Here is a 140857-nt window from a genome sequence, read left to right as displayed (position 1 = left end):
TTTCGTGAAGCTTTTTATATAAGTAAACGGGCTAAATCAGGAAAACATCTCTGGGCAGACCATCTGTCTCGATTTGAGCTTTGAAAAAATACGGTCACCTAGCAATGTTCCTGTGTCAGGCCCTAAAAGCGAAACACCGGGCGGGCAAGGGACCCTCGGTCCCGCTCTGAAAGCGGGTGTGTGCCTCGGACCCGGGGTGGAGGCCACCTCCGGGGGACGAGCCCCAGTTCACCACACCGGCCACACGGACAGGTGCGGGGGTTTCAACAGTGCTCTGCTGTTTTGTATTTTCCACGTCTCTGTGGCTGTCACTGTGGCCACACCGGGCTGCTTTGGGGGCGCCCCACGTCCCCTGCCCACCTGGCCCTCGCGATGCAGGAATGAGGTGCAGCCGCTGGCCGGCCTCTAGAGCAACCCCTCCCGCTGTATGTTGCTGGCGGGGAGGCATCGGGTCCTCCCCACCCCCCCCCCCACCCCCGTGGAACAGGTGTCCCTGGTGAGGCCGTGGGAGGAGCAGAGCCACCGCAAGGGTGTGGCCCGAGGCAGAGGGAGGCGGGGCAGCTCTGCCTACGCCCACCCTCCCATTTCCCACCAGCACCTCCTTCGGCCTGAAACCAGACAGGAGCCCCAGGAAAAGCCGGCAGGGTTCAGACCCCCCGAAGCTTCAGCCCCAGAAGGCGAGGAATGGATCTGAGGGTGCACGGGGCCAAAACTGGCCCGGTCAGAGGTACACACTCGGGACAAAACTCAGGAGGTACCGGGATAGTTTCCTAAGGCTGCTGGAAAAAAATCACGCAAGCCTGGTGGTTTAAAGCAACGTGTGTTTCGGGGGCGCCTGGGTGGCGCAGTCGGTTAAGCGTCCCTGACTTGGGCTCAGGTCGTGATCTCACGGTTCGTGGGTTTGAGCCCCGCGTCGGGCTCTGTGCTGATGGCTCGGAGCCTGGAGCCCACTTCGGATTCTGTGTCTCCCTCTCTCTCTGCCCCTGCCCCCTGCTCACGCTCTTTCTGGTTGTCAAAAATAAATAAACCTTTTTTTTTTTTTAATTAAAAAAAAAAAAAGCAACGCCCATTTCATCTCTCTTTCTGGAGGCGAGGAATCCAAAACCAGTTCCACTGAGCTGGAATGAAGGAGTCGGCTGGGCTGAACTCCCTCTGGAAACTCGGGGAGAGTCTGTCTCCTTGCTGTTTTGACTTCTAGAGCCGCATTCTTTGTGACCCTTCTCCTGTGTTCAAAGGCGCAGGGTGGCGTCTTCACGCCCCTGTCACTCTGAGGTTCCCCACACCTTCTGTTTTCCTTAAGGTCAAATCTCCCTCTGCCTCCCTCTCATAAGGACACCTGTGATGACACGCGAGGCCCTTCCAGAAAATCCAGGATCATCTCCCCAGCTCAAGATCACTAACTTAATTGCATCCGCGAAATCCCTTTTGCCACATAAGGTTCTGTTCACCACATCCTGGGACCAGGAGCTGGATGTTTTTTTGGAGCGTTATCCAGCGTTTCACGGGTGTAACAGTGCACGGCGTCTGTAATGGCTAGCTGCTGCCGTGTAACAAATTCTCCCCAAATTCGGCAGCTCACAACAGCAAACGTTTATCGTCTCACACAGTGTCTGCGGGTCAGATACCTTGGAGTCGCTTAGCTGTGTGCTTCTGGCTCAGGGCGTCCCAAGAAATTGCGGTCAGGTTCTCGGCCAGGGCAGTGGCCGTGTCCAGGCTTGGCCGGGTGGGACGAGCCACCCCGAGGTGGCTCACTCACGAGGCTGTCGGCAGGACGCCCCAGCTCCTCACCTCGGGGGCTTCTCCGCGAGGCCGCCTGAGTGTCCTCACTGTGACAGTGGGCTGGCTGGCTTCCCCCACACCAAGTGCTGTAGGACAGGGAGGCCAGGCTGGAAGCCACAGTGCCTCTTCTGAGCTAGGCTGTATTCATTTGCTGCTGGGACAAAGCCCCGCAGGACTGGGTGGCCAAAACAACAGAAATAATCTTTTCTCACAATCCTGGAGGCTAGAAATCTGAGATCAGGTGGGGGGAGCGTTGGTTCCCTCCGGGACCTCTCTCCTTGGCTTGCAGACGGCCACCTCCGTCCTGCGTATTCACACGAGCTTCCTTCCGTGCGATTCCGTGTCCAGATTTCTTCTTCTTCGTCCTCCTCCTCCTTTTCTTTTTCTTCTCCTTCAGGGAGAGAGAGAGAGAGAGAGAGAGAGAGGGAGGGAGAGAGAGTATGCGCACCAGCAGGGGAGGGGCAGAGGAAGAGAGAGAGAGGATCTCAAGCAGGCTCCGTGCCCAGCGCAGAGCCTGACTCGGGGCTTGATCTCATGACAGTGAGATCATGACTGGAGGCAAAATCAACAGTCAGATGCTTGACTGCCTTGGCCACCCAGGTGCCCCCTGATCTCCTCTTCTAATAAGGGTACAAATCCTGTAGCGTTAGGGCCATGCATGTGGCCTCGTATTACCTTAATTACCACTTTATTTTTATTTTTTTTAATGTTTATTTTGAGAGAGAGAGAGAGAGAGAGAGAGAGAGAGAATGCAAATGGGGAAGGGGCAGAGAGAGGGAGGGCAGAGGATCCAAAGTGGGCTCTTCACTGACAGCAGTGAGCCCGATGCAGGGCTCCAACCCACGAACCATGAGATCGTGACCCGAGCCGAGATGCTTAATGGACTGAGCCACCCGGGCGCCCTCCCTTAATTACCACTGTAAAGCCCCCCTCTCCAAATACAGTCGCGTTCTGAGGTGCTGGGGGGGGAGGACCTCCACGTGTGAATTGAGGAGAGGACCCCATTCAGCCCGCCGCACAGCCCCAGAGGTCTGTCTTCCCTCGGACGCACAGACCGTGACATGCTACTGCTGTGACGGAGGGGACCGGACAAGGGTGTGAATACCAGAAGCTTCTCCCTCCCCCCCCCCCCCCGGGGGAGAATTCTTCTTCCTAGCTCTTGTGGGTGTTTCCAGGACTCGCGGTATGGGCGGTCGGCCACGTGCGTGTGCTCGTAAGCGTACCAACCCGCTGTCCTCTCTGAGCCAGCCCGCAAAGAGTGGCCTCCTCCCTGTAATACTCGTGTGCGATCTGCTGCCCTTTATTGAACTGGATGTTCGCGTTGTGTCCGATATTTTGCTGCGGCGTGTAACGCTACAAGAAATACTCACGTACCGCGGCCTGCTCGCGTGTGCTGGCGGATGGATGGGACAAGTGCCTTTCGGCAGAAGTGCTGGCCCACGAGCTCCGGGCCTGAGACCGAGGCTGTCTGATCTCCGAGCTGTTCCCCTGGACCTTCTCCCGTTGACGCTCCTGCAGACCCCGCTTCCCCACTGCCCTGCTGACGGCCACCGTCTGCCACGGCCACCGGCCGCCACGGCCACCAGCCCGGTTACTCCTCTGCCAGGCGGGCTGGTGGAAAATGCTACCTTGGTGTCGTCGTTTTCAATTGAGGTAAAAACCACAGAACGTGAAGCTAACCATTTTTTCTTTTTTTTTAAAGACTTTATTTTTCGGAGCCGTTTCAGGCTCCGAGCAAAACCGAGCAGAAGGTGCCGAGATTTCCCAAATACCGGCCACCCCTACGCACGTGTGGCCTCCCCCGCGTCACACAGCACATTTGTCCCAACGGGGGAAGCTGCGCGGACACGGGGGTGGACCTCAGGGTTCACCTTGGTGGTGTGCGTGCTGGGGGTTTGGACACGTGTGCGGCCACACGGTGGCATCACGGGGTCACGCGGGACTTGCGCAGCCCTGAGCTTCCGGTTCACCCTCCCCCCCCCCCACGCACACACCCCCAATGACTGATCTTTTTACCGTCTTCATAGTTTTGCCGAAATTAGCCATTTTAAAGCGAACAACTCTGTGGCATTTCATACATTGTCAGTGTTGTGCAACCACCATCTAGTTCCAAAACGTTGTCTTTGCCCCAAAATAAACCTCCATACCCATCACCGCTCACTCCCCCCCCCCCCCCCCCCCCCCCCCGCAACCGCCAATCTGCTGCCCGTCGCTACAGATTTGCCTTTTCTGGGCAGTTCGTGTAGATGGAATCACATAATACGTGGACCTTTGTAAACGATTTCCTCCACTTGCCATAAAGTTTTCCATTTTCACCCACGTCGAGGTGTGCACAGGGCCTCCCTCCTCTCCGTGGCCACATTTTCTTGATCCATGCATCCCCTCCACTGGTGGACGTTCCAGGTGTTTCCATCTCCGTGTAGTTTTGACTTGCCTTTCCGTAGTCGAGGCTGAGGCTGAGTTTCTTCTCGCCTGTTCGATGCTCTTGAGGGTGAGTTCCAATCCAGGAGAGGGTGACAGGGGACAGGGCGAGGCTCAAAGGTTCACGTAGAGCTGCCCTGAAGTCTCTCGTTCCCACCCCCCTTGGGGGCCAGGACCTTCTGGGTGTCACAGGACAGTGGGCTTCTCTTGGGGACGTCATGCCTGGGCATCTGGTCTGGTGGTGGAGGGAGGACCCGGGGAGGTCACCACTAAGAACCACCGTTTATTACTGGGCGTCTGGCACTTTCCACACGTATCACCTCCTTTGGTCCTTGCAGCGGCTCTATAGGCTGGGTCACAACTGCCCTTCGTAGCTGAGGGGACTGACACGGGAGGTGTTACACGCCATGCCCTGAAGCAGTGGGTGGCCAGCAGGCACAGGCTCCATCAGCAGGCCTGTGTGACATCTGCCCTGAGCATGTGCCGAGGCTCCCTGGGAGGTCTCACCCTCAAGAGGGCTGCCTCGGGAACCGCCCCCCCCCCCGCTCCCCATCCCCAGCACCTCACCCCCAGCCATTTAGAGAGGAGCAGGATTTGCCTGTCTCGTACTCCTTGTATTCGTAGTCCCCGGCTGCTTAACAAAACGCTCCAAAACGTAGCCGCTTGAAGCAACAAACATTTACTATCTCACAGCACGTGAGGGTCAGGATCTAGAGGTGGCTTAGCTGGTGTGGCTCTGGCTCAGGCTCCCCGACGAGGCTCTGGGCAAGCCATCAGCCAAGGCTGCCGTCATCCGAAGGTTCGACTGGGGCTGGAGGATCCGCTTCCAAGATGGCGCCTCTCACAGCGGTTGATGGGAGGCCTCACGGCCTCCGTGGTTGTTGGCAGGATGCCCCAGGCCCCGGGCACGCGGAGCTCTGAATGGGGCTGAATGAGTGCCTCGACAACACGGGGCCGACTTCCCCGGAGTGGTTGGCAAAAGTTCTTTTAACGTTTATTTAGTCTTGAAAGAGAAAGATAGAACGTGAGTAGGGGAGGGGCCGAGAGAGAGGGAGACCCAGACTCCGAAGCAGGCTCCAGGCCCCGAGCGGTCCGCACAGAGCCCGACGCGGGGCTCGAACTCACGATCTGTGAGATCGTGACCTGAGTGAAGTTGGTCGCCCGACCGACTGAGCCGCCCAGGCGCCCCAAAAGTTCTTCCCTCTTAACACACTCTCTTCTCGTATTTCGTTTTCTGGGAAAGAAAGCGGAAGTTCACGACAGACCGATGGAGCCACTTCTCTTCCCAGCTCCCTCCTCTGAGGACAGTCTGGGGAGAGTCACAGACAAGGGGAGGGGAGGGCTAACTGTGTAGAGCTGGGGTTTTGAACCTGATGTGCAGGGATCCCGAGAGGTTTGTGGATAGGATTTAGGGAGTCCGTGAATTTGGCTAGCAGGGGTGGGGGGGTGGATTACTTCTTTATTTTCACAAAAGTCTACCTGAAATGTAACATTTCCCTCCATTAAAATGCAGTCAAGGGGGCGCCTGGGTGGCTCAGTTGGCTAAGCGTCCGACTTCGGCTCAGGTCACGATCTCACAGCCCGTGAGTTCGAGCCCCGCGTCAGGCTCTGGGCTGATGGCTCAGATCCTGGAGCCTGCTTCCGATTCTGTGTCTCCCTCTCTCTCTGCCCCTCCCCCGTTCATGCTCTGTCTCTCTCTGTCTCAAAAATAAATAAACGTTAAAAAAAATTTTTTAAATGCAGTCAGGGGGCACCTGGGTGGCTCAGTCGGTTAAGCGCCTGACTTCAGCTCAGGTCATGATCTCGCGGTCCATGAGTTCAAGCCCCACGTCGGGCTCTGTGCTGACCGCTCGGAGCCTGGAGCCTGTTTCGGATTCTGTGTCTCCCTCTCTCTCTGACCCTCCCCCACTCATGCTCTGTCTCTCTCTGTCTCAAAAATAAATAAACGTTAAAAAAAAATTTTTTTAATGCAGTCAGCAGGACCACAGTGGTGTTTATTAGACATACCTTTGACTTGGTCACCAATAACAACTCCGGGTCTTTTCCCATCCCCACTCAGCTCCTGTGGGAATCTTGAAATTTCATTTACAGCTATTACTATTACATGGTGACTATCACAAAATGACGTGCTTGTTAGGCCATCCGCTGGGTCATGCGTCCAACTTCGGCCCGGGTCATGATCTCACGGTCCGTGAGTTCGAGCCCCGCGTCAGGCTCTGTGCTGACCGCTCAGAGCCCGGAGCCTGCTTCAGATTCTGTCTCTGTCCCTCTGCCCCTCCCCTGCTCGCTCTCTGTCTCTCTGTCTCTCTCTCAAATATAAAAAATAAAACCTAACACAATTTTTTTTTAATTGTCCAAAATCTATAATTCAGCCTTTTCCCTTGGCAAGACTGAGCTCGACCCCAGGGAGTCTAAATGAGGGCAGGCTCTGGAAGACGGGAAGCTGACAGCGAAGGAGGGGACCACCTGCTGGCCCCTGTCCCCTCCTCCGAGATTACCTGGGAGCCCAGGGTGACGCCGGCTCCTCTCCAGGTGCAGAGGCTGGGACTCCGTCAAAAGGACTGGTTTCTCCACACAAACACCTATCCCTAAGCCTCCATTATTTCTCTTTCTTTTTACAAACCTGAGGGCGCCATGATTCTAGGGACCAGGGATACAAACATGGGACGGTTTGGACCTTGCCCCACCACCCCACCACCGCCCACCGCCGGGGGCTGGCCCTCTGGGCCTGGACTCAGCCTCCAGCCCCGCCTTGCCCACTGCCTTGATCTACATTTCCTCCCCCTGCTCCCCGGGGTGTGAAGCTGTTGCAACCCTAAGGCTCGATGGGGTTGGTGGGACAGGGGGGTTGGGAGCACCAATCAGACTGCTTCCAGCCCTGGCCTCTGCCCTCTTTCGGCTGTGGGGGTCTTGAACAAATGCCTTAGCCTCCGTGCCTCCGTTTCCCCTTCTATAAAATGGAGATAGTAACGGCATCAGCTTTGCAAGGTGGTTATAAGCATTTGATAAAAGAATAGCTTTTTAAATTATTTTAGAGAGAGAGAGTGCAAGCGAGCAGGGGAGAAAGGCAGAGGGAGGGAGAGAGAATCTTAAGCAGGTGCCACGCTCAGCACGGAGCCTGACGTGAGGCTCGACCCCACGACCCTGGGATCATTACCTGAGCCTAAATCGAGAGTCAGACGCCCACCTGACCGAGCCACCCAGGCGCCCCAGTGAAGAAATAATTGTAAAGTTCTCAGAATGATGCCCGGCCCAGGGGATGCTCCACCTAAATGTTTGTTAAATTATATCCAGTCATTCACTCAGTATTTATTTATGATGACCCCACTCTTTCATTATCATTACTTGTCCTCTTTTTATTCGTCCAGTGACTAGTCTCCATTTGTCCCATGGGCACCGAGTGCCTGCGGAAGCCCAGGCCCTGACCTCAGAAATGGAGACGCAAGGGTGAGCGGGTGAAGGCAGCTTCTGTCCCGGAGGACTTGCCCAAAGACCACGTCGCACATACACACACACCTCGCAGCAAACATCACTCCCCGTTTCCACACTCGAGAACGCAAGGCCTCGTCAAGGTTAAGTGCCGGGCCCAGACTTCATAGCTGGCAGGTGGCAGAGAAGGGTCCGACCCTCGGGGCAGTCTATCTTGTTAGCCCCTCCGACTCTTGGAGCCCCCCACCGGCCAGGCTTGGGCAGGAGGCGTCTGAATGAAGCTGACATGCTCCTACCAAGCGCTGGTGGTGACAGATGGTGTTCAGCCCAGCTCCTCGGACGCCCCCACCCACACCTGCAGGGCCGCCTGGGGCTCATAGAAACCCCAGGAAGGAGAGTGGTTACGGGGAGGCTAGACTGGCCCAGCTTCTGGTTCCAGGAAGGCATCTGGGAAAGCGGTCCGTGGGCGCACGCTTGGAGCAGCCCCGCTGAGCTCTGATGGTAGAAACGCTTGGGGTTTCAGGAAGATTGGCCCTCCTCCCTTTGGTGTCCAACACTGTAAGTGCTTTCCAGAATCTTCCCTCCAGGTGACAGCAAGGCAGCCAATGACCATCAGCACCCTCCAGGTGCACAACAGGTGGGCAGTCCTCGTGGGGGATCCCTTGTCCCCAAATCCCTCCCTCACCAGGCTGGCTGGAGTCCCCAGGTTCCCGAAGACTCTTGTCCTGGGTGGGTGTAGGTGTCCCGCGGACGGAAAGCTTCTCAAACCCGGAGCTGTGTGAGTGGGGAGTGTTTCAAGCCCCTCCCGGGAGGCAAGTTTGAGGGCAGGGAAGGGGGGTCGTGGTGGAGGGGAGAGCCTGGGGCCCTGGGGCTCTATACTGGAAAGGTCAAGGGTGCAGACTCCGGAGACAGTGAGTCTGGTTCTCTAGGCCTGCTGGCTCTGGACGGTTCTTCGTTGGGGGCGGTGGGTTTGGGGTCCTGAGTCTTGGCTGAGCCTCAGGGGCCTGGGAAGCGTCAGCTCCCATCACAAGGAGCATCAGGGCTTTGAGTATTCACTTCTTAACTTCTCTTCGTACTGACCCGGGGAGGCAAATGATCCTATGGTCCCATTTTGCAGATGGGGAAAACGAGGCTTAGGAAGGTAAATAACCATGTCTGGATGACACGGCGGCAGGGACAGGGGCAGGGCTGGGACCACACTCTACTCCCTCACCCCCAGGACCATGTGGTCGGCCCTGCCTCAGAAACAGCCGATCTCACGGCTTCCCAGAAACTGCTCCTGCGTTAAGCTTGGGACAAGCGTTACACTTGCAGGGCCTAGGGTAAGATGATATTTTAAGAAAGAAACGGGGTGGGAAGACAGAGGCCAAAGAACTCCGAGAAAGCGACAGCTTCGGGAAGGGACAGCACTGAGTTGGCCTTGAAGGATTCAGGAAGACAGAACGGGAAGAAGGCGTTGTGTTGAGGGGGCCACTTTAGAGAGGAAAGGGTTCTCATCTCTCAAAAATAAATAAAGTAAAAAAAAAAAAAAGACTTAAAAAAATTCATATGTTGAGGCCCTAACCCCCCCAACCATGTGACTGCATTTGGAGACGGGGCCGTGAGGGAGGAAATTCAGGTTAAATAATGTCAAGGGTGAGCCCCGATCCCTAAGGATGAGTGTCCTTCTAGGCTGAGGAAGAACCTCAGAGCTCCAGCTCCAGGCACGCACAGACGAAAAGCCATGTGGGGACGTAGCCGGGGGACAGCACTCACAAGCCAGAAGAGGGTGTCTCACCAGAAATCAACCCTGATGGCACCTGGGACTTCTGTCCTCCAGGACCGTGAGGAGACAGATATCCGTTGTTCCAACCACCCAGCCTTCGGGTTTCTGTCCCCGCAGCCCAGGACCGACGAGGTCCGTCCATCTCATTTGGAAGCAGTATCTTTGCAGACGGAATTAAGGTCTCCACGAAGCATAGTGGAGAGGGGAGGGGGACACCTGGGTGGCTCCGTCAGTGAAGCGTCGGACTTCGGCTCAGGTCATGATCTCACGGTTCGTGGGTTCGAGCCCCGTGTCGGGCTCTGTACGGACGGCTTGGAGCCTGGAGCCTGCTTCGGATTCTGTGTCTCCCTCTCTCTCTGTTTCTCCCCTGCTCGTGCTCTCTCTCTCTCTCAAAAACAAATAAGGGTTAAAAAAAAAAAAAAAAAGAAAAAGAAATTTAAAAAAAATGAGGGGAGGATGACAGAGGAGAGTGCCACGTGATAACAGAGATTGAACGATGGGTCCACAAGCCCCGGGAACGCCGAGGGTGGCCGGCAGCCCCCGGGAGCTGGGAGACCGGCCTGGGACAGACTGTCCCCTCCCGCCTCCCAAAGGACCAACTCCGCTGACATCTTGTTTTCCGGGAGTTCTGTCGTGTCGAGCCCCAGGCTGCGGTGCTCTGTTAGGCAGACCTGGGAGCAGAGCTCTGTGTCCCTCCCACACCTCACGGCAGGAGGCCGTGCCACCTGCGTCCCCCAAGGGGGACCCGTCTGTCCTGTGGGCACTGTGCTCTGGAGAATGAGCCCATCCTGGGCAGACCAGGCTTGCAGCCCTGAGCACAGGGCACTTGTGAGGGGGGCTGGGGGCAGGAGGCAACCGTCTGGGCGTTCTCTCTGGCCGCAGGCAGAGCCCGTGCCCTCTGGACGTCACGGCCTCAGCACAGGTACCAGTTCCGGAGGTTGACGGAGACGAGGTTGTTGACTCTGGAGGAGGGTTCAGGGCTGCAGCCACCAACACACGTAGGATCCTGTCCGCCTCACTTCCTGGGGAGAGGGTTTCTGTTTTGAGATCCAGCAAAGGTGAGAGAGGTCTCGTATCTGTTCTGGCCAGGGTCCCTCCTGCCCCTGGGCACATCTTTCTGTAAACGTGGTCCTTATTTCATTAACCCCTGAACGAATACAAGAACTTGATCAGCACTGATTTCCTACACGATTTAAATCTCTCCGGAGTTTTGCAGTGACGCCCCCTTGAACGTAAGTGACATGAGCCGACGCACGATCCCGGCACAGAAATAAAAATAGAGTCTATGTTATTTTACCTAAATATTCCTGTATACATGTTCTGATGTTTGATTTCTGGGCCTCCTGCCACCACGCTCAAATACCAGAATGTGCCTAGCTGCGTCCCAAGTTTGGGTTAACGCGTTTTTTTTTTTGTTTTTTTTTTTTCCCAAAGGCCTTTCTGAGGGCATGGCCTGGAACGTTAATTCTGGAAGAAAACGCACCATGACAGCGGGACATGTGGCACTGCAGGCTGGGACTGGTCTGGAGCTGCCTTAACCACCTCCTGCCCAGAAAGCGGTTCCAAAGTGAAACGGCAAGCTGGATTTCCCGAGCGTTGGCCCGAAACAGCTTCATCGTCACAAAGCACTCTGGGAAGTAATTAGCAGGCGCTGTTCCAGTCACTCGTGCGCAGCCCGGCCTTTCGGCTTGTCTTGACCTGGCCTGCCCAGCACCTGGGCGCTGAAAGACCGCAGTCGGCGTGGGCAGTAGTTAACAGGGGAGCTGAGCAGCTGGCCTGGGGCCTCGGCCATCAGATCACCAGACGGTGATGCCACCCCCCTCGAGGCCACTAGCTAAATGGGGGACAGATCTCGGTAGAGAGTCTAAATACTGCCTGTCGCTGGGATAGGTTCAAGCGGTCTCCGGGAGGGAGCCTGGGGTGAGGGGGGCACCCTAATGAAAGTCAGGAAAGGTTCTGGGGGGCTTCTCTGTGCAGCTAGAGAAGGCCCAGGGCTGGTGAATCCCATGGCATGAACCCCTTGGCATAAACATCCATCAGGATCGGCCCAGCCATGCAAACGTGCAGAGCCTCCCAGGCCTACATCGCCAGGGACTCTGCCCTCAGTGCTCGGTTTCCAGGGTGAGGCCGGCCCGCCCTCCCGGCTGTTGACGGCCATGCCCCAAAGCTGGTGGCCCTCTGCGCAGGGGAAGGGCTCTATCCCCATTCACCTGCTCCCTTTGACCTCGTCCCCTCCCCTCCCCACCCCCCCAGCTCCTGCTCTCTATCCTCCTGTATTAGACAGCGTGCTTTGACTGTTTCCGTATTCCTTTCCTGTTGCTGCTGTAACAGGTGACCGTGAACTTGTGGCTTAAGCAACAACACGCACAGGTCACCTGACCGTTCTGTGGCTCCTAAGTCAGATACAGGTCCCCCTGGGCTCCTTTCTGGAGGCTCTGGGGAGGACCTGTGTCCTTGCACGTTCTCGCGGCACAATTCAGCCCCTTGTGGTGGTAGCACCGAGGCCCCTCCTTTCTTTCTGGCTGTTGTCAGTTTCCGGAGGCCACCACATCCCCTGGCTCACGGCCCCTTCCTCCACCTTCAAAGCCAGCGATGTCACGGCACGCCGAGCTTTCTTTCCCATCACAGCCAGGGGAGGGCCTCCGCTTGTAAAGGTTTCAGGGGAGGGAAAGCTTCCCTCTCTCCCCTCAAGAACAAGGTTCCAGGGCCCGGGCCTAGGAGCTGCACTGTCAAAGGCCCGTGCACGAGAGAAATGGCACGCAGATTTCATCTGATGTTAGAATGCTCATTGTTAGGTGCACGAAGGACATCAGAGCAAGAGGACGAAGGCCCAGAAGGGCAGTGACACTCAGGGGACTTAACGTGTCACTTCAACAGAAGGCACTAGATTATGGAGAAGGGACAAGGTGACGAAAAGTGCTTGTGAGCTCCTAGGGGCAGAAGGTGAACACATGGGGGAAACCGAGGGACGGTAGGGTTGTTTGGTGCGGTTTCGTTTGTGCGGACTTAACTCGGCCATCCCCGCCTCTGGTGATAAAGGCTGTTCTTTCCTTCCGGGGGCAAGACAGAGAGCACACTTCCTTCCCAGGGCCGGCTTCCTGGGGGGGGCCCCCTGTGTGTTTAATGCTCCACTGGCTGAAATCCTTAATAATGTTTGGACAAGAGGCCCCACATTTTCATGTTGCATTGGGGGGGGGCCGTGAATTATATCGCTGGTCCTGCCCCTTCCATATCGGAATTTGGGGCTCTCTTGGCTGTCGCTCCTTCTGGAACGCAGGCACGGGACCCTGTTTTATCTACACCCGACTTCCCAGGGAGTACCTGCTCTATTACGGGACCCTGCAAACGTGGCCGAATGGATGAGCTTCCCAAGCAGCCGAGACTGGTCAGGTCTGCGACAGATTCAAAGCCAGCGCCCTCCCGCCTCCAACAGGCCGGGGAGGAATTCCTCCTTCTGGTTCCAGGTCAGCACCTCTTCCAGAAAATGGTAGCTGGCAGGCAGGCTGGGACGCTCCGTGTCGTGGGCGGCTAGAGCGAGCGTCGGGCCCCGAACTCCACTCCTGGGGGAGAGTATGACAGCTGGGTTCACACTTAAATATCCTAAAATCGATGCTGTGAGATTAATCTAGGGTAGAGTCTCACTCATGCAAATAAAACCATTACTTTGCTCATGTAGTGAGCTTGGCAGAAAAGCATTTGGGGAACAAAGTGGGCTAGGTGCGTGAGGAGTGTGGGCAAGGGAACGAGCTGATCCAAAGAGGGGCCTGTTCCAGAAGGGGCCGTCGTGTGTCCCTCCTTCCGCAGACGGGGAGAGGCCTTGGCTTTCCGTCAGGCAAAGCAGGTGAGGGTAAGAAACCAGTGTTTTGGGCCTGTCTACCAGGCCCTGTGTGCCAGGCACCAAAAATAAGGCACAAACAGGAATAAATTTTTGGTTTTGACACTTTAATTTCATCCTTTTCCCCTGAAGCTCCAGACTGAGCAGCTGTTTACCAGGAAGGGAAATTCAGAGCGAGGCAATAAAAAAGGTCGGAAGGTGGAGCAGTAACCGGCGTGTAACTGTATCGACCGCATTTCCAGTTTCTGGAGACGATGTCCGAACCTCTGCCCTGCGGGCATATGCTGGACGTCCCTGGGTCCCCTCGCCTCGGCCTCCCGCTTCCCTTGACCTTCTTCTGCCACACCCTATGGTCAGAGGGGATGTGCTTTTGGAATACAGATCAAGGGGCACCTGCGTGGCCCAGTGGTTTAAGCGTCCCACTCTTGGTTTGAGCTCAGGTCATGGTCTCACGGTTCGTGAGTTCGAGCCCCACGTTAGGCTGTGCGCTGACGGTGTGGAGCCTGCTTGGGATTTCCTCTCTCTCTCTTTCTCTCTCTGCCCCTTCCCTGCTCTCTCTCTTTAAAAAATACTATACAAACACAGATCGATCAATCCAGAGCCCCCTCCCCCTCACTCTCCTAAAAAATATCCTTCTGTATCACGATGCACCTGTCCTGATCACTCCAAGGCCAGCTATCAGACTACTTGGGGTGTCTCCTGTGCCCCAGAGCCTGCTGAGATTTTTCAAAGTAGCCAATCCTAAACCTGCTTATCCTGCCTCGAACATTCCTTTCCACGGAAACTACGCTAAAGGCAGATGCGCACAGTTCTCTCCTCTCCCTGTGCCCCTGACCGAGCCTGGTGCTTCCCCCTGAGGCTCCCTGGCGAGAGGTATACCGCCTCTCTTGGCAAACTGTGTGTAATGAACTCTCTTTCCAATGGTAGCCGTCTCCTGATCTATTTCTTTACCGTAACTCGAATTTTCTACTAGCACACCACGTTTTAAAACAGTAACAAACACTCGGGCTCCCTGCCCACTTGGAGGTGAGGCAGGAGAAGTAAACAAATACCTCTTTTCAACCGTCCCTCCATGCATCTATTCATCCAAAATTTATTGAGCAATATGGTGCTTGTAAAACATCTCCCAGAGTGAAGCTTGTCCTTTTATCTACTTCGTTACACTGTCCTTAAATTTCCACGGAGTCCAATGTATTTCTCGGATTCCGCACCATTGGCGCTTTGGGGAATCGCGAGTCCTTCTCTGTCTTGGCGTCACAAAGATGTTCTGTGCTTTCTCCTAAAAGATCGAGAGTTTTGCTTTTTTCTCATTCAGGTCTTTAATTCATCTGGAACTTAGGTCCACGTGTCGTATAAGGGAAATACACATTTTATGTTTGCCTTTCCGCTCCTGCTCACTCTTGCCTTCCGCTGATCTGTACTGGCATTTGCCAAATTGCCACAGACTGACCATCTGCCTCTGGCTTCCCTATTCTACCCTGTTGGTCTATTTTTCTTAGATGCAAACCACCACTGGTTTATTACCCCATATCCCTTTAGAGCAAGTATATGCGTCTGGAAGGGCAAAGGTCTCATCTATCGTCTTCAAAATTGTGTTGGTGGTTCTTAGACTTTCACCTGCAGACGTGGTGGCCGGGGTGGGGACCACAGGATGAGGGCAGCGCTCTAGGGATGGTGAAACACCCAGACAAACGGAGCGTGGCTCCCTGACAACCTCATGGACCGCCGGTGTTGGCTCTGGAACACCTTCAGACACTCACGTGACGAAGAAATCCCCATTTTCAATTTCACCATCAATCTGCATTGATGCCAATTCAATGCAGCCAAATATTTACCCAAAGAAATATTTTTTCCCTTGTGTATTAGCTTAGCTGAAGGTCCTGGTAAAATACCGAATCAAAACGATAGAACAGGCATCCTTATCTTGCTCTCTTGGCTCCAAGGAAAATAATTCTAGTGGTTTATCATTAAGTAGGATGCTTTTTGGTAGGTGTTTCTTGGCAGTTTGAGAAAAGTTCTGTCTAGGGGCGCCTGGGTGGCTCAGTTAAGCATCTGACTTTGGCTCAGGTCATGATCTCACGGTTCGTGGGTTCAAGCCCCGCGTTGGGCTCTGTGCTGACGGCTCGGAGCCTGGAGCCTGTTTCGGATTCTGTGTCTCCCTCTCTCTCTGCCCCTCCCCCGCTTGAGCTCTCTCTCTCTCTCTCTCTCTCTCTCAAAAATAAATAAACATTTAAAAAATGTTTTAAAAAAGAAAATTTGTGTCTATTCTCAGTTCGAAGAGGATTTGCTTTAAAAACTCATCAGTGGGAAAAATCGCGAGTGGAAATTGTATTTTAGCAAATGCCTTCTCTGCATCGAATAAGATGATTATGTATATGGACTTTCCCTTTAATCTTTTAATGTGGTGAATTACTTTAGCAGATATTTCGGTGTTAAACTGTCTTATATCCCTGAGTTAAAGACTCTGTGCTCACGATAAAGCATTTATATATAGACTGCTGGATTTGGTTTGCTAATTTTGATATAGGATTTGTGCATCTGTGTTCTTATTTTCCTTGCAGGTGCCGTTTCTGCCTCCTTTTGGCATCACAATTCTGCTACCCTTATAAGAGGAGCCGGGGAGCCCCTCCTCCCGCCCCTGTCCCATATTTCCCCGTAGGAAATTTCTACGGAACAATTTGTATTGAATAGGGGTTATGTGTTCTTGAGGGCTTGATAAAGCTTGCCTGTAATGCTGTCCGGGTTGATGCTTTTTTTTTTTTTTTTTGCAAGTAGATTTATGACTACTGATTTAATGTCCTAAATGCTTCCCGGTTTCCTATTGCTTTTTGATCATTTTTATTTTTTTCTACGCATTCGTCTATTTCATGTTGGACAGCTCTTAAATCTGCTTGACAGAAAGTTGTCCATCGTGCTTATTTCGCTAAAGAATTCTATTGTGTGTTTACGTCTACCGTTGAGTTCCTGATAAAATTCATTTGTGATCTCTTTTTTTTTTTTTTTTTTTTTTTTTTTTGCGATCTTTATTTCCGGAAGTTTATTCGTTTTGTCCTCTTGGAGAATTAACTGTGCACTTATTAATTCTTTCTTTTGTATATTCCCTGCTTCACTAACTTCTGTACTTATCTTTAGCATGTCCTTCCTTTTGTTACACATTTTCTTTCCTGCTATTTTTCCTAACATCTTGCATTAAATACTTTATTTTCACTCTTACTTGCCAATGACTATTTTTAGTTCCTCTTATTACTACTTTTTTCCATGTTTGGAAATCTTGTCCTTTCACTGTCTTCAGTTCTAAATACTTGAGACTTTTTATGATGCTTTATCATCTGAATTATTTAGAAATGTGCTTTTTAGCGTGCAAACATTTGGGATTTCTCATTTTATTACTTAGTGTCAGGAGGTGATCTGTACAATATCAGTTGAAATTTCCTCTGCAACCTGATGTCGAATTCAATTTTGTTAAATGTCAAATTCGAGTCTGAAGGCAATATTTAGCATCTATGTCCATCTAGGTCAAGCTTGTTAAATGACGTGGTTTAAATTAAGCTGTGATTTTCTGACAGAGACATGTGAAAATTTCCCCCTGTGATTATGCGTTGTTGATTTCTTTTACAGTTTTACTTATCTAAATTTTTTTCACATTGATTCATTTTTTGAGAGAGAGACAGAGAGAGATAGAGCTCAAGCAGGGGAGGGGCAGAGAGACAGAGGGAGACACAGAATCCGAAGCAGGCTCCAGGCTCCGAGCTGTCAGAGCCCGACGTGGGGCTCAAACTCAATAACTGCAAGATCATGACCTGAGCTGCAGTCGGGCGCTTAACCGACTGAGCCACTCAGGTGCCCCAGGTTTTTTTATACATATTTTTTTCAACCTTTATTTTCAACCTCTTTGGGTTGTGTGGGTTAGATAGATTCTCTGTATAGATAGATTCTTTTCAACCAATCTCTGTAATTAATAGGCAAGTTTTTTTTTTTTATTTTTTAACCTTTATTGATTTTTGAGATAGAGAGAGACAGCATGAATGGGGGAGGTTCAGAGAGAGAGGGAGACACAGAATCCGAAACAGGCTCCAGGCTCTGAGCTGTCAGCACAGAGCCCGATGTGGGGCTCGAACTCACGGACTGTGAGATCATGACCCCAGCCGAAGTCAGACGCTCAACCGACTGAGCCACCCAGGCACCCCAATAGGCAAGTTTAATATGTTTACTATCATAATCACTAACATATATGGACTTAACTGGTGTATTTGGACGGACATGTATTATCTTATCAAGTCTTTTTTCCAATTTTCCTCTCCCATCTCGCATATTATCGTTGGCTAACATTTTAGCTTCACTTTGTCTTTAACCCCCTTGATTCAGCATGATTGTAACTGCCGGTATAACTATTAATTATAGCCAATGCTGATTAGGTTGACTATCATTTAAATCCTCCTGGATTTCATTTATCCTACAACTGAAGTTCTTTCAGTGGGGATCCATGAATAGCAAACTTTTTTTTTTCTTTTTTTTTTCAACGTTTTTTTTTTTATTTTTTATTTTTGGGACAGAGAGAGACAGAGCATGAATGGGGGAGGGGCAGAGAGAGGGAGACACAGAATCGGAAACAGGCTCCAGGCTCCGAGCCATCAGCCCAGAGCCTGACGCGGGGCTCGAACTCACGGACCGCGAGATCGTGACCTGAATGAAGTCGGACGCTTAACCGACTGCGCCACCCAGGCGCCCCCAAACTTTTTTTTTTTTTAATTTGAAGATCTAATTGTCTTTATCATGAGATTCATAAGTCAGGCAGCATCCCATCCAGCAAGTAGAGGGGAGCTCTTAGTAGACTCCTTTGTTTCTTTCTCAAAATCTATCACAGCCGTCACTTTCGGATGATAGTTTAGCTGGACATATAGTTTAGGACAACAGATATACCTCTCAGTACTTCACCGACACAACGGCACTGGCTTCTGGCATCCAGTGGTGATGCTGAGAATGCCATCAATCCAGTTGTCATTTCTTTTCAGGTAGGTAGTCTTATCTCTTTGGCTTCCTTGAAGATCTCTGCATTTTTGATGCTTTCTGGTTTCTCCACGATGTGTTTTTATGTGTATTTGTTTTTACTTATCCTGTTTGGGTAATGGGACACTTACTCTAAATACTCATTCCTGCAATTATGGAAAACTCCTGTCACTTTTCCATTTTGAAAAATGTGTCCCTCCATCCCCCCGTCTTAATTTTCTCCTTCTAGACCACCCATAAGATGTATGCCCCACCTACTCATTCTATTGTGCACGTTTCTTAATTGTGTCTTCTTATTTTTCATCTCTTTATATCTCTGTGCTGCATTTGGATGATTTCCTCTTCATTATCTTCTATTTCTCGAATTCTCTCTTTAGTGTTGTTACCTCTATTTATCTCATAAATTTAATTTATAATTCCAATGAAGATATATTGTACCTCTAGGTCTACTTGATTAATTTTCATGTCCTGTTACTCTTTTCAAAATGTCCTATTCTCGGGGCACCTGGGGGGCTCAGTCGGTTGAGCGTCCGACTTCAGCTCAGGTCATGATCTCATGGTTCGTGAGTTCCAGCCCCGCATCGGGCTCTGTGCTGACAGCTCAGAGCCTAGAGCCTGCTTCCAATTCTGTGTCTCCCTCTCTCTCTGTCCCTCTCCCCCTCACGCTCCGTCTCTTTCTCTCAAAAATAAATAAACGTTAAAAAAAAAATTAAAAAAAACAAAATGTCCTATTCTTTCTTTATGACTCCGAGTCCTTCTTTTACTTCCTACGTCATTTTATTTCAATACACTTTAATTGTATCTCGGATGTTCAGATTGTGAAAATTAATAAAAGGGAACTTCATTTAGAATGAAGCCTGGAGGCCGCAGGGGAAGGTCTCACTCCCTACCACTCTTGTCCATTACAGACTCAATAGGAAAAGACCACAGCCCAAGTCCATACTACCTTAGCTACGATTTTATTATCCCATTAGGAGGAAGGAAGGTTTCCTCTTCCCCCAGCAACAGCCCAGCCAATTGGAGACAGTCATAGCTCAGCCAATGAGAGACAGTCACAGCTCAGCCAATGAGAGACAGTCACAGCTCAGCCAATGAGAGACAGTCACAGCTCAGCCAATGAGAGAGTAAGAGCCCAGCCAGTGAGAGTGTGTGTGCCTGTGTGTGTGCGCGTGCGTCACAGCCCAGCCAATGAAAAACCACCATACTCCCAGTTGACTCCAATGGACTTTCTTTTAGAACAGCCCCCTTTCCTCTATAAAAGAACTTCCACCCCTTGTTTTGCAGACTTGCTTGTGGTTCTGCCAGTCCCTGCGTTTCCTGTAATGCAGTTCTCCACTGTTTTCCGAATGAACCCGTTTCTGCTGGGCAAATAACTGGCAGTTTTGTTTTTTTAAAGTTAAGATTTTCTGTGAATTTCAGTTATGGGCCAGCTGATTCTTCTTTTGTTACTTCTAACGTCTCTTTCTTTGTGGTGGTTTACTTACGTGCATGTTTTGTAGTTTTTCCCTTGCAGGTTCACGTGAGAGTGTTTGCCCCAGCCCCGCGGCAGTCTGGTGCGCTCTAGGTCACGAAATTGTCCCCGTAGAGCAATTTCATATTTGCTTCTGCCAGGACTCAGGCATTTAAATGGCTCGGGAACAGTTTTTCTGTCGCTCTTGAGACTTGGGCTTTCTCCGCCTGGCAGTGTAACATCATCGCACCTTGCTCCTGTTTTGGGCGCCGGCCCAGGGTTTTGATTTCTGACGGGTGAGTTCGTTTCTATCCAAATCCCTAAATCCCTGGCCCAGGCGGTGGAGTTCTGCTAGCTCTCTTTGTACCATCTTCAGGACAGTAGTGAACCCTCTTGAAGACTCCAGGCTTTAAGCTGGGGCTCATGCCAGCTACCTCACCTTGAGTGACTCCAGATGTCACCTCGGGTCCCTGTGTTGAACCTCAGCCCCCATCCCCAGATCCGAAGAGTGGCAGGATGTTGGCCTTCTGCTTTCCTGCTCCAGCTTTTACCCCTCGATTTCCCATCTCGAGGACTTTCCTCTCTTTCTTCTGAGTGTGGATACTCATTATGAAAACCATTTGCTGGTGGTGGTATATTTTGTTCTGCTCCTCTTTGCACTAGGAGAGGACAGAAAAGCCCCCATTCGCTCGGTCTGCCATGTGGCTAGGAAGCCCTTCTCTCCTTCCACTCACCTGCCCTCCACCTGGTTTTGATATAGACACAGGTTGCAAAGAGCCCTTAGATGGAGGAGGCCAGAGGGAGCGGCGAGGATCGGCGAGGGAGAGGAGGGAATGACGGAAGGACTCATGGGCTGAGTGGTCGTGGGGGCGATCCCCATAGGGGTGGATTTGGGGAGGCCCCGTTCGGGGTCTGAGAAGGGCCTACTTGCATAGGCAACCCAGGTAGGGTGATTTGACAGACCCCTCCAAAGAGCAGATGGCCTGTGTCTGACTCAGCATTATCTCTTTTCAACTCTGGCATGACCTCATGGGAGTCAGGACGGCAGTTATTACTTTAGGTCAGCACCACGGTCTGGCCAGGTGGGCCACCTCCTTCCGGCAGAGATCCAGCCTGCAGACCATCTCAGCCCCGAGGGAGCACACTGAGACCCACGGCTTTAGAATTTGGGCCAGAAAGAGGACGCTGGAGGGAGAGCTTCACAGACAGCCGGCAAAGCACTAGGGAGAAGGCATCAATCTCTCATAAAATGGAAGCCTGCCCGCTTCCGATCTCCAATCAAACCGAGGAGACAGAAGAGGCAGCTGTCGCCAAGCTGCCGCAGCTCCGGAATCATTGTTGAGTAATTGCCCGGTACTTCAAGTCCGGGATGGGGGCTCTTTAGGCAATAGTTCATGGGAGAGATCTCGAGCCCTCATCAGGACAAGAAATATGGTTGTTAAACAGGCGGCTAATGGTATCCCATTCATCTGGTAACAAATCTGTGAGCTTCATTAAGCTGACCCGCCCGGCCTCAGAAGAGGGACGCAGAATTAGCCAGAAGGAAGAGGTAAGAAGCCGCTGCCGGGGAGGTGGGGTGGAAGAAGCTTGTCTTCGAGGTGGTGATTCTGGAACACGGAAGGGAAAGATTGGGAAGTTTGTTTTCTTCCCTGCTCCTTACAAGAAATGTTGTTGACAGGTTGTGAAGAGGAATCCCCAGCGAGCGCATCTGCCCAGCACCCCCCAAAGATCACCAAATCCCATTGTTCAATTCCCACCCGGGGCCGCCACTCCCCCCACCCCCAAACCCAGAGAGCTGCTCTGCAAAAAAGCTGCACAATCAACGTGACCTCTGGGTAATCAGAAAATCAAGAACAAACTTGCCTCATCAGGAAGAAGCTGGGCACCTACCTGCCCTGGGAAATCTATATGTAAATTCAGGCAGATCTGCGGTCTTCCTGGTACATCAGGCTTGGTCTCCAGCCAGGTCCCAAGCTGAGGTAAGACAAAGCCGGCAGCAGATTGTGGTGCAGACCAGGAACTGTCAGGATGTGGGGTCTCGGTTTGGGCGGGGCAGGGGAGGAAGGTCAAGGTTTCTTCCCAAAGCCGCGTCGAATGGTCTCTGCTTTGTCCCGGAGAGCCCCAATCTGCCGCTCACTTTTTGATCCTTAAAACTGTAATGGACACTTGAAAAAAAAGAAAAGAAAAGAACACGCATGGAAGAAAATCAGATTGGGGGCACCTGAGCGGCTCAGACAGTCAAGCATCCGACTCTTGATTTCGGCTCAGGCCGTGATCTCGCAGTTCATGGGATCGAGCCCCGCGACAGGCTCCGTGCTGATGGTACGGAGCCTGCATGGGATTCTCTCTCTCCCTCTCTCTCTGCCCCTCCTCCACTCTCTCTCTGTCTCTCACTCTCAAAAATAAACATTTAAAAGACAAGAAAAGAAAAATCTTTTCAGATAACGCAAAGCAACTATTTCCACAGCTGGGGCAATTCCTCCACCGTGCATTTTGGTTGTGCGTCACTATTTAAGTCACTGGGTCACTGGCCACTCCCAGTGCCCCTGTGCTTGGAGGCGTGCGGCCTGCCTCCGTCCTTGATGTCATTTTACATTCAGCACGACTCAGCAAGGCCATGCGACCCTCCGCTCTCAGTGGCTCGCTGTGAACAAGGTTTGTTTTTAGCTCGTGCTGAAAGCCCGTCACAGATCGGCTACAGCTGGGCCCCAGGAGACGGTGGAGGCAGAGACTGGAGGCAGGGGACGCCAGGAGCTGGAAGAGGTCTTCCCTAGAGCCCTCAGAGGGGGCACAGCCCTGTGACACCCTGATTTCTGACTTCTGGTCTGCAGAACTGTGAGGACATAAATTCTGTCACTTTAAGTTTGTGGTATTTTGTTGGGGCAACCACGGGAACCCAACACAGATTTTTATCCTTGCTCTAGGACCCAGGCTGAGGGAGCAGCCTCTCCCCAGACCACTGGGGTTTTCATCAAAGGGAAAGAAAACAAGGCACCAAGTATGAGCTGGTTCTCAGAGTTGCACACAAAAGCGACCCTGTCATTCTGCTCACATTCTGCTGGCTGGAACAGGTCACCCACATACCCGTGGTTTCAAAAAGCAGAGAAATGTAATCCCCTACCCCGGAGGTTGGCCACACAGCAATCGTTTTATGCCGTGGGCTGCATGGTCTCTGTTCCAGCCACTCAGTTCTCCCACTTAATGAGAAAGCAGGCACAGACCAACGTAAATGAACGCGTGTTCCAATAAAACTTTATTTATCACACCAGGCAGGGGGCCATATTCTGCTGAAGGAAGGGGCAATGGATACTGCTGGGTCACAGGACAGCCTAGCAGACCTTTCTTTGTGTTTTTCACCCCCTCTCCGGTTATCTATCGCTGCATAACAAACCACCCCGAAACTCAGCCGCTTGGAACAACCACCATACTTAACGTTGTCTCTCACAGTCCTGGGGGTTGACTGGGTCCATCTAGGGGGCTCTTACTGGGATCTCTCGTATGGTTGCTGTCAGTCTGGCTGGAGCTGCAAACAGAAAGCTCACTCGTGACTGCATGTAGCCGGGGGCTCCCGGGCTATTTAACTTTTTTTTGTGTCTCTCCGCCTGGTTTCCACAACACGGCACCCCTTACGTAGCGGTTCAGGGCTCCGCAGGCCAATGGAGAGAGCGCACGTGCGTGACAGCGCCACCTGTGGCTATTTCGATGAAATTCAGTTACAACTGAATAAAATTTGAAGTTCAGTGGCCGAGCCACGGTAGCCACATTTCACGTTTTCAACGGCTACACGCAGCTGGTGGCAACCACGCCACGGGGAAGGCACGCGGCCTTTACTGGTCGAGTCTCAGAAGTCAAACAGCATCCTTTGCGACTCATTGTGCTCACAAGCCCGCCCAGGTTCGAGGGGAAGGGAAATAGATCTCGCCTCCTGATCGGGAGTGGCAGGGTTCTAGAAAGAGCACTGGGAACCCAAAATAGTGCTATGGCCACGTTTAGAAAAAAAAGAGGCCCAACGGGCAGGACGTCGCAGGGGCCTAGAGATCACCTCTGGATAGCTGAGGGCAGAGCCCAGACCCTTTGCCGGGTGAGGTTGATTCTTCTCTACACGGTACCTAATTCCTGGGTCGTGAGGATTCAATGAGCTAATCCTGTAGCGTTCACCATGGTGCCCGACACATAGTGAGCGCTCCGTAAATGTAGCTACCATTATGTCCCAATTTTATATGTAGGAAGAATACTGCATGAGTATGCTATAGACTGAGTGTTTGTGTCTCTCCAAAACTCATCTGTTGAAACCCCAGTGGTGGTTGAAGGTGCGGCCTTTGGTTGCTGAGTAGGTCATGAAGGTTGAACTCCTTGTGAATGGGACTCATGCCCTTACAGAAGAGACCCCAGAAAGGTCCCTGGAACCTTCCACTGCATGGGACACAGCCCCACCTCCTCCCCTCCCCATCACAGGCCTCTGGCCTGGAGAAGTCTGAGCTGGGGGAGGGGAAAGACAACCAAGGTCAGTTGGAAGATGTGACTGATGTCATGGGCTGAGTATTCTAAGACTGTCTCTGTGACCCGAAGAGACCATGGTGCTGTCACCTAAGAGAAGTTGCCCAGAAGCCATGGCATTTGCCAGCCTTTCCATCCCTGGGGGAGGGAAGGTGATTAAGGGGCTAAGGGAGACACAGATAAGGAAGTGCTTCATTTGACAAGAGTCAACACGGACATTACACCTCGAAGCCGGATTGGGGATATTCACCAAAACACGAATGGTGGTTATTTGGGGGGGGGGGGGTAGGCACGCAGGATAGGGGGGGTCTTTTCTCTGTGGGGGCCCAGTCCTGGAGAGTCGCTATCATCCTGCCTGCTTGGAGGAGCCTCCGTGGACCCGTCAAGCAGCCTCCAGCCTGCGGCTCCTAGGTTTTCTCCTCTGGAGCTACATTTGCTCTGCACGTGGCATCCCTCCCAGGGACAGGAGCCCAGGAAGGCAATTTGAGGTGGGAAATACTGTAATCAAGCCCAGGACAGTGGGAGAGTAGGAGAAAAATAAAACCTCATTGTCTCGGAAATTTCTGGATGGCTCTGGGTTAATTGCGGTGCCAGGAACCCTGTGTGGGATCTACAAAGCCCACTCCTCCACGGTGGCCGGGTCAACTTCTGGAACACTCCTTAATTAATATCTGTCCTTTTCAGCGGTGGTTTCTGGGTCCCTCATCAGCCAATCGAACGGTTCTCCTGGAAACAAAGACTCGCTCGGAGGTGCCGGGCTTCCGGTAATTTCTTTCCCAGATCTATTTGTCTGGAGAAGAGTTCACTGAATGGCATGTCCATAAATTCCATTCCATGATCACAAGAGCACTGGGGGTGGGGTTGCTACAGCGACAGGGATGGGCCACACTATTAATTTGTAGGGAACAATGATGGACGTCGCTGGTCCTCAGCAGGAAGACTGAGGCTCAAATGACCATTGTCTCTCCCAGTCTCCTCCCGCCATTTCCAGGTGAGGGGGACACATGGATGCCCGGCCGGCGCAGGCGCAGGATGAGAAAATCGCCCAAGACCTCTGGGGGGGTCCCGGATTGGTGCTGTTCCCGGCTCCCGGTTCTTTCCAAATGTGCTTGCGTGCTGCCTCCCGTTTCCAGCTCTCCTGGGAGGCGGAGCACGTGTGGAGCTGTGCATTTAAACAAATAAACATCCACCGACTTCCCAAGAACAGACTGGGAGGAGCCAGGTCCCTGAGGCTGGGAGGAGGGTGGATGGGAGGCCTCAGAGGGATTTCCTGGCATCTGCGGCTGCCTTCACAGTTATGCAAAACCGATGGTGATTTTCCTGGTATCTGAGGAAGAGGCCAAGTGGAAAAGCAAAGCCAGGCCGCAAAGGAAAGGCTGGAAGAAGCCCACCTCTGCGGATCCTGAGGCGGGACTGTGGTCACCGATTCCAAGAACCCCTCCACCTCCCACGTCACGGTCTCCGGCACGCCCACCCCAGGACCTGGGACTCCAGCTTCGGTCTTCCAGCCTGTCTGGGGCGCAGGGCCCTCCATCCCCACAGCCCACAAAACTTGAGCCAAACTCGGTCCTGATCCAGGAAACCCAAGAGCCAGTCGCAGGGTGTCATCGGTAGGATAACAGCCCCCCCCCAAAGACGTCCACGTTGACTTCTAACAGCTTTTCCCTTCTGCCGTCCACGGAGCCAAAGGCCCGGAGCCCCTCCCGACTGCCCACACAGGTGAAGGAGGCGACTCCTGTCCCCCGGGATCGCTGGTCCGGGATCCGGTCAGAGGAGCGGTGACAGCCAGCCAGAGCCCCGTGGGGGTTGCCGGAGCCTTCCCCTGGGGGAAGCCAGCCAGCCCGGGGGGTGGCGGGAGGGCTTCCTAGGCAGGGGACGACGGGAGCAAACTGGGAGCCTTGGCATCTTGGTACTTTGGGGGGACTGTCAGACAAGGGAGGCTGGACCTCGGGCAGGAGCTGGGGGTGGCGGGGTGGCCAGAGATGAGGCAGGAAATAACAACCGGGTGCCTGGTGCCTCCCTCGGAGCTGAGACTCAATCCTGGGGCAAAGCGAACCCACCGAAGTGTTCCCCGCGCCCGGCCTGACGTTTGGACGAGAGGACGAGGGATGTGTGCGCACGTCAGGTCTGAACATTTACGGACTCTAACTCGAGCTCACAAACCTTTCAATAAAATATGATCTAGTCTATTTTCCTACCTCAATGATAGGCCTTTATCACACCTCAAAGGGCAGATTCAAGTTCAGAAGTTTCAGACAGCTGTGCTGGAACGTGGTGGCACCAGGCGAGACGGCTGGGCCTTCCCCCTTTTCCTTCCCACCCCCAGCCCCACATCCCAGCTCCGTCCATGCCGCTTGTGAGACGGGCTGCATCCACCTGGGTGCCGACCACCTGTAGCACCTCAGGGTGGGCGGAGCTTCTGGAACCCCAAGCTCCAGAGCATGGTTTAGACAGGGGGCAGCGGGTATGTCCTCTTGGTCCCATGCTGACAGCGTGGAGCCTACTTGGGATCCTCCCTCTCCCTGTCTCTCTCTGTCCCTCCCCTGCTTGCTCTCTCTCTCTCTCTCTCTCTCTCTCTTAAAATAAATAAACTTAAAAAAAAGTTTTGGACACTGAGGCACAAATAAGCTTCCCCGCTGCCGATGTTCAGCATGACCTCTGTCACTTACTGAAATGTCTGGAGGGTGTCCTGTTCTGGAGGGTGGCAGAAGCTTCACATTTGGGACCTCACAGACTTCGCCCTAGGTGTCTCTCCCTGTACCTGGTTCTGATTTGCATCCTTCTGCTATAATTAAACTATAAACAGAAGTTTAGTGCTCTCCAGAGTTCTGTAAGCCATTCTAGTGATTTATTAAAAATTAGGGGGTATTGGAACCCCCAAATTTGCAGCCAGCTAATCAGAAGTGAGGGTAGCCTAGGGACCCCCAAACCTGCAGCTGGTGTCCGAAGCAAGGGCAGTCCTGCAGAAACCTGTGACATCTGGCACAACTCTGGATAGACTCCCTGCCCCTGGGGAGGGTTTCCCCAGGGGAGGATGAGAGTGGGGGCCTTCTAAAGTTGGGGCCCAGGGAAGGGGTCCCTCTTGCCTGGGTCTAAGGGTGGTCCTGAGTCGTAAGGGGTGGATAGTTGGGGTGACTCACTGTGGGACAGCACATGGATGGGACTGGAAGGGGGCAAGCTGGTCCGGGTGGCCAGAAGGGCTCTGGGCAAGGACAGGCAGGATAGACGACAAGGATGCTAACAAAGGCAGCATCGTGGCTCTGCTAAACCATCTCTCAGGCTAACCAGGTGTCTCGGGGCAAAGGCCACGCCCTTGACCCGAGGGCTGGCTGGGTCTCAAAGCCCAGCATCATCTTCCCCCACAGAAGCGCCCGCAGGGTGCTGCCTGTTGCCTGGGGAGCATTCGGCTGGATCGCGACCCACCTAGGTTTTCCCTCGCGACGACGATGCTGCTCCAGCTCTGAACACAGAGAAAAGCGAAAATCAGATTCACCCCCAAAAAAGGATAGAATGGAGAGGGCTTATTTGCATTATAATCATTTCTTTTTACCTTGCCTAAATGTTCCCTGTTAAACAGGAAGCACCCGCCCCTGGGGAGGGGGCATCGGAAATAGAATGCAATTCACAAAATCGTGACTCGCTCCCAGGTTTCAGGGACCCCTTCCCTACTGCACCGGTGGACTCCACCTGGTCTCGAAAGGATTTGGGGGGGAGAGAGAGGGGGGCGGGGGTGGAAGCTGTTTGCGTCTGACCCATCAGACAGCGGCCCTGAGGCAGGGTCCCCAAGATGCAGACCTCGTTCCTCCTGGGTGGTCTGCAACCCTTGCAATTTCGACTATTATATTAACGGATATATATTTTTGTAGCATTTTCTATTTCTGCTCGTGAGCTTTTATTCTTTTCAGTAAAGGAGGGTTGTCAAATGCATAACAGAATGTGACTTCACATTTATAGCTGACTTGGCGGGGCTCCAGAGACGTGCTGTGCTGGCGTCAAGTCACGGGGTTGGCGAGGGGGCGTGGTTAGTAGCAGGCACCCTGTGCCGAGGACCCCGGCATAGCGGGCACCCCCAGGCCGGGGAGAGCTGGCAGGGGCAGACCACGTGGTCCAGGCTCTTATCACCTTTCTCATTTAAATGCATTCTCAAGTTGAAGGGGGGAATCCGGGGCCATAACTTTTGGTTCAGAAAATACAGGGATGTGGGTTTGGTTTTGTTTTGTTTTTCCCTGCCTGTTCTCTGCCTTCCCCGAGATGGACTTGTCTTGACTTCTCTTTACAGCGGGGGTCAAACTGGTCCCGCACATCTAGGATCCGAGCTTTGCTCTTGTCCCTGAGGGCTCTGAGTGTCCCTTAGTTACCTGGTCACTGTGGGGCCCCATGTCCCTGCACAGCAAGGTGGCCGGTGGGTCTCTTTCCCCGCTTTCTCAGGAAGGTTGTTTGCAAAAGCCTGCCTGGTGCGTCTTGAACAGCGGCGGGTCGAGAAGATGCCTTTTCTGACCACTTGGTTGCGAACACACGTCAAAGCTTAGCCCGCACAAAGGGCGTCCCTTCCTTACCCCGCCCCACCCAGGTTGAGAACAGTCTCTGAAGGGTGTCGGGGTCTCCCAGCCAACCCTCCGTGACCGCTGAGCCTGAAGTGCTGAGGGTAGAGTAGTGGTTTCTCTCCGAGCTTGGGCTGGGGTCTCCGGAGTGGATGTGCACCCGGCCCAGCCGGTGGGCACGCGCTCTCCCTGCTCACACAGGCCCCGCCGTGCACACACACACACCAGTGCGTGTGATGTGACTAGCGTTCTGGGGCCTGGGACGCTTTGCGGGGAGCCCCATCTGCTGTGTGTCATCAGGCGGCCCCTGGGGGTGCCATCCACTGGGATTCTTTTGCAGATGATCAAGGTCCGATCCTCCTCCCCGGAGCCTGGTTTCCTTGCACTGTCCTTCCTCCTGAGAGGCCCCCACGCTGGTTCCTCCCGGCTGACTCTGTCTGTTGGTCCGTTCCGGCTCCTACAGCAAACTTCCATCGACTGGGTGGCTTATCCACAGAATTGACTCTCAAAGTTCTGGAGGCTGGAGGGGCGCCTGGGTGGCGCAGTCGGTTAAGCGTCCGACTTCAGCCAGGTCACGATCTCGCGGTCCGTGAGTTCGAGCCCCGCGTCAGGCTCTGAGCTGATGGCTCGGAGCCTGGAGCCTGTTTCTGATTCTGTGTCTCCCTCTCTCTCTGCCCCTCCCCCGTTCATGCTCTGTCTCTCTCTGTCCCAAAAATAAATAAATGTTGAAAAAAAAAATTAAAAAAAAAAAAAAGTTCTGGAGGCTGGAAGTCGGAGACGAGGGTACCAGCTGGGTTGGGTTCTGGTGAGGACCGAGAGCGGGGCAGGTTGCAAAAGGCCTCTTTCTTGGGCCCTCACGACGCGGAAAGTGAGTGAGCTCTCTGGCCTCTTCTGAGGGCACCAGTCCCCTGCTTGAGAGCATGACCTAATTACTTCCCGAAGGCCCCGCCTCCAAAGAACATCACATCAGGGACTTCCCACGAGCACCTCAGATTACTCTTCCGATGCTCACCTCTGACTCAGAAGTCTGCCTCCTGGAGAACCCAACCTGTGACAGTGGGTGCCAGAAGTGGTCCCCAAACACCCACGCTAGGTTGGAATTTGGGGTCGTGGTAATGGATGGAGCACAGATAGATCTTGGCACAGGGAAGAACATTTGTTAGAATTTTACCCGTGGTGAACTGGCGTAGCGGGGGGGGGGGGGGGGGGGGGGGGGGGGGGGGAAGAGAGCGCTCCTGCTGGTGTGATCGTCTGGCAGTTGATAAAATGGAGGAGACACTTACCAGACAGGGACAGTGGCGCTCTGGGAAAAGGTAGAGAGGCCCACACCTCGCTGCTAAGGGCCCGCACCGCCACCCTCCAGACTTGACAGTTTCCCTTCCGGAAACACACATCCCTTGCAGAAGCCGCCCCCACCGCCCCTCCTGGCCCCCGAGAAGTAGGGTCAAGCTGCAGTTCAGCTCAGCTGAGGACACAGAGGAGAAGGATCCCGCCCCAGAGGAACTGGGGAAGCCAGCCAGCCTGTCCCTGCGGGAGCCAGAAGAGAGCACAGGGAACTCGGTGTGGAAGGTGTGTGATCGCAGGCGCAGAACACGCAGCCGGGGAGGGAGCAATCTTCCGGGACTCGGGGAATCACGTCCCCCACAGCAAGGAGCCCAGGGGATGATGTCTACACTATTGGGACTGTCCTGGAAGCACAGGAGGGCAATGCCCATGTCACTGAGCTAGAACCTCCACAATTCCATGCGGCCCAGGGAAGGAGGCATCCAAAGGCCAGAGACACGGACGGGCGTGTTCCAGGAGGTACACCGAGTAAGGACGGAAAACTGCCAGGTGAGCATGATCCCCAGGGGGGGGCCTGGAAGAGGTTTCCCAGAGCGGGAGGCGTGGGTAAGAGGCCACCGGTGTCACTAGAAGGCGCGGTGGTGACTTCTCTGTGAGCTACAGTCAGCGGTGGGAGGCGCCATTGGCCCACTGGAGTGACTGACAGCGGTGGGGTGGGGCAGAGGACCCCCCTCCTCTGCTCCCCTCCTCCCCCCTCCCCAAAACAACAGAGGCCACGCGGCTGTACTTAACCCTCAGCATCCCGATGGGTGCAATTATCTCAGGGAGCGGAGAGATCACAGAGGAGCCTGACCCGTATGAGCTCCGAGGGGGCCTCCGGGCCCTCTCTATGGAAACTACAAACGCGTGCACCCTTGGACCCAGCCAGTCTGCTGGCCGCGTGTCCCACAGCTGTCCTACGTTAAGAGACCTAATCCGAAACCGGGAGACAGGCCTTCCGTTCCTGCTGGGACATGATGTGCCTGCCACCTGCACATGAGGGTCATCTGATTATATAGACATTTGCACCTTGCTGTAACCTACTTTTTTTTACCATTAATTAGGGTATTTGGCGGCTCTGAAGAGCAGATAGCAACTTGTAAAAACCTGTTAACTATGCAAATGATTCTTGTCTAATAACCATTCAAATGAATTTTGTCTGGGAGAGATGCAAATGATTTTCCCGTAGAAAAGCTAGTCCCAAAGGTAACAGTTTCATTACCCTGGAGGACATTCACCGGCTTTGTACTTAACGCCCCTGTCTTGCTCCAGATTTCTCCCGGAGCCTGTATGTATCCAGGCTCTTGGATTCTCTTTGAATCCGCCTGCTGGTTCCTTCGTTAATGAGTTCAAGAAGCCGTAGATACATAATCACTTTCCATTGGTGGAAGAACCACGCTTTTCACTTTTTGAAAGTTAAACGTTGACCTCCGGCACATGGATTCACAAAGGCATTTGTGGCGTTGTTGCTTGTGAGAGAGAAGTATCGGGAGCTAATGTAGATCGGTAAGCAAATGGTGAAGTCAATTATGGTGCGTGGACACCGTGGCAGGATACGCAGCTCTTACAAAGGATGGAAACACTGCGGATGTATTTACATGGGGCAATCTCTGAGATTTAACGTTAAAGTAAAAAATACCAAGGTTGCAGGGCAAGGAGTATGAGACGAGCTCATTTGGGTACAAGAAGTCCTGGGTGGCTCAGTCGGTTAAGCATCTGACTTCGGCTCAGGTCAGGATCTCACAGTCTGTGAGTTCGAGCCCCGCATAGGGCTCTGTGCTGACAGCTCGGAGCCTGGAGCCTGCTTCGGATTCTGTGCTTGCCTCTCTCTCACTTGCTCTCTCTCTCTCTCTCTCTCTCAAAATAAACTAAAAAAAAAAAAATTAAAAAGAAAAAAGGATTCTCTCTCCCCCACTCGCACACACTCTCTCCCTTTCTAAAATAAAAAATAAAATAAAAAAGTAAAAGATAAAACTAAAAAATTAAGTAACTTGCTCCAATCCATGTGGCTAGAGAAAGGGGGGATGGGAATTCCAACTTTCCACCCTTTTGACTCCAAGGTCCAGATGCTAATGGGGCTGCCGCCTCCCCCCCCCCCACCCAGGTCCCTGCGGGACCCTCATCCACTGGGCGATACAGCCCAGCCTTCAGAAACCAGTCAAGTCCACGCCAGGCAGCAGGGGAGATGTTCCTGAACACCCAGGCCGTGCAGCCTCAATCCCCACCCACATTTATGTTCGAGGAAAATCGTGAAGACCGGGCTCCCTCCAGGGGTCTCGGTGCCCTTGAAAGGGGTCCCTGGGGATCCCTCTGACCAATCCTGGGACAGCTGTGGGGCTGCACCTGGCTCCTTCCTCTCTTCCAGGTTATTAATTCACCTCGATTAGAGCCTCCCTCAGGGTTGGAGGAGGAAGAAGAGCTCCCCGGCAGGGGTGGGTGCCTGGCAGGGCAGGGATCCTGAGGCTAAGGCAGAGCTGTTCCCCACCATCCCCCACCTGGTCCGGAGGAAACACCATCTGATGAGTTTCAGAGCAGTAGCTGCTGTCTATCGAAGGCCCATGGCGGTCGCATGCATTCGCACATCATCTCTACTTTTTCAATAACCGTTTCAGGTAGGGACAATCATCTCCGATCATCTGGTGAGGAAACTGAGGCTCAGAGGATAAGCCACCAGCTGGTAAGTGGCAGAATTGGACTTTAAGCAGGGTCTGAAAGGCACACACGGCAGGGTGCCCTACACACAATGACAGGATTCCCACCCCCTGCCATTTGGCAATGGCCCTGAGGGGCAGCCAAGCCCCTGAACTCACGTGACCCTCCGCCTGGGCACTCCCAAGGCCACGGTTGTGACCCTCAGCAATTTTGGAGGGTGAATCCTGGGTGCCACCCCCACACCCATTGTCTGGAGGCACAGCCACATTCTTGTTGGTCAGGATTCTGGCTCAGTCCTGCCTCACCTGCCGGGCCCTGCGGGCCACCTAACCCTGTGTGGCTGCCCCAGCCAGGAGTGCGGCCTCCAGCCCTCACAGCACCGAGCAGGGTTTCGTGCAGCATTTAATCACATTTGCAGGGCAGGGGGGCCAGCAAATACAGCGTTACAGAAGGTGGGCAAAACCCAAGGAAGGGGGAAAGAGTGTAATGTGAAAGGAAAGGACCAGAAAGTAATGTCCAACTTAAAAAAAAATTTTTTTTATATTTACTCATTTTTGAGAGACAGAGAGAGAGCACACACGGGGGAGGGGCAGAGAGAAGGAGACACAGAATCCGAAGCAGCCTCTGGGCTCTGAGCTCTGAGCTCCGAGCTGCCAGCACAGAGCCCATCGTGGGGCTCGAACTCACAGAGTGCGAGATCATGACCTGAGCCGAAGTCAGACGCTTCACGGACTGAGCCACCCAGGCGCCCCAGTAATGTCTAACTTTTAAAGGAGTGTTCCGACAATGTTGGAGAGAACACTTTAAAAAATGTTATTATTATTATTTTTGAAAATCTTTAATGTTTATTTATTTTTGAGAGAGATACACAGTGCAAGCAGGGGAGGGGCACACACACACACACACACACACACACACACGGAATCGGAAGCAGGCTCCAGGCTCCGAGCTGTGAGCACAGAGCCCAATGCAGGGCTTGAACTGGGAGATCATGACCTGAGCCACCCAGGTGCCCCTATTATTATTATTTCTTTAATGTTCATTTATTTTTGAGAGAGAGAGAGAGAGAGGGAGACAGAGGATCGGAAGCAGGCCAGCACAGAGCCCCGCTGGGGGCTCGAACTCATCAACCGGGAGAGATCATGACTTCAGCCAACAATCAAGAGGCAGGTACACAACCCACCGACGGAGCCACCCAGGCGCTGCAGAGAGCATTTCTGAAAAACACCTAAGCTTAGTCTCCCGCCCCCTGGCTTTCCCAGCAGACGTGTGTCCCCAGTGTCCAAAGGGGGGGGGGCGGCGGTCTGGGTCAGAGGTAGCACCAGGAGGGGCTGTGGGAAGGGGAGGGGCTGGAGGGAGGAGCGGGTGGGGGGAGGGGCTTCCACAAAGTCACCGGGTGGGTGGCTGGCACCAGAGAGGAGCGCCTGCCCCCAGCCGGGCTCCTTCCCACACGCCGAGTTCATTAAATTCCACCCCCCCACCCAGTCCCCGCATGGAGGTCTATTTGACACTTTGCAGGCAAAGCAGGAGGAAGCCTCGCTTTGGGAACTTTCCATTCCCACCACCAAGGGGGAGGCTCCTGCCCGACCTGGGAGGGAGAGGAGACAAGGGTGGGAGAAGGCCCGGGGCGGGTGCGGTCCCCTGGCGCCTCCCCCCTCCCCCGGCACACACACCCCCTCATGCATAAAACAGGAGGGACCTTTTTCTCAACAGCTAATCAAAAACTCCGGGCCCAGAGATTGCAAATGAAGGGCCCCCGTCAAGTCATTTCCCTTGCAAACGAAGCGACTGCTCCGGCGGCGTTTTCTCCTCGTTAATACCTCATCACACGGCAGTCGACCCAGGAGCTCGGCTGCCCCGCTCGCCCCCGGGCCCCCCCGCCCCCGCAGCTACTCGGCTCGTTTCCCTTGAGCTTGACGAGTCCCTAGGAAACAGATTGAGCTGGCGGCACCTCCGATCCCTGACCCGCCACCTCCCCTCACTGAGGCCCCGGACACTGGGCTCCCGCCCCCACCCCGCGATAATTAGCAGATTTTCAAGGCCAGGGGGGCCCCAAAGCCCAGCCCGGCTGGAGAGATCGGCCGTGGAGGTCAGTCTGTGTCCGGTGTCCAGCCTCTCGGAAGTGCAGGGACTGAGTCTTTGTGGTGGGGGTGGAGAGGCCCGGGCTGGGGGTTCGGGGGAGCCCGGGGGCACGCAGAGCAGATCTGAAGGCAGACCCTGATGGGGGCCCTGGGGGAGGCACCGCAGCTTGCAAAGCTCAGCCCCAAATAAGTCCAGAGATGAAGAGAGAACCAATTTACTCCCAGGGTGCCTCCAAGTCTCGCTGTCTGTAAAATGGGATAATGAAATTCTCTTGAAATTCTCTGGCTTTGCGACTCTGGATCTGGGGGTCGTGGGTTTGAGTCCCACGTGGGGTGTAGAGATTACTTGAAATAATCTGCCTTGTAGGGCCTTTGGGAGGGGTAAGTGACTCGATCTGGGTGTAGCACTTGGCTCAGGATCTGGCACTTAGAAAGCACCCCATAAACGTTAGCCATGATCTGTATTAATATTCGACCGGTGCCCTCACACACCAGCACTACTGGGGACAGCTGTCCGTCCTGTTGTAGAATCATCCAGTTAGCAGCCTCGTGTGCCGGGATAAGTTGCAGAACCACTCTGTGCTTCTCATCTGTAAATACCAGGCCTATTTTGTGGGGTTAGCTAATCAGTAACAGAGCTCAAGTATTCTTAGAGGCACAATCCAGAACCAGATTCCTACGTCCAAATCCAGACACCCTGCTGTGTGTCCTTCTGCAAGCCTCTTAGCCTCTCTGTGCCTCAGTTTCTTCCCCTATAACACGACAGATGATAACAGTGCCCACCTCCAAACTGCGGCTCAGTTTGGCTCAGTCGATTAAGTGTCGGACTCTTGATTTCGGCTCAGGTCGTGATCTCGCGGCTTCATGGGATGGAGCCCCGCGTCAGGCTTCCGCTCTGACAGCGTGGAGCCTGCTTGGGATTCTCTCTCCTCCTTTCTCTGGCCCTCCCCCACTCTCAAAATAAATAAATACACATTAAAAAAAAAAGAAGAAGAAGAACATCTTAAATACAGAGAACAACCTGAGGGCCGCTGGCCGGGTGTTGGGTGGGGGGATGGGCTAAATGGGGGATGGGCATTCAGGAGGGCACTTGTTGGGATGAGCTCTGGGTCTCGGATGTTAAGGGATGAATCCCTGGCTTCTACGCCTGAAACCAAGACCACACTGTATGTTAACTAACTTGAATTAAAAAAAATAAAAAAGGAACGTAGGGTAGGTACGCAGACAGTCAGGAATACTGAAATGAATGTACAAACTGCCCACGGGCAATAAGCCATTGCATTGTGCCAAACTCAGCGCACATGCATTTTTGTGAACAAGGGTTATTTGCATCATTACCAGTTTTCTACAAGTTACAGAGCTGTCAATGAGCACAAAGATGACAAAAAGCAAAGATAACCCCAGAGCCGTGCTAGACAGGACACAGAGTGATAGGGTTGGGGCTTTGGGTCGGTTGCCTTTGCCACTCATCCCAAGGTCTTTCTCTGCATCAATGAGTTCATCTACAGAGTGACTGGTATATCTAATTAAAGTGCTATATACGTTCTTGTAGAAGATAGCGTGGAAAGAAATGAAGACGAACCGCACGCGAGCAGGCAAATACTATGGATTCAGTTTGCTGCAGGCCCATCACTTTCGTTTTGGCAGAAACCCAGGCAGGAAACTTCCTGGTGAAACAGAAGGAAAAGACTCACTCGGGGGCACCCGACAGCGGCTGCCTAGCCAGGCCCAGGGGGTCCTAGGAGATGGGTTAGAGGTGCATCCTGGGCTCTCTGTGGTTGATGTGAGGTTGGAAGAGGGCCCAAAAATTAGGGAAGGCCAGCTTCCTGGGCCGGTGACTGCAGATCATGGTTGGTGTCCTGGGAGGGGAGAGGCAGGAGCGTTTGATTTGCTTTGGGTCATATGTCCCCAAAAAGGCCCAGCAAGGGAGACAGGTGACTTCCCGAGGAAAATAGGGATGCTGTTACCATAGAAACAAGGCTAAGATACTGGGTCACCAGGAAGACACTGGTGTCCACTCAACAGCCCCAGGACACGAGTGCTGTGGAAATACCTACGTTTCCAACTGGGACACAGAGACTCACAGAAGGTAGGATTCAAGCTCAGGTCTGCCCTTGTTCAGAGCCTGGCTTCTTCCCCCCATGTCCCTTAGCCTTGGCCTGCAGGGAACCTGGTGGCCCCTAACATTCGGGCACGGCTGAAATCCCACCTGCTCTGCCCAGCGCGGCCCACAGAGCTCTCTCCTCCCTCTGGGCTCAGGTTTCTCTGCTCCAGCACCCTTGACCCGTCTGCATCACTCATTGCCTTGTGCGTGGCCTCCTTCTTGAGCCAGAACAAGCTCTTGGAAGTCATCTCCCAACTGAAGGGCTGGCTTTAGACCCTCCCCTCCTACCACAAGGTGGGGCTGGAGATGGCTCACTGGGGCTGCAGCCTGTGCTCCGTAGGTGGAATTTGATCATTTACTTCCCTGGAGGATGGACCATGATGCCGCTAGTGAAAATAACATTCACCAAGGCTTTCTAAGGACAAAGTAAAATGCTTGTGGTAGGCTGTTAAGGAACGCAGGGAGGAAAAGCCTCCTAGGGTCTCCAGCTGGGGTCTGTGCGATTCACAAGAGGAGAACAACCCAGAGTTGGTTAACATGCGGGAGCGCCCAGCGAGGAGTAACTCAAAGGGGTTGGAACTCTGGCTTCTACAGCATTTTAACAAAACAACAACAAAGCTGTAGAGAAGTGACAAGACCAAGGGCTTTGAGCTTCCAAGGGCAGTAAATTGTGGGGAAGCAAATATATGCGGAAGCTGATGGAAGACATAAGGGGCTGCCTTCCACAGGGTTTGTTAGCCGGACTCCTCTGGTGCTTCTCTGGGCTGGGAAGCGTCCGTGTGTCTTCCTTTCTGGTAGTGGGGCGGGGGCAACACCTTTACAAATGCTTTTCCTGCGTTTAGGCAAATAGGGAGCGAGCAGAGAATTTTTCTTGTGCCTGCTTCTTCTCAGTCGCCTTCAGCTCAAAATAATCCTGACGCCAAAGTGGCATATTTTGGGGTAGCATACGGTGCTACCCTTCGGGAAAAAGGACAAGAAACAAAACCACAGAGATGGGAAGATATCGGCTGTGGAAACATATCCGTATCTGCACAGAATACGCGGGAGAAAATATGCTAAAACTAACAGTAGAGGGAACAGTAGAGTAGGTGGTTTTTTACTTGCTTGTCTGTACCGGTCTAGATTTTCCAAAGTTCTATGTCAAGTGTTGTAGACATCTGTCATTGTGTCCCTCTGCCCAGCATCTGAGCCCTTCCTTAGTCTGGGAACATCCTAGCTTGGCAGGCATGGGCAACGCCCTGGTCGATTTCTCAGACACCCTTGTAGCTGGAACTCACACACCTGATGCAGTTCCACCAATCAGAGAAGAGACGCCCCTGCGGCTCCACCAATCAGGGAAGAGACTCCCCTTCACCTCCACCAATCAGAGAAGGGATCTCCTTCTCTGGAAGAAGCAAGACCAGTGATGGGCAGCTGTAGTGGTAATTCCAGGGCAACATCTGTTATTTGCAACCCAAAACGCTGATTAAAACAAACAAACAAACAAACAAACAAACAAACAAACACCAAAATTTTAAAAGGAGATCTTGAAATCTAATGGCCTGTGATCAAGGAACTGCTACTTATGATCACAGCAGAATGATCACAAAGGACAACGAGGAAGATCTGTGGGAGCCAGTTGGTAGGGTTGTTCATATTCTTGTTGTTGAGTTTTAAGGGTTCTTTGCATATTTTGGATCACAGTCCTTTTTTAAAAAAGAATTTAATGGTTATTTATTTTTGAGAGAGAAAGAGACAGAGTGTGAGTGGGGGGAGGGGCAGAGAGACAGGGAGACACAGAATCCAAAGCAGGTTCCAGGCTCCGAGCTGTCAGCACGGAGCCCGGTGCGGGGCTTGAACCCATGGACCCCAAGATCATGACCTGAACCGAAGTCAGACGCTCAACCGACTGAGCCACTCAGGCGCCCTGTGGGTCACAGTCCTGTATCAGATGTGCCATTTGCAAATATTTTCTCCTAGTCTATGACTTGTCTTCTCATTCTCTTGACAAAGATAACGTTTTGCTAAATCAAATTAAAGCTTACTCCAAACCCTGCGTCTGAGCGTGGCAAGAAGTTTGGAGTTGGTCACTTTTTGTGCCCTCTGCCTTCTCAGAGGTCACACAAGAATGGTGAAGCCCCCATCTTTATCCCCACGTGGTCCCCATGGAGATGCTCATCATCCAAGGTTCTCGTGGCCCATTCAAAGACTGGCAGCTGTATGCCTGGAGCTAAGCTTGGGTGTGGGTACTCCTTTGCCAGGGCTCCCAAGGCCAGAGCTCTGGGGACCCATCTGCACATCCTTCCCGAGAAGCTACTCTCTGCGTGCCCCCAGCCCCAGAGCTGCCCACCCCTCAATAATTCGGTCTTCTGGACTCAAAAAATATTCCCCTTGCCCTTTGGTGTGGACTCTGAGTTCGAATTCTTTTCCAGGGAAGACAGATGACACATGCTGCCTGACCTAAGAGTAGTGCCTTTGTTCAAAGGGGGTTTTTCTGAGTTCGCCCAAGAGGGAGAGATCCTGGAATTCTGCCAGGAGTCTCCCCCTGGGGGAAGACTTTCCTTTCCCCACTCCCAGCACTGCCCCTGACCAGCTGAGCCACCCTGCCCTGTGCTCCCATCACACCGGGGCTGCAGCTCTTATGGTGGGGTGAGAAAGCCACTCATCTGTCCCTGTCATGGTCTGTGAGCTCCCTGAGGGCAGGACTGGGTCCTCTTCATCTCCCCAGCATCTGGATCTGGCACAGTGACGGGCACAGGTGGAGACAGTGCATTCCTCACCCCCCACCCCCAGGTGAAAGTGCAAACTCCAAGTCTTGGGTTGGTGCTGGAGGGTCATCGCCCTTGGGAAGCTCATAGCCCGGCTGGGCTGGGGATAGGTGCTGGGACCCTCGGCCTTTGAGTTGACCCCGCTTCCCCAGACTCCACTTTGGCAACTTTCCTCTGCCTACGCCCACCCCCGCTGGTTAGAGGCTCCTTTGAGGTTCCTCTCGCATTTTCATTAATTTCTATTGAATAATTAAAACCAGGAAATTAATACTTTCAGCCTAAACCTGAATTGCAGTGTATGCTTTTCATAATTGTAATTCTGCTGGAGCATTAAACATTCAAGTAGCCTTCCTTCTCCAGAGACAGAGGGGACAAAGCTACGTCTTGAGGGCTTAACTCACAGTGCTTGGCTCTGGTTGTGCATGCAGACATTGCTTTTTAATTAATGGAAGGATGGATGGAAGGACAGAAGAAAAGACAGGTGGATGGAAGGAAGGACAGAAGGAAGGACGGGTGGAAGGAAGGAAGGATGGAAGGATGGATGGCTGGTTGGATGGATGGATGGATGGAAGGATGGATGGATGGATGGAAGGATGGAAGGATGGATGGATGGAAGGATGGCTGGCTGGTTGGATGGAAGGATGGAAGGCTGGTTGGATGGAAGGATGGCTGCCTGGCTGGTTGGATGGAAGGATGGATGGATGGATGGATGGATGGATGGATGGAAGGATGGATGGCTGGTTGGATGGAAGGATGGATGGATGGATGGATGGATGGATGGATGGAAGGAAGGATGGATGGAAGGATGGCTGGCTGGTTGGATGGATGGAAGGATGGATGGATGGAAGGATGGCTGGCTGGTTGGATGGATGGATGGATGGCTGGTTGGATGGAAGGATGGATGGATGGATGGATGGGTGGTAGGATGAATGGAAACAAGGCCAAGCCAGTTGTTTGGAAGCTTCCAAAATTAGGTATGACCCTTGCTACTTTCTGGGTCAGAGCAAACTTTCTTTCTTTTATAAAAAGGTAATTGAAGTTTCAGGACACCACGAGGCTAAGAACCTGGACAAAAATATTTTGCTTTTCCTTTATTTCCTGTCCAGTGCCACATGACCTCCCAATGAGATGTTACCTGCCCTGCTTCCCGCCTTCTCCCAGAGGTAGGATTCTTAAAACGACAGCTTACTGATGAAGGGGAAGCAGAGAGGTGGGGCCACAGCTCTCAGCACAGCACCCTTTGGGGACAGCCAAGTGACCACTCTAACAGGCGTGGACACTCTTCTAATCCTTCTTCCTATTTCTCCCACCCCTGGCAGAAATCTGGGGTCCTCTGTCGTCCTAACACAGCTTTCATGAGCTTTATTTGGGACTCAGAGGGATAAGCGTCTCCTGACTTTAGAGAAATATAGAGAAAAAGCGAGCAGGGCAGCTGCCGACGGTCCACGTTCTCAGGCTGAACTCTGGGAGGGGCCCTGGTACCCTGATGTCTCCTGTTAGTTCCATCCTTTCCCCCAAGAGAAGGGAAGGATGAAATCATTGTCGAGAGTGACTCATAGCCTCATGTGGCGGGTTTTCCCAAGGGGGTCTCAACAGGAAAAGAATAAGGCTGATGTCACCAGGAAGCGAGCAGAAGACCGGGTTGGAGAGAGATGGAAAGCTGAGTGGGAGGCAGTCCCTGGGGGAAGCTGCCTCCCAGACCGACCTTGGGGGCCTCTTGAGAGGTTGGGGGATGTAGTGGGACGGGTTCTCCAGGCTCCACCTGTCCTTGTTCAAGCCTGGGATGCCCAGGCTCTTAGGGTGCAGTCCCCAACCTGACTGATCATCAGAAGCCCTGGCAGGTCAGGGTTCCATTAAAGCATTTCTCCCTGCCATTTAAATGCCTCTCCATTTGGGGATCAACCACTCAAAGGTCTAGTCCAAGGCCAGCACAGGGCTGGAGTTTAGGATTCTTTGTAGAGAGAATGGACTCTGATCACTACTCTCCTTCTCTCTGGCTCCGCTGCACCCATGCAAGTCTCTTTCCTCCACCTCGCAACTGCCTCAGGGCCTTTGCACGGGCTGATCCTTCCACCCGGGATGCTCTTCCTTTTGGCTCACTTCCTCGAGCTTCCTGCCCAAATGTCGTCTCAGTGAGAGGTCTTCTTATAAACCTCTAACCACCTTCCCATCGCCCATTCTCCCTCTCCTCCTTGCTAGAGATTTTCTCTATAGCAGGTGTTCAGTATTAGTTTGTTGTCTGTGTTCTACCAGACACGACATAAGTTCCATGACAGGGGGCGCCTTCGTTTGTATATAGCTGTATTCCCTGAACAGTACTGGACACGTAATAACTTCTCCATAAACACTTGTTGAATGAAGGAGTGCATTCGGACCACCACGGGCTAGGGAAGGAGCCCAGCTCACTGAGAAAAGGAAATAGGGAAACCTCCCTTTGTAATCAACTGGCACACAGGGGCCAAGTGGTCTGAGCTTGGCCCCTGGGGCTTTGTCCCGCCCCTTCGTGGAGGGTGGGCACCTGTTTCTAGGGCATCTGGTTCCATCCCCACTGGTGGCCACAGGGCACCAGCCCTCTCAGAACTGAATGGGGCGCCTGGGTGGCGCAGTCGGTTAAGCGTCCGACTTCAGCCAGGTCACGATCTCGCGATCCGTGAGTTCGAGCCCCGCGTCGGGCTCTGGGCTGATGGCTCAGAGCCTGGAGCCTGTTTCCGATTCTGTGTCTCCCTCTCTCTCTGCCCCTCCCCCGTTCATGCTCTGTCTCTCTCTGTCCCAAAAATAAATAAACGTTGAAAAAAAAAAATTAAAAAAAAAAAAAAAAAAAAGAACTGAAGACCAACTCTGATCACGGGGGCTCCACTCCCCTGGACCCTTCCCAGGCTTCCCTGCTGCACCCTTGTCCCCATGATGAGGACCCTCGCTCCCACCTTTCCAGGCCCATCCGCAAAGCCAGGATCAGAGGGAGGTGTGGGGGTACCCGCACTGGGCAATAGAGCCAACTTTGTTTGTTTGTTTGTTTGTTTCAAATCAATGTTTAAAAGACGCCACTTTTAATTATGTTTGAGTGCAATGTACCCTGAGGCTTTTTGTGGTAAACCGCTCTCCATAAACACAGTTTATCCATTGATTATTATTAGTTATTTTCTTGAGTATGGCTAGGGAGAAGCAGGGCTCCACTCGGCCCACAGCGTCACGTTGCCCATCGAACCCTTGGATGAGTGGGGCTCTGAGGAGTGGCCTGGGTCAGCCCTGACCAGGCTCGCCTGGGCCTGGGGTGGGAGAGAGAGCAGGCCATGCCGCCAGGACCTCCAGACCGCAGTGGGAAAGAAAGCGGAGAAGGCTTGGGGGGGCCCTCCACCAGGGTGAGACTTTGCCTACAAAGAAGCTGCTTCATCGGGCACGGGTGGTTTGTGGCTTTGGCTGAAGGGGGAAAGGGAAGAGAATCACTACTTATGGAACAGTGGCTGGGCCACCTTGCGTGGGGGATAGACCCGCTCTCTGGAAAAGAAAATGCGAATGACACATAAAAGCCCTGATTTGTAACGCGTGCCAATTTGCACAGTATAGATAATCCCACCACGGCCAGTTTCGAGATACCAACAACTTAGCAACTGGCTTGTAAAATTCCTGAAAATTTAACAAGCACCTCTGTAGGCCAGTGGGAGCTAGCCAGCCCCAGGACCCCGGTATGTGATAGGATTCAAAACTTCCCTGCAGGAGGTATGATGGTTAATTTTATATGTCAAGTTGATGGGGCCACGGGCTGCCCAGGTTTTTGGTCAAACATTATTCCGAGTATGCCTGCGAGGGTGTTTTTGGATGAGGTTGGCATTTGAATTGGTAAACTGAGTAAAGCAAATGCCCCCCCTACCCTGCCCAGTGTAGGTGGGCCGTGTCCAATCAGCTGAAGACCGGAAAAGAACAAAAAGGCTGACCCTATTATGAGTAAAGGGTGGGGGGGGGTCTCCTCCCTCCTGACTGCCTTGAGCTGGGACATTGGTCTTTTTCCATCTTCAGACCTGAACTGAAACATTGCCTCTTCTTGGGTCTCAAGTCTGCTGGCTTTGGGACTGAAACTTACACTCACCTGGTTCTTAGGACTTTGGACTCAGATAAACGCTTAAAACCATTGGCCCAGGGGCACCTGGGTGGCGCAGTCGGTTAAGCGACCGACTTCAGCCAGGTCACGATCTCGCGGTCCGTGAGTTCGAGCCCCGCATCAGGCTCTGGGCTGATGGCTCAGGGCCTGGAGCCTGTTTCCGATTCTGTGTCTCCCTCTCTCTCTGCCCCTCCACTGTTCATGCTCTGTCTCTCTCTGTCCCAAAAATAAATAAAAAACGTTGAAAAAAAAATTTTTTTAAATAAATAAATAAATAAAACCATTGGCCCAACCTGGCAGTCTCCTTAATCACATCAGCCACTTCCTAATAATAAATCATATACATATATATTCCATTTTATTGGTTCTGTTTCTTTAGAAAACCCTAACTAATACAGAGGTGGTTGTGGCCACCAGAATAATGGTTCCCCAAAGATGTCCGTGTCCCAATCCCCAGAACCTATGAATATGTTAGATTAGATTATGTGATGGTTCATTTTGTGTGTCAAGTTTGCTGGGCCACAGTGCCCAGATATGTGGTCAAACATGAAACATGATTCTGGATGATTCTATGAGAGAATTAACATAGATGAGATGAGATTGGATGAGATTAACATTTAAATAGGTAGACTTTGAATAAAGCAGATTGCCCTCCAGGGTGTGGGTGGGCCTCGTCCTATCAGTTGAAGGCCTGAGTAGAACAAAAGACTGATCTCCCCTGAGACAGAGAACATTCTGCCAGAAGATGTTCTTCAGACTTGAGCTACACGGTCAGCTCTTCCCCGGGTCTCCAGCCTGATAGCCCACTCTTCAGATTTTCGTACTGGTCACTCTCCATAATCACGTACGCCAGCTTCTTAAAATAAATCTCTTTCTCTTTATACTTATGTAGATGTCTATATATGTCTACACTCCTGTTTCTCTGGAGAGCCCTGACTAGCACACGTGGTAAGGAAGAATCAAGTTGCAGAATTTGAATTGTTAATCAGCTGACCTTAAAATAGGGAGATTGTGCCGGATTATCTGGGGGGTACCGTGTGATCACAGGGGTCTTATTTGCAGAAGGAGGAGACACGAGAGCTGGTGTCAGAGTGATAAGATGTGAGAAGGACTCGACCAGCCATCGCCAGCTCTGAAAATGAAGGAAGGGGCCACAAGGCAAGGGACACAGGTGGCCCCTAGCAGGTGGAAAAGGCAGGGGACACAGATTCTCCTCTAGAGTCTCCGGAAGGAGCGTGACCCTGCAGGCACCTCATTTTAGCCATGAGACCCATTTTGGACTTTCACTGAAAAATAATATGTAATAATAACATAATAAATTAGTGTTGTTTTATTCCACTAAGTTTGCGGCCACTCATTACGACAGTAATAAGAATCAATACTAATACGTATTATCTGCACTTACCCAGCGGCCCCCCGGGGGGGGCTCAGTCGGTTAAGCATCTGACTCTTGATTTCAGCTCGGTTTATGATCTCGCGGTTTGTGGGTTCGAGCCCCGCATCAGGCTCTGTGCTGACAGTGCGGAGCCTGCTTGGGATTCTCTCTCTCCCTCTCCCTCTGCCTCTCCCCAGCTCTCTCTCTCAAAAAATAAATAAACTAAAAAAAAAAAAAAAAAATTTGCATCCGAACTTACCTAAACGTTGGGCTAAAGCTCAGAGAAGTTGACTGCTGTAGGTTGCAGCCACTGACAAGTGTCAAAGACAGACTTTGAGCCCAGAGCCGGCTGATTCCAAGGCCCAAGTTAGTGTGTGTGTGTGTGTGTGTGTGTGCACGAGCACATGTTTACTCCACGAGAGAAGCCACTCTTTAAATGTAAACCCCCCTTTGGAAGGTCGCCAACTTAACCCCATATCACCCTAGATAACTGGAAAGCTTTTCTTCTTTAAAAAAAAACAAAGCATTTTATTTTTAAGTAATCTCTACACCCAATGTGGGGCTCGAACTCACAACCCTGAGATCAAGAGTCGCACACTCTACCGACTGAGCCAGCCAGGCGCCCCATGGAGAGCTTTGCTTTATAAAACACCAGGAAGTGAAAGAAACACCACAACCCATGTGTCCAGGTGAAGGTTCTAAGGGACAAGGGGGAACTAGGACGAGGGTACGGAGCCTCCGGGGGTGTCTCGTGTTTTCCCACGGAGCCCTCGCAGCTTGGCCCCAGCCCGAAACCCCAAAAGCCAAAGGCCCAAGCCCCCGCCAGCCCTGGGGTCTCCCCGACAAAGAGTCCGCAAGGAAAGGGTCAGGCCTGGGCGGCCACGGCCGGCGCGGGTAGCTGGGAGTTGACCAGGAACGCAAATGGCCTCTGTCCTGGCTTCACACCCAACATGGGAAGAATCTGCCTCGCTATCCCTCCGGCATCATGAGTCTCTGGAGCCCGATATCCAAATATGTGCAGAAGCCGGGGCTGGGCTATTTTTAGCAGAGAGTCAGAGGGAGGCCATCTAAGGCTCAATCAGCTGGAGGGTTGCGGTCCCAGACTCAAGCTGGGAAGTCGGGCTCCAGGCACGTCCCCCTCCTGCTCCAAGTACCTGGGTGCTGCCCCCAGAGGCCCCGGACCCCCAGTTTTGGGTGTTTGTGTGTGTCTGGAGGGGACAGCGGTGTGGACCACAGTCGGCCAGCATCCCTGGGGCCAACCTTCTTTTTCCTTTGGAACTTTTACAGAGCAACCACCGTCCTGCCCTCCAGAGAAAAGACGGGCTGGGCTGTGTGCTGGGGCCAACCGTCTGGCCAGGGGCCATTTGGCTCATGACCCTGGGGACACTCAGCTCAAGCCTCTGGGCTGGTGGTGACCTCCCTCTGCTGTGATTATCCATCCTTAAAGGCAGCAGAAATCTGACCTGTTCTGTATGGGTTCCTGTGACCACTATAAAAAAAAAAAAAGATCACAAACTGGGTGGCTTAAAACAACAGAAATTTGGGGCACTTGGGCGGCTCAGTCTTAGGTTCAGCGTCCGACTTCGACTCAGGCCATGATCTCGCGGTTCGTGAGTTCGAGCCCCCCATCAGGCTCTGCGCTGACAGTGCGGAGCCTGCTTGAGATCCTCTCTCTCTCCCTCTCTCTCTCTCTCTGCCCCTCCCCTGCTTGCGCACTGTCTCTCACACGCTCTCTCTCAAAATAAACTTAAAAAAAACTAAACACAAAAAAAGAAAGAAAAGAATAAAGGAAAAGGAAAAACAAGTAAAAAAAAAGAAGAAAACGCCAGAAATTTATTCTCTCCATTATGGAGGCCCAAGGTCTGAGGCCTGAGGTCTGAGACCTGAGTGTCGGCAGCTCGTGCTCCCTCGGGAGGCTGGAGGAGAGGAGACTTCCTGGCCTCTTACATACAGCCTGGGGGGCTGGCGACAATCTTTGGCATGGCTTTGTTTGTGGCTGCCTCTGTCTGCACATGGCTTTTTCCCGTGTGTGTCTGGGTCCAAGTGCCCCTGTTGTTATTTTTATTTTCACGGTTTAATGTTGATTTATTTATTTTTCAGGGAGAGAGAGAGAGAGAGACAGAGAGAGAGAGAGTGGGGGAGGGGCAGAGAGAGAGGGAGACACGGGATCCAAAGCGGGCTCCAGGCTCCGAGCTGTCAGCACAGAGCCCGAGGCAGGACTCGAACCCACGAACCGTGAGATCACGCCCTGAGCTGAAGTCGGCCACTGAACCGACTGAGCCCCCCCAGGTGCCCCTGTCTCTCCTGTTTCAGGACCCCAGTCGTTGGACTCTGGGCCCACCCCCATCCAGTAGGGCTCCAACTTTATCACGCGTGCAAAGGCTCTCTTTCCAAATGAGATCACATTGGCAGGTGCTGGAGGTTAGGACTTTGACATGCCTTCTGGGGGGACACAATTCAACCCACAATACTCTCCATCTCGTTCTACCCAAGCACAGCCCCCCCCCCCCCCCCCAGCAGCTGTGGCCTGGAGAAGACCCTCCAGGCTTGAGGTCAGTATATGTGGCATCGCTTCTGGGCAGCAGTGGCGGTCGGGAGCCTCAGGGCCCTCGGCTGCCAGGAAGGGGCGATGAACCCCGTGATCCTGGAGCACCTGGAGGCAGTCCTGAGCCTCAAGCCCAGAAGCCCCCCTACTGCCCATTCCTATTTCACCTCCCTCCTCGTACCCGGGCCCGGACCTGCCCGACTTTGTTTCCTCCTCAACCCCCCTGGGTGTCCTATTTCCCGTACTTCGTGCGGGAGGAGCCAGAAGCACAGAGTTAGGGGGGGTCCCACAGCCACAGGTTGGGGTTCTGAGGGGCCCCTGGCATCGCAAAGGGAAAGCGGTCAGCTGCGGTGCCGGGACGCAGAGAAGCTGAGCCCACCAGGTTCCGGCTGCAAGAAACCGAACCGGCAACGCCTCCCAGGCCTCTGCAGAGACCGCAGGGCCCCCTGCCCCCTCCGCTGCCCTCCAGCCTCCCCAGTCCTGGGGAAGGGGTGCTTGTCAACAGCCTCCCAGGGTTCTCTCCTGCCCTCGAACTTGGGACTCAAGTCTTGGAGTCAGCTGGGGCCCGTGTGCCTTCTTTGCTCTAGGCTGGCCCCAGCCTCCTCCTTCTTCCTTCCCAGGTTCATTGGCCGCACCCCCTCGGGCCCTGGGCTGTGGAGACGGGAGGGAGGGGCAGGGCAAGTGAGGCCTCCCGAGGGTAGGTCCTCGACCCCATCCACCCTCTGGGAGCAGAGCCGGGAGGTGGGGCTACCCCGTCTGGATGTCAGCCCAGGGGTTCACATCAGATGCTCGGTACAAACACCCGGAGGGGAGCTTTTTCAAACTTCGGATGCCAGGCCCTGCTCAGAGACTGGGTTTCACTGGTCTGGATGCAGCCTGGACGTGGGGGTGGCGGGCGCTCCCCCGGTGATTCCAAAGGCTGGGGAGGGGCGTCATCGGAGACTGGTTTCCTCACCTGTCAGCGGGGAGGATGACGTCACCTTACGGGGGGTGGTGGAGAGGCCGGCCTGGGCCCGTTACTTCCTCCCCTGTCCAGTGGGCGCTGAGGAGGGGGGCCGGGCACCGGTCCAGGGGGGAAGGGCCGTAGAACTCACAGCCTCCCCCACCCCGGCATCTGGTCCTACATCTGGCCTGCAGGCTCTTCCCAGGGTCCCCTTCTCCCCTTCCCGCTGGCCAGCGCCCCACACCCTCTGCCCGCCCCACCCCGCCTGAGCTCAAAGCTTGAGAGCATTCGGAAGTAGGCTCCTGTACAAAGAATTCTTAAAACCCAACAGTAAGAAACAAAGAACTGATTGCAAACTGGGCAGGAGACCTGAAGAGACCCCTCACAGAGAAGATCACAGATGGGGAGTAAGCATACGAAAAGATGCCCCCACATCCCAGGCCATCAAGAAATTGCAAATTAAAAGTCAATTAAAAGTAAGTAGAGGGGCCCCTGGGGGGCTCAGTCGGTTAAGCGTCCGGCTTCGGCTCAGGCCATGATCTCGCGGTTTGTAAGTTCGAGCCCCGCGTCGGGCTCTGTGCTGCCAGCTCGGAGCCCGGAGCCTGCTTCGGATTCTGTGTCTCCCCCTCTCTCTGCCCCTCCCCTGCTCACACTCTGTCTCTTTCTCTCCCTCAAAAATAAACATTAAAAAAACTTAAAAAGTAAATTCATTAAAATTTTTAAAAAATGACAAGTTGTGTGTCCGACCGTCAGCCCTGTGTCTGAAGTACAGTATGGCCAGTATTAGCCAGTATTTGTCATGATCTGACTCAGGCTTTTATCAACATTTATTTGTGCTCTCTGACCTCGCGGGGGCCAGCCTGAGGTGAACAGAACCGGGTACAGCCCTGCTTGTTGAGCGGGGTCCCTGGAGTCATGGTGTGGGGCACCCGCAGGGACTTCCCTTGGGCAGCCTGACCCAGGGAGCACCGAATCTCTAGCCCCAAGCACCCTGTGTGCTCCAAGAGACACATGCAGCAGGGCCCCAGGGCCCCAGGATATCCGCGCCACCTCCCCCCACGGCCACGCCCAGGCCGTCCCAGGAAAAGATAAGAAACAGCACACTGCTCTCTGCACCTCACATCCCAATAAAATATTTATTATTTCAAGAAATAAATCTTTAAAAAAGAGAGAGAGAGAAAAGAGTGTCTCTATTGCTTTCCCCTGACGGGCCAGGTCCTTGGCGACCACTGAGTTTCTGCGGCTGCAGGGGCCACCCAGGCCCAGAGAGGGGTCTGGCATTGGGAGGCACCCCACCTCGGCCCCACGCCGGCTCGCTCCCCTCTCCCGGCTCTCAGGGCCCTGGGCTGCCTCCCTGGCAGGGTGGAGGGTCAGGCCTGGCTGGGGGGGGGTGGGGGTGGGGGGGTGGGATTATAAAAGGGGCTGGGGTGGCAGTGTCTCTGGAGGCCTGACCTGTTTATTCGGGCAGGGCTCTGGGCCTGGGGAGGAGGAGGAGGGGGTGTCCTGGGGCCGGGGCAGGCATGCCACACAGAGATGATGCTTGGGTCCAGAGGCGGTTGGAGGCTAGAGGAGGCTGGAGATAGGGACACGCAGCACTGGGGGGGGGGGGGGGGCCTACCTGGGGGCTAGCGGGCCTGGGAAGCCAGGGACTAGGCTGGACGTACCATGGGCTACAGCTCCGTCCCCAGCCTTTGCCTACAAGTGATGCTAAGGGGTGGGGGTCCCAGAGCCTGCTGGGCCGGGAACTGAGGCTCTGGGGACAAGTCCATGGCCTGGAGTCTCAGTCATGCCAAGATGAGTTTGGGCAGAAGCCCGAAGTGGAGAGAGCTCGAGCAAGCGGGAGAGAGAGACGGTTCAACCCAGGGTCTAGGCGGCCCCCGCACTCCCACTGTGCCCCCCAAGTATAGAATGGTGGGGGGGCGTTGCAAAGGCAGGCGGGATGGGGCTGAGAGGAGGCATGAGCAGGGTCCCCCAGCCTGGCCTTCCCCCCCCCCATCCCTTGTCCCTCTTGACCACAAAGGGACAAGACTGACCCCTCACACATCACTCTCTGGACCCTTCAGTGGGTCATCGGGCAAGTACGGCCCCTGCTCCCTCCCCATACATCCTAAGGCCCCATCGTGGGCCCAGAAGGACCAGGGCCCTCTCTCCATCTGGTCCAACATGGGCCCTGCACAAAGCGAGGGGCCCCGACCCCCTGCTCCTGCCAGCGGGGCCCTCTGCTTGGCCACCACGCTGTCACGAGCCCCCGGATGAGGACGAGGAGCCTGCCTGGGGCGGGCCCCCGGCACCTGGACAAGCTGCCCCCCCCCCCCCCCCACCGCGTACACTTCCTGGCCAAGGAAGGAAGCTCCAGTCTGGGGGCGTCGAGGGGCGGGCGGGTCGCTGGAGCTGGGAATCTGCTGGTGCTTTCTCCTGCGGCAGGGAGGGCCAGACGGGCGGGTGCCCTCACAGACAGTCCCGGCACAGGGCCACCTGGCCCTTGCGGAAGTCTCGGCAGGGACAGAGCCGGTGGTACTTGGTGCTGGAGCCGGCGCAGCTGAACAGCAGCGGCTCCTTCTGCAGGAAGCACTCGCGGCCGGGCTGGGCGAAGGCCGGGTACAGGTGGTTCATCTCCGACTCGGTGCTGTCACAGGGCACCTGCAGCCTGGACAGGCACGGGGGGGGGGGGGGGGCGGCGCTCACTGCCCCAGTCTCGCAGCGCCCGCTCCCCTCTCCGTTCTGTCCTCAACGGGGACCCCCGGGGACAGACGCCGGGCCGCCGCCCCCCCTCTGTCTGCCCGCTATGAGAAAGGAGAACGGCTGGGCAGGTGGGGCTGCAGGCTGAGCCACCAGGAGGACCCCGGGGCAGCCTTGCTGGCCTGGACCTAGAAGAGGCTCCGGGAGGGGCGGAGGGCAGGTGCTGGCGGGGGGCGGGGCAGGGATCTGGCGGGGGGCGGGGCAGGGATGGCACGAGGACCAACAGGGGTGCTGCACTGGGCCACCCACGGAAGGCAGGTGGGGGCGGGGGCGGGGGCTCACTCACTTCTGGAAGACGTCCCGGCTGTTGAGGAAGGGGAAGAAGGAGGGCTCGCAAACCAGCCCACGGTCCAGGCAGGCGTCCGTGCAGGCCCTCCCAGCGGTGGCCAGCCAGGCTCGGAGGGAGTGCGCTGGGGGCCAGGCCCCGGGCGCCGAGCTGGCGTTTTGGGCCCACTCCAGGTGGGTGGCATTGGGGGCCAGGACGAAGGGGCTCTGTGGGGCTCGGGCCCCTGGCGGGACAGGGCCTGGGGCTGCACAGAAGTCCTGCAGGAGGAAAGCGGCGGGGGCGTTAGAAGGGGAAAAGGGACGCTGACACCGGGGGGGTGTGGCCTCGCCATGACAACAATCGTACCACATCGGGAGCTTCCCGAAAACCAGGCCAACGGCCACGCGTTGTGCCATTTTTTTCCCCCCTCGTGACAACCCCATCAAAAGGGTACCACTATGCCTCCAGCTATTTCGGCAGTTGGGGGGCGGGGGACGAGGCTCAGAGAGGTCAAGGAATCTGCCCAGGGCGTCACAGCTGGATGGCTGGGTTTGATCCACCCTGTGCTACCTCAAGCTTTGGCTAGACTCAGGGTTTCTACCCTGAGGCCCATGTGCCCCACCTGCGGTGTGGACTGGGGGGGGGGGGGGAGGGGAGGGGCTCTCCCAGCAGGGATCAGTTTCAGGGACCACCCCTAGGGCCCAGCAAATGCTTTCCTGTGAGTTTCCTGATGACATCCCAAAGGGCGGCTGGGAGCTGAGAGTCCCAGGTTCTAGCTTCTGGCCCTGACCCCACCAAGCCCTCTCTGCTGCAGGCCTCAGTGCTCCTGTGTGTCAAGCACTCTCCAGCCCTCAGGGCTTGGGGGCAAGGTGCAGACAGAGGCCACACGCTATCGGTCTGAAAAGTTCCGCTGCCCGGCTGGGCCCTAGAGCTTGGAAGGACCACCCGTGGACCCTCAGGAGGGACCTGCCTGGGTTCTCAGGGCGGAGGACCTGGTCCCCAGCCCAGTCTCATCCCTGGGGGTGGAGGGAGGGGGGTCCTCCATACTCCCCAGCCAATCAGTTACCAGACTTGTCCACGACTTCTTTATCAAAGTAAAAATAACAGTCTGTTTCTGTGTTGTGGTATGGGGCCGGGCTCTCGAGCTGGACGCCCAGGGCCGCCCCACCTCACCCCCAGGCCTGGCCTCCTGGCCTGAGCAGTGCAGGACCACTCCCCTGCATCATCTCCGGGGAGAGTACCCGGACGGACAGGTGAAGAAGGGGTGGGGGTTTAACGGACACAGAGCCCTGGGTGGAGACAGCGTCCTCGGACGAAGGAGCGGGCTAGGCCCCCTCCTCGGGGCTGATGGGGTTTGGGGAGGACCCACCCCTGGGGGCGGAGAGCGGGGGGCCCACCTACTTGGTGCTGGATGTAGGCGTGGATTCGCTCCAGCATCCCCTCGCAGCTGTACTCGTAGGGCAGGTAGGGGTCTACCTGTGGGAGAGACGGGTGGACACATGGGGGAGGAGCGCCGGGCCCCTCCCCGACCCGGCTGCTGGGGGCCAGCCCTGCTCTGCACTGGGGGCAAAATCTGGTGCGTCCGGAAGCCCCTCCCCCCGCACCATCTCCCTGGCCCCTCTGGATCGGCTGGAACACCTGCCTGTGGCCCTAAGGGCCATCCCACCCCCTGCCTGCCCCCTTCCCGGCTGCCCTCCCTTTGTCCTAAAGCTCAGCCCCCATCCCCTCCTGGGCTGTGATGCCTGCCCTTTCCCACAGCCAGCCCAGATGGGTTCACCCTCCCCTCTTAGGTGACACCTCCTCCAGGAAGCCGTCCCTGAGCCCCAGCCCCACTCCTGTCCAGGACCACTCTCCTGGGTGGCACCCTAGAGTTCCTCCAGGGTGGAACTGGCACCTGTGTCATCATTTCCGATCTGTCCCTCGTGTCTCCCAGGTTACGGGCCCCCTGGAGAACTGGGACCTGCCCGGTACAGTGCCCGGTATACAGTAGGTGCTCAGCAAGTAGCACCTCCAGCTCTGCCCATATATTCTGCCCAGAAGGTAGAACGTTCACGAAAAGGAACACAGGGGCGTCTCCTGGTCAGGTGGAGCGAGGAGAATTTGTAAGGCTTCCTGCCCAGGCCAGGCACCTGGGAGCTACGTAAGACACGAGCCCCCAGACGGAGAGGCCACAGACCATCTGTCCGAGTACCTGACGGTTACAGAGCAGCCTGCACCGGGGATGAGCAGATGAGCCGAGTAGCTGGGGCCCGAGGAGCAAGGGGAATAGGGAGACACGGTGATAAAGGGGGTGTCCACCGCCCGTGAGTGGGCACCCCACCTCCTTGCCAGTTACCTTTCCTAACCAAGCCCTCTCTGGTGACCCCGGCACACAGCCACCTTGGCTGGACGGGGCCGTGGGGACAGCCCATCCCAGACTCAGAGAGCAGCCTGTTCGGGCCTCCGACCTCGCTTCTCCCCAGTGTGTGTGCACGTGTGTGTATAAGATGCAAAGCGCATCTCATACGTGTGTGTGTGTGTGTGTGTGTGTGTGTGTGTTGTGTGTACGTGGGGGCGTGGGCGCCACACCCGGCCCAGCCCGATTCCAACTTACGCCCTTTCCCTGCCCGCAGCTCCAGGTGCTGTGATCTGACAGCTCTGCCCCAGTGGGAGCGGCCTCCCTCCCCCGTCACAGACGGGCAGCACCGGAAGCCCACTCAGGTGCACCGGGGGGGGGGGGTCCTGCTTCCCATTAGACCCCACCTCGAAGGGCTGGAGGCCCATCCTGGGCCCTCTGCCTGGGGGGCATCCCCGACACTCAGGCTGAGGGGGGTGGCCGGGGAAACAGCAGCTGCTCCCCTTGAAACGAGTGCAGGCCTCCAGAAGATTCTCGGGACGAGAGCCCACCCATCTGGTCTTGTCCCCAGTTCTCCCTGCAGCTGAGAGCACTATTCTTCATCCACGGGCAGTTCCAGAACCCGAGAGAATCCAGGTCCTATACCCCAGCCACCGGCAGCCTTTGTGGCCCCAAGCGGTGCACGGCCCGGCCCCGACCTGCCCTCAGCCCTGGGGCTGATGGCCACGATGGCCCCGGCAGCCGGCTCCTGCCCAGAGGTTCCCTGGACACCTCCAGGGTACAAGACCTCAAGCCCCGGCTAGAGATCGGGGCCTGGAGGAGCGGGTTCCCCTCCAAGTGCCACTCGGCCTGCTCCACAGCAGCAGCCCCCCCACCCCAAGTCACTCCCGCTGAGCTTTGAAGCCCACATCACACGTAATTCGCATCAGCCAGCCGCGTCCCGCCTGCCATGAATCTCCACCAGAGGAGCCAGCCTGCCTGGAAATTACCCCCATTAGGCCTAATTACAGGTGCTCACGGTGTAATCCGTCTCGACAGGCTGGCAGGTGCTGGTCCTGCGCTGTAAGGAGAGCGGGGGGGGGGGGGGGGGGGGGGTGACAGGGGTCTCTCTCACCTCCTCCCCGTTCCTCACCTTTCTTCCCCCCGCTCCCTGTGAAAGGCCCTGGGACTTGCCGCACAAGCTGTGTCCCCTGAGGGTGGCCCTCATTGGTCCTCTCGGCTCCTGCCAGCTGTCCCCAAATCAGTTCTCCAAAATAGCATTGGGACACATACCCAGGCTGCTTGGTGAAAAGGCAGCTGCGAGGGCCACACCCGGTCCTTTAATATCAGATGCCAGGCCCAGGAACCTGCGTTTTAAACGCCTGCCCGGGCGATTCTTGGGTAAGTAAGGGGGTGTGAACCGCCCGGGAGGCAGGCGGGGGTGGCGGGACCCCCGGAGGGGTTGAAGGCAGCAGGCGGGCAGGTTCGGGGGACCACCTGTCAGCCTCCGCTTGGCAGATAGGCAAAACCTTGGTTCCTTGACCCTTTTGTTATTGTGATTTTTTTTAAATTAACTCATTCCCAGAATTAAACAGACGTTGGAGCAAAACAAAACAAAAAGGTCAAAAGAAAAAACAGTGAAACATAAGTTTTCCTCCCATCCCGGACACCCAGGCCCTTCCCCAGGGCAGCGTCCGTTACCGATTTCTTGTGTGTCCGACCGGAAAGAACCCACGAACCGAAGAGCACGTTCACTCACAGGCCCCCCCACAGCCCGGCTCTGTTCTGCGGACGGAACATATTTCCACGTGCTCGCTGAGCTTAGCAATGTCTCCTGCAGGCTGGGCCGGACCTGAGCCCTGGGGGGTGGGCTTGCTGGTATGTCGTCTACCCCCTGACCTTGTCCCCTGGGTTAGAAGCCTTGGAGGACTGCTTTTCAAGGGGAGGGGAGGAGCGGGAGGAGGATGGGGGGTGGGGGGCCCTTCCCATGCCGCGCCCGCCTGGAACGCAGAATGGGCCGTGTGTCACCGCTGGGGGCTGGGGTCGGTCAGTTTCCGGCTTTTCTCCTGCGTTGAGGCCGCCTGGGGAGCCCCTCGCCCACTACGACTGTATCTGGCTGGCTCCGCCCTGCGAGGGTCCCCAGGTGCAGCCCTCATCCACCCAGCGATGGAGGTCACGCTGGGATGTGACCTGCCCCATAGGTCCCCGCCAGCACTGACGGCCAGGGGCCAGCTGGGGTGACCTACTCTGTTAGACGCTGTCTCATTCTGTCACTCCAGGACGCTCCCTCCTGGGATCACTTTCCAAATAACCGACTTGTGCCCCCGGGTCACCTCCTGGAGGAACCCGATCGAAGACGGTCCGTGGCCTGGAGGGACTCACAGCAGAGACTGCCTCAAGCTGACGCTGAAGAACGGAGTGGAGGGCGTCACCCCCTCACTGCTCAGGGAGGTTCCAGGGGCTCAGCCACCTGGCAGGTCGACCTGCCCGTGTCCGTGACGACTACCGACGGGCGCAGGCTGTGACACAGCTGTGTTCTTCCGGGCAGCTATGTTCTACTAGACAAACATCGCCCCCAGACAGGAGGAGGGAAGGACGAGGGTGTGGTCAGCGGAAGAACGGAGCAGGCCAGGGAGGCAGAGATTTTCTGGGGGGGCTTCTGATGAGGGGGGACAGAGGCTGTTCCGCGTGGGAGTGACTGGTGGTGAAAGGAGGGCGATTAAAAACAAGCCACGGGCGCCTGGGGGGCTCGGTCGGTTGAACGTCCAACGCTTGGTTTCTGCTCAGGTCACGATCGCACGGTTCGTGAGATCAAGCCCCGCATCGGGCTCTGCGCTGACAGCTGGAGCCTGCTTGGGATTCTCTCTCTCCCTCTCTCTCTCTGCCCCTCCCCTTTCCTCTCTCTCTCTCTCTCTCTCTCTCTCTCTCTCTCTCTCAAAAAATAAACTTAAAGAAAACACAAGCCTGCCTCACGGTCAGAACAACCAGGCGGGGCTCTGGGTCCAAAGCTAAGCCGGTAAGTCCCCCGGGGCTGGGGTGGAGGGTCTCTCCCTGCCCGTCTCTGCCCTTGAGTCTGGCAGTGTCCCCAGCTCCCCTGGGGCAGCAGGGTCCTCCTGGGACATGGCTGTCCTTGCAGAAGGAACCGGTGTTTCCTGTCACTCATTTGTGGTGGCCTCACCAAGATGAAGGCTCGCCAGGTTTCCGGGTTTGCCCCAGACCCAGAAGTTGACCCTGAGCAGTGCGTCCCCTCCCCTCCCGGGGGAGGGCACGCTCAATTAACATGGTGCTGGGCAAGGAGGGAGACAGGTCCAGAGGGATCATGGTGAGCAGAGTCGGACCCCTTTCCAAAATGAGGGAACCAGAAGAGCACAAGGGGCCGTCAGCAGTCACCACTCCCACACACGTGCCCCCACACATGGCAATGCCCACACACCTGCTGAAGGAAACCCGGAAAGTTCTCCCCCTTGCTACGCGAAGGGTGGCCCTGGGCCCGGCACCACCCCAGCCCTGCTGAATCCCAACCCGCATTTTAACAAGACCCCCAGATGACCTGCCGGCACGTTTATAGTTTGAGGCATGCGGACAAAAGGCCACAGAGCCACACCAACAGCAGAGTTCAAAGACCCTCCAAGCGCTACTCCTGAGAAACATTCACTCAGCGCCTGACACGTGCAGGCAGTGCTCACAGGGCTCAGTCTCCGAAGGTGCTTAATAAATGATTCCGGATCCAGGGCTGCCATGTACGGTTGTGCAGGTTGCTCACAGCACGAAGGCATTTTTTTTTTTTTTTCCTCCCCCGCCAACTCGACTTGGTAAGTGGGGACCACCCCACCCCTCATCAAATTTCCCAGCCCAAGCTTACGAGTCTGAATTCACCAAGAGGGGCACCTTTTTCTAATTACGGCTAAGACCCGCAGTGGTGGCTGATGGCAGCCCTGACTGGATCTGAGCCTCACCTGGGTTCTCATGATGGCCTTGATGGCCGCTTCAAACTCCTCCGAGTTGTTGTAGTCGACGGTCCACACGTGGGGTTTGCCAATGAAGTTCTCTGCGTAGGGGTGCTGGGAGAACAGCTGGCGGGGCAGAGAGAGCAGCGATCTCCCCCTGTGCCTGCCTGGCCGGGCTGGGCTAAGGGGACGCCCCCCCCCCCCAGCTTGTCCCACGTGTCCTTTCACCCCAGGCCTGTCTCCCTCTTCCGGGTGATGCGGGGGGGGGGCCCCGCGTCAGACCCTCCCCACTCACCTCTCTGGAGGTGGGCTTGCCTCGGAAAAACTCGTGGTTGAGGGAGCTGTGGGGCGGGCTAAAGCGGGCCTGTAGGAAGACGCAGCCGTTGGCGATGGCCTCCAGCGGGGCAGGGCCCTCGTAGGGGAAGCCGAACCCTATGAAGAGCTGAGGAAGCCAGGTGGCACAACGGTCAGAGAAGCCCGGGCGCCGCAGCCCAGGGCCCCAGGGAGCCAGGGCGGGGGCATCCACAGGAGGCGGCCATGTGCCACGGCACACACTTCCCCCTCTCTAACCCTCAGTTTCCCCATTCGGGAAGAGGAGGTGCGACTCGGTTATATCAAAGGCCCGTTCCTGCTGCGGCGGGCTAGGATTCTGGAGGGGAAAAGACAAGGGTGAGGGTCTCAAGCTTAGGAGGTTTCAGACCCACACCTACAGCTGAGCTTAAAGGACCTTTACCCACGCATCCTAAAGACGATTCACTCAGCACCTAACTTGCGCCAGGAGTGCTCACGGGGCTGGCCCCGCTGGAAGGCGATCAATAAATGATTCTGAACCCCGGCTGCAGCGTAAGGTTGTTCAGGTTGCTGACTGCACAAAGCCGCTCCTCCTCGCCCAGCCCACCCACAGACACACGTATCCAGGGGGCCTGCGGGAAGAGCTCTGGTTAGAGCAGGAGAGGACCCGAATGCTCGCTGGAGGCCCTCCAGCCTCAGCTGACTCCGATCCCTCAGGGCCCAGCACCCGCTGCTGCTCCAGGAATACGGTGCAGAACTTCCAGAAGCAGTCAGTCCGCGGAACTCCAGCCAGGGCATGCCCCCAGCCTGCCATGCCTTCAGCGGCTCTAACAGCAAGGCCTGGCCCAGAAGTCCACCGGGCTGCACCGGTACCGAGGGGGTGAGGACGGCGGGGGGCGGGGCTCACCTTGGCCTTGCGCAGCAGCTGCTGGAACTCAGGCTGTGGCAAGAGACCGTGGTTCTTCACGAAGGCCGGGACCTCGGGGGGCCGCTGGCTCTCATAGTACACCGTGCCGTGGATCTCCATGTACTTGTTCAGGACGCCCAGAAACTTGTCCTTCCCCTGGAAGAGGAGGGTTGGACATGGGAACCTCGCCCCAAATGCGGAAGGCAGAGCCGTCCAGAGAGACACCCCTGGTCTGGAAGCCAGAAACTGCGGAGCCGTCAGCCAGCTGCGTGGCCTCGGGCAAGGCCCCTCCCCTCTCTGGTCCTCATTTTCTTCATCTGTGAGTTGCAGAACTTGCACAAGACCAGAGAGGCTGCAGGACTATTTTTAGCCACGGAAGTGTTTCCTTTGCAAGGAAACCGTATAGGGGCTCACATTTAAATACCCCCAAATGAAGCCGCTTCGCCTCCCCGGAACCCCTGATGACCTCTAAGAACACCTGAGGAGCTGCGGGGCCAAGGTCATCTCATCCCTCCTTCTCTGTCTCCCTCCATCCTCCACCCATCGTCCATCCATCCACGGAGCACATTTTTATGGAGCGCTTGCTATGTGTTGGCACTGAGCTCAGGCAGGGCCTTCGTCCTCAAGGAGGACACCTGTGAGTGAACGCCCGCGAACTAGCAAAGGCTCAGCCCCTCCAGACGCGAGTCCCAGCTCCAGGCTCTGCTTTCGATGTGGACACAGGCCCAGCCTGGGGGGAGGGGGACAACAGGAAGCAGGGCACAGAGGAGGAGATAACAGCTCAGCCACCAGGCACCCGTAGGACCCCATGGCCGGGGCCCTGAGCCGGGAGGTAGGGGCAGCGTAGGATCTCATCAGGAGTTAAGATTGGGATCTGCCCCCGGGTTGTACTTCTTGGGGGCTTCTGAGACTCACAGAAGAGAGGGAAGGAGAAGCTGAGAAGAGAGGAACTTCGCGATCACAGAGAAGGCCGGGCCAGGGAGGGGTTTTGTTCAGGGAGGGCAGGTCCTCAGCAGGCCAACAGGCCAGAAAAAAGAAGGCGGGTTCTCTCTGTCCCGCTGGCTAGCCATGAGGTCAGGCGGCAAGGAGCTTCAGCCCAGGTTTTGTCTTGTAAACCGCGGCTCTTGAAGAAAGTTACCAATGGACATCAAGACAATGAACAGTTCACGTTTTGAGGCTCCAGACTGCACACGTTTTTCGTAAAAAAGCCTTCCTCTCCGGGTAATGGTGTAGTAGGCGAAGCATATCAGCCCTGCCTCTGAGAACGACCGGGAGAGATGTGGAAATACAAAACCTTGTGCGAAGGTGGTGAAAATCTAACAAAGCGTGAAGAATTACAACGCCAAGATCTGAGAGAAGAAGGGCAGGAGACTGTTGAGGTCGCTGCTGAGACCAGGGTTCCCCCACAGGGGCACCTGCTGATTCCAGAGTCAGCAGCAAGGAGGCTTGAGCAGAGCTTCTGGTCACCTTGCAGAGCGGGGGGACAAGTCAGAGTTTGGGGTCTGCCGAGTTGGGCGGTGGTGGGGGGTGGGGGGCTGATGGAAACTCCACCCTTCGGGTTGGAATTCTGAGGAATTACACGCTGGTAGAAAGGGTGGGCCGGAACTAGAGCAGCCCCTACAGGAGCTGAATCTGTCTTACATAGTCTCGATCACTCTCACTGATCTGAGATTGCTGGGGGCCCAGCCACAAGCCAAGAGTGTCTGGAAGAAGACGGCATCATCCTTGACCTCGAGTTATTTCTACAATTTTTTTATATTCATTTTCCAGAATGAAGGAGGAGGAGGAGGAGGAGGAGAGAAGGAGGAGGAGGGGGAAGGAGGAGGAGGGGGAAGGAGGAGGAGGAGAAGGACCACCACAGCACTCCCACCACCAATGAAATCCCAGTCAAAACCCCAGCAGGCTTAGAAGAAACAACTTGACAAGAGAAGAAAGCGGGCAGACTTACATTACCTGATTTCAAGACTTATTGTAAAAGTACACTAGTTAAGGCCGTGTGCTGTTGGCGTCAAGATAGATCAATGGGATAGAACAGAGAGTACAGAAATAGACCCGCACGCGCATGGCCAATTGATTTTTGGCAAAGGCACAAAGACATTTCAGGGGAGGAAGGATCGTGTCTTCAGCCAATGGTCACGGAACGTTGCGCGTCCACGTGCAAAGGAAGAAAACGGATTAGAAGTTTCATCTGCCCTTCGCATCATACACAAAAGTTAATTCACGACGGATCATAGACTTAAATGTAAAACCTAAAACTATCAAACACTGGGGAAGACCCCTTGTGACCTTGGGTTAGGCAAAGATTTCTTAGATACGACACCAGAAGCACAAGCCATAGAACGCTGGACTTCATTACGATAAAGAACTTTGCTCTCTGGAGAAGGAAGACAAGCCTCAGACAGAAAATATTTGCCAAGCATGTATTTGATATGGGACCTCTATTCAGAACGTGTAAAGAACTTTAACAACTCAATGATAAAACAAACAACCCAATTCTTTAAATGGACTGACTTTGAAAAGACCCCCAAAAAGATACAGGGAGGACAAACAGGGCCGCAAAAATATCTCCGCCATCATCAGATGTAGGGGACTACAAGCGGAAACCGTACGATATCATTGCACATCTGTCAGAATGGCTCAGATGGAAAAGACCGGCCATGGAAGTATTGACGAATTTGCAAAGGAACCAGAACTCTCACACGTTGCCGGTAGAATCGTAAAATGGTATGACCACTGCTCCCCACGGCTCCGAAAACGTTCAACGTAGTTCTACTGTTACGATTCAGCCAATTCACGCCTAGGGATCTACCCAAGGGGAATGAAAGGATACGTCCGTACAGACGTTTGTACGTGGATGTTCATAACAGCTCTGCTTGTAACGGCCAAATACTGAAAACGACCCCAACGTCCGCTAACAGGTGAACACACACAAAATATGGGCTGGGTACCTCCGTACAATGGAACACTATTCAGCCATAAAGAGGAAACAACTGTTGATACATGCGATAACACGGATGAATCTTGACATGATTATACTCGGTGAGAAAACCCAGACCAAAAACTGAGCATATACCAGAGGAGCCCATTTATATAAAATCATAGAAAGTGATAGCTCCACTAACCTGTGGTGACAGAGAGCAACTCACGGGCTGTCTGGCAGGGAGGAGGGGACAGGCAGGAGAAAAGGAGCCTGGGTGACAGAGGCACTATCCTGATTGTGGCGATGGTTTCACACGTATATACACGTATGTCGAGACTATCCATTTGAAACGTGTGGTAGACTGCACGTCCAGGCTCAGTAAAGCCTGTTAAAGATAGATTTAAAAATTTTTTTTTACTGTTTATTTATTTTTGAGAGAGAGAGAGAGAGAGAAACAGTGAAAATGGGGCAGGGGCAGAGAGAGGAGGGAGACACAGAATCGGAAGCAGGCTCCAGGCTCCGAGCTGTCAGCACAAAGCCCGATGCGGGGCTCGAACTCATAGACTGAGATCATGACCTGAGCCGAAGTCAGACACTCCACCGACTGAGCCACCCAGGCATCCCAAAAATAGATTTTTAAAGAAAAAAGTTAAACACCTTGATTTTTAGAAGAATTGGGTGCATGACAATATGATCAAAACCCAAGAGAAACAGACAATAAAAAGAGACCCATAGAGGCTCTAGAAGCTGGAGTTACCAGATACAGACCTCAAGATAAGTCTGCTGAATGTAGTCAAGGCAATAGAAGACGAGGTTTGAAACCAAATGGAAATATTAGAAGTGAGAAATATAGCAGCTGAAATTAGGAACTGAATGGATGGATTTCACCGCAGATTGGACCCAGCTGAAGAGAGAATTCGTTTAGTGAAAGAACAGAAGGAAACATCCAGAATGAAGCACACCGCAAGGGTGGAGATTACAGAAAGGAATGTAAGAGACAAAGAGGCTATGTATGTGGAAATAGAGACCCAGAAGCAAAGGGGAGAGAGAGAGAGAGAGAGAGACAGAGAGAGAGAGAGAGAGAGGCAGAAGCAATACTTAGATAACTAACTGAAAATCTTCTAAGACGAACAACAGATCAAACCACAAATTCAAGAGCTCTATAAACACCATGTAGGATAAATCAAGAAAAAGCCACAACGAGGCACACCATAGTAAGTCTACTGGAAACCAAACACACAGAGGTCGTAAAAGTGAGCAAAGGAGGACAACAGTTTACCTTTATTCTTTTTTAATGTTTATTTATTTTTGAGAAAGAGGGAGAGAGACAGTGCGAGCAGGGGAGGGGCAGAGAGAGACAGAGACACAGAATCTGAAACAGGCTCCAGTCTCCGAGCTGTCAGCACAGAGCCCAACGTGGGGCCTGAACTCAAGAGCTGTGAGATCACGACCTGAACCGAAGTTGGACGCTCAACTGACTGAGCCACCCAGGCACCCCCTTTTTTTTTTATTTTTAAATAAATTATATATTTTTTAAATGTATATTTAGTTTTGAGACAGAGACAGAGTGTGAACAGGGGAGGGGCAGAGAGAGAGGGAGACGCAGAATCTGAAGCAGGCTCCAGGCTCTGAGCTGTCAGCACAGAACCCGACGCGGGGCTCGAACCTACGAACCGCGAGATCATGACCTGAGCCAAAGTCAGATGCTTAACCGACTGAGCCACCCAGGCGCCCATGACAGATTACCATTAAAGGAATGGCAAGGCTCACAGAAAGGACAGAAGCCAGAAGACAGTATTTTCGTAATGCTGAAAGAAAATAACCACCAAGCTAGAATTCTGTACACAGCGAACATATCCTCTAGGAATAAGGGTGAAGTAAAGGCATTTTCAGGGAATTAAAATCAGAGCACCTACGTTGGGGGGATGTAATTAAACACTTTAATGTTCTTTTATTATCTAATAAAAGGTAAAGGTACTGACTTATCTAGACTGTGATAAGTCAAGGATGCATGTTATCATCTTTACAGCAGGCACTACAAGACTAGCAGAGAGTATGAGTCAGCTAAGAGGGCGTGAGTTTCAAAACACAGATCGGTGTAAAAGAAGACAAGAAATGAGAGGGGAAAGAACGCGGAACAGGAAAGAAAAAGAAATAGAAGTCAGCTAGTGAAATGGTAGATCCAAAGCCAAATATATCAGAAACCACACTAAATATAAAAGGACTACGTCTCATAAAACTAAATATGCTCACAGAAGGAGAAGCAAACCATGAATGTAAAGTGTAGAGAGAATGTCTCTACACCCCCATCAATTTCCTCATTCTGTCGCAGGAGGCAGCTGTTAGAACGGTTTCTTGTGTACCTTTTCAGATCTTTGATGCACTCAAAGCATAGTTACATTTTCCTTAAAACACATGCACAAACGGTTCACGTTATATATATTGTTCAGCAGCCTTTTTTCACCCGTACACACACGTATTTATGTGTGTATGCACGTGTATACGCATGTATGTGTCATGAATGTGCATTATGTATGTGTGTATAATGCGTGTGTGCGTTATGCATGTGCGTGTGCACGCATGCATGTAAACTTTATTTTTAAAAAATTTTAAATATTTATTTTTGAGAGAGAGAGAGACAGAGAGGGTGAGCAGGGGAGGGGCAGAGAGAGAGAGGGAGACACAGAATCCGAAGCAGGCTCTAGGCTCTGAGCTGTCAGCACACAGCCTGACATGGGGCTCGAACCCACCAACGACGAGATCATGACCTGAGCTGAAGTCGGACGCTTAACTGACTGAGCCACCCAGGCGCCACATGCATATAAATTTTCAGTTTCACAAAACAAGATGTACTCTTGGGGCACCTGGCTGGCTCAGTTGATAGAGCATGTGACTCTTGATCTCGGAGTCATGTGTTCAAGCCCCATGTTGGGTGTGGAGATTTTTTTTTTTTCAAATCTAGTCTCTCTCTCTCTCTTTTTTTTTTTTAATTTACATCCAAGTTAGTTAGCATATAGTGCAGCAATGAATTCAGGAGTAGATTCCTTAATGCCCTTTAGCCATTTAGCCCATCCCCCTGCTCCCACAACCTTGCCAGTAACCCTCTGTTCTCCATATTTAAGAGTCTCTAATGTTTTGTCCCCCTCCTTGTTTTTATATTATTTTTGCTTCCCTTCCCTTGTGTTCATCTGTTCTGTGTCTTAAAGTCCTCATATGAGTGAAGTCATATGATATTTGTCTTTCTCTGACTGACTAATTTTGCTTAACATAATACCCTCTAGTTCCATCCACGTAGTTGCAAATGGCAAGATTTCATTCTTTTTGATTGCCCAGTAATACTCCATTGTATATATATATACACCACATCTTTATCCATTCATCCATCGGTGGACATTTGGGCTCTTGCCATACTTTGGCTATTGTCGATAGCACTGCTATAAACATGGGGGTGCATGTGCCCCTTCAAAACAGCACACCTGTATCCCGTGTATAAATGCCTAGTAGTGCAATTGCTGGGTCATAGGGTAGTTCAATTTTTAGTTTTTTGAGGAACCTCCATACTGTTTTCCAGAGTGGCTGCACCAGCTTGCATTCCCATCAGCAGTGCAAAAGAGATCCTCTCTCTCCACATCCTCGCCAACATCTGTGGTTGCCTGAATTGTTAATGTGAGCCTTTCTGACAGGTGTGAGGTGGTATCTCATTGTGGTTTTGATTTGTATTTCCCTGATGATGAGTGATGTTGAGCATCTTTTCATGTGTCGGTTGGCCATCTGGATGTCTTCTTTGGAGAAGTGTCTGTTCACGTCTTTTGCCCATTTCTTCACTGGATTCTTTGTGTTTTTGGTGTTGAGTTTGATAAGCTCTTTAGAGATTTTGGATACCAACCCTTTATCTGATATGTCGTTTGCAACTATCTTCTCCCATTCCGTCGGTTGCCTTTTAGTTTTGCTGATGATTTCCTTCACTGTGCAGTAGCTTTTTATTTAGACGAGGTCCCAATAGTTCATTTTTGCTTTGGTTTCCCTTGCCTCTGGAGATGTGTTGAGTGAGAAGCTGCTGCAGCCGAGGTCAAAGAGGTTTTTGCCTGCTTCCTCCTCGAGGATTTTGATGGCTTCCCGTCTTACGTTAGGGCTTTCATCCGTTTTGAGTTTATTCTTGTGTGTGGTCTAAGAAAGTGGTCCAGGTTCATTTTTCTGCATGTCGCTGTCCAGTCTTCCCAGCACCACTTGCTGAAGAGACTGTCTTTATTCCATTGGATATTCTTTCCTGTTTTGTCAAAGATCAGTTGGCCATACGTTTGTGGGTCCATTTCTGGTTTCTTTATTCTGTTCCATTGATCTGAGTGTCTGTTTTTGTGCCAGGATGTGGAGATTATTTAAAAAATAAAATCTTAAGGGGCACCTGGGTGGCTCAGCCAGTTTAGCATCCAACTTAGGCTCAGGTCATGATCTCACGGTTCATGGGTTCAAGCCCCGTGTCCAGCTCTGCACTGACAGCTCAGAGCCTGAAGCCTGCTTGGGATTCTGTGTCTCCCACTCTCTCTGCCCCTCCCCCACTCACACTCTGTGTCTCTGTCTCTCTCCCTCTCAAAAAAAAAAAAAACATAAAAAATTTTAAGCAAATAAAATAAAAAAATAAAATCTTAAAACTACATTTCCTCTTAATACATAAAGGTCCTCTGATATTCCTTTATTCTACAGTTTCTGTGATCCTATTTCATTTTTAAAGGCTATTTGAGACTCTCTAAGTTAGAAAAAGACAGATACGGCATGACCTCCCTTATATGTGGAATCTAAAAGAGGGGAGCTCATAGAAATGGTGGCTGCTGGGGGCTGGGGGTGCAAAAGCAGGGACAGGCTGGTCAAAGGAACAAGCTTTCAGTTGGAGGACGCGTGAGTTCAGGGACCTAATGAACAGTGTGGTGACTGTGGTTAATAATACCGTAGGGTGCACTTGCCATTTGCTGAGAGAACAGATCTTAAGTGCTCTTACCACACGCACGCACGCACACACGCACACACACACAGATGACTATGTGGGGTGAAGGTGTGTTAATCAGCTTGATCGTAGCGTTCCTTTCGCAATACATGTGTATATCAAGCCATCGTGTTGTACAACCTAAGAACCATACAATTTTCCCTTGTCAATTATTCCTCAGGAAAGCCGAGCAGAAAAACTCCAGAGCTCTGGGCTAACTTCACGATTTATCCATGGGTTGCCCAACCTGCCGTCTGAAAAGGCCCCCCAGATGGGTCTTCTGATAACTGGCCTGTTTCCTCCAGCGGCAAGGGCAGGCCTACCTTCTGCCCCTCTTCCACCCACCCCTGCCCTACTCCTGCTCCCTGGGCTACACGCTCTCACAAAATAGCACCCAGGTCTGAGCCACAAGCCCTGTTTTCTGGGCACCCAGATAAGACGGGCCTCTGGCACAAAATTCACCCAAGGCCTCTCCCTGATCCCGGCTGCTGCTCCCGTGAGGAGGTGAGGGCCTCAGTCTCCCCCGTCCCGCACTCCTGTGCCACCTGCCCTCCTGAACCCTGGGTGGCGACTGTCCCAGAATGCTCCTTTCATGCTGTTCATCAAGCCACCTCCGGCTTCCCCCAGCCACAGAGACCAGAGCAAAGATGTCTTTTTTGGGAGGCAGCTTCTTTGAGGTCCCTTGCAGAACAGCGTCGCTCCCGGCTATCACAGAGACGCCTGAGCTACAGATAAAGCCTTTCTCTTCCCAGACTTCATAACCTGTCATCTCTTGGGGCAGCTCTTTGGCAGTGTTGTTCTGGAAGAAGCAGATGCGGCCGGTGCTACCCCCGGCCCGAGCGCCCCGTGGCAGCTTGCTCATTTGGCATCACATGAGAATGACCTCCATCCCTCCCCCTACACCCTGTGGGGTCGGGGTGGGGGGGGGACTCGAGAGCACCTCCCCCCCCCCCCGCCAGGGGATGCCCTATTGAGAACAGAGAGGAACAGGAGGAGAGACTATGGCAAGCGGTCACCGTACCTGGAGCTGCCTCGTTGCCAGGAGGGCACAGAGAAAAGAGGAGAGAGAACAGGTCAGTGAGCAGTGAGCACATGACCTCCCGTACAGGTACCGCTTCCCCGGGGACCCAGCCGGAAGATGGGGCTCTAATCCTTAGCCTCTCCTGCCTTCTGCACTCCTGCCTCCCACCCCGCAGCGCCCCCAAGTCAAGCCTAAGCCCCCTTGCCGGGCTCACAGTGTTTATGGATCTGTTCCTAGGGAGGGTGGCGGGTCAAGCACAGTCCTTGATAAAGGACATCTGAGAGCGTTGCACAGCAGGGGCCGAGGGGGGCAGGTTAGCAGCCCCCAGGCTGGGTATTTTCAGTGGCAATTAGGGACCTCTCTTTTCTGACCCATCAGTGGGGGACAGTTCTACATCCAGAGCTGGGGGGTGGGAGTTCTGGAGGGGGGGGGGCGTTCTCACCTTCCAGATACTCGCCTCCTTGCCATACACCACAGCCATGTTGCTGGCCTTGCCGCCTCTGATGAGCTGCTTCTCCGTCTCGTTGAGCTCCTCGGACACGAAGCCCATGAAGGAGTTGTCCGGGGTGTGAGCTGCGGCCAGACCACGGGGTCAGGAAGGGGCTTGCCACACAGCCACGGACGCGCCCCGGGTCCACCTGCACTGGCCCCATCAGAGGGGGCCCCGTTAGACAGGGACGGGGACAGGGGGCTGGTGGAGGAGGGGCAGAGCACCCATCAGTGTCCTGGCCCCGGGCCTCTCCCTCCCCAGAGCGGAGCCGTGAGCAGAGGGAACCCTGGGAGGTCCCCTTGCTCATTTGCAGACAGGCACAGCCAGGACCCTGTCCTGGTCAGAGTCCTCCCTCCCAGGTTCGCTCAGGAACCGAGGCTTTGGCTCCTCCCCTTTTCTCTCATTGGCGACACCCATCAGCAGAGCCGGTACCTGGTGGGATGTCCCACACGGCCTCCATCACTGCCGCCCTGGCCTGGGTACCATTCTCTGTCCTGGGCCACTGTGACGGCTGCCTACCCCCATTTCCGCCATTCTCTTGGCCCTGCCTTTCAATTTTAGGTCCTGAGCAATCCTTTCAAATTTAGGTCAGACCAGGTCCGTCTGCACAAAACCCTGCGGTGGCCCCAACAGCCAAAGTCCCTGCAACAGTCTCCAAGGTCTGCCCCCGTGCCCCCCTTGGCAGGATCTCTCACTACCTCCTGGGACCCTGCCCGGTGCGCTCCCTCTCTCCGTGCGTGCTTTGCCTACAAGACCCTGCCGAGAGGTCCCTCCTGGCCCTGGTCACTCTCTGTCCCTTACCCTGCACTTGCTGACCCAAACATGATATTATACATCAAATGGATCGTTTATCGGTGTCAGAATGTAAGCCCCGTGAGGGCAGGGGCTCTGCTCGGCTCACCTCGCTGTCCCCGGCACCTGGGAGGGGGAGCCTGGCGCGCTGGCTCATGAGTGCATGGACACATCCTGACTTCCCCCACCTGCAAGTTTTTTGCCCCAGCCGTTTCCTCTGCCTGGAGCGCCTTCTTCCCCTAACGTGGATGAGAAAATGCTCTCCGGCCTCAGGGCCCCAGTCATATGGCACCTCCTCCTCTGGGCTCCGGTGCCCCTCTCTTTGCGGCCCCGCCCCCGTGGTTCTGCCTCTGCTACGGTACAGCCCACACTCTGACCTGCTCCCTTGTCCCCAGAACCCAGCGCACCGGGGGCAGGGAATGCACTTCAGCCTCTCTCGCTGTTCCACGGTCGTGCTACTTGGCTCTGTCTGCCTGTGCCACGGATTCGCAAGGGTCCCTCCCACCGTGTTCAGGACCTTGGACAGAACATTTGTTGAGCCCAATGACATCCACTCCGCCTTCCGGGGTGGGAGGGGCTGCGGCGAGCAGGTTGGCAGAGACCTCGCGTCCTCGATTTCCCAGAACAGCCCTGGCCCAAAGATGCCATTTCTTCATCCCGCGAGCGTGTTTTCACATTTTAGCATTTCTGACACGGAGCTGTATACTTCGATCCAATGTGTCGATTTCACGTACTATTTCTACCCACAAACCGTCACAATCAATGTCTGGAGCATCGTAGAAGGAAAGGTTTCCTGCCTAAGTGCCCCCAGAAAGCTCGTGGATTCTTGGGTCTGAAACTCCAGCTGTAAGGAAGGGCCTTTGCTGACCCCAGGACAAAATGATCTTTCTTCTAGAGCTTCCGGAGCATAAGGAGGGGCCCCGGAAGCCTGGAGTTATTTCTGTGATGGTCAGGATGCGGGCAGCTCTCCTGTTTGAGGAGGCTCCACCCAGATTGGGAAGCAGGGGGTGGGGGGGGGGGCCAGGAGGACAGACCAGACCCTCTCTGCCCAGTTTGCCCGCCCAGCCCCATCTCCCTCCCTCTGGCCCCACCTGCTTCCCCCCACAGACACCCCAGGCCTCTCTCCTGATTGCCATTTCCTCCCTACTCACCCAGCCGAAGAATCCCTCATTCTACCAACCCTGCCCAGTTAGCAAACTAGTGGGACAGGGAAGTGTCCAATCAATTAGAGTAACAGAGACCAAGAGCCAAGAGCTCGTGGGGGCAGGGGCAAGGGTGAGCCCAGAGAGGCAGCCACCCTGGAGACACCGCCTGGCTAGATGCGGAAATGAGTCTGCTCATGAATTCTGCCCTGGACCCGCAAACTCTCTCTTCCTTTTTTGTTCTGTTTCTTTAATGTATTCGCTCAATTAACATTTTCCGAGGACCTTGATAGGCTCCAGGGAGATAAATCAGTCAGTGGCCCCCCTTCTGAGTGGTTCATAATCTATCAGGGAGAGATCAGTGTATGAGCAAGTAACTCTAATATACTTCAATAAACGCTTTTGTAGAAATGGACTTAAAAGTTATAAAAACAGGGGCGCCTGGGTGGCTCAGTCAGTCAGGTGTCCGACTTTGGCTCAGGTCACGACCTCACAGTTTGAGTTCAAGCCCTGCGTCGGGCTCTGCGCTGACAGCTCGGAGCCTGGAGCCTGCTTCGGATTCTGTGTCTCCCTCTCTCTCTAATCCTCCCCTGCTCGTGCTCTGTCTCTGTCTCTCGAAAATACATAATAAAACGTAACAAATTTTTTTTAATTAATAAAATAAGTTATAAAAACAGGTGAATATATTGCACCCACATAAGATGAAAGAAATCAGTGGAAGTGATAATAAATAAAGGAGGCATTTGAGTTGGGGTTTTAGAGGATGGGTAGGAGTTCTCCAGGTTTGGAACTCCACATCCAGCGGGCCCCACCCCACATAAATCCTCCATTTTTTCAGTGTAGATTATTGCAGAAGCCTCTTAACCCATATCCTCTTTCCCCCACTCCTCTACCACTGCCCCTTACCACTATCCCCACCTCCTTTCCCTCCAGAGTCTGGTCCCCACAGAGCCATGTGGCCTCAGACCTCCGGGCCTCAGTTTCCTCCTCTGGGCTCCAAGGAACCATCCCACCTTCCCAACCTTCTGGGATCCAATCAAGCCATTCCCTATGTGCCGAGAAATTGCATCTGCCACTAATGTGTCCTAGAACCTGGAGATGAAGACAAAAAAGGACCCTAAGCGCCCCAAAGAGGTGCATTAATTTGACAGACGAAATAAATAGCGGGTACTTTACTTGTACGCAAGTTCCTGGGACCCTGCTCGGAACCTAGTTTGCTCTGAATTTAGATACAGCCTAACAAAGGTGCTTATCTGGCTTTCCAACCCAGAGCCTTCAAAGAGCCACAAATTAGCTGTGCAAGACGCTGCTGGAGGCAGCTACACTGACAACAATTAAATGTGACAGCTGATAGCTGCCCAATGAGGAGAAAAAGCACCACATCAAACAGTGACAGCAGAAGGGGCCACTTAGCAAGGGGACCCAGCTCCGCACACCTCTGCCAACCCCGAAGGGCAGGCTCGTGCGCACCAGAGCCAGAGTGAATTGACCCTTCGTTGTCAAGAAAAGATTAAATTATCTTCACCACGCTGCAGGTAAGAGGGCAGGTCAGCGTGTGTATATATTTTAGAGTCTCATTAAAAATAGCTCTAAGGCTTAGCTCTAACCGCACTCCTTGCCTGGCACCCACTGTCAGAGGGTTTCCACAGGGACCCCAGCCCCCAGGGTTACTTCCCATTATCCCCAACGCTGGAGACTACTGGAACCTTCCAGAACCTTCCAGAACCTTCCACTTCTTTCCACATCTGCCTTCATTTCATCTGGCCCCTCCACTTAGAAGAGCCTGCCTGTCCTGCCCCTTCGCCACCCCCTAGAGCTCCCCAGTATACTTTTGGCCTCTCTTTCTACAAGGTCACTGAATCCTCGTTGTTCTGGAACGTGTGCTCAGCATCTCTCTGAGAGCAGCCTGTGATTCTGGAGGCAAAGGCCACTCCCTCCGTGTTGGAAAGGTCACCACGTTTCTCCCAAGCCAGGCTGGAAGCCCCCACCCCTGTCCTTCCCTCCAGGCTGCTCCCTCCTCGCTGCCTGCTCCCCAGACACCACAAGATACTTCCTGTCTGGGTCACACATTTGCTGAAGGGGGAACAAGGCTTTCCTGGGGCAGGCAGGTGCCTGGGCCTGCCCTGCTCCCACACTGGCCCGGGGAAGGAAAGCCAGGGAGGAATAGGGGACCCTCCTCCCATGCACCCCTGAGAGCAACGAGGAGGCCCCAACTGCCCCTGACCGCCCCCCCCCACCACCACCACATCCTGTGCCCGGGACACTCACGGAACATGGTCATGAACTGCTTGGGGTTGAGGTTCCAGTAGCCCCAGTTGGTCCGGTATCCGTGCAATGTGGCGTATTCCTCATGGTTGTATGCGGGTTCTGTCCCGAAGGTGTCAATGACCCGGATTCGGCATCTGCTCCCCGCCCCGGGGGTGGGGGGGTGGGTACCAGGAACCAGGGTCAGCCACCTCCTGTGTCTCCCTGGGCTGGGTTGCCCCAGCAGGGGCACTGTAACCAGCCAGTGGCCGGGTGCTACTGCAACTGTGGTCAGAGCTTGGGCTCAGACACTACCTAGCTGTGTGACCCCAGGCAAGCGCCTTAACCTCTCTGGGTGAGCTCCACCATCGGTCAAGTGAGGATAACAAAAGCCCACCTGTCCCAGGGTTGTGTGAACCATAGACCACTCAGTCAGGAACTGTTCGTTATTTCGGCTGCCCCAAGGGAGCCTAGTGGCGGGGGGGGGGGGGGGTCCATCTGTAGGATTTGCACTTTCCTGAGCAGGGAGCAGCAGTCATTCGAGTACACAGCCCCCCTGCTCAGGAGCCTGACACCCCCAGGATGCGCCTGGCCTGCCTGGGCTGCGATGCAGAGGGCAGGGCCCGGGGGGACCAGCCACTACCATTATCCCGAATATTGGAGCCTACTGGAACCTTCCAGAACCGTCCAGTTCTTTCCACATCTGGGGAAGGCAATGCCAGCTTGGCCACTCCAGGTACACCTCCCAGCCGGGCGGAGGCTCTGTCTCGGCCCCAAAACCTCCGCCTCTGTCCGTCCCACCCCTGGGCGTGGGCACCGGAAGGAAACTGCTGAGACTCAGACACCCCTCCAGGAAGCTCCCTCACCCCGCTTCCTTCCCGGTGACCCAGAATTGTCCACAAACTGCTGAGGTCGGCACTATTCCCCCAGAGGAGGGGCCGGGGGTGGGAGGCAGCGGCACCGAGCGCATGAAGAACACGCATTAATAATAAAAGCAATAACAGTGCCTGTCACTTTTTTTTCCCTAATAAAATCATGCGGGACAGTCAATGGGACTGGAGCAAATGTAATAAATAGCAGGGCTCTCGGTGCTAAATTAAACCCAGTATCCCGCTGGCTGCAGAGACGGGAGCCGGAGCGACGGCATTGGCCTTCGCCCAAACCCAGGGGAGTGGGGTGGAGGGAGGGCGGAGGAGGGGGTGCTGAGCCCCCACAAGCCGAGGTCGTGGCCCCCCTGGAGTGTGCCACTCCATCCACTCCTCCCCGTGATTCGATTCCCCTGCCCACCCCATCCAGGTCACCTCTGAGCCCCGCCCCCAGGCTGCCCTGCAGCAGAGGGGCAGTGAAGGGAGACCCCCACTCCGAGTATTAATTGAGGAAGCAGGGGGGCGGGGCAGAGCTCCTCCAAGAAAGCCAGTGGTGGGGGAGGGGAGACAGAGGCCGGGGGAGGCTTCCCCCGACCGACCGCGACCGCGTGGTCCAGGGACAAGGCAGTCCCCCCACCCTGGGGCCAGTGTCGGCACCACCCGCCGGAGCTCACTCACCTGTACTTCTTGAAGGATAATCCCATATGCTGCTTCATCTGCTGCAGGCCGTGGTAGTCAGTGTAGATGAGGTCAAAAGGCAGGGGCATGGTGAGCGGGCAGTTCCCCCGGCCTGGCGGCACCCCTAAGTTACTGAGAGAAGAGCCCCTCAGAGCCTGAGCCCCAAGAGGGGCCCACAGGCAGCAGACCCCCACCTTCCCAACCAGCCTCGAGTCTGGGGCACCTGGAGCCCCCCCCCCCAGTTCTTACAGCCCAGGATAAACATGGGGGGGGGGGCACCGTAAAGGAAAGCGAGGCTGGCACATGAGTGCTGGCAGACTTGGAAAGGAAGTGAACAGGGTGACCATGTCCAGTCGTGTAAGTTTTCCACTGCCCAAGAGACCTCAACGAGACGAAAGAGGACTGAGATCCATCCCGGGCTAGCTTGCCAGGCTGTGCCCCTCACCTGGGCTGCTTGCCACTCGGAAGGGGCACCTTTTGTTGATTTGCACAAATGTGCTCCCCGCAGGCCTGCGCCCGCCCAGAGGGGGCACCTTTATCTAGCGTTCACAAATCGCCATCAATGCCCACTATGGTCCTCAAGGTGTCTTCCGTGTTTGGAGCAGAAGGCCCTGCCTCAGAAGTTAGAATTCAGCTCTGCGGACTGGCTCCTGGCCCACAGAGATGCCCAGCCCTGCCCCCCAGGGTCACCCAGCCTGCTAGATCATTTACACAGATTTCCTCTGGTGACCCAGTGCCAGAGCCTTTGGGTCATGTCACTGGAGCCTGGAGGACACGGCCACAGCTGCCCGTGTAAAATCTTGGCATTGGGGTGCCTGGGTGGCGCAGTCGGTTAAGCGTCCGACTTCAGCCAGGTCACGATCTCGCGGTCCGTGAGTTCGAGCCCCGCGTCGGGCTCTGGGCTGATGGCTCGGAGCCTGGAGCCTGTTTCCGATTCTGTGTCTCCCTCTCTCTCTGCCCCTCCCCTGTTCATGCTCTGTCTCTCTCTGTCCCAAAAATAAATAAAAAACGTTGAAAAAAAAAATTAAAAAAAAAATCTTGGCATTGGACTTCCCTGCCCACCACGCAGGAGCCCCGGCTCAGCCTGAAAACCCACCCCCCTGCAGGACACAAGGAGGCATTTAGATCGCTCATTCAGTAAGTCTGTACTGAGCCCCTGAGCCAAGCCTGGCGTGGAAAAGCCCCCCTTTCTGTGGGGACCCCACAGCAGCCACCCACCTCCCCTGGAGTCCCACCTCCCTTGGATGCGTGGTCCAGGAGACCTCCCAGTGAGCCCCTTCAGGGATCCACATGAAGAGCAGACTCAGGCAGGGTAGGGGAGGAGCTTTGACAAGGTCACGGCTCATCGATGGCAAAAGGCCACGACTGATGAGCTCTCTGGGCACATCTCGGGCTCCTAGAGCCAATTCAAGCCAGGTGGAAAAGTACCAGCCTGGACGTCTTTGCGTTCTCTTTGCTCATGCTCTGCCGGCCACCATCAGAAGCTGGGGAGGGGGGCACTGCGTACATTGTCCCCAGCGTACGTTGTCCCCTGCACACACTGACAGAAGCTGCGCCTTTTCAATGCCGTTTATGGTAACTGATGACAAGGCCATGATGGAAAGGTGTCAGGGGAGGCTGTGTGTGACGGGGATTGGGGACATCAGGGGTCGGCTGTGCCCTGCAGAAAAGGGCAGCAGGAAGTGGGGGGAGGTCTTTCCCTGTGTCTGCTCCCCACCAGCCGGTGCACCCCAGCCTCACCCAGCTTCCCCTGCTAAGCGTCGAGAGGAGAATGCAAAAATCGAACACCCAGCGTCTGTCTCATTTCTTATCTATATACGTAACAGTGGCCGAGGGTCCCCTCCCCGACTCGACCAGCTCCCGTGTGACTCCCCTCTCCAACTGGACCACCACACCCAGGGACTCTCAAACCCAGGACTTCTAAGGCAGGGCAGCCTTTGTCAGCTTTTGCCGTTGTTGTTGAAATAACCCGGAATGAGCACAGACCGCAGGGGTCTGGAGCCATCACAGGAAACGGCTCCCACAGCCTGGAGACTTCATGAAATATTTGGTGGTATTTTTACGTAGGGAGCAGATTTTCGCCTTCTACTCCCCAGGATGTCTCTGTCATTTCCTTTCAAGCACGGGCTTTCTCTCGCCCTCTGCCCCCCCCCACCCTCCCCCCCAAAAAAACTCCTCCAGTAAAACTGATGCTCCCGAAGGAAGCATCATTTTTGTGCCGGGCTGCAGCAGATACCTAGAGAGAGACACCACCTCCCTCCCCCGATTCCCTGCACGAACCCCCTATCCCTTCCTTGCAGAAACCAGGAAGGCGGGTGGCTTCTCCTCCCGCAGGAATCGGGGCCTGGGAAAGTCAATTGACAACCCTAAAGTACAAACTGTAGGTGGGTCCGGTCGCTGCTACGGGCACCGTAAGAGGATTACTTCCCCACGTTACATTTGTGGTTGGTTTCTAGGCAAGGTGTCCCTCTGTGGCCACACGTGGTGCCAACAAAGTCACGGGGGCTTCCCTTGGTTGCCCGAACCCCGACCACAGCCGTGGCCCCTGCCCCAAACACCTCGGCCGCCGAGAGGCCAGCTGAGCCACACACAGCTCTCCCCTGGGAGAATGGCTCCGCGCTGACGTTCTAAGGCACGAGCCCTCATCATCTTTGTCCCTTGACGGGGCTGACATTTTGAACAAGGAACCATTCTGCACGGTCTCAGCTTATTAATTCATTTAAATCCTTTCATCTAGGAGATCAGACTCATTCTTCTCCTGCTCCCCTCTTTCTAGGCTAGGAAAACAGAGAGGTTTAGTAATTTAGCCAGGGTTGCACAGCCAGGAGGCTGTGAGGCTGGGATTGGGACCCAGGCAGTGGGGCTCCAGAGCCCTCCCCCTCCCCCCACTCCCACCCGCTAAGCTCTCCTGCGTCTCCAGCACGGTGGCGGATGGTCGGACCACAAAGACATCCCCGAAACCCGAGCCCCGGCTGCCAGCAGAGATTGGGCTCCAGTCCCAGTTCTGTTGCTAACCTCGGGGGAGTCATAAGCCTCTAGGAATTGCATTTTTCTCCTCGGGAAAAGACAAATAAAAATGCCTCCCTCCCAGGGTTCCTGGTAGGATCAACCGAGGCGCGGTGAGTGAGCGTTCTGCTACGTATCGTTTCTTCTTGGCAGCATCTGCCTTCTGCGCTTGTGGGTCCGGCAACTCCTTCCTGAACCACACGCAGCCCCCTCGCTCAAGGCCCGTCATTTCTCACCTCGCATCTTGAGGTCATCTCCTCTCTGCTCAGTGTCCCTCCAGTCTTGTCTCTTTCCTAGAGAGATCTTTCCACACTGTAAACCTGGTTCCAATCCCTCCCAGAAGACTTCTCGCTTCCCGGCCCTTGTGTCCCCCTCCTCCAGGAAGTCTTCCTTGGATGCCGCGCCCCTGTGCTCCCCCACCCCTTGCTTCAACCCCCGCCACTCTGCACTGTCCTGAGTCACCTCCTTCCAACCGGGCCCGTGAGGATAGGCCCAGGCATCTTTGAAAGCCCAGAGCTGGGACAGCATCTGGCCCGATAAGCCCCTGCTGTGTTCAGGAACGAATAAACAAGCCAATGAATCCGGTGAACCCTTAGGCTGAACATCTGGCCAAGGAAAGTCTGTCTGGAGAGAGGTGCCGGGTGAGGGGAGACAGGTGTCTCAGAGGGGTAAGAAGCACCCTGCTCTTCTGAGGAGTGAGCAAGGGTCCTGGGACACCCCGGGACCCACACTAGTGGACCTCTGTGCCCTGCAAGTGCGCAAGCCATCCCGCAGGAAGGAGAGGAAGAGAGACAAGCTGGCCCAGAGACTGCAGACCGCCTCCCAGGAGGAGTTAACGCGGGGCCGCTCCGTCTCCCCGGCCCTTTCCAGAAAACAAGAGTTTTCGATTTAAAGAGACTTCACTGGAGATAAGTGTGGCTGCTCACTGCTCTGGTCACAGGGACTCAGAGCCCGCCCGGAGGACAGCGGAGAGGGTCAGCCCCGCCTGGGGGTTGGGGGAGGACTGTGGTTTCATCACTTGTCAGTTAAGTTCGTCTTTATGGGCAATTTTACCCTAAGTGGTTGGTCGGAGCAAGGGTTGGTCGGTTGGGGGAGCACAGGGGCGGGGCATCCAAGGAAGACTTCCTGGAGGAGGAGGACGCAAGGGCTGGGAAGCGAGAAGTCTTCTGGGAGGGATTGGAACCGGGTTTACAGTGTAGAAAGATCTCTCTAGAATAGAGACAAGACCGGAGGGACACTGAGCGGCGAGGAATTGAAAACCGCTGCCTCCTCACAGCCTTTGAGCCAAAGGTGCCCACGGAGGCTCGGCCGGGCAACGCCACCTTCCACGCGGGCTCCTCAGAAGGTGCCTGCCCAGATGTTTCCTCGTTTCCAATGCCAGTTCCCGATTCCTCTTTGGACTCTTAGCCCGGGGCTGTGTCGGGGGTGGGGTGGGTGAGGGGAGGTCGAGGAGCCTCCCCACCCCCAGTGCACCCGTGGGGTCCCCCCCGACCCGGGTCAGTCTATTAGGGGAGGCAGCACCTCTCCATGGAGGGACATGACACCATCCACTCAGCACCTCTGGTCCGCACACTACCGTCCACAATGCTTCGGGAGGATGGGGGAGTCTACACGGAATTGCCCGACTGGGTGCCTGGATTATATTTCTAAATGGCCCCGGGCCACCTGAGCCGGGAGCCTGGATACCAGATGAAAGGGACACAGGGATCAAGGGAATGGAGCTTTTCCACGGTTCGCCTGGTGATCCTGGGGCCCCCACACCCAAGCCGAATTAATCCACCCTGCAGGGGGGAGGCGGTGGAGGGGTCAGGGTTTAATGGGGACAGAATTTCAGCTTGGGGAAACGAAAAAGTCCTGGAGAGGGATGGCAGTAATGGCCGTATAACCTTGTGAACGCACGTAATACCGAACCGTATACTTCAAAATGGTTAGGAGAGCAAATTTTGTTATGTGTATTTTACTATAATTAAACCGTTCACACTCAAGGGACCACGCGTGCCCAGCCCCACAAGGACGTGCCGGGCCCTCTGCCTCCCAGAGGTGCCCGTGTCCCCACCTTCCCCAGCTCCCCCAGACTCCCAGCTGGCTGTAACGCAGGGGTGCAGCACATATTCGCAGGAGGGGAGACAGAGGGGTGGGGTGGGGGTGGGGGGGAAACAATGTATGCCCAATTGAAAAAAAAAAAAAAAAATCCTCAGCTGGGAATCGAAATGCTGAGCTCTGGCTCCGTGGAAAGCGCTCCTGGGCGTGAGCTCCAGCACCAACGTGCCCGGTGACCTTGCACAGACCTCAGATCGTCCTGGCGTCCGCTTCCGGTCCCAGAACGTGGTGCTCGGACTGATCTCCACGATCCCTTCTGGGCTAAAAATTCTCTGGTTTTATTTCTCCCTGTGCCTTTGGTCTGTGGCTGGAAATAATCTCTCCAGGTAGTGCTTACATTCTGGAACAGACTATCCTCCCTCCCTCTCTTCTCTGTGTGGGAAGGACCTAATTAAAAAGAATTCTCACCAAGTGCTCAGAGATCTTTGGCTCCCGGTGCTAGGCGCACCCAGGTAACTTCTGCTTTTCCAGACCCATCTCATTGCCGGGAGCACACCGACCGGGGCCGCCCAGGACTGTTCCGCCTCCCAGGGGACCTGCGATCCCTCCTACCCCACCCAGTACCCGCCTCCTGGGCACTGTGGTGTTGCCCCCCTGTCTCTCTAGGTCTAGGTCCACGGCCTGTTTCTAGGGCAGGCCCCTGACTCTTCCCAAGAGCAAAGGAGGCAGAGAGAAAGGACCCCAGAGAGTTAACAGGACATCTAATGAACTGCTTTAGAAGGGAGGTCAGGACCACCAAAGAGAAAGAATTCTATTGTTCTGCGGCGTTTTCTTCTCTGGCCCAGGACCGGCTCAAGAGCAGCCAGAACTAAAGGCAGAAAAGGAGCAAGGGCCAGAAGGTTCTAAAAGAGAAACACAGGAAGCAGCAACCCCCGCCCCGCCCCCCCCCGCCCTGGGCATTAGGACCACTGTCCAGAGCTGATGCTTTCTTCCCCAGCACGACTTCCTATTTAAGCGAACAGCTAAGAATAGTGCCACCGCTCCCAAGAGAGCAGGATGAAACCACGGATTCCTTCCTCCAGTTCCCGGGGGGTCAGAACGGGAACACGTCACACGTCCCTCTGGCTGTTCCCTGCCTCCTTCCTTGCAGACAGGCCCCAATTTATATAACGAATGTCTGTCTGTAAATGCACAAAGCAAGCGTCTCTCGTCTAAGCTGTGCCTTAAAGGTAGCAGGATGGTGGTTCCCAGGCCCGGCGCAGGTTATAACCACTGAGATTCCCGGATGCCCAGGCCCAGAGGGGCTGCCTCATCACTCCGGGGTGGGGCCGGGCTTTGGGATGTTGGGTTCCCGGTCCCCGGGTGAGTCTTGTGCGCCAGGGGCTCTCACGATCCTATCCGGTTCCACAAAGCTTTTTCGGGGGCCTTGAGGGCACAAGATGGGTAAGCCGCTGTTCTCAACACGGTTAGCACAAACCCCGTGGGAGACGTGGGTTGAAGGAGAGACGAGGTCCCAGGGCGCTGCACGTGCACGGCTAGGGGCCCTGGGTCACTGGGGAATAGCTTGGGAAAGACGAGTCCGGCTCCCAGGAAAAGGCCTCCCTTTCACCTAAGCTCCTTTAGGAGCTCAGAGAAAGCTGGAAGGGCCACAGGGGGTCATTTGTACCACACTACACTTCTGCCGGCTTCTGCGGGAATAAACGAGTCCCAGTCCGGCCGAGCCCCGGTTCTGAGGCTGGAGCAGCGGGGTTTCCTCCATTCGGTGGGGGCTTCAGCCTCCACTGCCCACCTACTCGCTCTCCAGCCGCCACATGACAAGATCTCCTCTGTCTCTGTACTTGGTATGGAGAGGACACTGGACCCCACCTCCCTTTACGAGAACCCGGGGCCCCCAGGCTAGGCTTCCTCCCAGGAACAAATCTCGCCTTGTTCACGAGCCTCAGGAGGCAGCCTCTGCCTCATTTCTCACCTCACTCCCCGTGGCCCTGCCCACCCCACCGGGGTTGCACGGACCTTGCCTGAGAGCCTGCAATTTCCTTTCAAGGTCTCCTCCTTTGCGACCCTCTGGCCCAGCGGGGACCAGGCCGGAGCTGGGAAAGGTGACTCAGCCGCTGCATGCGTGCGGTCAGGTTTATCAGCCCGTGTCGAGAGTTGGTCAGATTTGTAAGAAACAGACTCCCACTCCCTGTGGCTCAATGCAGCACGGAGCAGGAGGCGCGGGCGGCCCTTGTAAGCAACCGTCTCTCCTGGACCCTGAGGAAGGATGCAGGGCGGAGGCCAGCGCGGCTCAGGGCTCCGCGGCAGAGGTCCCCCACCTTGCATGGCGCTCAGCGGCACTGACCCCGTCCCACCGCACCGGAGATTAAAATGCCTCGTTGGAATCCAAGGAAAGGGAAGGAAATAGGAGAGGGGAGAGTGGATGGAGTTTCTTTAGCAGAGATTAATCGTCTGCCTCTCAAGCCTCCGCGAGGAACGGGCAGCAAAGAGAAACAGCCACTGTTTACAGGAATCCGATAAGTGCCAAACAGATGCCAGATGGGCTCGCCCTTCCCGTTTCTAATTTACGTACTTTATACGTTATAAAATGTCTCAAGCATCTGGAAGATTCTAGAAAAGAATATAACGATACGACAAATCCTTCTATTCCCACTTCCCAGCCTTGTCAAGTCGTCACATTTTGCCACCTTTGGTTCAAATCTGTCCCCACCCCTCCCCACCCCCCCCATAGGGGATAACACGCCGCAAATCCGTGTGGAGCCCTGGGGTGTGTCTGTCTTGTCCGCTGTCCTCACGTTTCCTGCCCTCCACCTCATCCCCTGCCACCTCCTGCTCTCTCCCCCTTCCTCGGGGGGCCATCCCCGGGGGCCACCAGGCACCACACTCTCCCCATCCTGTGTCTTCAACTGCTCCCTTTTCGGGCTCCGTCGCACGAGCACTTAAACGTGCCTATGCTCTCCCACCTCGAGAGGTAAGCGAGCAGACCTCCCGTTACGGGGTGAATCGTGTTCCCCCAAAAGGTGTTGAAGTCCTAACCCCCCCCCTCCCCGGTACCCAGGAATGTGACCTCATTTGCAAAACAGGGTCTTTGCGGATGATCGAGGGAGGGACGTTAGGGTTGGGCCCTGATTCGACATGAGCACTTGGACACAGAGACAGACACACACGGCGGGGAAGGCGGCGTGAAGGCACAGGAGCTGCGATCACCTGCGAGCTGAGGCACACCTGAGGCCACCAGAAGGTGGCCGAGTCCCGACGCAGGTTCTCACAGCCTCGGAAGGAGCCAGCCCACTGGCCCCGGGACTTCCACAACCGGGGCGCCGTGGCCTCCACCACCGTGAGACAGTGAGTCACCCAGTTTCACAACACTTTGTCTTGGCAGCCCCCGGGGAAGCTGCGATTCTGCTGTCGCCTGCCTCCTGGCCTCCCCTCCCCTCGCAGTGAGGCTCCTCCAAGAGGCTTCATGTCTGCTTCCTCACCAGCCCCCTCCTCCTCCAACCCACCCACGTCTGCCGTTCATCCCCGCAACTCAACCACCTGGGTCTTTGTAGGGTCAACAAGGACGCCCACGCGGCCAAATTCAGTCTCCTTCTCACTTTCGGTGAGCATCTCACGTCACTGGCCACACCCTCCTTCTAGAAGCATCTCCTTTCTCTATTGGTGCCCATGGCTCCGGACCCTCCCGGCCACTCCTCAGTCTCCTCTGGCAGCACGTCTTTCTCCAAGAGGACTTTCGCTGTTACTGTTCCTTAAGGCTTTGTGCTCAGGCCTTTCCTCCCATCACTTGGCAGGGGACGACGGTAGAACCCTCCACCCGGTGGCTGCTTTGAGCCGGGTGGCTGCTAGTTCGGCCTAGTTCAGGCCAGTCTGAGCCAGTCACGGCCAGTCACGCCCTGAGGCCTGCCTCACCTGGCTCCCAGAGCGTTGGGCTGCGCGAGGGGGGCCGAGATGTGGCCCCCGCCTCCCTCCTTCTCTGGGGATCCTCCCCGGTATTTCCCTGGAACAACGCTGCTCCAACAAAAAGGCCAGGAGACTGATTTCCACGGGGTCCTCCTGCTTGACGGCCGAGAGTTTTCCCTTGTTGTCCTCCTTATTTAAACATTCTCCTCTCAAGCTTTCATCATTTGCCAGTTAAGTCAACTAATTTTCTACTAAACCCAATTTCACTCATGGATGGAGGAAGAGCTCAGCAATTTTTCCCCATGCCATGTACTATTAATGGTGCTTGAAATTATGCAAATAAAATTAATGAGCACCGCCGATTCTGGGCAGGCAGGCAGGGAAAGGCTTAATTTAAAATGCCCACTGTGGGGGCGCCTGGGTGGCTCAGTCGGTTGAGCGTGGGACTCCTGATCTAGGCTCAAGTCATGATCTCACGGTTGGTGGGTTCGAGCCCCGCATGGATCCCTGCGTCGGGCTCTGCACTTTCGGTGCAGAGCCTGCTTGGGATCCTCTCTTCCCCTCTCTCTGCCCCTCCCCTGCTCCCTCGCTCTCACTCTCAAAGTAAATAAATAAACTTAAATAAGGAAATAAATAAAATATGGGGCGCCTGGGTGGCTCCGTCGGTTAAGCGGCCAACTTCGGCTCAGGTCATGAGCTCACGGTTGGTGGGTTCCAGCCCTGTGTCGGGCTCCGGCCTGGAGCCTGCTTCTGGATTCTGTGTCTCCTTCTCTCTTTCTCTCTCTCGGCCCCTCCCCTGCTTGTTTGCTTGTTTGCACACTCTCTCTCTCTCGAAAATAAGTAAACAATAAATAAATAAATAAATAAATAAATGCGCACTGTGCACGGGGCATTCACCGGGATGAGTCGGGGCGTGGCCAACTGGAGGCTCTGGGCCCGCCTCTCCTTCCCTGGTGCGCGGTGGGCGTGGCCAGGGCCGTGCGAGCGCGCGCCGCTGGGCGCACTGTTCTTGCCCCGCCACCAGCAGCAAAGCCAGATGTGGACTCTGTGCATTGCCCCCAAACATCACTCCAGTGAGCTGGTTAATTAAAACACCAAAACGCGAGAAGCAGAGAAAGGCGGCTCATCCGTCCGGCCTTGCTGCTCAGTCAGTGGCCAAGACATCTGCCACGAACATCTGTGAGCGAACCACGGTAACGGTCCAAGCGGCATCTTCGTCCCACTGCCTTCCCCGCACCGGCCCTTTAGCCAGACCGGGGAGACGTTTCTGCCACAGGAGCCGAGCTGTGGCTCAGGATCCGGATTGCCTTCACATCTCCCTGACCTATTTTCAAGTCAACCTGGTGCTGCCTGCAGGGAACGGCTCCCTCCCGGATGATTCTCAGGACCCACAGCAACGCCGTGAGTGCATTCAATGGGATCTCTGCCCCTGACCCCTTGCCAGGCTCAAGTGCTCACCATCTTGTTATGAGTTGCACCGTGTCCCCCCAAAATTCATGCTGGCCTTCTAACCCCTACTAACTCGGAATGTGCCTTTATTTGGAGACAGGGCCTTTGAAGAGGTAGTCAAGTTGAAATAAGGCCATTAGGATGGGTCCTAATCCAACAGGAACGGTGTCCGTGTAAGAGGGAGAGATTTGGACACAGACATACAGAGAAAAGGCCACATGAAAATGAAAGCAGAGCTCGGGGTGACGCTTCACCAGCCAATGAGCGCCAGAGATCCCCAGCAAACCGCCAGTGGCCCCGGGAGAGGTCTGTGACAGATTCTCCCTCACAGCCTCAGAAGGAACAGCCCTGTTCACATCTTGATCTAGGACCTCTCCAGAACTGAGAAACAACAGCTTGCCGTTGTCGAAGCCACTCAGTCTGTGGGGCTTTGTCACGGCAAATACGCAGCTGTGTCTACGTCCCCGCCGGAAGGAAAGGCCTGCATTTAGGTAGCGTTGGGTGGTCTTGGCAGAATGAGCTTCAGGAGCTCACAGCCCTGGCCTGCATCTGTCACGGGAGAAAAGTATATCCAAGAGAGGGCACAGTACCTGCCAGGTCAGCAGGCTCCCACCTGGAGGTGTGACAGGCCCCACTGTCTGGGCCACTTCCAAGGGATGCCTCCTTGGCCCACCCCTGCCACCAAGCATAGCGTGGGTGCCCTGGGGAGGAATCCAGGCCCTCGGGACCTACACTGGAGACACAGAGGGCAGTTCTCGTGAACAAGTCATGAAGGCCGGCTCGACTTCTACAAAGTCCCAATCCCACAGCAGCCCAGACTGTGGGGGTGGGGGGCTCCAGGGGAGGCTTACAAAAACCACAGCCTCGGGGCGCCTGGGTGGCGCAGTCGGTTAAGCGTCCGACTTCAGCCAGGTCACCATCTCGCGGTCCGGGAGTTCGAGCCCCGCGTCGGGCTCTGGGCTGATGGCTCGGAGCCTGGAGCCTGTTTCCGATTCTGTGTCTCCCTCTCTCTCTGCCCCTCCCCCGTTCATGCTCTGTCTTTCTCTGTCCCAAAAATAAATAAACGTTGAAAAAAAAATTAAAAAAAAAAAAACAAAAAAAACAAAAACCACAGCCTCAATGTTTCCATTTCTCGACCTTCACTCCTCATTAGATCATCTGGGGAGCTTGGGAAATATAATAATGACACCCACCCCAGACCGATTAAATAGAGACACCAAGAGTGGGGCCCAAATGTTAGTATGTTTGCAGCCGGTGACAGGGCCGGGGGGCGGGTGGAGGGTAAGAATCCCCACCTGAGATGTATTCCGACCACAGCTGATGCTGTTAATTTTGTAGACATAACCGGATTATGTCTCCTGGAGATGATAGTTTTTTTTTTTTTTTTTATTCCTTTAGCTGTTTTGGAATTGTTTCTGATAACAGATTTAGAAAACCCCTTCATGAGACTGTTCCCTGAGGTGTCTGGGCTGTTGACACAACTCTGCCCTGAGCAAGAGCTTCTGCTCACACCTACCTCCCACGGGGGACCGAGGACAGAGCTATCTGGGCACAGCCTCGGGCCTGCCCATTTAACAAACTGCAAATCAGGAATGGAGCAACCTTTCCCTGGAGCCCCTGTTCCTGGGAATTTCAGATCCACAGGAGCCTGGCAGGAGGGGATGTGTTGGCAGGAAGATATGGAGTGCCTGTGGGGCGTGTGAGTGTGTGTGTGTGTGTGTGTGTGTGTGCTTGCACATGTGTTTGCCTGTGTGTGGGTATGTGTAGGGATAGACATGTACATGTGCATGCATGAGGTATGCACAGGGGCCGCACGCATGTGCACACACACGCACATGGGCATTCATATACGGTTATGCACTGGGGCACGCACGCATGGGCACACGTGGGCATCATGTGGGCGCACGCATGTAGTGAACGAGCTGGCAGTAGGAGGTATTTCAGACCTTAGTACCTTACACAAGCGCCTCACTTTCAAGGCCTCCTGAGTGCAGTGAACCCCACCTGCACCGCGCTGGCCCTGGGATAGGCAATGGCAATAACTACAGGCTCAGGGCCAGGCCCAAGAAGTGGCTAGAGGAGGGAGTGCTCTGGGCAGGTAAGGACTCAGGGTGAAGGTTGAGCGAGAAGACACCTCAGCCCAGGTTGAGAAGCAGAGTAACTGAGGTAAATTCCTATCTCTTACGCAGACTTGTCAAATACCTTCTCTCCCCTGGGGGGATGATTCGCTCAGGGTGGTTGATAGGCTGTCACAAATGCCTGGGAGAGGCCTGCCCATTCCCTCAGGGAGCAGTAAAGGAAGGAAGTTCTCATGTCTCTGGCCCCAGAAGATGCAGGGAGGAATCAAGCTGAACCCCATCTGATAAACGTGAATTCATCTAACCTTGAGGCAGATCAAGGTGTCAGTAATGCTGATAGGATGCTTCACACTCACAGGGTACTTTGTGTGTGGCAGAGCCTGGGATGAGGGGTCCGGACAGCCCTCACCCCCTGGATTCTTCCCACTGTATCTTAGGGTCTCTGATGACCGAGGGAACAAGGGCCCCTAGACCCTTGCTTGCTGCTCTGCCCAAGGCAGGTCTGGCTTCTGGCTAACCACAACCCCTGCTTGTGCCATCCACAAACTGCCCAAGACTTCTTTGACTTTGCAGACACAGACTCCCTTTTCTCTTTTCTTCACCTCACCCCCACCCTATCTGGCTTTCCTGCAGGAAGCTTCCAGGCCAGGCAAAGATGCCTCTTTTCATCATTTGCAAAAACATTAGCAGCATTTTGCTCCACAGTGTTGATGCATCTGAGTCCTCTGTTCAGAGGGAGCTGGAGGTGAGCAGCAGCGTGTGCTGGCGGGTGGTGAGTGGGCACACTCAGCTCTGAAGAGCCCTGCACAATGTGAACAGCTTGGTCTGACAACAAAGTGCCACCAGGGTGAGAGTCAGAGTGAGGGACATGCTGGTTCCCTCTCCCAGTGCTGAGTAGCTACTCTGCAGGTTCAGCACCAGCACTCGGGGACAGCTCCCTGACCAGTTCCTTCCCACTCTGGTGACCGACCTCCTGCCAGATTTTGGCAGGGGCTGGGGGTAGGGGGGTTGAGGGGCAGGGGATGTGCTACTCCCAAGTGACAACTCCTCCCCCAGAACCTGCTGCCCCCAACCTGGGATTGTGTTTCCCAGTGCTGCCACCCCATACAGCCCCTTCATTAGTCCCTGTCATCTTCTTTCTCCCCCTTCAAAGTGAACCCTATAGGTACTGTTCCTCTCTGAAGACACTTCACCTTCCCTAGGCCTACTGCAGACAAGTGCATCGGTCTAAAACAGTGACTCCAGCAGTGAATCACAAGCCACAGGAATAAAAACCTTCAAGCCACTAGGTCATCTAGTGGCCTCCCAGCACAACCTGGTATCAGCCTCCTTCTCCCCATAATCCTCCATCCATAGAGCTGGTCCTAGTACCACTCTCCGATCAAGGTCACACGGAGCCCTACTCGAGTTACTGGCAGACTCCAAGTTCAGGGGAAAACCGAGAGGATGAGTAGCTGCCCAAACCACGCTGACCTAAGATTGCCTATGGCTTTGTCCCCGCCAGTATCCTCCGCTCTCCAATGCTCCTGTGCTATAGAGCATCAGCATTTGTGGCCAGGACAAAGTGCTGATCAGAGACATCCAGAACCAATAGACCATCAAGATGGCGGGCAAGTTCTGGACAGGAATCACACATTAGCTTGAAAACCACCTCAGAGTAAGTTAATGGGCTGATGAAGGAAAGCCGACGTGTAGCAACAACTCTGAGGCCTTCCTTAGTCATGCCCTAGGGCCAAGTTAGAACAGTCTCATCCAAATACCAATGAGAAAGAGGAAGAAAAAATCCAACCATAAATCCCTAACCATAAAGAGAAAAAAGATCGATGCTTTTGATTACATTAAATTAAGGCTTTCTGTTCCTTGGGGGGAAAAAAAAGAAAAAATGACAAGAGACAAGCCACAAATTTGGAGAAGATTTTTAAACAAATATAACTCACACAGGATTTATACCCACAATATACAAAGAACTCCGACAACTCAATAAGGAAAAGATAAACAACCTAGCAGAAAGGTGAGCAAATAACGTGTGTGGGCATTTCATCAAGGGGAAAGAAGGACCAACTTATGACAGAATGCTCAGCCTCGTTAGTTGTCACGGAAATGCAAGTTAAGAACACAACAAAATATCATGATACCACTCGACACCACCCTCAGTTAGGAAGTCTGATTACACTAGGTGTGGGTGAGAACACGGCCACTGAGAACCTCCAGTTGGTGGGGTGAAATCGGTGCCATCACTTTGGAAAACAGCTGGCATTATTTCACACCATTAGTCCCAATGATTGTGCACCTTAGTCCATCCCAAAGAGAAACTCAGTCTATACCATGACACAGGTTCCCCAGGTGACATGTATAAGAGTGTCTACCATAGCATCATTCAAGATAAGTTACAAAAGCAGGAAAAAGATGTCCACAGTCAGCAAAAACTGATAAATAATTAAGGACCATCCACATAATGAAATATAGCAGTGAAAATTAAAAAAATAGAGCTACTTCATACAACATGGGTGAATCATCGAAACATAATAATGGGTGAGGAAAGCAAGTCTCAAACGTTACATACAGTAGATGCCATTTGCACAGAGCTCAAAGCAAAAGAAAAGTAAACCGTATGCTGTTTATGGATACATGACCATGTAAAAAATTAATTTGTTTTTTAAAAGCAAAGAAATGATAAACACAGAGTCCAAGTTGCATGTTTCCTCTGGGGGGAGGCAGAGGGATCAGGGAGAGAAGGGGCACCAGGTGGATACAGGAGTCCTGGGAATATTCCTTCCTTCCTTCCTTCCTTCCTTCCTTCCTTCCTTCCTTCCTTCCTTCCTCTCTCTTTCTCTCTCTCTTTTTCTTTCTTTCTTTCTTTCTTTCTTTCTTTCTTTCTTTCTTTCTTTCTTTCTCTTTCTTTCTTTCTTTCTTTCTTTCTTTAAAAGAAAATCTTTTAAATTAATACTTAAACATTTTTTAATATTTTATTTTATTTTTCAGAGAGAGAGAGAGAGAGAGAGAGAGAGAGAAACATGAGTGGGGGAGGGGCAGAAAGAGAGAGGGAGACCCAGAATCCAAAGCAGGCTCCAGGCTCCAAGATGTCAGCACAGACCACAATGCGGGGCTCAAACCCATGAACCGTGAGATCATGACCTGAGCCGAAGTCAGTTCCTTAACCGACTGAGTCACCCAGGTGCCCCAGGAATATTGGGGGAATTCTGGCAGAATCACGGGAGGACACCCTATATTTGCACTTCTTAACATCTGTTACATACATTTTTGTATGTGTCAAATATTATATGATAAACATTAATAAATAAATGAAGAAAAACTGTATTTCTATATCTCACAGGTGCAGTAGTTAAGCTTAATCACACTTGCACACAGGCAGGCACACACACATACACACAATCCTTCCCCCTGTCGTCACCATCTCCCACCTCTAAGAGCATCAGGGGGACCCTGGAAAGGCAAGCGTTGGGGAAGGAGAGGCATTAGCAGCCCACCTTACCACCCCCCAGGTCTTGCCAGCCCCCCAACCCCAGAATAGGCCGAGGAAGGAGCCCAATTCCAGAAGAAAAACTCCAAGACTCCACCAAACCCACCAAGACGGCAGGCAAAGAGGACCCCAGCTACATGACATGGCTCAATTCCACAAACTGGTATTTGTCAGCCCCTGAGTACAAACACCAGGGCACGTGTTGGCCCAAGATGGAGAAAAGGATCCTTTGAACAGCACTATGCAACTATACTTCCTTGGTGCATCCCAAACATGACCAGGAACCAACGTGGAGAGGAGCAGGAAATTAGTACTGTCACTATCCACAGTATACCAAGAACCTCCCAGGGAACTGCAGGCAGAGCAGTGGCCCCCGGGGAACAGGTTCCCCTTCCTTCCCTGCCCTGCCCTGTCCTCCCCTCCCCTCCCCTCCCCAGCACTCACCTCTGCAGCTCCTTCAGGGACACTGTGATCCGCAGGCCATGGCCCAGGACATAGAGAGTGGCCAAGATGTCTGCCCACTGCACCATCTCCCCCAGAGGCCCGCCCTTCAGCACCCTTGGGCTGAACACGTCACCAGACTCCTCCGTCAGGAAGCCGATATGAACGAGGATCTAGGGAGGACACAGGGTCAGCATGGAGGGAGGACACAGGGTCAGCATGGAGGAGCAGCAGCTCTTGCCCTGCCACCCCCAGGGAGACCTGGCCAGCAGCAGATGCTGTCTCCAGGCTGTGCCTGGGCAGGTGTTTTCTGGCACCAGAAGGGGGACCAAGAGGCAGAGTGACTGCCCTGGGCACTGGGGATAAAAGTGAACAAGATGTTCACATCCGGCTCTCAAGGCGCTTACATTCCAGATGGAAGAAGTAGACAACAGTAAACACAGACAAGAGATAATTTCATGAAATGATAGGGACTCTGAAAGAAATAAACAGGGTGATGTGAGAGTCAGGTAAATATTTATTGGTGGATGGATAGATAGATGGGTGGATGGGACAGTGGGTGGGTGCACAGATGAATAGATGATGGATAGGTGGTTGGATGGATGGATGGATGGATGGACAGATAGATGATGGATGGATGGACAGATGGGTGGCTGGCTGGCTGGCTGGCTGGATGGTTGGATGGATATGTGGGTGGGTGGATGGATGGATGGATGGATGGATGGATGGACAGACAGGTGAACAAATGGATGAATGGATGGATATATGACGGATGGGTGGTTGGACAGATAGATGGACGAATGGATGGATGGATGGTTGGATAGATGGAAGGATGGACGGACAGATGGACGGTTGGATGGGTAAATGAGTAGACAGATGGACGGATGGACAGATGGACAGGTGGATGGATAGAATGGTGGATGGATGGATGGATGGATGGATGGATGGATGGATGGACGGACAGGTGAACAAATGGATGAATGGATAGATATATGATGGATGAGTGGTTGGACGGATGGATGGATGGATGGATGGATGGTTGGATAGATGGAAGGATGGATGGATGGATGGACAGATAGACGGATGGATGGATGGATGGATGGATGGATGGACAGACAGGTGAACAAATGGATGAATGGATGGATATATGATGGATGGGTGGTTGGATGGATGGAAGGATGGATGGACAGATAGACGGATGGACGGATAGACGGATGGATGGATGGATGGATGGATGGATGGATGGACGGACGAACCTACAAATCTCCCCAAAACAGGCTACGTTATTCTCAATATTCTAGGCAAATGCCATGACTTTTCTGCCTGAAAAGCACAAGATGTCTACAGAAGGCAGAACCCCTAAGCAGTGTGGGAGAAGGCTTGTCATTCTACCCCAAACGTGAAAAGAGCCGGGGCCACCATATGCATCTATCCTGACTCTGCCTCTCCTGTCCCAGCTAAAATTTAAATAAATTCAATAAAACCTTTTCAAGGACAGACTCAGTGCCTACTTGTAAACCTGGGGCCCTAAGCTCATTTCCTAAGCGTTGTGAGCTCAGCTCCCTGAATGCACAGGGAAGCAGTACCTGCTTCTGGTCCCTCCAGACGCTTCCCAGCTTCTGTGCCAGCCGCTGGGCGGCCAGTGCCCACTGGGCCGTGAGCCGCTTGGTCCGTTTCTTCATGAAGATTAGAGACTCCTTCCCACTGCCCATCAGCTCCAGGAGGTGGGACAGGTTGCTCCGGAAAACTGCCTGGAGGGGGGGCCCAGACCTGGGTCCTCCAGCCCTCAGCCCCCAGCTGCACCACCACTGTCACCTGCTGCCCCTGGGGACAGGGGCCCGCACCCTCCCTGGGAGGCTGGGGCCTGGTCTAGCTTCTCCTGCCCTTTGTAGAGGCCGAGGAGCCCCCACAGTCGGGGAGCCCTGGTCTCACCCACCAACACTAACCCCCCAGCCCAACCTTCTGTCTCAGTCCAGCCTTCCGTCCCAAGCCCTTTGGGGGTGGGCAGCTGTGAGAGTTCCCAGGGGTCTCAGCTGCGACACAGAGGCAGCGAGGGTAGTGGTCAGAGCTGGTACTCGGATGGTAGGAAGTCCGGGCCACCTTTCAGTGGAGCTGGAGTAACGAGGTGCCTTGAACAAGTTAACGCCACTCCCTAAACTCAGAATCTCCATCTGTTCAATGTGGTCGCATAAAGGCTGCTGGGAGGTTTAAGTACATATAAAGCATCTGGAAGCCTTCCAGAAGCGACAGCTATTGTTACTATTATTCTTTTCCATCTAGGGGGTGCCTCCGGGGCCCCAGCTTGCCCCTCAAGTAGGCCACGCCTTGCAGCGTCCCCAGAAGGTAGGACAGGCACGGCTGGCTGGCCTCACTCAGGGTTCCTCCTGCTGACCCTAAGGACGCCCCATCTGAGGAGACCAGCTGGCCTGTCTACCAGCCCCTCACGGGCCTACCCACCTCCCACGCCTACCTGGACTTTGGGGAGGGACTTGGGGGCCATCTGGGTGGCTGTCTGATTCCTCCAAGGCAGCGGGGGGCAGAACCACTCGACCTCGCTTAGGTAGATGAGGAAGGAACACTCGGTGCCGTCCACCCCGAAGAAGGCGTAGCAAGGGTCAGAGGTCCAGCGGGCGCGCATCCACTGTGGAGAGGCCCAGCCCAGGCCAGGGTGCTGGCACCAGCCCCACCCACACCCTCGGCAGGCTCTCGGCATGCATGTCCTCGGGGACCCTCAGGGCGGGACCTCTGCCACACTTAAAGAAGCAGCAAGGGCCAGAAGCAGAGAAGACAACCAGACCAGGGCCCCACGACCCAGCCCTGTGTCCTGGCTGCTGAGAACCTCAGGGAAGGCCGAGCAGGACCACCGCCCCCCCGGGCCCGGAAAGAGGAGGACCCTGGGAGAACAAGGCCAGGTCACGACACATTCAGGGACAGCTCCAGGCCAAACAGTGGGAGACACAGCAGCTCAGGGCTTGGCTGGTCATGGGGAGCAGGATTCAGCTGAGGCCAAGGTCAGGAGCAGACTCCAAGGGCACAGGGACAGGAGTCAGAGCAGGCCCCACCCACAGTGATCCCCACATGTCACCGAGGAGGGGGTCTGCAGTGCCTCTGCTCTACCCTCTCAGGGAGTTCAGAACCAGTGACGAGCTGGCTTTTACGCCAGGGACTGCACCCCCCAGATGGACAGACTTCATGCAGCCACGGGCCCCTGGGGGTGAGCCCCCAGAGGTGGGGCTGGTGGGGTAGGGGGCTTTCTCAGCCCAGCTGGTTGCCAGGGTGGGGAGCAACCTGGGTTGGTGGGCCAGGCAGGTGGCCCAAGAGGAGAGGCCATCCCCCTGAGGCTGGCCTCTGTCAGCCGGTGCCAGGGTCAGGGGGCTGGGCAGAGAAGCCCCCACAAGCAGAACGTCAGGGCTAGTCTGGGGCAGAGCCCCTGAGGAGGAGCCTGCCCCGCCCCCCACCCCGGTCACCTCTACCCCCACCCTCAGCCCCAGGCCTTACCTCCACCTTCCCTGAGCAGTCGGGGAACTTGGGGTCACTGGGTGCCTCACACTGGTCCCGCCGGCCTTCAGACACTGCAGGGAGGGAAGGTCAGCTTGCTGAGGCCCCGGGTGTACGGAGGGGCCTCGTGAAGTGTTGAAGAGGCCCGGTCTGCGGTGGGAAGGGGTCACTGAGGAGCCCACACCGCCCTCCCTCCGCTGAGTTTTCTCACCTGAAAGGCCACCTGCCAGAGGGCCCCCGAGCCCGGGTTCCCCCCTCTGCCACTAGCCCTCCCCCTCCAAAGCGGCTTCAGAACCAGTAAGGAGCTGGCTTGAATGCCTATGGACCCGTGTCTGGATAGGCAGACCTCACGTACCCACCCAAATGTACTCAAAACTCTTTGAGGGGGACCCCCAGCCTGCTGCTCCCCACATCAGGGGAAATGCAGGGGCCACAGAGGGCCTCCAAGACCTCTGTCCTCGCGCCAGGTCACAGCAGGGTGAACCCCAAATCACCCCACTTAGAGCCCGAGGCAGGAGCCAGGACAGATGCCGTGGGGAGCGGTCAGGGCCGCGCGGTACCCCGGCCCCCTGGAGGCAGAGGGGTGCCCTGGCCCCCACCCTTGCTGTGGAGAATCAGGCTGTGACGCAGGATCTGGTCCACCTTCACGGCGATGTCTGAGACGTTCTGGGCGATGGCCTGGATCCGCTCCATGAGGCCGGCCCCCGGGGGAAACCTAGGTGGGAGAAGCCAGGGGTGAGCGGGCACAGCTCGCCGCGGTGGCCCTCCCGGGAGGGACTCAGCACGTGAGCAGGGGCAGCGGGCCTGCCGTGCTCCTGGGGACCCAGACGCTGCCCTGCAAGGAACCGAAACAGGGAGACGGACGACGCTGGGCCAGCAGACGGAGGCGTGTGCCCTCCCCCGCCCCCGGGGCTCTCTAACCACCCACCGCACACGCCACACGGGAAAGCCCCCACTTGGTGTGTCAGGCCCGCCGGCCGGTCATCCCCACATGCGTGTGCCCTGCGTGTTGGAGGGCGGTGCCTGAGGCCGAAGCAGACAGAGGAATTCTATTCCAGAGCCTGGACAGGATCTGGCCCGGGACCCCCAGGCGACAGGAGCCCTTTCCTGGGCATGGCCGGCTGCCCCGAGTCTGCTTCTCCATTTCCTCCCAGAGGGGCTACGTCGTGCCAAAATAAATTCCACCCAAAGACGCCTGGGGACTTGCCGACTATTAAGCCTCGAGTAAATTATCGCTGGGCTCCTGGGCATGAATTGTTCCCAGGATCTCAAACACATTGCCTGCCACAAACATCACGGCCCTCCACCCCCCACCCATACTCGCGTCGCCTTTATTTTTGGAGAATTTATTTCCTGGTGTTGATTACTGCTCGGCTCTCGGAGCGGTTTATGAGGCATCACCTGCAGGATGCGTCTCCTTGCAAAGACCCGTGCCGAGGTGGCCCCGCTCTGCCGGCCGGTGCGTGGGCCTTCCCCAGAAGTCGCCTGCCCTTCGCGAACACGTTAATTCCGATCTCTGATTCGCACCTCGTCCTCTGGCTCTGAGGGCCCCGCTCGAGCTCCATTTATCCCTTTACAAGGACGGGGGCTTGAGTGCCGCACAAAATGGGAATTATAGGAAGGAGGACTTTTCCAACCTGGGCTCCTCTCGGGGGATCTGTCCGCCCGGGGAGGCACAGCGGTGACAGCTGCCCGCCCCCGGGGGCCGCCTTCCTAGAGGAGAGGACAGCAGTGGCCCCATCCACGGAGGGCGTGGGAGGCCGGTGGGGGCCAGGCGGACACGGAGGTAGGGTGGCAACGAAAGGAAGAAGGTGGCAGGAAGGGGCAGACGAGCCCTCAACACACACACACACACACACACACGTGCACATGCACACGTGTGTGTGCATACACATACATACACAATCCCGTCAACTCCCTCAAAAGCAAACAAAAACACTAATGGAATTTGTACCGGATTCCTGCGGCCTTTGAAACAAATGACCACAAATGTATTCTTGCAGCTCTGGAGGCCAGAAGTCCGGAATCAAGGTGTTCGAGCCCCGCATCGGGCTCTGTGCTGATGGCTCGGAGCCTGGAGCCTGTTTCGGATTCTGTGTCTCCCTCTCTCTCTGCCCCTCCCCCGCTTGAGCTCTGTCTCTCTATCTCTCTCTCTCTCTCTCTCAAAAATAAATATACATTAAAAATTTTTTTTTCTTTTTTTAATGGAGAAGACAAAGTCACTCCCTGGTGGAGTCTCGTGAGGCCGGAATGAGGATATGGAGCAGTAAGGACGTCTGCTTCTGCGGGAGATCAGCCCTGCACATGTACCCGTTCCTGCCCAGGCCGCGGTGTGGCCGAAGCTGCAGCCAAAGGGGTTTGGGCCAGACCAGCGCTTGTCTGTCTTGTCTCATCATCACTCCCGAGGGAGCCCTGGGAGACATTTTCCCCTACTCGCCCTCCTCCATGAAAAGTGAAAAACACAGACATGCTGCCGCTCCGTTTACACACGGTGGCCAGGGGAGGGCCACAGGCCATTGGGACGTCTAAGGTAATTTCCCCCTCAAGAAGCAGGCTTCACCCTTGGGGGTGATACGCATCCACGGAGGATGTCTGCTTTAAGCCAGAGGAAGAACTCCATGACCCTGACGTCCGTTGGGCTCTGCATCAGTTCTGAGTGAGCACGCTGGGACTGCTTTCCTCGCTGACATGTGGGGACAGCACGGACATTCCTCCGCCCGGAAGGAACACTCAGCCGACCGCAGGAGGCAACCACCGGGAGGAGGGCCCGGAGCTCGCAGCTGCTGGGCCAGGGTCGGTGCCCAGTGTGGGCGGCCAAGCACAAGGCGGGGTGCTCCCGGGCACCCCTTCCAACTTCTAACCGAGACCCCAGAACGCAAACAACCCCTGTCAGGGGACCAGTGGGGGTCCTGCTAGGTCCCCAGAGACTTTGGAAGGGACCTCACCCCACTTCAAGCCTTCCTGAAGGATCCTCTCCCTCAAGGCTCCGCTCTATCCATCCAGAGATCTGGCTTTGGGAGCCAGATCTCTCCTCTGAGCCCCTCACATGCTGGGGTGTGGTTGTGACCAGCTGGACCCCCGGCGGAGTCCTGGGGCGCCTGGCTGTCTCAGTCGGTAGCGCTTCTGACCCTTGACTTGGCAGTTGTAGGTTTGAGCCCCACAGTGGATGCAGAGATTACTTCCAAAAGTTGTTTTTAATTAAAAAAAAGAAGAGGGGACACCTGGGTGGCTCAGTCGGTTGAACGTCCGACTTTGGCTCAGGTCATGATCTCACGGTTTGTGAATTCGAGCCCCACATCAGACTCTGCACTGAGGGTGTGGAGCCTGCTTGGGATTCTCTCTCTCTCTCTCTCTCTCTCTCTCTCCTCCTCCTCCTCCATTTACTCTTTCTCTCTCAAAATAAATAAACTTAAAAAAATGTTAAAAAAAAAAAAAAAAAGGAGGAGAAGGAGATAGAGGAAGAAGAAGAAACCCCCAGCGGAGTCCCAAGTTCTCAAGGACAGGAACGTGCTTCTGGATGGAGACTGGGCACTGTCCAGCATGGGTCATGTGCCCAGGGCTCCAGCACTGTGCTGGGCTGAGTCGTGTCCCCCCCCCCTCGCCCCCCACCAAGTTCACATCCACCCAGAACCACAGAACGTGACCTTATTTGGAAATAGGGTCTTTGCAGACGTCATTCGTTACGATGAGGTCATGCGGAATCAGGCTGGCCCTCAGTTCCGCTCCTGGTGTCCTTATAAGAGAGCCATGTGGAGACACTCAGGGGAAGGCCGCCACGGGACAGCGGAGGCAGAGGCCGGAGGGACGCGGCCACAAGCCAGGGACTCCCAGGAGCCACCAGGCACTAGAAGAGGCGGGGAAGGATCCTCCCGTGGAGGCTTAGGAAGGAATGGGGCCCTGCTGATACGTAGATTTCAGACTTCAGCCCCCAGAATCAAGACAGAAAATCTTTGTCGTGTTAAGCCATCCGGCTCGTGGTCATTTTTTTGGTGGCAGCCCGAGGACACTAATACAGAGCTGAGGGCAAATGGTTTTTAGTCCATCGCAAAAGGAGAGTTCGGGTTCTCCTGGGCCCCTGCTGCCAGACTTTCTCTCCACTAACCTCTCTGAGCTCAGGGGCCAGCTCCTACCACGGCCGGAGAATCTCGACTACCTCACAGGGTGATGCCCAGGATATCAGGTGCTCAGTGACGCTCGAACACAATAAATGCCTGAGACGCCTTTCTTCCCTATCCGCAGCAATCGCCCCGGCCCCCAAAGGAAGCATCGCAAGTCTGGCCGCAGAACAAAGCACTTCACGTTTTGGAGGATTTTTGCACGGGAAGCGTTTCTCAGGCAGCATCACTGGCAGGGGCTCTAACCTGTGCAGGTGACATCCGTCCGATTTAACAATTCAGACGTGACGCCACCGCCATTATCCTGGACTTCGCACGTGGACAGCACTTTCATTTTCTTTGTTTAATTTTATTTAAGGGAGGAAAGAGAGACTGAGCGGGGGAGAGGGACAGAGGGAGAGAGAAGCTCAAGCAGACCCCACCCTCAGCACAGAGCCCCAACGCGGGGCTCGATCCCGTGACCCTGGAATCATGACCTGAGATGCAATCGAGAGTCGGACATTCGACCGACGGAGCCACCCAGGCGCCCCAGCACTTTTATTTTCAAATAATATGTGATTAGTCTGGGGGCGCCTGGGTGGCTCCGTCGGCTGAGCGTCCGACTTCGGCTCAGGTCATGATCTCGTGGTTTGTGAGTTCGAGCCCCGCGTCGGGCTCTGTGCTGACGGCCTGGAGCCTGCCTCGGATTCTGTTTCCGTCTCTCTCTGCCCCTCCCCTGCTCACGCTCTGTCCCTCTCTCTCAAAAATAAATTTAAAAAACATTAAAAAAAAAAAAAAAAAAATATATATATATATATATATATATATGATTAGTCTTCTCTCCCTGGGAAGCTCTCTTAAAGAACGACAGTGAAAGTAGGTGCCACGAGACCGCAGACCACAGCCACGGCCTCGGAAGCTCCCAAGTGCAAAAGAAAAAGGGGGGGGATGGACCAGGACGTCTGTGCAGGGGCTTCCTGCTAAGGGGGCCCCAGGCAATCAGGATCCCTTCTAATGGTCCCATCGTACAGAGGAGGAAACCAAGGCACAGGAAGGCTGAGTTACTTGCTCAGGGCCACGGAGCTATTAAGTGGAAAAATCAGGTACCAGTTCACCGGCAAGGGGTCTGTGCTCAAGGGTGGGCACAGGGGGTGGGGGTGGGGCAGGCTGTCAGGACCAAGGCCGTGATCTAGGGGGTGACATCCCTGGGGTGGAACCCTCAGGACCGTTTCTGCCCAATGCCCCTGACCCCCCTTTGCACTTAACCCTGTAGCAGCGCGTTATTCCCGAGCCCGACCCCGCGGCTCCCCACGACGGGTGAGGTTCTCCGGCCCCAACCTGTAAGCTGTGGGTGCCGGGCAGGGGCAGAAAAGAGGGAAGCTCTTAGGGCCAGCAGGCCCTCAGGTCAGCTGGGTCCTACCATCCCTCCCAGCTGGGCAGACACTCCACGAAGAACCACAGGACCTTTTCACATCCCGCCCCCCTGTCTCCAAATGTGGCAGTCACGTGGTAGTCTCAGGACCACAGGGCTGGGGAGACCACGCAGGCCGGGCACCGCCCCCTCCAGGTCTACGATCTGGGCCAGGCCCTTCCTTGCCTGAGCCCGGGGCCCTCATCTGGGAATCACAGACCTGGATATAACCTTCCTCACTGGGCCACTGGTCAAGTCAAAGTACATAATAAGTACCCAACAGAGAGAGGCTGCTAGTATTATTATCTTCGTTAACTATTATTACTGTTGCTTCAGCCAGCTCTCCATCAAAGTCCACTGGACACCAGAACTCAGCCCTCAGGGCGGAGGGCCACCCCAGGCTGGTGTTGGCTAGAAGAGGCCCCCGACCTCCCTCTCCCAGCAAAGGGGCCCAAGGGGGCCTGAGCCAGCCTGAGACACAAAGTCTGCAGACAGCAGGCAGGGCAGAGGTGGGAAGGGGAAAGCATGTCCCAGGATCCGCGGGCAAGCTTCCGAGGAGGCCACCGCCGCCCCTACCCCACGGAAAAGGGCTAAGAGATGACCCCTCCCCCCCCCCCCGCCCACTCTAGGAGCTCTTACCTGCCCTGCCTGGTGAGGCCGCCCCCTCAGGGTGCCCAAACCCATCACACTGCCTTCGTGGGCACACGAGGGCCCTGAGGGCCTGCCCGGGTTTGGGAATCGGCATTCCCAAATTAGCCAGAGAGGACCCCAGAGCCCTGCCGGCCTCGCCCCTTACTTTACGGAGGGGAAACTGACCGGGAAAAGACAAAATCACAACGACGACGTCCTTGAGGTGGCATGCAGGCTGGGGACAGGGCAGGGACTCAGGCCGTGGCCCTCTCTGCCAGCCCTTGCTCCTTCCCACTGAGTCTGCAAAACACGAAAGCACGCCCGGAGCTCAGGACACGGGCCCGTGTGATTTCTGCACAACCAGGAAGCGACAGGCATGCGGCCGACCGTTTCTTACCTGCAAAGGGAAAGAAGGCCAAGCCGGGCCCCTGGTCACCCTACTCCCCAGCCCCGGGGAGCCACTGGGACAATACTCCAGGATCCACGGTATTCTGGCTCTCCTGCCTGAGCACCCCTCACCTCGCACCCACAGGCGGACCGCCAACCCCTCCACCAGAGCACAGGTGGACAGGCCAGCCCCCGGCCACTGCCCCAGTGCCCCCCCCCCCCCCTCCAGAGAGGCAGCCAACACCACAGCCAGTCATCACAGGGCCAGGACACAGATGCCACTTATCTGTCCCTTCGGCCGGCCAGGCTGGCTGGGCTCCAGTCATCTGCTGGCTTCAGGCCACACCCCCAGAGAGGCCCCCTTGAGGCCCCAGCCCCTCCTCTCGGCCCCTGAGCCACCCTCATTCCCTGGCCCCTTGAACAAGCTCTCCTGGACGCCTGGGGAAGGAGGTTGAATTTCGTGTTCCTCCCATGATTTATGAGGGTTGCATTCAATTAACAGGGTATCGATTCCCGCACAGCTGGCCAGCGTGCTTGCTGGGAGTTGTTATTTTATTACGAAACCGGTCGCTTTCCTTTTAAAACACCGAGACTCAGCCCACAGGTGCCCACAGACACGCTGGCCGAGAGAGACAGACACGTTCGGCCAGAAACACGAGTGTCGTGGACAGGGAGACGCGTTCTCTCTACAGCTGGCTCCCTCCCTGTCTGTCCCCCTCTCACACATACCACACGGGACGGAAAGTGTCCAGCCTTCCCTGCAACTTTACCGCTCTCCTCCTCCACGTCTTTGGCCCCCTTCACCCCCGTCCAGAGCCCCTGATGCTGTGGGGGGGGGGGGGAGCTCTGAACTTGACCCAGGATCTTCTAGCCCCGTCCTAAGCAAGAGCAGAGAGCATTCTCTCTTGCACCAAGAAATACACATACACATCCATCCACATAGATTTATATTAGAGCAATAGACAGACAGACAGACGGATGACCTCCCCACTATTGACGGGAACAGAGCCGGAGTCGGGCGTCGTGCGGTTTCAGCACGTGGGGAAGGGGTCAGTGCCCCATGAGCGGGGCAAAGCAGGGTGGCAAAGCTGGCCTCGGGGACACAGGAGCCAGACTCCAGCTCCCACCCCCACACCCCAGGCCTGGCTTTCCCCTGGGGGATTTTTTTTTTTTTTTTAATATCTCATGTGTATATTTTGTTGAAGACACATGGAGACCCTACTGTACAGGTGTATCTTGCCTGTCTTACAAACAGCATACAGTTGGATGTTGAGAATCTCTGTCTTTGTTAGGATGGTTGAACTGTTCACACTTATCCTCATATTTGCTAGGTTTCCGCCCTGGAAGCCTGACTGCCCTTGTCACCCAGCTGCCGGTCCCTCCCCACCAGCCCAGCCTCTCTCCAGCCCTGGGGTCAGACAAGCGCCCCCACCCCCACCCTGATCTCCACAGGGAGGCTGTCCTGTTAGGGAGGGGGCCCGCACAGGGTGGGACATGATTGAGGCATGCCTTTAAAAGCAGCCCCCCCCAAAAAAAAATAAAAAAATAAAAAATAAATAAAAGCAGCCCCCAAAGTGGTCTTCCCAGGTTATGTGCCCCCTGCCCTGCTCCCCACCCTCCCACGTAGGCCTCTTGGCTCAGGCCACAGGCTTTGCTGGTACGCAGGTGGCCAACAGCATCTAGGAGCATTTTCAAGTTTCTCTTTTTTTTTAATTTTTTTTTTTAATGTTTATTTATTTTTGAGACAGAGAGAGACAGAGCACGAACGGGGGAGGGGCAGAGAGAGAGGGAGACACAGAATCCCAAGCAGGCTCCAGGCTCTGAGCCATCAGCACAGAGCCCGACGCGGGGCTTGAACTCGCGAGCCGTGAGATCACGACCTGATCCGAAGTCGGACGCTCAACTGACTGAGCCACCCAGGCGCCCCGGTATTTTTTTTTTTTAGGTTAGCCCCATGCCCAATACGGAGCTTGAATTCAAGACCTTGAGATCAAGAGTCGCATGCTTTACCGAATGACGCAGCCAGGCACCCCTGAATTGGTATTTTAAAATAATCTCTCTGGTTGCTGAGCTGGGAATCAGTGGGGGGACGGGGACACGGGTGGCGGCCATGGGGAGAGGTGGGATTCTGGGCACCTTCTGAAGGTGGAGACAATTTGCTCACGGACTGGATACAAGTGAGAGGGAGAAGGGTCAAGGCCGACGCTAAGGTTGGGGGTCCGGGCAATGGAAACAGTGGGGCTGGCATGGCCTGGGTCAGGAGGGCTGGGGAGATGGGGGGCTCGGGTGTACCCAGGAGACACCGCATTTGAGTCATTCCTGGGACCCCCAGGTAGGTGGGCAGGTGGGTACTTGAGACTGAAGACATAAACTGGGGCATCTAGAGTCTGTAGACAGTTTCCACAGCCATCAAGTTTGGGGTTTGCTCCCCTCACTCACCAGGTCCTCTAGACGTTAACCCTCTGCTGTTATCTCTCCCCGCCAGATGAGGACAGCGGGGGCTCGGAGGAGTCACATGACGTGCTGCCGGGCCACCGCCCCAGTCAGCAGCCAGGATTCAGACCCTCCCTGCGGGGTGTGAGCTGCTGGAACTTCCAACAGAGACCTGCTGTCGTGACTCTCCAGCTGTGCCCCGGGCCAGGTGCAGGATCCCCCCCCCCAGCAGGGTCCCATGCTGCTCTTGGAGAACAGGGCTCCACCCCCTGTCCCCCTGTGTCCTCTCCACCCATTCCGGAAACCCCGGCCGAGACTCCACACACAGTAAGCGCCCGGCAGATACGGACTCATGCTTGACTCGAACGAAGAAGACGGCCTGAAACGTTGGCCGTCTTTGCTGCTGCAGAGAAGCCTTATGGGAAATTCAGAGATCATTACTGTTTGGCTTTAGGGTACATAATACGATGCCATTTGCAGCAAATCTGCAAATAACCCCTAATTAGGTTTTCCTAGGCTAAAAAAGCAAATTTGCTTTCCCAGAGGACATGCCAACCACGGCGGGGCGGGGGGGGGGGAGGGGGGGGGAGGCAACAGTACAGAAGCTTCCGGCAGGGCAGGGCAGGAGGAGGACAGAGGAGCTGGTGAAGGCCACAGATCATTTTGAGGCGGGGGAATCCAAGCGCAGGGGAACAGAGTCTGCTGGAAGCACAGCAGCACGATCTCAGGATTCTCATCTGCCCGGCTGCAGCCAGGTCAGTCCCGGGTGGGTCAAGGTGGGCGGGGGGCTGGAGTGTCTGTGCACGCGGGAGGTGTGAGTCAGCAGCCCCCCCCCCCCCACACACACACACTGCGCGCCCTGGACACGCCCATTTCTCTCCCTGAAACAAGAAGCAACAATGTCCCTGAAATTTACGGCTCTGCCTATGGGGTTTGATGGGCTCTGCTGGTCTTGATGGATTGTTGCTACTTCCCCGGGTCGGGAGGGAGCTAGGAGGTGGCGCCGACTCCCCTTCCTCCACGAGGCAGGGCAGGGGAGGGAGGGAGGGAGAGGCCAGGACCGGAAGAAACCAGAGAGGCGTGGAGCTGCTGACAATAGCTCTCCCCACACCCCCCAGCGGCCAAAAAGGCAGGCCAGCTGCCCCTCTGCTCTGTCGCCCACAGCTGGGTGCTCAGTGGAAAGGCGACAGCGTCCTCTGCCCTCGCCCTGGTGACCTGTGGACAGACCGACAGACAGCCCAGAGGGGCGGCCGCAGAGCTGGGGGCAGGCAGGAGAGGAGCAAGGAGGAGACAGCGGGGGTGAGGGGTTGGATTAGAGGGACGATGGACAGACGATGGACGCCATGTACATGCAGAAGAAAATGATCTCATGCCCCAGAGGGAAGGAACGCCATGGGAGCCCAACACCTTTGCTTCCCTCCCCCCATTTCTGCCACCAGCTCCCCCGCTTCCCTTTTCCACACAGCAGTTAGAGCTATCCTTAAAAAAAACCCAACAAAGCCAGCTCCTATCACCCCCTCTTTGTGAGCCCTCTAGCAAACTCCCACGCCTCTTAGAATAGTGTCCTCAATACTCACCACAGCTGACAAAGCCCTACGCCACCTGCCCTGTCAGCCTGTCCTATCCCTCACCACCCTCCGCCATGTTGCCTTTCCCATTGGTTCTTTTCCTCCAACACACTAAAGCTTATCCTACCCCAGGGCCTTTGCACTTATTCCTTTCGCTTCTTCAAATCCTCTACTCCCAGCTCCTCGCGCGGCTGGCTCCTTCCCATTGTTCAGAATCAAGCTGAAGTATCACCAACTCAGAAAGGTCCTCCCAGACTGCCCTGTGGGAACAGGACACCCACCCCAAACCCTTCAGAGCACGTATTGGTATCTGACATTATCTCATTAACCTCTTTTTCTCAGTTACTGCCTGTCTCCTCCACAGGAGTGAGGACAAGCTCATCACTGCATCGCCAGCACCAGTAGCCTGGCGCTTAGTGGGTCCAAAATATGTTTCCTGAGAGCATCTGTCTAGTTTGTTCTGTCAGGCGCTCATCCCGGGATGGTGAGAGAGTGTCTAACCTGGCGCCCAGCACCCAGCCAGGCAGCCGACTCAGGAGCCAGGCACTGTGGCCGGTTCCTCACACTACCAGGTTCCAGGACTGTCCTTTTGGAGTCTACATTTCCCAACCCCCCCCCCCCCCCGCCCAAAAAATCAAGGCAAAGATCTAGTGAAGGATATTCTCCCCCCGAGCTGTAAATTAATTGATGCAAAGTCTTGCAAAGGAATAAAAACTAACCCACACGCAGCCACACGTTCAATAAGCGGCCACCAAGGGCACAGGGGTCAGAAACGTGAGCTCCGGAGTTAGCTGGCCTTGGTCCAGAGCCGGGCCCGGCCCCTCAGCTGCCTGGCAACTTTGGGTGAGTTCCTGAACTTCTCTGCACCTCAGTTCCCTCCTCGACGCGGCAGAGATTAAAGCACCCACGAAGCGGGGGCAGAGCTGACGACACCGTTGGGGTTGGACCCGACCGGCCGTCAGGACGCTCAGTCAGCGGGGCCCATGTGAGGTGTGTCCCGTGACCGGCAGCCCGGCCCGCACAGGCTATGTCAGCGGACCCTACGCGGCTCCAGAGGGGGGTCCGTGCCACACGCCCCCTCCCCCGGCCGGCCGGGGCCCCACAATGAGCAGGACCGGCCGCCAACACTTGAACTTTGACTCTGCAAAACTCCAAACAGCAGGTGCCCGGAGCCTCCGCCTTTACCTCCCACGTGCTGGCTGAGGTACGTCTTTCCTACACGTTGTCTAGAAGCGTGGATTTCCGCTGGGTTTTTCAGCCGTAGAACATTCTTAGCAAATCACACCGGCCAAGGCATAGCTTTTCCTAAATCGTGTTGAGTGCCGGGTTCAAACTTACTTTTTAGCAGTTAGAACATGTTGCACAAATCCACGTCACAAGGAACCCCAGTGTTGGAAATCCGAGATCAGGCGGAGCCCGTCTCCTGGGATGGGGCAGGGGTGGGGGGGGCTGCAAGCCCCTCCCTCCACAGCCCAGTCCAAGGGCCCTGACTCCGCGCTTCCTCATTCTCTGGGTTTCCGGGCACTTAAACACCCAAGACACCATTTGGTGTGGGCCCGCTGCTGAGGCCCATGGGACTGTGGCCCAGACTCTTGGAGATGTTTGGATATTCTGGACTCGGGAGGGAAATATTTAGAACGAATAAACCAAGACATCCTTTTTGGCAAAAAATGACCCGGGCCCATTGGTGGAGGACGGGTAACCACCGGGGCCATCCCACCCCCGCATGACCGTCAGTGTGGACAGAGCTCAAAAGTGCCGTGTCGAGTGAAAAAAGCAGGTGCAGGAAATGCACCTGTGGGATGCCCGTGAACACCACACACCGCGCGTTCCCAGCATGTGCTTATACAACACGCATGTGCCGGGAGCCATTGATGCCTAACTCGGGAAGGCACCTGTCTCCACGGGGAAGCAGGTAAAGCGCCCCCCCCCCCCCCCCGCCTTCATCTCTGGTCCTTATTAAGAAGGGACAAGAGGGAGTCAGGCCACCAACATGGCAAGACGTTAACAGCCGCTGAATCTGGTGGTGGAAACGCGCTCTGGGGTGGTATTCTTGTGTGGCTTCCGTATTTCTTAAGTTTTCCCCATTAGCAGAAAGGGGGCTGACCGATAGCACCCCCCCCCCCCCCAGCTCTGGGAGAGCATTTGGAGGCTGCACGGCAGTCGTCCCCTGCTGTCCCTCCCCTCCCCCCCGCCCCCACCCCCGCCCCGCACGGTGTGACCCACCCCTCCCCCACTCCAAGTGCCACTCTCCCTGCGGGGACCCCCTTACCTGTCCGCAGCAAAGTGCCCGTCGCCAGAAGCCCGGTGCAGCTCACTGACGTTCTCCAGTCTGGCCAGCGCGTCCATTCTCTTCGCCATCAGCTCCAACAAATCGCTCATCTTGCGCAGGACGCCGCGGGACTCCGGCCCGCCCAACACTGCAGATGGCCCACGGGCACAGTCAGGCTCAGCCGCAGCCCGGGGGCCCCCTGAACCTGGCGGCTCAGACTCCAGCCCTGCTCCCACTCTCCCAGGCCAAGGAGGGGTCGGGAGGGTGAGCCCACCCCACCCCTCACCCCTGCAGGACAGGAGATCCCCGCCCCCCGCTTTGTTGTGTTGGGGTACAGAGCCCGGGGCCAACCTGCTCTCTACCACGTGGGTGACACTGAGATCATCTTAACCTCTCTGGGCCTCTGTTTTGTCGCCTGCAAGATGGAGCTTTAGACATCATCTCAGGTCTGTGCGGAGACGGGAAAGGGCCGGTTGGGGGAGCAGGAACCCCAGGGTCCCCCAGCAGTAAGGTCCAGACAGGATTTCTGGATCAGGGCTTCCAAAAATGTGGTCAATCGCCCACTCCGCACCTGACTCTCCTGGCCAGGTTGTTAAAATCCGGATTCTCAGGCCCTAGTCACCGTCTGCCGATTCACATCTGTAGGGTGTGGGGCCCAGGGGTCTGCAGGCTGCTGGCCACCCACGTGGTGTGCATACACAGGAGAGGTTGTGAGCCCATGTTCAAGGAGCTCGGGGCGCTGTTGTTCTCTGCCAGCCTCTGGGCCCGGCCAGACCCCTTCCCCACCCCACTCCCCCGGACCCCAGCATAGAAAACCATCGCGAACTCGTCCTGACTCTCATTTGGCCGTTGGATTCCCAAAGATCAACTCCTGGACTGAGGGGCAAGAGAGACCTCGTGAAGAGCAAAATTAACTAGAAGCAAGGGGCTTCAACCGAGATGCCCTTCATTAACCAGCCCAGATTCTCCACGATTTCCTAATTATTCCCGATCATCGTGTCACACGTGCCCGGGTGGGAGAGAGGTCCCTGCCTCCCTTTTCAACCAAATCATGTGGAGGTGTTAACGGCCCCTCCAAACGTTCCACAGGTACTCGGTTCCAGGCGCTACAATCCCCAGCTTGGCTCCGTGAGATTCCCCGGGGCCAGGCTCTGAACCTCTCACAGCAAATGAGCCCTGTTATGGAGACCTGAATGCTTCCCGGGGTTTCCAGGGGTGGGGATGGGAGGGCCTTAGGTCGGGTTCTCCAGAAGCAAAGCCCAAGACCAGAGTTTAAGGGCGAGGCTTTTATTTGAGAGGTGAAGGAAACCCCGGTCAGGGAGCGAGGAGGTGACACAGGGAAGGGGAGGCAGCCCAGAGAGGGCGAGCCACCAAACTGGGGAAACCAGCAGGTGCAGAGCCTGCCCCCAGAGTTGTCCTCTGGGGGTGGGGGGGCCGTGAGGGAGCCAGGGTATGCGCTCAACATCTCCCGCAGTCACTGTTGAGGGCTGCTCCCAGGGATAGCCCGGCTCTGCTACTCTCCACCTGCCGTGGGTGGCACAGCCAGCTCCAACGACTGTAGGAAGCCCCCCGCAAAGAACCACGGTCACCGGACGCTGCCAGTCTGCCCGTGTGCATGGGCATCGTGAGGGCCGGGGGGGCGGGGGACCAGCGGCACTGGGGCCCAGTGAGCTCAGAGGGGCTCTCGCCCATCTCTGCCACCAATCCCCGATGTGGCCGTGTGGCCAAGGGCGAGTCATGGCAACACTATTGGCCTCTGTGTCCCCAACCCAAGGAACAATAATCCGATGTCACAGTGCCAAGAGGGGGCAGCAGAGAGCATGGCAGGCCACTAGGAAGTGGGGGGCAGAGGTGGGGAGAAGAGGGGAGACAGGAGGGGGCTGTTCTCCTCTGTTCCAGGCATAGGACTGAGCTGGGGGGGGGGGGGGCGGCAAGGAAGGCTTCGTGTCACCAAGGCTGCCTGTGACGTTTCTGCTTGGATTGTCCCCCATGTCCCCTGGCTCTGGGGCCTGGCCTGGCCCAGTGGCTGCTACCACTTTCTCTCACTCCTGGCTGGGGTCCCCTGGAAGCTGAGCCCACCTGAGGTCAGAAGAGAGGCCACCAGGAGCCGGGGAGGGCTCATTCACGTGCTATGGAAGGAAGTGCCAGCTGGCCACCAAGTCCCCAGCAAGGCAGAGCTGCAGTTTCCTTAAAGAAGCCGGGGTCCCGGGCTCCAAAGCATGCACACACACACACACACACACACACACACACACAGTTACCCAAGAACAACAGCGGCGGGACGGTGTTGGAGAAAATGCACATCTAGAGGAAGGAAGTAAAGACGCACTGTCTCCACCCCGTCTCCATTCCCGCACCAGCAGCTGAAGTAGCTAGAAGTCTTCCCACATCTCCCCCCCTTGGAAAGACTGGGTAGATTTTTAACAAACCAGTCGGGATTAGGAGATTTCACCATCGTGTGAGGTGAAGCCAGTTTCTCCCACCGATCCGCCCCGCCCCACTCACTCAGTACTCAACCAGTCAATCAATCCAAGAAGATATAAATAGCTTCCTCTCTCTTTCAACTCCGCAGAATCGGGGCCAACGGTTAGTCTTTCAAATCGCTCTCATCCCTGAGACCCCCACCCAAGTCCATCATCCAAATGTAACACCTGGCTTTCACGTGATGCCCGGAGCACAGAGTAAAACAAGAGGGGGGGTTCCCATCATCTCAGCTAGAAAAATAGGGGAACATCAGATGATCTGATCTGGCCGCTGCTTAGTACCACTCTTGGAGTTGTGCAGTACGCCACCTGCACGGCCTCCCGGGGCAGCCCTGATGAGCCGATGCTCACAGCTCAGGCTCAGGTGGCCTCTTCCCCAAAGGTGTGGGATGAAAAAAGGAGAAGGAGACCACGGCTGGGGACACCCTCAGTCAGAGCCTGTTAACCAAGCCCCTCTCCCCCAGCCATGACCTGGCCAGAGCACTCAGGCCCAACTGGACCAACCACAGAGTCTGGGCAACAGCTCGCTCCTGCAGACGCGGCACCCCGGCGATGCTGAGCCCATATCTCTGCTTCTGGAGCAGTGCTGTGCTCCCTGGAAGGCCTCGGGCCTGGCACCTGGGCCCTGTCACACCGCCGCCCTCTCTCTGAGCCCATCCCAGGCTTCCTCCACTCCTCCTCACTGCCTGAGCCCCTCCCTGGAACCGCAGGGACACAGCCTCCCCACAGACACACCCTTAGCCCCACTGGGCAGGCTACAAAACAGCTGCTGGGGCCAATAACCGAGAGACGCGGTGACCCCAAAAGCCAAGCAGAGTCAGAGCAGGACAGCGGCCTCGGGCAAGCCGGAGTGGGAGTCACGAAGCCTGGACTCCACCCGCTCGGCCGCCAGCCGCAGGGGTGCGGGACCGATAGGTGCGCCACTTTCCCTCTCTGGGCCTCAGTTTCTCCTCCTCTAAAATGAGGGCGTTGGACTTACTGGACCCTGAGGTTCTATGGGCTGGGACTGCCGTTGTGGCTCATCCCCTAATTGCCTCTGGAGATGAGGGTGATAGGAGAAGAAAGAACCGTTCCTCCCAAAGGTGGCCGAATCCCCTTAGGGTGAGAGCTCAGGGCCAGAGCAGAGGCTAGATGCCCAGGGCAGAGGGACAAAGAGCTAAATGACCCTGCATATTCAAGTAGGGAGACTGGAGATTCCTGGCTCAGCCTGGGAGAGGAGGAGGGAGAACGAGGCAGGGGGCAGGGGGGGCAGGGCAGCGCCCGTGCAGGGGTGGGCGGAAGCGCCAGCTGCAGGGATGCAGGAGGAAACTGCCATCTGCTTGCTCTGCTGAGCAGTGGTCACAGCCCCCATGCCGTTACCCCCACCTCTGTGCAGGGGCTTCCGGGAAAGCATGCCCTTCCCTCTAGGTCAATGCCGGGGACACCGAGGACGTAGGAGGGGAGAAGCAGGAGATCAGAGCAAGAGGCGGCCAGGGAAACGTAAGCCCCCCAGAGAGTCCTCAGAGATATGTGGGGTTCGGGATGGCCCTTCATAGGAAGGATTAAGCCAATTCTTAAAAAATGTCAACAGATGGGGTGCCTAGGTGGCTCAGTCGGTCGAGCATCCGGCTTCGGCTCAGGTCATGATCTCGCAGTCTGTGACTTTGAGCCCCACGTCAGGCTCTGTGCTGGCAGCTCGGAGCCTGGAGCCCGCTTCAGATTCTGTGTCCCCCTCTCTCTCTGCCCCTCCCCCACTCATGCTCTGTCTCTCTCTGTCTCAGAAATAAATAAACATTAAAAAAAATTTTTTTTAAATGTCAACAGAAAGGGTAACCCCAGAAGACCCGAGGGCTGAGGGACGTGGCTAAGGACACAGACGGCCCCTTTCCGATGGGTCTGTAAGGCTACCTCCATCGGACCAGACCAAGACTGCAAGACCGTCCCCAGCCCCTGGGGGACTCAGGGTGGCCCTTCTTGTCTTCAAATGGCACAGGCTAGAAGCTCCAGAGACCTGGGCAGCCAGCTCCCCACCACTTGCGGAGGATCTCCGGGGCACGGAGCTAGTCCCCTGACTGCCACAACCCACCCAGGGACAGTCAGCAGAGCAGCCCCTGCCACGGCTTGCCCTGAGTCACCTCACCGCTCTTGGTGTCGGCTAAATTGAAATGTATTTAATGTGAGGCCCCAGCATTGTCTCCATATTTCCATATAAATAAGGAAAGCTGGGAAGCCAGGAGATACAGAGAGAGGTGCTCGATTACCCACCAGGCCCCCTCTGCTCCCTCCTCCACACTCTCTGTGTCTGTCTCCCATCCTCCCTTGTCCCCACCCCCCAGCCTTGTCCTTTCTTGTCCCCACCCCTACCCTTTCTAGCTGGTTCCTGGAAATGGGAGGAGCCCCCCCCCCCCCCCCCGTCGTGTCAGGTAGAAGAGACCTCCCTGGCCCCCCATCTATTACCAGCCTCTGAGAGAAACAGCCCCCTGGCACCGTGGTCGGAGGCCAGAGACAGCCACAGAACAAGGAAATATTTCTCTGATGTTCCCCAGGTACAAATCCTGGCTGGGGGTGCGGGAAGCAGGAAGGGAATCTGCAGCAACACTGGGAGGGAGGCCTCGGACACAACTTCCTATCGGGGCCCCTTGAGCAAGTTCCTCCCGAGGACAAGACAGGAGGCAGGGACGAGGGACTGGGGTTTGGTGAGGCGCATGCCCAAAAGCCTCCCCCCGCAAGGCCCAAGCCCCTTGCAGCAAGAGGGAATTAGGTTACATTTCTCCCAGTCATGCTCTCCGCCAGCTTCCTTCCCCCTGGATCTTAAGACGAGTGAGTAGCCTATAGAAGGAGATTTTTATCCCCCAAATAGCAAACTTTATCACAAAATATAAACTGGCCCAGAGGGGTATCTGGAGCCTCCCCAGGGAGACCACCGTCGACCGAGGCTACCGTCGGCCCCCGCCTTGTGGAGAACACCCTTCTTCCATCCACCTCTCCCCAGCCTCGTCTTGGGGTGACCCGCTGCCCTCACAGGCTTGACAAGCCGGGAGAGGACAGACTGTTTCCCCAGTTGGGCTCAGATGGTTCTGTTGACCGATGCAAGGATTTTTTTTTTTTTTTTTTTTGGATAAGCATAATATGATGCATCCACACAATGGAATTTGCACGACAGCCGTGAAGACAAATGCCGACAGCCACACACCAGGAGACGGGCGGCTCTCACAAACAGAGTCGTGAGAGGAAAAGGCACACACAGAATCCGCCCCCCACCCCCACCCCCACGCAATTCCACCCTCCGACAGTCCGAAGAAAAGGAACAACTCGTCTGCGCTAGGAGAAGTCAGGGTCCTGACACCCCTGGGGCAGTCATCCGCGGGAGGGGGCAGGAGGGCACTTCCGGGGGCTGATCACGTTCTGTTCCTTGATCTAGGCTGCTGGGTGCATGGATGCATTCGGTCTGGGGGCACTACAGTCCAGTAGAAAGTTGAATGCGCACACACACAACACATGCAGACACACACATGCCTCCAACCTAACTGCGTGACCTTGGGCGAGTCCTCTCCCCTCTAGGGCTCCGCCCACCCCCAAGACACAGATCTGGCTGGCCCTGGACTCCTACGGTCTCTGCAGGCAAAACTGCGCAGGCACAACACCGCAGGGCTCCCGCAAGCCCTTTGTGCTCTGGGCCACTGGACCCATCCCCTGCCAGGGAGATGAGCAGGGGGACCAGAGCCCAGGCATACGCCCCTCCTCCCCTCCCCCAGCCCCCAACTGCCACCTTCTTGGATCCCTGACCTTTCTGGAGACCCAACTTCCTCAAGCCCCTTATCGCAGCCACCCAGACGGACACGCCCCCTCTCCAGGAGTGGCAGCCAGGGAGCTTGACCGGCGATCTGTGCAACCTACCTCCTCACACTCATTCACCCCCCTCCCCACCAGTGACCTCATAGCCCCCGCCAGCTTCCCCTCAAGTGCACCCTCCCTTCCGTCTTCCAGCCCCTATTCACACGTATATCTCCTGTGTAGACATCCCAGCATCTCCTCGGCCCTCTTCCCTAGACAACCTTTTCTGCACTGTCTCAGACTGAACACGTCCAGTAAACACGGATGGAACACGCGCCGTGTGCCAGACGCTGCGAGAGCCCCTCCATACGTGTTATCTTAATGCTCCTGGTGGCCATCCTGGGGGGCGCAGGCATGATCCCCGTTTATCAGAGGAGACAACAGGAGCTCGGGGAGACTGAAGCAAGTCTCTGCAAGTCAGAGCTGGGACACGTTAATGTACATCCAGGTTTGAATGACTAATAAATGTGAAATTCCTGCCAGGAGCTTTTGCAGATATAAAGAAGTACATGTGAAACCAAAGGAAGAAATCTAATGAGGAGACACCAGATGGCCTAACCAGGGCCCCTGAGAGCATCCACCCTGGATGACAGCCCATTCTACTTAGGGTATATTTGCCAGTGGGAACAGGGGAGCCACATCGCCGAGCCCTGGGGCGGGGAGGGGGGAGGGGGGGTTGAGAAAGTGGACTTCAGACAGACATCTCTGCAGAGTCGCCTACCCAGCCAGCCCGATGAATAGTTCCAGAAGCCTCATGTGTCTCAGCTGCCCCACTAACCTGCGTGTCTCCCGCCCACTGTCACCAAAAGAGCCTCTAAGAAACACTGAGCAAGACTCTGCACTGTTCACCGCTCTTCCTGGAGTAGGAAGACAGGGGAGGAGGGCCATCCTTGGGGGTTCTTCCTGGTCATGACCCCGTCATGCCCCCAAAGCTGTGAGCTCATTCAATCCAGCCCCCGAAGACGGTCATGACTTTCCTTCTCTATAGGTGTGCTAAGTGCCACGGCCAATCGTATGCAGCTGGGGGATAACGAGCCAGGGTACAAACCAGGTCCATCTGGTCCCCAAAGCCCATGCTCTGAACCTCTGTTCTGCTCCCTCACGTGTATTACGTGGGCAAGGAGCCACGAAGGTCTGGACTGGGTCCCAAGGGTTCAGAGATAAGACACATGAGCCATGACTGGGTCTTCCCTCTGACTCCGGCCCCCACCTCCCACCCCCCTCAGCCGTGGCCACAGCCTGGGTCAAAAGCACAAAGTATGTGTGTCTCAAAGGGACAAGCGTCATATTCGGAAACACTCTCCCCCAACACACACACTGAGGAAACAACTCAAGCAGCCCCTTCGGATGCCTGGGAGACCCCGACTCAAAGGCCCTTCCCTGGCCCGAGAGTCTGCACCAGAAGAAGCCTGATGATCACAGCTCTGGGGCACCAGAGCAGCATGCAAGTTCACGCGGCCCAAGCCACGGTCCCTTTCCAAGCACACATCCATAGACGAGGTGGCCAGGATCCCTGGGACGGAGACCCAGAAGGTCCCTTGAGTTCGCTAGGTTCAAAGGCCTCCTTCTCCCAAACCCACAAACACCTGCACCCGTTTCTGAGTCACTTTCCCCACCGAGATACCTTCTGTGCGGATGGTGAAGGGGGAGTCCCCCGGGCGCCGGGCAGAGAGCTGGCCTCCCAAAGATGTCATCAGGAAGCAGAGTGAGAAGAAGCCGATACCCAGGACAAAGAGCCTGCAGGGAGTGACAGGGCAGGTCAGAGACAGGTCAGTGGAGTGCACCCCTACCCAACAAGGGCCCTGTACAAATGAATGGGTGAGGGTGTGAGGATGAAACGGGGCTGAGCTCCTGGCCAGGTCTCTTGTCACAGCAGAATAAAGAGAAGTGGACTACAAGGGGCTGGCCACGAGCCTCACGCAAAACCCCAGGGGACAGTGATACAGGCATAGATCCGGCAAGTTCTAGACTCCAGACAGAGCCTGGCTCACTAAGCAGGCTCAATGTGTGATCCCCAGGCCAGCAACAGCATCACCTTGGAATTGGTAGAAATGCAAAGTCTTGGGCTCCAATCCTAGGCTTACTGAATCACTCTGGGGGTGGTGCAAGCAACACGTTTTAACAAGCTCTCCAGGCAATCCTGCTACACGCTGAAGTCTGAGAAGCACGGGCATAGATGGAAACAGCAGGACCCGATGCCAGCCAGAGGGCAAGTAATTGGTCCAGACAAAACCCACCTGGATCCCATCAATCACCTGGGCTCAGCTCAGCACTGTGCACACAGGTCTTGCCAAGGCAATCAGTCATGAGCTGGCTTGAACACCTCCTTATCATGTTCGAGGCGGGTGGCGTGTGCCTCCATTCTTACCAGAGGGTACGATCTACAAGGCCAGGGCCATGTGGCCACCTTCCAGGCCCAGATTACTCCCAACCCACATCTTCACCTGGCAGGCACATAGCAGTCGTCAGCTTCCGGACTGACCGATCAGGGAGGCGGATGCCTGAGCACGGGGTGTCATCTGGGGAGCGCGTTATTGCACGGATCAGGAGAGCTGGTCAAAACAGGACCCTTGTTTGTCCCTTCAACACATAGTTGACTAGTTCCCAGGTGCCAGGCACTGGGGTAGCCCCAGGGGGACAGCAGGGAGCCCCATGTTCCTGCTGTTTCCGTACTAGGTGCCGGGCCTCAAACAGGAGAACTGAGCTAACCAGCACAGTCCCAGGGAGGCCAGAGGTAGCAGCTTCTCGGGGACCTTGAATGTATCAGAGGACTTGCAGAACTGGCAGAGCTAAAAACGGAGACCCCCGCCGCTCTGGTCAGGGCGAGGAACCCCATCCTATATGAGGCCAGGCTCACCACAGGGAGCCCCACAAGTCATGCTAGAGACCTCCAGCCCTCTCACCTCCACCCGCCACCCTCCACTCCACATTTGTGTGCGTCCCCATGCAAGACTTGCTTTATGCATTTTAATCTCCATTATTTGAAGCTGGCAGAGCAGTATTTAATTAAAACTTGGCCCATTAAAGAAAACACACAATTGCAGAAGAAAATAAAAGCACAACAAAATTCCCACCCCATATTTAAATGAAGCTGTTAGAGATTAAATTGGAGAGGGGGCACAACCCCAAAGCAGAGAAAGCACTGGGGGCTTCCCCCAGGAGGTGACAGGAGGACAGGCGACCCAGCACGAGACACTGCTCCCTCACCTCTGAGGGACCCTCACTGCATTCCACCAAGCTTGAGGATGGGTCCCTGGGATCCCAAGATGAAGCCAGGCTGGTCTCAGGACAGCAGCCAGAGAAACAGTGTAGGAGGCGGGTGGTTGTGCACCCAGGAAGATTCTGAAAGAATCAGCTATCGTCTCCCGGCCTGAGGACAAGGACGAATTCCTCAAGTTTATTGTCTCCCGCTGCCTCAAACCCCCTCCCCAGCTATGGGGTTGTATTTAGAGCCAGGGCTCAAACAAACCTGCTATGAGAAAGGGATCTAAACTTTTAGCCTAGAATCTGACGCCCCAAACACAACTCATCTGAATCTCTCTCTGCCAGACCCCAATCCTAGGGCCATTGATGGTGGATTCCAGTAAAAATGGTTTCGTCCGTCTGTGTATCCATTCAAACGATATTCCGGGAGCAACTACAGAATGAGGCTCTGGGGAAACTAAAGGGAGCAGGGCTCCCAGCCTGGCCTTAAAAATTAACGGGTAAATAAATAAATAAATAAATAAATAAATAAATAACAGGTAGAGGTGATGTGGTTAGAGGCCAGCCCCCCTCCATCTGAAGGGGACACGAAGATTCCACTGCTGGCTGTGACTCTCTGGGTAGCCTAGGAAGACCCTAGGTGAATAAACAGAACTTGAAGGGAGGGGAGTCTATGCAATACCACCTCTGAATCCTGGCTTCAGATAAAAGCCTGAAAAAGCCAGGACCCCAGAGGGAAGGAGCGCTGGGGAGTGGGCGCTGTCCATGGTGCTGGCTCCAGCAGCCGCCTCCAATTGCACCAGAAAACGTCCAGCCAAAGCTCGGGTCGGTTGGCGGGCCTTCCCATGACCTGGAGGGCGGGACGACATGGGGTGGCAGAGACCGGGAGAGGACCCTCTCAACGGTCAGTGTCAGCCAGGCCTTCGAGGATTTCGCTGGAGGAGTGAGGTCCTTTCCAGGGACGCCCACTTCCCGCCCTGCTTCCCATGCGAACCTTGCGTCAAGCCATCCCCCTGCCTCCTGCCCAAGGCCCTACACTTGGGACCGCCAACTCTACGATCCTCCCCTCCCGCATCCTCCAGACATCGGCGGCCCATCATGAGCCGTGCTGTCGGGAAGGCAGGCTGCCTAGCTCCACGCTACAGGCCCAGCCCATCCAGAGGCTGGAGGGGCTGGGGAGGCCGGAGACACCTGAGCCAAGGTATTCCCGTCTGGGGGCTGGAGGGAGACCAGCTGGAAGGGGCGGGGACGCCGGCCAAAGGCCTGGAGGGGAGGGGCTCAAAACCCGACCCTCCCACAGCCCTCCTGCGCCTCTTCCTGCCCAGCTCCTGCCCCAGCGGAAAGGAGCCGCGTCCACACCGAACCTGTGGCCGCATCCGGAGTGCGACCACCGCCGCGCCCTCGCCGCTCCCTCGGCGCCCTCTGCCACCCAGCCCCCCTGGGCAAGGTGGCTCTCCGACCCCGCTGGGCACCCATCGCTTAGCATCTCCTCCCCACCCCCCCAGCAGCAGGCGGGCTCCGCGGGCTCTAGGGAGAGGAGCCCGGGGTCTGGGAGGGGGGAGGGGCCTGGAGGGGTTCGACAGAGCCCAGCTAGACGTGGCCCCCCCGAGGTTGGGGTGAAAGGATCCGTCTTCGCCTCTATCCTGCCTCCACGTTCCCAGAGGTCCCGGCTCCCGCTGCCCTGGCGCTCCACAGCGCCGCCCCTGCCCCCAACTCTCCACGCACGCTAAGGAGGGTCGAATTCCCAGCAGAAAGGGGCGTGGGAGGGCGTCCTTGCTCCATCTCGGGGAACCTCCCGTTAGAGACAGGCCCGCACGCCGCCCGGGAGAACGGGAGCGCGAGCAGAAGACGAGGGCAAAGCGGTGGGACAGGTGGACGACTCAACCCAGGGCTCGGCTCGCACGCGGGGCGGGGAAGCCTCCCAGCACCGCGCAAGAACTTCGCCGCCCGGGTGGGGCCGTCTGAGAAGTGGGCAGGACCCCGAGGGGCGGGGAAGGGGCACCCTGGCAGAGGCGACTTCCCGGGCCCAGGGCCACAACCCGGGTGCGCTCTGCCCCCGTTCCCACCCTCGCACCCCGAGTCCTCGCCACCCCGGGACACGTCTCAGAATTACACGCCCCTCCCCACCCGAACCCGAACCTCGGCCCCATCCCTTCTACAGCCCCGCCGGCCATCACAAACACGAACCGCCGCCCTCTGCCCCTGGGACGGGCACCCTCGCGGGGAACGACCTCGCCCACCCCTACCCCGCGCCCCCTCGGACAAAAAGACCTCCCCGTGCCAGCCGGGAGAGAACTTTACCGAAAGGGTCTCAGGGTGACCAGGCATCTTCTGACCATTATCTTCCCATCCGGGTTGACTGTGATCATTGTTCAAACTTGCCTGGGCGAGGAGCCGCGGGCAAGGCCGGACGCACCGTCCCGGGCCCTGCTCCCGCCGCGTCCGGGCCGCGAACCCGCGGCGGGCCGAAGCCGGGTCTGAGCGAGGCCGGGAGGGAGGGAGGGGGGGGCGGGGGCTCGGCGGCTTCGCTGCTCGGGGTCGGCGCGGCCTGGGCGGGCGGGGAAGGGGAGCGGCGCGGCTGCCGGAGGGCGGCGAGGGCGCCCAGCCGGGCCGTCTCTGCGTCTCCGCCCTCCCCGCTTCACATTTTTAGGGCCGGGAGGCGGCGCGCTCCCCGACCGCCGGCCGCGCGTCTGCCTGCTGGGGCTCGCTCGCTGGGCGGGACGGCGCCGCGGCGCGCAGACGGGCTCCCCGCCGCGGGCGCCCTCATCCCCGGACCCGCGCCCTCGGTGCCGGCTAGAGGCGGCCCCGGGCCCGCGTCCCGGCCCCCCGCGCCTCCGGGCCGCGCCGCTCCCCGGCCCCGCGCCGCGCCGCGCCCATGGCTCTCGGCGAGGGCGCCCCGCGCCCGCCCTGCCGCCCGCTCGCTCGGCTGCCCGCGCTCGGGTGTCCGGCGTCCGGCCCCGCGCCGCGCTACGCGGGGAAGCGCCGCATTGTTTCCTCGGAGGAGGCGGAGGAGCCGCTGCTGGGGCGGCCCTGGAGCGGCCGCCGCGCTTCCTCGGCGCGCCGGCGCCACCTCGTGGCTGCGGCCCGGAAGCGCGCCCTCCGGGCCGGGTGTCGGGTGGGGGGAGGCGGGGGGTCCCCGCGCCTCCCCCCACCAGCTGTGCCACCTCCCCGGCCCGGCCTTCGGAAGCATCCCGCGAGCCACCAGCCCCGCTTCGGCTCCTGCGGAGCACAGAAAAGGTCGGCGCTGGGAGAAGACCCCCTCCCCTTCCCCACTTCCTCGGGCGCCTGGGCCCTTCCTCGCGTCGCCGCCCCGGCCCCTATGTCCCCCGGTGGCCTTCTGTCCTGGCCCCTTCACACCACCTCTGATGTCGCTTTGCAGCCGTCACCCATCCTCTGGCCCTCTCTGGTCAGAAACTGCAGCGGCTCCCCTTTGCTTACTGAGCTAAGTTCAAACTCCGCCTCTCGCGCTTCGGCTCATCCACTGAGCCCAGAAGCCAGGGCGCGCGGTGTTGACCTGGGCTCTTGTCTCAGACGCTCCGTTAACAAGTGCCCGACGCCGGCAGATCGGGGACACTTCAGAGCCTCGGTTTCTCCACTATGAAATGAGAGTGACCTGAGGTTGGCCAAGGCGCTTTCCTACTCGATAAAGCATTTACGTGCCCTCGACCCCGTCCCCCTCCACTTCTCCACTTTGGAGATGTGTTTGCCACTACAGGCGTGGGTCAGAGGCTTCTACCGGCCCAGGAGGCCGGTGCAGCGACGCGAGAGCCAGGCCCGCAAGGGACAAAGCACTCAGGCAGAAACAGCACTTGCCAGACCAGACCTTGACCCAGCACAGACAAGGAAGCACCTGCCAGGAGGAGCCCAAGGCCTAGGGCCACGTTAGAAGGATCTGGATGACCCTGAATCTTTCCATCCCTGGCCGTGATTCTGCAGCCTGGTTTAGAAGAGGAGAAAAACCTTTATTCTCACGCACCCGGCCTCGGTCCCCTCCAACTGGGGCCCCATCCCCTTTGCCAGCGCACCTCCCGGCCGCGCTTCTGAGCCATTTCTCACCAGCAGTGACTCATGCTCCTGCTTCTCCTGCTCCTTCTTCATCAAAATTCACCTGCCCCGTGTTCCATTATCTCATCGCCTTGCTCTCTGCTAATGTGAAAGCCAATGATGAATTGATGTTGGCGGATTAATGTGTGACTTCAGCTAGGTAACAAATTTGCATTGAACAAGGACATGCTGACCGTGCCTCCCTGCAGGGGAGTGACGGGGGGGGGGGGGGGGGGGGGGGGAACTTGGGCATCGTGGCAGGCTGGCCCAAGAGCGATCTGAAGGCACGGGTCGCTGCCAGGCCCACACCTGCCACACACCCAGGCACGAATTTAACCCCTGGATGGCAAGGTGAAAGCCGTATCCACGCTCAGTAATGAAGGGGCCCTTCCAACTGTGTGCCTCTCATGTAAGTTTGGGGGTCGCGCTTTTGGCACTTCAGGCCGAAGGGGAGGAGGGGCACAGCCATGTCTGGTTTGGCTCACAAGGTGGGAGAGGGTCTTCCCCACCGGCTCCGGGCCTTGCCCTCGCGCATGTGGCCTTTGAGACGGGCAGGGGAGAGTGCTCGCTGCCGTCTGACAGCGTGCTGTGGCCAGGCAGGGAGGCGGGGGGCAGTCAAAGATACTCTCTGAGCCCCACCACCCGGCCGCCTCCTTTCAGACTGTCCCCCTTCTGCCAGCCTCTTGCCTACAGCACAGACCCGTGTGAAAGGTCCTGCTTGCTGCCTGTTGTAGACTTTAGGAGGAAGTTTGCGGATTCCTGGTCATGCAACCTCAGATATACCCTCTTCATGCCTCAGTTTCCTCAGCTGTCAATCAGGCTCTTTTTTTTTTTTTTTTTTTTTTTTTTTGAGAGAGAGAGAGAGAGAGCACAAGTGGGGAAAGGGCAGAGAGAGAGGGGGACAGAGGCTCTGAAGCGGGCTCTGCGTGGATAGCAGAAAGCCCAACGTGGGGCTCAAACCCTAATGTGAGATCATGACCTGAGCCGAAGGCAGGCGCTTAACCAACTGAGCCACCCAGGCGTCCCTCAGTCGGGCTCTTTAGGGGGACCTGAGAAGTCACCCCTGGATGCCTGTAAACGGCCCACTGCCTGGCGCCCATGAGCCCTCACAGCCTAGCGGTTGTGATTTTCCTCGTTACTGCCTACCTGGGGTGGGTGCTGTCGGGGCCCCCACCCTATTCCCCGGGCACCCCCCTCTAGAGGCCGAAAGGCAGGTTCCTGACAATACACGCGGCTTTATTTCTGCTCGAACCTACGAGACCAACACAGAAACGCCAGCGAATCGATGCCCCGAAGCAGCCCTCGAGCAACGGACCAATACCCATTTCCCTCTCCCTCGGGCGGGAATGCTCCCAGAGCTCCCCAGGGAAACTGAGCCCCCCGCTGCCCACAGCCGTGGCCGGCTCTGTAGCACACCCCATACCGGCCTCCTTCCCTTCCTGGCCTCACCCCCTACTCTTCCGTCCACGTCCCTGGGGTCACCTCCGAAATACACTCCTGGCACCTGCGTCCTGGTCCGAGGATTTACTTCCGGGGAACCCGAGCCAAGATCCTGCCCTACGGGCCAGTGGTTCTCAGCCCTGACTCAGCAGAATCACCTGCAGAACGTAATGAAACAGAAACTCCCGGCCTCGGTTCGGTACCGCAGACGGGGGCCTGGGCACCTTCCGGTTTGTTTGTTTTTTTTAATACTTTAGGTTATGTTAACGTAACTGGCCGGGGGGGGGGGGGGGGGGGGGGCGGGGGAGAACCATGGCCTTCGGAGAAGGAAGCAGAGTCTCCCCGAGCAAGCTAGAAGAGATTAGGGGAGTGGGAATTGGGGCACATTTGCTGGCGGGGGGCGGGGGTGGCACATCCAAGGACTGACACAGCAGGTCATACCAGATTCTAAAGGCGTCCCCCTTTCCGCTCTTTTTCTCTCCCGAGGCTACAAACAGAACCACGAGCTGGCCCGACACGGGTGTCAGCGTGCAGGCTCTGAATACGGCACTTCCTGGCTCTACCCTCCGCTGCCCTCCACGCGGGCCTGCGGCCTGGCCGGAGGGTCAGAAGCCCAGGGCATCAGGAGGCCCTGGCCAGGCTGGAGGGCCTCTGTCTGAAAAAGGGGGGGGGGGGGCGGCAGGGCAGGGAAGAACTCTGGGGAAGGGATTTGGGGGAAGCGGGTGATGCACCTGCACGCAGGGGTGCGTGCTCAAAGTACTGAGGGGGTGGGACTCTAGTAGTCTCCAGGGTTCCTATGACAAACTACCCCAGATGAGGGGCTTAAAACATGAGCAAGTGATTCTCTCACAGTTCTGGAGGCCACAAGTTCTAAATCAAGGTTTGGCAGAGTCGGTTCCTCCTAGAGGCCCTGAGTGGGGACCTGGCCCATGGTGTCCGGTGGGGACCAGCGACCCTTGGCTGGCAGCTGTGTTACCCAATCTCTCCCCCATCGTCACATGGCCTTCCCCGTGTGTGTCCCTCTGTGTCCTCTCCTCTTCTTATAAGGACACTAGTCATTGGATTAGGGCCCCCCCCCCCACCACAGTATGAGCTCATCCTAACGAATTACATCTGCACAGATCCTATTTCCAACCAAGATTGTGTTCTGAGGTTCCAGGCGGACATGAATGGGGGGGGGGGCACATCTGTTCAACCTACTACAGGGACCTAGTGGGAAGGGGCCGGAGGGGTCCTTGCCAAGGACCCGAGGTCCCCCCGGGGGACAGGCACCGTTGCCTTGTGTGAATAGGAACCCGGTTATTTCAAGAGTCAGAAATCTGGACTTCCCACGAGCAGTCGCATAATTGTAAAACGTGAACTCAGTATTTTTAGAACATTATGCGAGACCAATAAAATTCACCGGAGGCCTGCCATCCGGGTCCCCTGGGGTGTCAGCAGAGGGCAAAGCCCACCAGCCCTGCCCGCCTGGCGAGCCCCACTTCTCCGGGGCCTGCCCCCACTGCAAACACCCCTGGAGGAAGGTCAGCGCTTCTACGCGCACTCAGGGGTTCCCCGAAGTTCCCCTGCCCCCTCGCTGCTCCCCCCCACTGCCCCCCCGAAGCCTCCTGGGCGTATGGGAGCCTTGACTGCCACCCCCACCTATTCAAGGCTTCAAGGTTGCTTCTGGAGCTCACAGACAGGCCCGGGTGGAAAGAGGAAGAAAAGAAACAAACAGTTCACGGGGTTTGAAATCCTCATTTAATGTGCTCCGACTACAGCAGCAGACGGCACATTAAGAGGCAATAGGCCATTGTCCTTTGCCGGAGTGCGGAGCATTAATAATGTCATAACAGCATTTACTGACACTGTGCACAAATCATCAGCGGCCTCCCCGGGCGGGAACAAGCCGCCCCACGCGGACGCCAGCCGCCCTGAGCCATGCAAGGAGGCCGAGGAGCCGGCAGAGCTGTTTCTGCGATGCATATTTCATGCTTTCTGTTTCACAACATTTAGGCTAATCCTCTGATTGAAAAGCAGCGTCTGGGGTTTATTTTTATTTATGCCAGAAGGCCATTCTGCCACACAGCTTGTGGGAGCTGAAAGAACACAGCTATAGCACTTTGCCTGCTCTGCAAGGAAGTTAGCTGCCTTGTCTGCGCCCGCGTCTGGGTCTGCATGCGTGTGCATACGTGTGCACGCGCGCGCGTGTGCATCGGGGTTGGGCGGCAGGGGAGCCGACGGGGAGACGAGACAGGGGACCCTCCCAGGTGGGCCCCCTCCCGGCAACCGGAGACACGGGTGAGCTCTTCATTCAACATCGTCATGAGATCCCATTTATTGAACACCTACTATGTGCCAGCAAATGACTCAGGGATTTTAAATACGTTACCACGTTGACACCGCTATTTTCGTTAAATTTGCTCAACCTGGGCAACTTAAAAAAAAAAAAAAAGACCCCCCCCTTTCTTTCTGGACCGTTCCCCCTGCACACCACTGGCCCACAGGTCAGTGCAGGCACGTGGGGTTAGCAGAATCGTGGTCTCCCAAAGACGGTCACGTCCTGATCCCTGAAATCTGTGATTATGTCACATAACATGGCCAAAGGGGATTAAGGTTCCAGATGGAATTAAGGTTAATCCACTGAGCATAAAATAGGGAGATCGTCCTGGATTGTCTGGCTGGACCTAATGTAATCGAAAGAGTCCTGAAATATAGAAGAGGGAGGCAGCGGGAGTCAGTGTCAGAGCGATGAGACATGAGGGAGACCGGACTGGCCCTTGCTGCTTTTGAAGATGAGATGGAGGGACAGACCACGAGGCAGGGAATGCAGGTGGCTTCTAGAAGCTGAACAAAGCAAGGCAATGGATTCTCCCAGAGCCTGCCCATAAAATGCAGCCCTGTCCCAGGGTGTCCTGAGTGTAACTGTGTCCCCGGCCAGGGGAGGAGTCAATACGATCCTTGGGGGCTCTAGTGTCGTCCGTCTGTCTTCCTAAACCGCTTGAACCTTAACCTTGATGGCAGGAAAGCTTCCTGCAGCCTGTAGGTTCTGTCCGCTGGGTGTTGTTGCCCCAGTTCTCCTAATAGGATCGGTTTATCAACCAGGTCCAGCGAAGTCCAAAAGCCTAACCCACGAAGATGAACACGTTCTTTCTTCCGGTCTCTCGGAGAAAGCAGGCACAGGCAGAGGAACCTGAGGGAGTATCAGACTTGCCGTTGGCCCCTTGAGCAATGCCGGCACCCCGCCCCCCTCAGCACAACCCAGCTGCAAGCCACCGAGCCTGAAGTGCCCGCGGGCCTGAGGTTGATGGCAGAGCTGGCCATATCCTGACGCATTTTGAAAATAGTTGTTTGTGGGGCATCGTTGGGAGTCGGCCCCTGAGTGCTATTTTGGTCACTGTGGTGTAACCGCTACGTGAAAAAAGAAATTTTTTTTTTACATTTATTTCTTTTTGAGAGACAGAGAGAGACAGAGTGTGAGTGGAGGAGGGGCAGCGAGAGAGAGAAAGACACAGAATCCAAAGCAGGCTCTAGGCTCTGAGCCGTCAGCACAGAGCCCGACGCGGGGCTCGAACTCACGGACCGCGAGATCGTGACCTGGCTGAAGTCAGACGCTCAACCGACCGAGCCACCCAGGCGCCCCTGTACCACTCCATTTAACTTGCACCGTAGAAGTGTGCCCTTGACATACCCCCGCTTTGCTTCTGGAACCCAGGAAAGCCAGACGCGGAACGGGCAATGAGTGGAGACACGGGACAGCAGGGTGCGCGTGTCCAGGACGCCCAGGACTCCTGTCCCTCTAGAATCCACGGTATGTGGACAGAGAGCCCTTCCTGCTGAGCTGGCTCTTTCTGGCTTATGGGTTTTTTTTTTTTTTTTTTCTTTTTGAAATCAGAGTGAAATTCACATCATATAAAGTTAGCCGTTTACACTTGCATCAAACATACAGTCCGGGGGCATTTAGGACATTCACCTGGTTACGCAACCCCCATCTCCCTCTAGTCCCCAAAACACTTCATCACCCCGAAAGGAGAGCTCACACCCACTAAACAGCCACTTTCCGTTCTCTCCTCCCCCCCAGCCTTTGGGAGCTCCTAACTTGCTTTCTGTCTCCGCGGATTTGCCTGATGTGGACATTTTATACAGGTAGGATCGTCACACCATATGTGGTCTTTTGTGACTGGTTTCCTTCCGCTCAGCAGTATGTTTTCCAGGTTCAATCCATATCGCAGCGTGTATCGAATTCTGTTCTCTTTCATGGCCAAATAATGTTGCACTGTGGGGACAGACCACATTTCGCTTATCCACCCATTCGCCCGTGGACACGGGTTGCTCCCACCTTTCAGCCGCTGTGGGTTCTTCTTCCCCGTCCCCTTCTCCTCCTCCTCCGCGTGCCCTCCTCGTCTTCCTCTCCTTTGTGGCGGTTAAAACGTTGTTTGAAAAGGCGATATGTGCATACAGTACAACACTTAAGAGGCTCTCAAAGGGTGGGGCGCCTGGGTGGCGCAGTCGGTGAAGCGTCCGACTTCAGCCAAGTTGCGATCTCGCGGTCCGTGAGTTCGAGCCCCGCGTCGGGCTCTGGGCTGATGGCTCAGAGCCTGGAGCCTGTTTCCGATTCTGTGTCTCCCTCTCTCTCTGCCCCTCCCCCGTTCATGCTCTGTCTCTCTCTGTCCCAAAAATAAATAAACGTTGAAAAAAAAAAAAAAGAAAAAAGAAAAAAAAAAAAAGAAAAGGCGATATGTGCATACAGTACAACACTTAAGAGGCTCTCAAAGGGTGGGGCGCCTGGGTGGTGCAGTCGGTGAAGCGTCCGACTTCAGCCAGGTCACGATCTCGCGGTCCACGAGTTCGAGCCCCGCGTCGGGCTCTGGGCTGATGGCTCGGAGCCTGGGGCCTGTTTCCGATTCTGTGTCTCCCTCTCTCTCTGCCCCTCCCCCGTTCATGCTCTGTCTCTCTCTGTCCCAAAAATAAATAAACGTTGAAAAAAAAAATTAAAAAAAAAAATAAATAAAATAAAATAAAATAAAATAAAAAGAGGCTCTCAAAGGGTGTTCAGCGCCTGTGTCCCTTCCACCCCTGCTCCCCGCCCCCCCGGCCATCCAGTACCTTCCATGGAGACAACTTACGGCACCAGTTTCTCGTCTCTCCTTCCCTTCTGCACACCGTTTGCAACGCAGCAATAGATAGCGACCACAGGAGCCCACGGCGCTGTCAGCTGAAGTTCGTGGAAGGCACTGGAAGAGGTGTGCAGCCAGAAAGGGGTCCTCGTCTCACAAGCTAGAACCTCCCTCCAGAAAGACTCCAAGCCTCTCCAGCCAAGAGCCTGTGGAGGGGTCTTAGTCGGGGAAATGTATCCAGTGTGCTAGGCATGTTATGAATACAGCTACAGGTTAACGGCAGGAAGGAACAGAAAAGTGGCTGATAGACGGGGAGCTTTTTCAGGCAGATTCTGCAGTCCCCGCGCCACAGCGGTGTCTGAGGTACAATAGAAGTTTCCATGGCAAAGAGCAGGGAAGCCAGGGTCACAGCTGGTGGAAGAAGAGAGGGAGCGGAGGTTCGGCCACTTGTTAGGGAAAGAAGACGCGGGCAGGAGAGATTAGCCATCGGAGAGGCCTGACTCGGCCCCGACTGCTATCTTTAGAAGGTCCTGCCGGCAGGGCGCCTGGGTGGCTCCATCGGCGAAGCGTCCGACTTCGGCTCAGGTCATGACCTCAGGGTCTGTGGGTTCGAGCCCCGTGATGGGCTCTGCGCTGACAGCTCGGAGCCTGGAGCCTGCCGTGGATTGCGTCTCCCTCTCTCTCTGCCCCTCCCCTGCTCCCACTTTGTCTCTCTCTTGCCCTCAAAAATAAATAGATATTAAAAAGATTTAAAAAAAAAAAAAAAAGAAGGTCCTGCTGGCGAATTGGTTCGGAGCTGGCATCTGGGCACTTAGCACTTGAACGATCCCTCCCTTCCCTAACCGATAAGGAAGGTTCACTGCGCCTACACTGTTTGTCCAAACGGTGTGGTTTGTGATGAACACTGGCTTTGCTTGGGGGAGTCCGGAATTTGGCAGGTGCTCAGCATAGATGCCTAGGTGACCAGCCCCCAGGAGAAACCTTGGGAGCTGAGTCTCTGATGGGTATCCCTGGACAGGCACAGCACATCTATTACTGCATCTTTGTTTGCTCTGGGTGCCCCCTCACGGGAGCAAAGAGCATCAGACGTCTGCACGCACGTGTCTTCGGACTCTGCGTACACCTTTCTCCTCGCCAATACTGTTGTGCGTCCTTTTGCTGTAATAAACCCTAGCCGTGGGCACAACTACCCGCGAGAGCTTCCAGCAAATCGCCAGACCTGGGGGCGGTCTCAGGGACCCCAGAACCCAGGGGAACCAAGGAGAGAGAATGAGACTAAATGGGAAGCCAGTAAGAACGGTCTGGGGAGGGCCCTGGGGGGCTCAGTCGGTTAAGCATCCCACTTCAGCTCAGGTCATGATCTCACGGGTATGTGGGTTCAAGCCCCAAGTCGGGCTCTGTGCTGAGAGCTCAGAGCCTGCTTCGGATTCTCTCTTTCTCTCCCTCTCTCTGCCCCTCCCCCACTTGCACCCTCCCTCGCGTGCGCTCTCTCTCTCTCAACATAAATAAACTTAAATAGATATATATATGGGATGCCTGGATGGCTCAGTCGGTTAAGCGTCCGACCTCAGCTCAGGCATGATCTCATAGTTCATGAGTTCAAGCCCTGCATTTGCCTCTGTGCTGACAGCTCGGAGCCTGGAGCCTGCTTCAGACTCTGTCTCCCTCTCTCTCTGCCCCTCCCCTGCTCACGCTCTATCTCTCTCTGTCTCTCAAAAAGAAAAAAACGTTAAAAAAATTTTTAATAAAAATAAAAAATAAACATTTATATATTTATATTTATATTTGTAGTTATGTTTTTATATTTATATAAACTGTCTGGATCCAAAACAGGAATCCGTTTGTGCTGTATTTATGGGTTGCCTTGGCTATAAATGGTCTGAAAACTTAGAACCCCTTCTGCACAACAGTCATGGAAGACGGGGAGGGGCTGCCCCCGTGGGAGGCGCGGCAGCTGAACCTGAACGTAGAATAGAATCTCAGAGGGACGCTGCGGGGAATCCAGGCCTCACAGAACTGCTCAGCGTCCCGGTGAGGAGTCAGGCATGGGGTGGACAGTCTATTCTTTGTGGGCCACCCAGCCATTCTCCCCTGTTAGGATAGGAGCGCCCCAGGGCAGAAATCCTGCTCCCCACTCGGGGTAACTGTGGGCAGCTCCAGGCCTTGGGACCTGACCACGCCCACCCTCTTTAGGCCTTCCTGGCTCCTGTCCCCACCCTCTCCACGGGACCCCCTTCCCTCGTCTCTGTAATACCTTTCATCGCCTGTGACTTCTCTCGAGGGTCACTGTCAAGGGCGAGACTCACCTCCTCTCCTTTTGACCCCCAGTGCATGTCAGGCGTGCATCACAACTGGGCCCATCACAACTGGGCAGTGACCTTCAGAAGATCTCCAACAACGAGAGTCCCGGGCAGGCACGGCTGTGACCGTGGGGGATGACGGCAACAGAATGACTCAGAGTCCCAGAAAGCACCTGGCCTGCCGGGAGCTGGAGCTCAGCCATCAGCTCCATACGATCTCTGTCCCCCATTGTCTCATCACAGAACAGATCGTCTGGGACAGTCACATTCAAGGGGACGCAAGCCCAGCTCGGCCGCTCCTGCCCTGACCAGACACCGATTGACTTTCCGACATCCTCGTAGAATGGCATGCTGTGAAAGGAAAGGCGGCAAAAGCAAAAACAAGCAAGGGTGACCACGGCAATTTAAACAGCTTCTGCACAGGGGCGCCTGGGTGGCTCAGTCGGTTGAGCGTCCGACCTCAACTCGGGCCATGATCTCGCGGTCTGTGGGTTTGAGCCCCGCGTCGGGCTCTGTGTTGACAGCTCCTTTGGGTTCTGTGTCTCCCTCTCTCTCTCTGCCCCTCCCCCGCTCATGCTCTGTCTCTTTCTGTCAAAAATAAATAAACATTAAAAAAAAATTTAAACAGCTTCCGCACAGCGAAGGAAACTGTCAACAAGGGGAACGACAGCCTATGGAATCAGAGGAAATATTTGCAAGCCACCTACCAGTAAGGGGTTAATATCCAAAATATACAAGGAGTTCATACAACTCAGTAGCAAGGAAGAGATTTTTTAAATGTAATTTTAAAAGAGACAATTTGGGGTGCCTGGGTGGCTCAGTCAGTTAAGCATCCGACTTCAGCTCAGGTCATGATCTCACAGTTCATGAGTTCGAGCCCCGCGTCGGGCTCTGTGCTGACAGCTCGGAGCCTGGAGCCTGCTTCGGATTCTGTGTCTCCCTCTCTCTCTGTTCCTCCCCCCCACCCCTTATTTTTTCTTTCTCTCTCAAAAGTAAATATGGGAAGGAAGGAAGGAAGGAAGGAAGGAAGGAAGGAAGGAAGGAAGGAAGAAACAGAGAGCAGAAAGGTGGAAACCAGGGCTTGGGGGGTGGGGGAAACGGAGAGGTTGGTAAAATGTACAAACTTCCAGTTATAAGATGAGTAAGTTGTGAAGTCTGCGTAGCTAATGCATCAAATGGTGATTACAGTTGATAATACTGTATTGTAGGGTTGAGATTTGCTAAGAGAGAAGCCCTTAAGTCTTCTGACATAAATAAAAATGGTGATGGATTTGTTAATTAACTCGATGGTGGGAAGTCTTTCGCGGTGTATACACTGTATCAAATCACTACACTATACGCTCTAAAAATATTGCAATTGTATTTGTCAATTATACCTCAATAAGGCTGGAAAAAGTACTGTATATCTTGATTATGGTGCTGGTGACGAGGTGAGTACGATGGTTGACGCACTTATGTGTCACTTTGAAAGCTATACTTCAGTAAAGCTTATTTATTTTTTAACTTTTTTTTAATGTTTATTTTTGACAGAGAGAGACAGAGCGTGAGCAGGGGAGGGGCAGAGAGAGAGGGAGACACAGAATCAGAAGCAGCTCCAGGCTCTGAGCTGTCAGCACCGAGCCCGACGCGGGGCTCGAACTCACGGACCGAGAAATCGACCTGGGCCGAAGTCAGACGCTCCACCGACTGAGCCACCCGGGTGCCCCTGATTCTTTTTCTTTAAATAAAGCAAGCAAGGGCACACTGAGTCTTCCATAGGGTGGAAGGGGGAATCAGGAAGGCTGATGGGTCTTTCCTGTTCGTATACATGCCAACATGAGACATGCAAAGGAACAGACATGCTGTGCAACATGGACCAGCGGGGAGGCATCACCGGCCCTCTCTTCCAGATGTTCCCAGATGTTCCAACACTTCAAGACCAGGCCAGAAGAGAAAAGGCAGCTCCAACCGGACCACTGGCCACAGGTGGGTCCTGAAGCCTGACCCCTCCTGGGTCACCTGCCTCATAGGGAAGCTTCTCAGGCAGTGGCCTCTGGGGCTGGACCCGTCTCCCAGGGCTGTCATAACAAAGTGCTGCAGATGAGGCGGCTTAAATGACAGAAATCTAGTTTCACTCCGTTCCGGAGGCCGGAAGTCTGAAGTCAAGGTGTGGGCAGGGTTGGATTCCTTCAGAGGCCTCTCTCCTCTGAAGGTTCCTAGGACCTTTGCAGTCTTCCCTCTGTGTCTGTCTTTGTCCCAACTTCTCTTCGTATAAGGACACCCGTCATACTGGATTAGCCCCATCGACCTCATTTTCACTCAGTCACCTCTTCAATGACCCATCCCCAAATACAGTCACATCCCGAGGTGCCGGGGGGTTAAGGCTGCAACATGTGAATCCAGGGAGGGGGGCACAATTCAGCCCACGACAGGTGCCCGCTCAGAAAACTGCCCCCCAGCAGCAAAGGGGTTAAAGTTAGAAGCCAAGGAAGGGGGGACTGGGAGGAGGGGGAGTGTGTGTCTGCATTAAGCAGATTAAGGGGGGAAATACTGCTCGGAAGCTCAGCTGTAATTAGAGAAATTAATGTCAGGGCTGACGAGAGCAGGCGCTCTCCTGCCTTATAATTAGGGTGGGACTGTGCTCACAGAGAAGTTTGGGTTTGCCGCTATGGGGCTCTGTCATAAGGGGAGGGAGGGGACGGCGGAAGTAGGCAGACTCCAGCCCAGTCCTCACTTTTGGCTCCGGACAGACCTGGATCAAGGTGACCCTGTCCTGAAGCCTCTGGATGGCCCCCGGTCAAAGCACACCCCCTCCTCCCTCCAAGAGGGGACAGCTGGCCACCTGCTCCAACCCGGTAAGGGCAGATCAGCCACGTTCCCCGAGAACAGCTGGATTTGCTCCCTGAGCTACGGGAGGGAGTAGATACCAGAGGACTAATCTAAGCACCCTGGCCCCACTGGGTCTAACAGGAAATATTCCCAAGAACGCTTCCGGTAGGGGTGGGGCCAGGCCGAGTGACGGAGCAGAGAGGGACCCCCTTGCGGGACACGGCACGAGCAGCAAGTCCCAACGTCAGCTTGGGACACGGATGATGTGATGTCCACCTCTCTCACTCAGGAGCTCCTCCCTCCTTCCTTCTACCCTCTGCCCAAAAGAGGAGAACAGGCGAGGGAAGGGGGAGTGTCCTGAGGCAGTGAGAGCAGAGCCAAGCCAGCAGGGGTGCAGAGAGGGAGAGAGAGTATGAACTTGACCCAGCCCAGAGCCAGTCAAGTGTATTGACTGGGAGCCCAAAGTTGAGCCGGACAGAGCTCGGGTTCAGGTGAGCCTGGGGGTTGAGCCGGGTGGTGCGTGGGGTGCCGTAGCTGAGAAGGGGCGGCGAGAGCCAGAGTTTGGGCCTGGTAAAGCCCATCCACCTGCCAGGGACCCTGCTGGGCCGTCTGGAAGGCAGCCTGAGGTGGTTCTGGAGGCCGGGGCAGGTGTCAGAGCAGGGAGTGGAGATCTGGAAGACGGCAGCAGATGTCTGAAGACCCCTTGGGCAGCGCTGTCCATAACCGGGGTGGCCAACAGCCGCTGTGGCTATTTACAGTTAAATTAATTAAAATGAAAGAGAAAGGAAACCCCAGTAAGTGGGTGCGGGCTCCGGGCTCCCTCACTGCCCTGCGCACGGGGGGCAACCCCCCCCTCCATCGCAGAAAGTCCTACAGAGCAAGGCTGGGGGGCGGGAGGGAGGAGGGCATGGCCAGTAGGGAAACCCAGGAAGCTTGGGCGCTTTAAGAAGCAAGAGCCCACGTGTGTGAGACGGCACTGACAGGGCCAGCCACCCAAGGTCAAAGCCGATGGGAGTGGGTTGTCAGGAGCACGGGGGCGTGGAAGTGTGGACATAAGAGGGAAGCAGTGAACGTTAGCTCAACGCGATAACCAGCGGGCGGGAAGGACGCTCAGGTCAATGAGGCCATTAAGGAGGCAGGACCGGGAGCCAGGGATGATGCCCGACCGCGCCTGTCTCCGCGTGTCCTTGAGAGGCTGGGAGTCAGCAAGGGGAGGGGGCTGGCCTGGACTGGCGCTCTGCTTTCCGCTCATTCCAGATCCAGGCGTTAGTGCCACAGGCCCACTCGCAAAGCCGGGCTGAGCGCTTCGGTGGTGACTGGGTAACAGGGGTCTAGGCCAGAAGAGCCATTTCCACTGGGTCAGAACTTTCTCACGGGGGCGGACCCACTCCCAGGCCCCCTGGAAGGCTCTGAGCTGCTTCCTGGCACCTTGAGCCCAGGGCAAAGGGGCTGACCCCGGCCCCAAGCAGGCGGAACCCACTGGGCAGGGGTTCTAAGATCGGGCCCCTGCGGCTTCTGGTGACATCGTGGCCATCACCCCACAGATCCCCCACAGGGAAAGAGCCCGGCTCGTCCGAAGGCCCCACCCGTGGAGGGGATCAGACTCAGTGTGTTTGCTGGGGCGGCCACACAAAGCAGGACAGAACGGGCAGGGGGAGGGGGTCGCTAGCCTGACAGTTACACTCTCACATCCTGGAGGCTACGTGTCTGAGATCCAGGCGGGGGCAGGGTGGGTCTCTCCCGAGGCCTCTCTCCCCGGTTTGCAGGGGCCACCTTCTCACCACGTCCTCACGGGGCCTCTCCCGGGACCACACGCACCCCTAGTGTTTCCCAGACTCACCTCCCTTAAGGACACCAGACAGAGAGCAGGAGGCCCCCCATCCAACCTCGTCTTAGCTCATTGACCTCCTCCAGGCCCCGTCTCCAGACGCACAGTCCGAGGCACTGGGGCTCAGGGCTCCCACACACCAACTTCGGAGGGACACAGCTCAGCCTATAACACACAATCTACGGGTCCTGCTCCTGGACGCTCTCGAGACAGGAGGGCGCACGGGCAGGACCCCCTGCCTCACAGGGAGCTGCCCTCCGCCTCGGCCAGGAGACACAATCTCAGCCTGTCGCCCTGACCCAGCTCTGGGTTCAAATCCTCTGCCGACCGTGATGATCCAAACTATATAAGTTAAGTTTGGAGACGAAGGGAATGTTCCAAAATATTGAATGGCTGACTTATAAGTGGGTTACACTTTTTTCATTTTCCAATTTTGTTTTACGGTTCGTACGTATGAACTGTTGTTTTTAAGTCCGAATTTTTTTCAAATCCCAATTCAACCACTTACTGGGGAACCATGAGCCGGTCATTTGCCAGGGGCTTCACTTTTCCATCTGTGAAATGGGGATAATACTGCTTCCCAGATAAGTGGCTGGATAATTATATTAATTATGTCCGCGGTTCTCAAACGTTTTGCCCCAGAATCCCTTTACTTCTTAAAAATTATTGAAGATCCCAAAGAACTGTGTTTCCATGCATGATATTGATCGATAGTTACTGTGTGAGGAACTAACTGAGAAATGTGAATTTTTGTTTAACTCTTTAAAAATAGTCAATGCGATAAACTATTGCACATTACTGTAAGTAACATTTTGTAGTGGAAAAACTTCTAGTTTCCAAAACAACACAATTTTAGTGAAAATAAAGGTATTGTTTCAAATTTGTTTTAATGTTTATTTTTGAGAGAGAGAGAGAGACAGTGTGAGCGGGAGACGGGCAGAGAGAGAGGGAGACACAGAGTCTGAAGCAGGCTCCAGGCTCTGAGCTGTCAACACAGAGCCCAACACGGGGCTTGAACCCATGAACCGCGAGATCATGACCTGAAGTTGAAGGCTTAACCTACCGAGCCACCCAGGCGCCCCAGAAAGGTATTGTTTTACATTAGCACAAATCTTTTTAGTGTCTGGCTTAATCGAAGCCAGCTGGATTCTGGTGTCTGTTTCTGCATTTGGCCAATTTCGACTGAAGCGTGTAAAGAAAAACTTTTGGAGCGTCATGGGGACCCCGGGTTGGGAACTGCTGATACATGGCACCCAATGTCCAGCACAGACAGGAGCTGTGAAGAGGGCTGGGCAGGTGTTCCTGGTTTGGGTCCCCGGGGAACCCTGGCAGGACTGTGCTGGCCCTGTCGATAATTCAGCAGCACAGCGGTGGCCTTATGCTAGGTCCTAGAGACCAAGGAAAGCGACAAGATCAGAGACAACAGGTCAGGAAGTCGATGAGGGAGAACAGAATCGCCCCAGAAGAACAAACTTTGATTTGCCGAAAATATCCACCAGTGAGGCAGCCCACAGTGTCCCCACCCCCCAATTGCCCCTCCCAAGTCAAATCCACAAAAAGCCACATTCGAGGCGCCACGCCAGGATTGAGATCGCGCAATTAGACCATTTAAGACAAGCTTTCAAAGCTCAGACTCCCAGACGTTTCGAACACACAAAGAAAATGGGCCCTGTGTGGACACAATGGGAGCAAATCCTTTCCCCTTGCTTTGTTCCCTTTCCCTGTCCCTGCTCAGAGGCCAGCCAAAGAAGAAAATAAGCATAAATCAGCTCAGACAAGACAAAAGTAAGTTTAACAACAAAGAGAGCATCTTTTCGGGGAGGGACAGAGCTGATGCGGCCACGTCCGGGTGGGGAACAACTTCCCCCAGGACACAGTGTGCCGGGGTACAGCCTGCCCACACCCCCAGCCCCCAGCCCCGAGTCCACAGAGGCCAGGGGATGACGGGGCCTGGGGGAGGGGGAGGGGGGAGCTGAAGGCAACCAACCGGAATCCAACCACTCTCTGGGGGTCCTTGTGAAAGATGCAGGGATCAGTGAAGCCCCCCAGGCTGGAGAAGACCCCTGTTGGGTCAGGGTAGGTGGCTGTCCTCCCTAAGCCTCTGAGAGGCCCTCAGGGTCTCAGCAGGAACAGAATTTGCAACCGGCTCTTGGAAGAACAAAACCCAATCACTGCCCAAAGACACTTAGGCTCGCCCTGGCTCAGAAGGGACCTAGGGCCTTGCTCTCAATCCTAAGAGGCCACCACCTGTCAAGGGCTGTGACCCAGTCAGTTCCCGTCCCCCCCTCCACCATCCCAACCTCTGCTGAATGACAAGCAACTTCTTCCTAAGAAGAGTGCTTCTCCTCTATCCAAGGGTTCTGGGCCCCAGCTTCCAGCAGGAAGGGAAGTCCTGTAACTACACTGGAGGGTAGCTCCCGCCGTGCAAGGCAGAAGCGTCCAGAGGAACAGTTTGGAAGGCTGTCTGCTCCACTGCCGTTACAAAATACCATAGGCTGAGTGGCTTAAACAACAGAAGTTTATTTTCTCACAGTCATGGAGGCTGGAAGTCTGAGATCAGGGTACCAGGGTGGTCGGGTTCTGATGGGAGTCGTCTCCCTGGCCGCTGGATGTCTTCTCACGGAGAGAAAACAAGCTCTCTGGTATGTCTTTCACAAGGACATTAATCCCATCATGGGGGTTCCATCATCGTGACCTCATCTAACCTAATTACCTCCCAAAGCCCCATCTCTAAATACCATAAGGCTCCTTCTCCACTCTCCCCCCACAAGGGACCAGGGAGGCTGGACTCGCTGCAGAGGAATGGACTGGGGCTGTCGCTGGGGAGGGGGTTCCATCAAGGTAGCAGGCCCCCTGCACAGGAGCATCACCCCTCGCAGAGAGACGCTCCTGGAATAAATTGCTAAGCAGAGGGACTGGGGGACAGAGAAAAGAGAGGAGGGAACTGATATTTCACGTGACCATGGTATGTCTGTAATTCCTCTCTCTGCATAAATTACTTAATCGTGACACAACCTGACTAGTAAGTGGTATTATTCCCATCTTACCGACGGGAAAACTGAGACCTCGCGGCTTGGAAGCCATGAAGCCGGGATCCTAAAGGGTCTGTCCTATCCCGAAGCCAGGTACTTTCCACCACATCACCCTCCCAGAAGAACCAGAGACTTCCTCTGGTTGAGTGGGGCTCCCCCAAGGAGCAATAGATTATTCCAGAAGTAGAGTCTGGCCCATGGTCCTGACCAGAAGCGATCGTTCTTGGGGGTCCCCTTTAGTTAAATTGAATTTAGCATGCCCTGTGGACTCCCTGGATTCCGAGTTGCTTTAAAACATGTACTTGTTCAGGAAAGGGAAGAGAGTGGCCTGATTCCTGCTCACTCTCCCTCAGTACTCTGCCCAGTGGCCTAAGGAACCGGCGTGGCCCGTTCAGTGAGAATGTCCCCCTCAGCCGGAGCTGAGGCCACGTCATTGTCACCCGCAGCGGAAGTGGACAGCACGCTATGTCTGAGGACCTTGATTCCGCGGGGGTAAGCGTGTTCGTGAGGCTGCATTGAGGCAGGGCTGGCCCCTGCCCTGGAGGCTAGTCTCACTCAGCTTACCTCTCAGGCAGAACCCCCATCTGCAAACCACAGCCGCTGGCAAGGCATCTTTTCGTGCCGATATTTTATAGCTGGCATTTTCATGTATCTGCCGCTACCTGCTGTTATGTATAGCTGTAATTTGTGGATTTAAGCTGGATGCTCTATCAGAGGCAGAGGCAAGTTGTTTGCAAAGTGTAAAATTTGATAAAGTCAGATAAATGAATGAACTGCAGAGGCCTATCCCTGCCAGATAGCCACAAAGAGAATTTCCTGATCTGTAAATGTGTGCGTGTTAATAGCTCCTGCAAAACCAAGATCACACTCCCCCCCAACGCATGTTACACTCCCATGGACGCTGAAGACTGGTGGGAAGGTTCCAGGATGCCCCCCCCCCAACGACCCTCACATCTGGACCCCTGTGGAATCTCCTTTGCTTCAGCGTAGGCTGCCCCGGGTGATCCCTTTCTTGCCAATGGAATAGACAAAAGTGATAGGACGTCCCTTCCAAGATCAGGCTACAAAAAAATCTGCGGCTTCTGTCTTGACTGATCCTTTCTTGCTCTCTGAGGGAAGCCAGCTGCCATGTGGTGAGCTGCTCTATGCAAAGGCCCATGGGTCACAAAACGGAGGGCAGCTTCTGACCGGTTCCGGGGAGGAGCTGAATCTTACAGACAACCTTGTGGGTGAGCTTGGAAGTGGATCCTCCCCCCCCCCCCCCCCCCCCCCCCCCCGTCTACTGTCTGAGGAGAATCCAGCCCCGGCCAACACCCTTGACTGCGGGCTTCATGAGAAGCGTTGAGACAGAGGCACGCAGCTACGCTGTGCCCAGCCAGGCTCCTGACCCAAAGAAGCTGCGAGATGGTGTTCGTTGTTTAACACCTCCACGTTTTGGAATAAGCTGTTACACAGCAACAGCTAACTAATACACAGACGTACGCACGTGATATACGGATAAGTACCAAGTTGCAAGGAAAACATACACCTCCCCCCCCAAAAAAACACCCCCACACATGAGTACAGATGTCTACATCAAATCTTCAGGGTTAATGGTTGTATTGTTGTGGTCGCAAGGTTAAAACTTTCCAGGGGCACCTGGGTGGCTCAGGCGGTTAAGCGTGCGACTCTTGCCTTCAGCTCAGGTCCTGAGCTCGCCGTTCGTGGGTTCGAGCCCCGCGTCGGGCTCTGTGCTGACAGCTGGGAGCCTGGAGCCGGCTTCGGATTCTGGGTCTCCCGCTCTCTCTGCCCCTCCCCCACTCACGCTCTGTCTCTGTCTCTGTCTGTCTCTCTCAAAATAAATGAACATTAAAAAAAAAAAAAAAAAAGAATCCGTTTCGGGACTGAAGGGCCAACCTAAATATTCAGAGCAGCGTCCTTGGCCCTTCTCAGCACCGAGGGTAACTGAAGATAGATGGCATCGCCGGCAAGGGGCTCGTGTGGCCTGGTGCCACTGTTCCCACATCCACAGCACAGAAGCGCTCTGCAAACGTGCACACAGATGACAGTCAGGAACCTCGCGCTGATCCGCCATAGCCAGACAGCTGAGAAGCACACCACACCCCCCAGAGCACCCAGCACTCGCTGCCCAGAAGCCCCTGGGGACCCACACTTGCACCCAGACCTGTGCTGGGCACGGGTGAGTCGCTTCCGTCCCGGGGCAGGGCTGGGGTGACAGCTGACCCTCCCGGAGCCTCCCTGGAAAAGGTGGGCCCTCTCAGGGGTGGTGCTGGAGGGCGGGGGGAGGAGAGAAAGGGAGACGAGGCTCTGTGGGAGGGACTTTCTACAGAGTTCCCCTGCCACCCGCCTCATGGGGGGCATCTCCCTTCCAGCGTTAAGGATTAAGCACCCCTCGGATGCTACAAACGACTATCCTGAGGCCTCCTGAGACGAAGCCGTTCAAAGCCGCGGAAGAGACCAGCTCCTTCCCCCCCGCCCCCGCCCACTGCCCGACCCCAAACCCCAGGCTTGGAGCAGCACCCCCAAAAGAGAGGTTCCAGCACGTCAATAATAAGATGCCGCAATGAAGGTTTGCTCCCCTGGAAGCGGGTAAATAATTCAGGAGAAACGCTTTCTCCCATTTTAATTAATCCACACAGAATTTCATCAGCAGACATGCACATTCTCCCCGGCCAGGAAACAGCAGGTGCCGAGGCTCATTACCCAGCGCTCCATGCCGGGGTTGCAAATAGAGACTTCACAGGAAGAAACCCTCAGCCACACCGAACGGCCGAGGCCGCCCTGAGCTGCGGATCCGGGGGCTTCGGGAACACTGGGCCTCATCCCTCGCCACCGCCCCCCCACCCCTGCCCGTCTGTGATCATGCGGCAGCTAAACCTGCAAAGCCCAGAGATGTCTCGCTCAGTGTCGTTAGGAAGCCAGTGAGGGGTAACAGCCGAGACCCACACAGGTCTGTTTGCCACTGCAGATACGAGAGAGGATGCCAGGCAGTCGGAAGGACGGGCCACCTTTTAGGGAGGCCCGGGAAGGAGCCGGGGAAGGTCATCAAAGAAATGTGACTGCCGATTAACCCTTGAGCTGAACCCAGGCACTCAGAGGCTCCTCACCCCGACTCCCTCCTCAGAATGCGGGTTCCGCTCGCCTTGGTGGCTCCCGGGGGCCGCTCCAAGGACAGTCTTGACATTGTGATGTGGTGTTGGGAACACCAGCAGACCACCTATGACTGAACCCAGTTAAGGCCTCCTTATAAACTTTTTTGGGGGGTAAATTGTGTTAACGTTGATTTTTGTGAGAGAGAGAGAGAAAGAGAGAGCAGAGGAGGGGCAGAGAGAGGGAGACAGAGGATCTGGAGCAGGCCCTGCGCCGACAGCACGGAACCAGATGCAGGGCTCGAACTCATGAACCGTGAGATCATGACCTGAGCCGAAGTGAGACGCTCAACCGACTGAGCCACCGGGGCGTCCCCTCTTTATAAACTTTTAACATGTGGCAGGTGGGTACAGGGACCCATTCATCTTGCCGCCCAAGACAACCTCTTACAAAGTTCTCTTTGCTTATTAACACTGCCACCTGCCAACCTGGAGTGGCCCGCCTCCTTCCTTGGCCTCTTGCTGCCCTCCACATCCAGCCGGCTGCAGATGACACCCAGAAAGCTCTGTGACAGGGTTTCAGATCAACAGAGGGAAGGACAGCTCAGAAACGGCAGAGGCTGTTCGCCAGTGCACGCTCACTCTCCCAATGGTCACCTCCCCCAAATATGTCCACCCCCCCGAACCTGTGCGTGCGTGTGTCCTTATTTGGCTAAAGATTCTTCGCGGATATCATTAAGCAAGGGTCTAGAGCTAATCCTAAACCACCCAGTTGGGTTTGCATCCAAAAAGTGTCCTCGTAAGAGAAAGGCAGAGGGAGATTTGGGAAGGAGGAGAGGCCCCGTGAAGAT

The 140857-nt window shown here is 55.4% G+C and overlaps 1 protein-coding gene, 1 long non-coding RNA gene and 1 other non-coding gene across 4 annotated transcripts; 2 read left to right on the top strand and 1 right to left on the bottom strand.

Moving 5' to 3' along the window:
• The first annotated feature begins 833 nt into the window (after window positions 1–833).
• TRNAP-UGG (transfer RNA proline (anticodon UGG)) lies at window positions 834–920 on the top strand. The gene has a single exon. It is a non-coding gene; the product is annotated as a tRNA-Pro (tRNA).
• An 11521-nt stretch (window positions 921–12441) lies between these two features.
• On the top strand, window positions 12442–14152 carry LOC147574550 (uncharacterized). The gene is made up of 2 exons (XR_015243754.1): window positions 12442–12858; window positions 13362–14152. It is a non-coding gene; the product is annotated as an uncharacterized LOC147574550 (long non-coding RNA).
• Window positions 14153–49707: 35555 nt separating this feature from the next.
• On the bottom strand, window positions 49708–118889 carry MGAT5B (alpha-1,6-mannosylglycoprotein 6-beta-N-acetylglucosaminyltransferase B). 2 transcript variants are annotated; one of them, XM_086688161.1, is made up of 17 exons: window positions 118671–118889; window positions 114790–114902; window positions 106870–107017; window positions 94674–94789; window positions 94075–94148; window positions 93047–93217; window positions 92163–92327; window positions 90580–90749; window positions 74185–74316; window positions 72665–72798; window positions 68422–68545; window positions 59054–59222; window positions 58151–58297; window positions 57865–57981; window positions 52996–53070; window positions 51616–51872; window positions 49708–51237 (listed from the first exon to the last, which is right to left on the bottom strand). In XM_086688161.1, exons 1-17 carry the CDS (start codon window positions 118736–118738, stop codon window positions 51039–51041), a joined length of 2379 nt encoding a protein of 792 aa, XP_086544287.1. In that variant the 5' UTR covers window positions 118739–118889; the 3' UTR covers window positions 49708–51038. The 2 variants fall into 2 exon arrangements, with proteins under 2 accessions (XP_086544287.1, XP_086544288.1); XM_086688162.1 differs by having other exon boundaries at window positions 59054–59209; window positions 68415–68545; window positions 118671–118888.
• Window positions 118890–140857: the final 21968 nt, after the last annotated feature.

The sequence above is a fragment of the Puma concolor genome, chromosome E1, assembly GCF_028749965.1.
Source record: "Puma concolor isolate L17-30 chromosome E1, mPumCon1.1.hap2, whole genome shotgun sequence".
NCBI classification, from domain to species: domain Eukaryota; kingdom Metazoa; phylum Chordata; class Mammalia; order Carnivora; family Felidae; genus Puma; species Puma concolor.
The sequence above is the reverse complement of the archived record's forward strand: the minus strand, read 5'-3'. Positions and strand labels throughout refer to the sequence as shown.

Coding starts and splice junctions, on each gene's coding strand:
- MGAT5B (XM_086688161.1), bottom strand. CDS start 118,738: ATGATCACAGTCAACCCGGATGGGAAGATAATGGTCAGAAGATGCCTG. Junction 68,546..72,664: donor GCAGTTCATGACCATGTTCC/GTGAGTGTCCCG, acceptor GTCTGGCCGCAG/CTCACACCCCGGACAACTCC. Junction 51,238..51,615: donor AGCCGGGACGTCTTCCAGAA/GTGAGTGAGCCC, acceptor GTGCCTGTCCAG/GCTGCAGGTGCCCTGTGACA.